The 106,900-nt window shown below is 52.8% G+C and overlaps 1 protein-coding gene across 1 annotated transcript; it reads left to right on the forward strand.

Annotated features, from left to right (window-relative positions):
• Window positions 1–28,350: 28,350 nt before the first annotated feature.
• UMODL1 (uromodulin like 1) lies at window positions 28,351–91,374 on the forward strand (the record flags this gene model as incomplete). Its single annotated transcript, XM_079921471.1, has 22 exons — window positions 28,351–28,426; window positions 31,883–32,125; window positions 39,233–39,394; window positions 40,161–40,282; window positions 42,933–43,119; window positions 44,769–44,909; window positions 50,804–51,058; window positions 53,848–53,960; window positions 55,375–55,594; window positions 60,920–61,057; window positions 62,159–62,752; window positions 63,837–64,094; window positions 65,665–65,777; window positions 68,345–68,558; window positions 71,169–71,306; window positions 72,842–73,161; window positions 80,813–80,958; window positions 81,456–81,692; window positions 81,949–82,108; window positions 83,899–83,983; window positions 88,972–89,172; window positions 90,775–91,374. 21 exons carry the CDS (start codon window positions 28,351–28,353, stop codon window positions 89,151–89,153), a joined length of 4,104 nt encoding a protein of 1,367 aa, XP_079777597.1. The 3' UTR covers window positions 89,154–89,172; window positions 90,775–91,374.
• Window positions 91,375–106,900: the final 15,526 nt, after the last annotated feature.

Genomic DNA, 106,900 nt, shown 5'->3' on the forward strand with positions numbered 1-106,900 from the left:
CGACATTCTCCATCCTCCACATGCTTCCAGACGTGATGAACGCCCTGGGTACCAGGCTGTGCGATGCACGACTACGGGAATTAATTTTGTCTCTTTTTTTCACCGTGAAACATCTTTTACCATTTTAACTGTGCAGGCTTAAAAAATTTCTTTTTCATATAATAATTGTCTGAGCTCAGAAGAGCCAACAGTGTTACTCATTGTCACCAGAACCCAGATGGTATTTTTATTCTGTGCTCAAATTGGCTTCTGCGTTTCTTTCCAGGCCCTGTAAGCGCCTTAAAATTTCCATTTATCGGGTCAAGCTGTTCTTTAATCAACCAGAAAGTGCAGGACACACATATGACTTTGTCTCTTTCTAGCTGAGACAAAGGAAGATTTTTTTTAAAAAGCATATATCAATGTATATCTATTTTAAGAAGAGGAAAGAAATGAGTTTGCTTCTAATACAGGCATCCCTGGGTATCCTCAGGGGATTCGTTCCTGGACTTTCCTTTGATACCCAAAGCCGAGGTTGCTCAAGTCCCTTACAGTTGGCCGTCGGAATCCGTGGGTTCCGCATCTGCAGAGGCAGAGGGTCAGCTGTACTTCCATCATAGCTCACACTTAATAAAGAGCGGTTTGCAGATGGCGGAGGAAGACGGAAGGTAAGCTGAGTCTGGCTCAACCTGTGTAGAGCAAGTGTCTCGCCCTTCCCCATGGGCAGGGCAGGGACAGGGCCCTGCGTGTCTCGCCCTTCCCCGTGGGCAGGGCAGGGACAGGGCCCTGAGGAACATGGCGGCTTTGGACTCCTGGATTAGAAAGACACAGTTGCATCCGCGAGGATGGTTCTCAAATCAGTTCCTCTTGGTTCCCAAGAAAAAGTCGTAGGACTCCGGAGATGGACAGGAGCCTGGGGGTCTCTAGGTCCAGCTGCTCACCTTTTAGGTGGGAGTCAAGCAGTCCAGCCCGGGGACAGCGTCAGAACCAGAACTCAGACTTTTGACTCTAGGGCTCTCTCTCCAAGGGTAGGAAAGGCTGCAGAGAGCCACTGCCTGACTCCAGCCTGCTGGGAAAAGTCCTCTTCCATCCCGCGATGAAACATCAGCGTCAGGTTAAAGCTGGGCCTCTCATGGGAAGGTGAACTTGGTGGCGGAGGCCACAGTGCTGGGGGTCCAGGACTGGGCCGCCCTGCTCCTGCACTTGGCTTTCCCTTTCCCAGCTCTGGTTGTCTTTGCAGACACTGGTGGTGGTACCACCTGGCCCCAAAGTCGTGGAGTGTGGGACGTTCTCCCTCAGCCTGCAATACGGCTGCCATCCGTCTCCTTCCCAGCATTCGCAACGCATAGAACGGTGGCGTGATTCTGTTGCCCACCTTCGATTTCGGGTCTCCTGGGCCTGCACAGGTGAGCTGTGTTCCTATCCCTGTAAACTTGGAGTCCACCTACGGGACTGGCTTTGCATTAAAAGCAAACAACCAAACAACCAAACAACCAAACAAATGGTCAAGATGCCGTCAAAATGCAGCAGACCTGGGCTTCCCTGGTGGCGCAGTGGTTGAGAGTCCACCTACCGATGCAGGAGACACGGGTTCGTGCCCCGGTCCAGGAAGATCCCACATGCCGTAGAGCGGCTGGGCCCGTGAGCCATGGCCGCTGAGCCTGCGCGTCCGGAGCCTGTGCTCCGCAATGGGAGAGGCCACAGCAGTGAGAGGCCCGCGTACTGCAAAAAAAAAAAAAAAAAAAGAAAAATGCAGCAGACCCAGGGCTCTGGATGATCTGAGAGGCTTAAGAGACCTCAAGGAACTGAAGATTAGTACTTATTTCAGGATAAATGGTCCAAAATGAGAGCTCCTTCACTTACCTAGGAAAACGACAGAGTCCCTAAAATTAGTCCATTTGTTTTTCCAGAAACGCCAAAAGCCTGGTTGTGGAACACAATCACCTTTTGAGGCATTGAAGCTCTGCTCCTTAGAGCTTCCAGGAACCAATCATCTGCAATAGATATTAATGTCTCTCTGCTCTGGTGAAACACAGATGAGTAGGAGAAATAACCTGAGGAAATACTGAAGTGTAGGTCCACTAAATTATTAGCAGGGTCTTAAATAGAGAATGGTGACTGGAGTCCTGCTTTGAGGGGTGTTATGGGCTGAATTGCGTCCCCTGAAAATTCATGTGTTGAAAGTCTTTATCCCCAGTATCTCAGAATGTGACCTTACTGGAAATAAGGTATTTAAAGAGGTGATTAAGTTGAAATGAGGTCATCAGGGTGGGCCCTAATCCAATCTGACTCGTGTCCTTATAAGAAGAGGAGATTAGGACACAGACATGCAGAGGGAGAACAGTGTGAGGACACGGGGAGATGATGATATCTACAAGCCGAGGAGAGAGGCCTCAGAGGAACCAACCCTGCTGGTACCTTGTTCTGGGATTTCCAACCTCCAGAAGCATGAGAGAACGAACTCCTCCTGTTGAAGTCACCCAGTCTGCAGTATTCTGCTGCGGCAGCCGCAGCTGATGGATGGGGTGGGGAGGACAGTCTGAAGTGTCTGACTTAAGTTAAGACTCCCACCAATGCTGCAAGCTCCAAGCCCAGGGTCACCTGCACAAAGTAACTGCTGATAAACACCTGGTCACTACCGATTAGTCAACAGATGGGGCCATGGATGCAGAAACTCCATCAATGCAAAAAAAAAAAAAAATGTAGGTTAAATCTTGCCATGCCTCTCTCCGTCTGCTCTAGCTTCTATCAACCTCCTTATACACCTAGGAAAACGATGCCAGCATCATCTGCAACTTTGATCCTCTTCACATGTTTACTATGGACGTAAAGGAGAGACCGGCAGTGACCATCACCTTTCCATCTTTTCAGCAGGGTAACAAGCATCTGTGAGAGATTGCTGGTACCCACCCCCACATCCACCCTCCCTCCCCTTCCTTCTAAGTGATTTTATTTGAGGTGGCAATGTGCTTAGCTAAAGGACTGCCTTTTCCAGCCTTTTCCAGCCTCCAGGCCCTCATGTGATATTCTGCCAAAGAGATGTCCATAGAAAAGTGGGAATTCTGGTAAGTCTCCTCCAAAGGGAAGAGGCACTTCTCTCACATCCCCCTGCTTCTTTCTTTCCACTCCCTGGAATGTGGATGCCACGGCTGGAGGTCCAGCAGCCATCTTGTTCCATGAGTTGACTCTGGCAAGGGAAACCACATGTGGCAGGACAGAACCACAGAAGCAGCACAGGGGTCTGTTGACTTCATGAAGCTGCCGTATCTGCCCTGGAATGTTTGCTTTCAGACTTCTTTTACGGAAGAGTATTAAACCTTTGTGCATTTAAGACACTGTTGTCAGGTCTTTGCTATATTCAACTGAACTGAATCCTAACATTTTCCATGGACCAAGATCAAATGAAGACTCCTGGGTACAAAGACATTAAAAAAGTACATGAACATACATTTGGTGACTAGAAATTTCGCCTTCTTTTCTGCTACCCCCCGGGAGCCTGAGAATCCTTGAGTTAAACGGGGCTGGTAAATTCAGGAAAGTGGGGTGTCCTCCTGGTTCCCACATTTACCACTTTTCTTTCGGTCCACAATGGAGATGGAAGCCCCAGGAAACTGGTGCGTCAGCAACTCTGAAGCCCCACTCGCCCCCCAGAGGAAGCCCTTTGGAACCGGGGCAGATGCGCCATGAAGCAGAGAGTACGCAGAGCTGCCGCTGGTGAAGCCGTGAAGAGCTTTTTCCTTTCCTTTGTTTTCTTTTCTTGGCTTTCACTCGATCTGAATCCATGTTAGCATTTCCATGTGTTTTCTCTGTAAAATGAGTGACTTTGGAAGTCGGTTGGAGCTTTGCAGTTTGGAAAAATAAGTTGGGGGAAGGAAGGGTGAGACCTGGGTCAGACCAGTCCTGGGAGTGGCCCAGCTCCAGGGCCCTCGGTGCCCACTGCCTGTCCCCCAGGCAGGTGCAAGCTGGGGTGGTGGTGTGGGGTGTGGAAGAGACCCCAAAGGCATCCCAGAAGGTCAGCACAGGGGGCCAAGTTCCCTGTGGCCAAGGTGCAGGGGCTCACCCCGGGCAACAAAGGGACTCTGGCCCAGCTATGAGTAGAGTGGCTACTAGGCCACAATTAAGGGCAGGACCAGAGCCCACTGGGCACTCAGTAACTGCAGCTGATTGATGGAAGGTATCTGCGGTTGGATGGGATGACTAATTTCAAAATAGCAACCAGACCAGGCGCAGCTGGGCTTTTCATACGCGAAGACACTCTCCTTCCCCGTGTCTAAGGGGTTAGATTTCTTCCAGATGCTGTGAGCGCCTGGAGGCTGACTTAATCCAGAGGCTGCTCTCATCTAGCCACGCCCCAGGGGCAAGGGTTTAAAAGGCAAGGGCCTCGGAGGTAGTCCTTGGCCTCAGGCTTTCTTCCGGGGGTCCCTGCCCAGCTGAGGCTCAGCCCTGGGGGGCTGACTCCATCTCCGGCTGTCCCATCCACCCCATAATAAGTTAGCTCCCGCAGCATGTCCCAGCTGATCCAGGCGAGATGCTCTCTGGCTGTCTGGGCTTCCCAGGACTGGCCTAACCTGATAGGCAGGTGCTGTGCCTTCGTGGGAGTGGCTCACCTTGAACCTGCCCCTCCAGGAGGGTGGCTTGAGGTCCGCCGCCCTCACCCAGCCCCATCCTCGCTCCTGGCTGCGGACCCTCCCCGCTTGGCCTTTGGTTTGAAGCTCATTTTAAAACGTAGCGTCCCGCGAATGACCAGATGGCACGGTCTGCAGACTTTAAACATTTTTACAATTGTGAATAGCTGGTGACTGGCCTGCCGGGCCGCCTTTAGAAGGAGGATGGAACCTCCCTTGCCCCAGCAGCAGCGTCCAGCCTCATCTCGGCAGTGATCAGACTCGCCCGGGGAGCTTTCCGGAAGCCTGGTGCTAGGCTGCACCCCAGACCGATCTTCACTGCGGGCTGCGGACCCGGCTGGGCGGTGGTACAGGGCACAGTTGGGGGCAGGTGGGCATTGAGGCAGCTTCCCTGCTGTCAGCTCACCAAGCCCTCCCCTCCAGGGCCCCGTCTGTGGACTGGGGTGTGCAGCCAGGAGACCTGGGCTGATCTGGGTTCTGCGTGCAAGCTTGGTCCTCTCACCTCCACCTGGGGATGTCAGGAGTCCCCCTCTACAGGTTTACTGTGAAGACCAAGTGTGAGAGAGCTGCGTGGCCACGTGGAGTGCAGCATAGATGCCGCTTCCGGGTGGAAAGCAGACGGTCCCGGAGAGTGAGGTCCCCAGCCCGCCTCCTACTCCCTCCCCTGGTCTCAGTGTTTTCACAGATTCTCCAGGCTCCTCACAGCACTTAATTTTTTCTTCTAAGGATTCTCCCTATTTTCTCTCTCCGGGTCTCTCCATTTCACGTTAATTTCCCCACCTGCCGCTCACCCACTGGAGATGCTGTAGCAGGTGTCTTCAGATTTCTCCTTCCACGGCCTTTTTTTCCCCATAGACATTTCACATTTCCTGAACTTTCAGGGCCTTCCCCCTAATCTGTCCTCCTGTTTAGGCGAAGTTGCTGGTTCCTTTCAATTACCCCTGTTTTTTCCACTCTTTCCTTCCAGGGTGTTCTCTAGTCACCAGAACCTCTCTTCCCCCAGTTCCAAACCTCTGGCTACTTTGACTTTGGTGTCCTCCCCGCATGGTTCTGTCCGTGGGGCTGAAACACCCTCCATGGAGCCGTGCCCTGGTCGGGTCAGCTCAGTGAATGGTCCTCAGGACCCACTGCCCACTTTCCCTTCCTTTCTTCGTAACCTGAGGGGACCTTTGGGGGCCCAGACAGACAAGTCAACACCGCACGTGTGTGTGCCTGAGTGCACGGGGGTGTGTCGGTAATTTGCACACAGTGAGCTGCTTCTCCCCTTTCGTCTGCCAGTGTTTTATTCCCAGTGGGCCAACGGCTTTCGGGTAAGATTCCCACCAATTTCCCAGTGAGAACAGAGGAAGTAATATGTCGATTTCAGTGGGATTTGATCCAGGTGAAGAAAGTGCAGTGAGCAGTTTACATTACTCTGCAGGGACAGGTTTTGCTCCAAGAATATTATAATGATAGTGTTTGGGTGTGGACAGCAACATACGTCATGATGTCTTAATCAAGGTAATGAAAACCGATTCCTGATTTACAGCTGCTAGCCTCATGCATAGCCGAAGTCCAGGGCACGAGGCGACCGGAGCCTAACGACTGTGGTTTAGGTGAGACGGCCATGGCCCTGTGGACGCCACCGTCCTCTCCCGAGCTTCCTGTGGGCCGCTGGGCTGGAGGTGACAGCGAGTGGGCCGAATGGTCTCACCCCAGGAGCCCCAGAGGTCACGGTTAGGCCCCCCAGGAAGAGGGGACCTGCTGAAAATCCTTAAACAGGATGTAACACCATCAAGCGGCAGAACGTGGGCTCTGCACATCCTCAGGCCATACAGTAAAGCAAGGCAGTGCCGGCCATGAATTCCGAGAGATGACTGAAAGCCTTGGGGCGCTTCACAGGGAACTGGGGGGGGGTCCTCATGGCTCCTGCCTAGGGAGACAGAGAAGGGGCCCCAAAGTCACCAGCCTAGAGCTGGTGGGACAAAGGTGCCCTTGCTGCTGCCAGCAAACACAGTTCTTCTGTGAGCAAGTAGATCTCAACAAGCGGGGGCTGCAGCCTTCTTCACAACAGCCAGAGGTGGAAACAACCCACGTGCTCATCGACAGACGACTCGGGAAACAAGGGTGCTCTATCCATACGGTGGAGTATTATTCAGCCATGAAAAAGAACAAAGAACCAATGCCTGCAACAGCATGGCTGCAACTTGAAAACATTCTGCTAAGTCAAAAAAGCCAGGCACAAGAGGCCACATTTTGTCTTATCCTGTTTATATGAAATGTCCGGAATAAGCAAATCCACAGGCACAGAAATTAGATGAGTGGTTGCCTAGGGCTGGAGGGGGAGGGGGGAGGGGGGAGGATTGGGGAGGTGACAGCTGATGGGTTTCTTCTTGGGGTGATGAAAAGTATTCTAAAAAGGACTGTGGTGAAGATTGCTCAACCCTGTGCATATACTAAAAATGTTTGAATTTTACACTCTAAATGGGCGAATTCTATGGCATATGAATTGTATCGCAATAAAGCTATTACAAGAGAAAGGAAAAAAAGAAACAAAAGTGGGTCAGCAGCTGTGGACTGTCCGGGTGTCACCTACTGCTCCTGTGGACAGCTGTGGACTGGCCAGGAGCCCTCCTACTTCTTGGATCTGCCAACGGAACCGTACGTTGACCTTACCTGTTAAATTCTTGTGCTGTCATTTGGTCTCCAGACATTCAGCCACGATGCCCAATTACAACAGCTCTTCCTAGTGCAAGCGGTGGGAAAAGAGGCCCGACTCACCGGGAGCAGATCAAAGGTCTGCGAGCAGAGCTGCCGCCAGGGACTCGGGTATTGCACAACCGAATGAATAAATGAACGAGAGGAGTAGAAGCAGATGCAACATTTTGGCGTCAAGGTTGGTTAGGAACGCGAATCTACATGCCAACAAGTTGCGTCTTGAGCTGGCGTGAAGCTTTGTCAATCGCTGCGATTCTTGGCGTGGGTCTCATTCTTTCCATTTGGAGCCATGTGGTCTGGAACTCAGAGGATGGGAACGGGCATGATAGCCCCACAAGCTGGTGGGATTCTGAAGTCTTCCTCAAATGAGATACTACTCGTTTCACAGCAACATTTGGAGAGATGACGGCCAGTAGGATGAGATGACTCTGAAGAGTGTGTCTCCGGAATCCTGCCTCTATCCAAGGTGGAAAACCCAGGCTGCCTGCTGGCTAACCCGCAGTGCCGTTTCTCAGTTCTGCACGGCTCCCTCCTACCTTCCCCTTCCTTCGCTCAGGTCTGGGCTTCCCCCTCCTGGAGGCTCTGCGCTGGCTGTGATGACTCGGTTCCCCTTGGGTTTGCCCGCCACGCCTCCTCTCATTCTCCAATATGGGAGCTGGGTGCAAGCTTCCCGTTGCTTTCTCTCTCCTGCTCTCTTGAGGACAAGGGCGCAGGGGCCCGCGTCCCAATCCTCAGAACCCGTGAATATATTTCCTTACACGGCAAAGGGGACTTGGCATGTGTGATTCAGTTAAGAATCTTCAGAGGGGAAGAGTATTCTGGATCATCCAGGTGGGTCCTACGTGTGATCACAAGGGCCTTAACAAGGGACAGAGGGAGGCGGGGGGTGGGGCGGTCAGAGAAGATGTGACCGAGCAGAGAACAGGGAGGAGAGAAGATGCTGTGCGGCTGGCACAGATGGGAGGAGGGGTCAAGCCAAAGATGCACGTGGACCCCAGAAGCTGGAAAGGGCAAGGACATGAAGTTTCTCCTCCAGTTCTGGAAGGAATGCAGCCCCACCGATACCTTGTTTTTAAACTTCTGACCTCCAGACCGTGAAGGTCATACATCTGTGCTGTTCTAAACACCGTTTGTGGTCGTTGTCATAGCAGCCACAGGAAGCTGATACACGAGCTCTACTACCGGCCGAGGCAGGGAAACAGGCACGCTGAACCAAACAGGGAGTTGTCAGAGATCCTACAAGTTACTGGTTGTGGTGGACGCAGGCCTTCCCCAGTAGGAACGGGCTCAGGTCCGCTTCTCCACGGCTTCTTCTCTGACTCTCCTGTTAAAGCTCACCCAGGGGTCTCCCAGTTCTTGCAGGGGCGTCACTCTTGCCCAACCCTGGCCAGATTGGAGCTTGGGCCAGGGGACCCAACTTGACCCCTGTCCAGCTTGGACTGGGGTGGCCTCACCACCTCTTCGGAGGGGATTCTCAGACTTGCCCTCACCTGTGCTGAGCATGACGATCCGGGCCCCATCCTGAGACTCTGGGTTGCCCCACGCCTTCCTGGGACATCACAGCTCTAGTCGCTGGGGACTCGCCTGGCCCTCTGGAATTTGTTACCTGCGTTTCTGGCTGGGAGTGTGCTCGCGGGCTGGATAAGGAGCCCATTTCCTCAACTAAGGCTCAGCTTTGCCATCCCTGTCCTAAGCTGATGTCTAGGCCAAGCCTCCCTCCCCGGCCCGTGGGTGACAGAACAGGAACCAAGCTTTCAGGTCCGGCTGCCTTAGAGCTCTAGCCCCCACATCCCCCAGCGGACTCCTGTCCCTTCTTGCTTCGGAGCTGACGATCTCGGTTCTTGTTTCCACTTGATGGAAGCTCTGGGTTCTCAGCTGATTTGAACACTCCAGTCTCATGAGCGCTGGACGCAGCCCCTGGCTCAGAGGACTAGCCACATCGACCTGAAATCCAGTTTGACACCCTTGTACCATTCACCAGATACGGCGTTGCCTACCTCCTTGGCACTAGGGCTGGGAGTCTGCAGTTATTTTGGCCTCCAGGGAGTTTCCAGTCTTGGGGAGAAGACAGATGATTACCAAATGTGAAATGTTACAATTTTTTTTTGGGGGGGGGGTCATGCCGCTCAGCTTGTGGGAACTTAGTTCCCCGACCAGGGGTGAAGCACCGGCCCTCGGCAGTGAGAGCTGGAGTCCTAACCACTGGACTGCTGGGAATTGCCTGAAATTCTACAAATCTTGAATTCCGTTGTGATAAGGGGTATGATGAGAAAGTCCAGCTTGTTATAACTGGAGCTCCTCTGGCCTCAGAGCCAGACAAAGCATCTGTAAGTGACGTTTAGGCCAAGAGTTGAAACTTGTGAGGCACCGAAGGGTAGTGTGTGTGGGGGGGCAGGTGGTGGATTCCAGACATGTTTGAAAGGAACAGCAGTCCTTTAGTCACTCGCTTATTCACTTGGGGACTTACTCTGGAGCACCTGGACCCCAGGCTGGAGGACAGAGAGTTTGGTGCCTGGAGCGGCCGTGTGCAGCGTGGACCACAGGGCAGTGGACGTTGGAAGTGGCCACTCACATCCGGAGTGGAGGGAAGGTAGTAGTCTGGGTCAGAGTGACAACAGGGGGAGCAGAGCCGGACGAGAAGAGGACTCAGGAGGTCAATTTTCCCTGGACCGGAGGCTGATAGAGAGTGGGGGATGAGGGCGGGGGAGGGTCACGGTGACCCCGTCTCCGGCATGAACAACCATGGGTTGTGGGATCCTTTAAGGAGGAAGCAGGTGCAAAGAGACGAGCTGTGGGGCTGGGACCGGGCCTCCGCCGTGGACACAGGTACAGCCAGCAGAGCCGGGATGCGGGTGGGAAGAGGGGGATGCGATCGACAAGACGGCAGGAGGAAGCGCCCAGATTCTTCAAGCTCCCACACAAACGAGAGTGCTACAGTTTGCAGAGGACAGAACCAAGGATTGTCCCTCCAGCTGGAAGCTGTCGGCACCCCAGCCACTTTGCAGGGTCCCCTCCCCCAGAAAAAGCCCCAGCTGCTCCGTGGGAACAGCATCCGTGACGTTCTCTGGCCTCAGGTGCGAGTCTGCCCTGCTCATGGGACGGGCTGAAGGACGGGGAGGCGAGGTCCGGGAGCGACCCCCAAGCAACAGGGATGGAAGTTGGAGAAAAGCCTCGGCTCTCGCTTTCCTCATTGGGACAGTTCTGCCCTGTGTCCTGCCTGGTTTCTCCGCGCAGCCCCAGAGGGACCAGCTCTCTCAGGTCCCCGACCTCCCTCACCCGCCGTGCTTCCTACCACCACCCAAACCAGCTATCTGCACGCCGATCCTCATCCTGGGGTTTGTTAGGAGGGAAGTGAAATTCAGGCGTTAATGAAAGTTCTTATGTACTATGGTCAATTATGTTCATTTACTTGGAACATTGATAAGGGTGTGTTATGTCCATTTAATTGAAAAACAAATAAGGGCACGTTTATGTTTTAGAAAGAGAAAATATTATTCTAAGAGTAATGCTCTGTGATACGTTTCATTCCGTTGCAACGAGTCCAATTTATTCATCGTGATCTTTGGATAATAACAAAACATCTGGAGTTAGGTTTTTCTGACATTTAGAAACTTGCTTCTAAATTAATTTGTCCTACAAAATCGATGCGTAGCTGCCAGCTGCCATCCTACTCTGATTAAGCATGAGGAGAAGGAGGGGTTCAGCCCAGCAGGGTGTATTTGGGGCGAGGTGACCTTCCTAACCAGTCTGGAATCACACCGTGGAGGAACCATCGGGTGCACTGGGCCTGAACCGGAGGTCAGCTCTGATCTTCCCGCGGCAAACACAACTTTTCCCTCAATTACACCCAGCTGGTCTCTCCTGCACGGTGAGATCTGAAACAGATAAAAACACTGATTCACTTTGTTATAAAGCAGAAATTAACACACCATTGTAAAGCAATTATACCCCAATAAAGGTGTTAAAAAAAAAAAAAGAAAGATAGACCCAATAAAAAACTCATCTACAGAATTTATAATGAGATCACAATTATAACCGCTTTCTCATCTTAATGAGAAAAAAGTATGTAACATACAAAGAAAATCAAAGATTGATATAAAAATATAATACTAGATAAATGATAGGACAGCAAAAAAAAAACACGGCGGGAGCTTCAAATGGCAGGTGGCAGGTGCCTGCAAGCATCCCGTACTCTTGAGCCCGCGGCTGGGAAGCCATATGTGACGGGCCCCAGAGATTTTTAAATTGACAGCAGCGGTGAATCAAGAAGGTAGATGCTTTGCTGTGACCCACACCAGAGCCAAGGATGGGCAGAGACTCTAGTCCTCGTCAACCTTCCTTCTAATGCTCGTAGAAGGAAGCGTAGCAGCTGGATGGCGCTAGTTCAGTTCTGCTGCTGTAGTTGTTCACTGGTGCAGCCTCGCCCGGCCGGCCCTGGCAGTGGCAGGTGGGTCCCTGCCAGCCCCTCACAGCCATCTGTGTTGCCTGAGGATGAGGCAGGAGCTCCCCCCACAAGGAGTCCCAGGTGGCCCGCGTGGGGTGGCAGTAGGGCCAGGGGACGACAGGTTCTAAACAGCGACGTAATATTTCAGAGCATCTGTTTACCCGTTTGTTAGGGACGTGCTCTCTTGATCCTGATGAGGACTTGGGGGCCAGGCCTTAGTCTCATCCTCATTTTACCCACGAGGAAGCAGAGACTCAGAGTGGTTAGCTGTAGCCAACCGGGTGGTAGACAGTGAAACTGGGCCCCGTCAGACCTTTGACCTTAAGGCCCGGCTCAAGCTCTGTTGGTGACAGTGGCTCTTCTTGGGACAGTTGTGTGTGCACGGGAGTGTAGGTGCCCTGCGGCCCCATAGTTTTATCTATGAGCTCTTGTCCTGTCCCTAAGAACGAAGGGCATCATTTGTCAGACGGCTGACAAAGGCCACGTGTAGCTTTGGGACCCCACTGCCATTTGGTTAAAAGCTCAGACATATAAGACCCATTTAACTCATTCCTCTAGGCAGGTACTCCGGCCCATCTCTCATATCCTGTTCCACTGCCCTCCCCACCCAGCCTGCCTCATCTTGGGGGGAGGTTCTTCTGGGCATCTGATTCCAGCTTCGGCTCACCTCAGATACCCCCTGTGCTGTGGCTTTGATCCCCAGAATAGGCTTTTCCAAGATCTGACAGTCCCCTGCATTGGAGGTGTCCATGAAGAAGCTGGACCTCCCAAATTCCATCATCACACGGATTCTGGGTACCTGCTGTGGTCTGAATGTTTGTGTCCCCGCCCCCCAAATTCATGTGTCAACATCTTAATGCCTGATGTGATGGTGTTAGGAGGTGGGGCCTTTGCGAGTTGATTAGGTCATGAGGGTGGAGCCCTCATGAATGGGATTGGTGCCCTTATAAAATGGACCCCAGAGAGCTCCCTGCTCCTTCTACCATGTGAGGCCCTAGTAAGAAGCCACCATCTACGAACCAGGAAGAGAGACCTCACCAGACACTGAGTCCTCTGGTGCCTGGGTCTTGGACTTCCAGCCTCCAGAACTGTGAGAAATGAACGTCTGTTTTTTATTAGCTGCCCGGTCTCCGGTGTTTTGTTTTAGTAGCCTGAGCTGACTAAGACAGTACCTATTTATATTTGCAACCTGGGCCCCTTCTTGGTGGGAAGAAGAGGAAAGACGCTGATTGCACAAGTTGACAATCTGTTGCATAAAATGGTGCTATTTTCTCATTCCCTCTTTCTGACTCTACGGGGCTCCTCTTGGTTATGAGGCCTGGAATTTGTGTGAAGGCGTCTGAGCCCAGCCTTTCTCTGGCTCAGCCTCTGGCCTTCATTGCCCTTGTGAGCCACTCTCCCCAGCCTCAGCCCCACCTGGTGCCTCTGGTTCTGCTCTGCTCAGTTCCGGTCTCTGTCTCGTCAGCCGGTGACCACGGGGCAGGAGGGCACAGACCCCTCTCCTTTCCACATAGGGCAGTCTCCAGGCTTCCCTGGGCCCTCTGAGGTCTTGACCGTGCCTGTTTCATGGCTTGTGGGTGCACAGGTCCCCCAGGGGGCTGGGTGGGCAGGGGCAGTGGGAGGGGGCTGTGGACGGAGGGAAGGTAATGCCCCGGAGGCAGAAATTCCGCCTTGACCCCTCAGTCCTCTAGGCGCTGGGACTGGCCAGTCAGTCACATGCCAACTGCACTTAGACCCTGCAGCTAAATCTCGTGAGGGAGATTAACACCTAAATGATGTGTGTCTCCGTGTGTGTGTGAGTGTGTGGCATTGCTATGAATTTTCCCACCTTAAGACTTTCAAGACCCACAGATCCCAAGTGGGCTTGTTTTCACCACTCTTCCCCTCCCCAAACCTCGCCCGCCCCCTACTCCTACCTTGGTAAAGTCCCCGTGGTCCCTGGCGTCCACTGACGAGTGCCAGTGTCTGTCAGGGTGCAGGATGAACCTTGGGCACCTCGTAGGAGCACAGACCCGAACAGGTGGAAGGACAGAGAATTCAAATCTGCTTTGTCGGTGCTGAAAATGGGATTCAAATACACACAATTCCTTCTATTCCTGGAATCCCTGGCAGAAATGGTAGCACAGGTACAATAACGATTTGTTTGAACGCAGACTTTCCCCCTGTGGTTCTGCATTTCTGCATGTGATCTGGGCTAAGATAGCCCCTATCTCTCCTGGAACACCGCCAAAGGGAGGCACGCATGGGGGAGGTTGTCTGCTCAACGTGTGGCCATGGACACTCAGGGCGGAGTAAGCAGGTGGGCGAGAGTCACCTCCAGCAGCTGTGAGTGAATGAATACAGGAGCCCCTGGTTTCCATGAGGATCAGAAGTGGCCCTTTCCACGAGTGGGGGAGGGAAGGTAATGGATAAATAAGCCGGAAGACAGCAAGTAGCATTGGAAGTGTTTGCTTTCTACGCAGAACTTGACTGTATTTAGGGAATGCTGCCCATCCCTGCCCTAGCGTCCCAGAGGGTTCACAGGCGGCTTTGTTATCGCGGTCGCCAGACCTGTTAGTAGGTGAGCGGACTGTTTTATTCCTACACGACCACGACAGTCTCCATGTCCACCTTTGCCTAAACGGCGCAGAGACCGGCCACGCAGCGGGTCTGGGAGCCTTGGGAGTTTCCTGCTGGCTCCGCTGAACCAAGGCTGGTCTCTACTCAGCGTCCGCCCTATCTGCCCTCCAGAGACGGGACGTGTGACTCAGGGAGAAACCTCTGCTTCCTCCATTCAGCCTCATTTTAGGACAAGGGTCATCATCTGTGACTCGTCCTCTCTCTGTGCCCCAAGTGCAGAAGAAAAAGCCGGGCCATTTCAGCAGACTCTGCTGCAGGACAGGGCCAGGGGATCAGGGCTTTTGAAATTTGTGTTTAAAACAATAAGGCAGGATTTAGACATTGGAAACTGACTATTTCATGTTTCGTTGAAGCAGGATGGAATCTCTGATGCAGTATTTACTCAAAAACTGTCTCAGTGGAAACAAAGAGTCTGGTTTAACAGAGGCTGTGCTGGGGGGAAGTGGGGGGAGGAATTTTGGGAAACCAAAATTGAGTTTCAGCGTCTCTAGTCCAAACATCTGGGGAGCCGTTGGTTTCCACGTCTGTTGGGGAACCTGATGACCTCACTGTGCTGAATCCAGTGTGCCCTTGCAGCAGGATGGGCTGTGCACTGGGGGAGAAATGCTCGCCACTTCTTATGTATAAGGGAAGGTACCCACTGTGCATGTCAGAAGTTAGAAGGCGTTAAGTAAAGCATATAGCGAGCTGTAAGTTCTAGACCTTCAGAATTTTGTGGCCAAAAGGAATTTAAGATTCTGATGTCATCACCTCGGCACTTTATTTTCTGAGTAGCGTGCCCTGTGTCTTGGAGACGAAGTCGCCTCGCTCCAGCGTTAGGTCATCACCGCCATGCCCGGAGGGAAGCCAGGTGTGAGCTCACTGAGAGGAGGACCCTCCATCCCCGACGCTTTACTGCTCTTACTGGTTCCAGCCGATACTTTCTGGCGCATGAGGCGCTGGGCTGGGAGGAGGTGAGGGCCAGGGGACGGAGCTGTACAAGCACACAGGGTGGTGGTGGCTGCCCCCATCCTGCGGGAGCTCAGGAAAACCACCTGATCGTTTTCTTCCCTCCACGGTAACAAGGGGGCTGGGGTCAGGCTGCTCTGGCAACTTGCTTGAGGGCATCCAACTGACCTCGTCTGTAACTGCCCGTTAGCTGCTTGTCCCATGCCAGGGACAGGCCAGTGGGAAGCCGTGGGAGTCTGTGCCCGAACCTCGGCGTTCACACCTGCAGCTGAGTTCATTGCTCCTGGGCAGACGCCCTTGATTAAAACTCCGTCACCTTTTTTTCTTTCCTTTCTTCCCCATAGCAAAGCATCCTCTAAACCAGTTGCTTCTCAAATATTCATGCACACGCGAGTCACCTGGAGGGCTTCTAAAACTGCAGATTCTGATGTAGCTGTTGTGGGTCAGCCTGGGTCAGCGTGACTAATAAGCTCCCTATGATGCCACTGCCGCTGGTCGGGGGACCACGCTTGGAGTAGCCCAGGCCGAAATCTCCTTGGACCTCAAGAGACTTCTAGACCTGCTCCTGATACGGTTTCCTCTATAGCGTATCGTGGGAACCCACGGGTACTTCTCCACGAGCCTGACAGGTCTGACATGTCAGCATATAGACATAGCCCCCCTGGCCCGGCTCAAGACGTGAACATGAGTGGACAGAGACTTTCTATTGGCGAGAAATGAGGGAAAGATGGACTTATCCGTCAGCTAGGAGGGCATGGATGGGAGACCCTGAGGTCGGGAGAAGAGAAAGCCGTGGGGGCCCTGAGACTCGCAAGGCAGAGGAGCCCTTGCACGGAGGGCAGAGGACAGCAGGGTCCATCTCGAAAAGGAAGAGGATGGACTGCGTAGGGGAGCCGAGTGGGGCCTGGACGCCTGCAAAGAGACCTGGGGGGCCCTGTGAGTGGCTCACAGGGACTCACCTGTTGGAACACCAAGTGCAGCCTGGTGATGCATTCAGGCCGAACTCAAGGCTGGGCCTCGAGAACCAGGCAGAGACGACCCTGCTTCCTCAGAGCCCTGAGGAGCCTCGGTTCGAACGGTCACCACAGGGCCTGGGACAGGCTGGTGGCACACGGCAGGTTCTCAGTCAAAGCATCTTGAACGGATGGAGTGGAAACGGGGCAGGACTGTGAAAAGTGCGGGTCCCATCAGCTCAGGAAGCTGGCTCGGACCACCTGGGGGGCGAGTGCGTGGCTCATGACTGGTTTTCCTCCTGCTGGCGCTCTGTCCCCAAGCAGGGTCGCTGTAGGACTGGGAGAAGATGCACACTCAGGGTCTGCATCTCCGGAGGAGAAATCAGGGCCTTGATGCAGCCCTTGGGGTTATCAGCTGTGGGATCCAGGGAACCTACCACGGCTTTGGGGGCTCGGACTGTACTGGGCTCTGACCCAGGCAGTGGCCCAGCTGGGCATCCCTCTCCACATACGTGGGTCAGAGCTGCCACTTGGATGGCCCAGGACACTGCCCCTTCCACAGCCTTTGTTGACTTGGCGGCTGGGTGTCCCCGTCACAGAGAGGGGCTGGTCTGCTCTGGTGGAAGTGCATGGGGCTGGGAGCAAGGCCAGGCCTGAGGGCCCCAAGAGGGCCCTGGAGGAGGAACTCGCGTTGGGCCCCCGTCCCTTCGACCCTCCCTCCACTCCCTAGGTGCGTGGCCTGCACATCTCCGCTCATCATGGTCACCGAGGTCCCTGCAAAGCCCAGCTGACAGCAGTCCATGAAGCCTTATTCTAGGCTTTTGACTCGGTAAGTGCCCTTTGAACCTCCTCACGCCTGCGAAGGCCAGGCAGCTGCCTTGGCTTGGAGGAGTCCTCAGGACAGATGGCCCAGGCAGGTCCCACCTGGCAAGAAACCGCCTTTCTGCTTTCCCAGGTCAACCCTAAGGGATCTAGGCGGTGCGTTGCCATCGTAATGATTTATAAACTTCTCATTGCGATATATAATTTCAGCCTTAGAAAAAAGCTGCAAGAATAGGGCAAGACATTCCTGTACTTTCAACTGGTTCACCAGTTGGTAGAATTCTGCTCCATTCTCTCTAGTTTAATCTCTATGTATATATCTGTTCTTATATATATAGTATAATCTCTCTATATCTTTTCATATGTATGGTATAATGTCCGTCTATGCCTAGATATCTTTTCTTAGACATTTATAGTATAATCTGTCTCTCTATATTTCCTTTTATATATACTGATATGTACAGAATAGTCTGTTTATGTATATACTTTTCACATATATATATAATATAACCTGTCTATCTTTTTATATATATATGCAGATATGCATATTGATATATATGTTATAACCTCTGTGCTATAGTCTGAATGTTTTTTGTCCTCCCAAAATTCATCTGTTGAAATTTAATCACTAATGTGATAGTATTAGGAGGTGGGGCCTTTGGGAGGTGATGAAGTCATGAGGATGGAGCCCTCATGGATGGGATCAGTGCCCATTCTTCTAAAAAAGAGTATTTCCAAGAGGATAAATCGGATGATCAAAAGGCCATTTTATTTCTAGTTTATAAAAATTAAGAAAAGGAGAATTCGAAATTATTGTGCATTGCTGGGTTTCAGCTCTGCAGGGCCCAGGGGGGTGTGGCAAGGCCCCTCAGTAGACAGATGGATGTGAGGTCCTGCATGGTTTTCGGTCTGGTTTAAACGCCTTTGCCTGTGCACGGCCAGACCTATCCTGGGGGGTCCTGCACCCCCTACCTGGCCACTCTGCCTTTCTCGGGTGCTCAGTGACACAATGCCGTTCTTCTCTTGGCTTGTAGGCCAGGGGAGAGGAGACACCTCAGCCTGGAAGCAGAGTCAGAGCTTGATTTAGGAATCCTTCCCTCGATCCTCTGCTCCCACCACTGCCTGACCAACGGTTTCTTTGTCTAATTTTCTCAGAATAGTTTGTGAAACCTCGAGGGCAAACCACTTAAAAATTCTGCACCAGTTCTGTGTCCAGAGGCATCATCTATTGTGAGCAAAGGTATCTCAGCAGGAAAATCATTCCCTTCCTCGTGGTTTGCCTCTGAGCAAGCATTAAAACAGGCATCTACAGGGACATATATACGCTACCAAATGTAAAACCAAGAGCTAGTGGGAAGCAGCCGCACAGCACAGGGAGACAGCTCGGGGCTTTGTGACCACCTAGAGGGGTGGGATAGGGAGGGTGGGAGGGAGACGCAAGAGGGAGGGGATATGGGGATATATGTATATGTATAGCTGATTCACTTTGTTATACAGCAGAAACTAACACACCAGCAAGCAAAGACACAGGGTGGGACCTGCCTAAGTCCTGTGGGAGCCTTTAATCCCTTTCACTTGTAATAGTGTCCTGGGCTGCTGCAACAAATTAGCACAAAGTTTGTGGCTTAAAACAACAGAAATATATTGTCTTGCAGCGTGGAGGCCAAAAGTCTGAAATCAAGGTGTCAGCAGGGCTGCACTCCCTCTGCAGGCTCATGGGGAGAATCCACCTGCCTCTTCCAGTCCCTGCGTTGCTACCGTCCTTGGTGTTCCTGGGCCTGGAGATGTATCACTCCAATCTCTGTCTCCTTTGGGTGTCCTCTTCTGTCTCTTAGAAGGACAGGCTTGGGTTTCCCTGGTGGCGCAGTGGTTGAGAGTCCGCCTGCCGATGCAGGAGACACGGGTTCGTGTCCCGGTCCGGGAAGATCCCATATGCTGTGGAGCGGCTGGGCCCGTGAGCCATGGCCGCTGAGCCTGCGCGTCCGGAGCCTGTGCTCCGCAACGGGAGAGGCCACAACGGTGAGAGGCCCGCGTACCGTAAAAAAAAAGGACAGGCTCATTGGATTCAGGGCCCACCCTGATCCAGCATGACCTCATTCTCTGTCTTTACCTTAATTCCATCTGCAAAGACCCTATTTCCAAAAGAGTCACACTCTGAGGTTCTGAGTGGACACGAAATTTTTTGGGAGGGATACGGTTCTACCCACTACATCTACCACCCTTGGTTGTCATCTTTGCCTTCTCAAGTGCCCCCCACTTGTTCTTTTCCCTTCCAACACTGTTGAGATCCAAGAGACGGTTGCCCCCAAGACACTGCACGTATCATTTCTCCCTAATTTGTTCAGCAGATTCCCCGGGTGTCGTGCTGGAAACGCTGCGTTGTCTGTTTCCTTCTGGGATGGAAAACTGCTCTCCACGGCCCCACCAGTCAGCGAGACATTCCAGGCCGGTCTTTCCGTTTGGGCTTTCTCATCTGTCTGTCTCTTATTTATACAAGCCCCAAACCACCGAACGCTGTGGGGCGAACACTCATCATTTACTCTGCAAATGCTGGGCTTGGAATCCCAGGCCCTCCCTCCCCCAGAAAAGCCTCAGCAAAGCACTGGGACACTGGTGGACTTTCTTCACATACTTTGAGGTTTTCAGAAAGGGTATGTTTTCCTTAACATCACTTCCAGTGTATCTCTTAAGAACAACAAGAAGAAAACCTCCTAACTTTCGGAAAATAGAAAAGAAGTTACTCATCTGGAAGGAAGTTCCAGAACTTCCATTCCAGTTCCAGTTTTGTAATGGGTTCCAGTTTAAGAACCCATTACCAAACCCTCAGGGTGATTGTGCTGGCCTGGCTGTCCAGCCCTTAGGAAGGCATCGTCCAGCCTCAGGGCTGAGCGTCCAGCAGAGATTTCGGCGTTACGCTGTGCGTCTCTTCCAGGTTCAAATACCGGCCAAGATTTTCCAGAGGGTCTTCTTTGTCCTATGGTGCGATACTCAGAGTCTTTTCTTGGTCAGTGATGTGTGAAGTGGTCTGATTTAAAGGGAGCCTCCCCGCTATGAGAATTTTAAACACATAATAACATTAAATTTAGATATATTTCTAAGACCACACGCACGATCAGGCATCAGTTTCTCATCTGGGATGGTCCTCCTCTCGCTCTTGGACTCCTTCTCCAGGAGATGAGTGAGAAAGCTGCCATGATCGTTCCCCATTTGTAATCCCCGTGGAAAGGGGACCCAACCAGCAGAGCCCGATCGCCAGAATGCAGCACTTTCCCGAAGGTCTGAACACCAGGGTGGCCTGGATTACGCTGAGGGGCAAGGCTGTGGTTCTGTTAGAGTCTGTTGACCCGAAAATAAGGTACCCTCAAGGCAGAGGGTGGGGGAAGCTGGCCATAGGGACCTCTGTTCCGTGTGCTTGTCTTGGTGATCCGCTAATGTGCATGTGGGCTAACCCAAGGCCATTCACTTAGTAAGAACTTATTGAGCACCTACTGTATGCCAGGCACTGGGCTGGGTACCAGGAGGAGGTGGTCTTAGCCATGATCCCTCCCGTTGGTTTGCCCCCCGTCCATCAGGAGAGGAGACCTTTATTCACATGGATATAAGGGACAAAGGGGCCAAAAACTTCAGAAGGAAGAGAGATGGGAGGGGGGAGGGCAGGAGGTTACAAGGAGGAATTAGTATTTGAGCTGGTGTTGATTGGACCAATATTTGTTTCCTTGTTGGTCCAACCCTGACCTGATGGCCCTGGTGTCCCTCCCAAGCCCCAGGCCAGGCCCCAGTTGTGATGCCTGACCTTGCCCTCCAGCCCCAGGCTGGCTTGGACCCTGGACCCAGTTCCTGCTGGCTCAGCCTCCGTTTGTGCCTTGGTCCTGTGGTCTCTTCAGGGTCCCTCCCCATCCTAAGGTGGCCCTGGGCATTGTCCTTTGGGGATCAGGAGTTTGTGGCCCAGGGCCAGCCCTGCCACCACTGGTGGACCTTCCCGAGGCCGGCCAGCTGACCCCTGCCCTGGCTCCCTGTCTGTGGCACCCGTGTGCCCATGATCCATGCTGTCCTGGCTGCCACAGTGTCACCTGCTTGCCCTAACCCTGACCGGCTACTGACGTCGCCAGGCTGAGTACCCACACCTGCACCACTAGTGGGGCAGCTTCCCCAGCACAGCCAACTCCCATCGGGTCCACCTCCAGGCCAGGCCTTCACTGCCTGCCTGTCTGTCCCCAGACTGTCCCCAGACCACCAGTGGCAAGGAGTCTATGTGTCCAGTGGGTCTCACGCATAGACGTGACTGCAGCTGACATCGCACTGCCCTTTCCTGCCCAAGGTCATCTGAAGGTCATTCCTGTTCTCCACCTACACGAGGGGCTAGCAGGGACAAGAGCCTTGATGAAACGTTGGTCACATACTAAGGTCTCTAGCTCATAGGGCCACCCGTGAGGAGGTGCATTGTCTCTGTGCCTTCCAAGGCTGTTCAGAAAGTAGTGGTGACGGAGAGATGGAGCCAGACCCGTGGGGCCCGAAAGCCCAGGGCAAGCTCTTCCTCCCTGGCGGCCGGTGGGTCCCTCTCGCTCTGTATCATGCTCCTCAGAGCTGAGTGCCTGTTCACCCCCAGCTGAAGCTACCCCCTCGTGAAGGGAGCCTTGCCCTGCAGCTGTAATCTCAGACGCAGAGGCTGGAGGCGTGCAGGGGGTGCTCCTGGGTGTGACCCTGGTGGGGTGCACGGGGGGTGGTGCTGGAGCCCCAGCTGCCTCTGCAGGTTCACCAGCGCGAGCGTTTCCTTGTCACAGTGCTCTAGATTCGGCATTCCAGGGCTTAACAGCCCTCATTATCTGACCCACATACCTCCTGCCGAAACTGACGTCGACCTCCTGTGACTTGGCCCTGAGTGACACCGAGGCCCTGTCACATACTCCGTGGAGGTCAGCACCTTGCTCCCAGGTGGAGGTGACACCGGGATGCTTTCCCTGGCGCTCTGCCTCAATACCCACTTCAAGAGAGGCACAACCCTCGGATGCCACGCTGTCCTGGGCTGTGGCCTGAAAGATGGCATGATGTGACGGGCTGGGGCCGCATCTGGCCTCTCTGAGCCCCGGGGCCCTCCCCTCCACCAGTTCCTTGGAGGAATGTAGCTCCCGGCCCCAGAGCCTCTGCAGCCAGTCCTCAACCTCCCGGTCTCAGCTTTCTCCACGGGCCCCGTTGTCAGGACATAATTAGTTGTGAAATTATATTTAATGTCAGACTTCTCCACTGTATTTTGTGGGATATCTAGGGCCATCGTAACAAAACACCACAAACTGGGGGGCTTAAAGCAACAGAAATTTGTTCTCTCACAGCCCAGGAGCCGGAAGTCCAGAATCGAGGAGTCGGCAGGGCTGTGTCCCCTTCTGCGGTGGCCGGCGGTCCCCAGTGTCCCTTGACCTGCAGTTGCCCCCAACCTCGGTCTCCGTCATCACACGGCCTCTGTGAGTATCCAAATTTCCCTCCTCGGAAGACAGCGAGCAGATTGGATTTCGGGTCCACCCTAAGCCAGGATAACCTCATCATAACTAAATTACAACTGCAAAGACCTCTTTTCCCACGTACTGGGGGTAGGGCTTGAACATATCTTTTTTGGGGACACGATTTAACCCACAGCAGACTTGAGGGCTTTCTGGGTCCGGGTCAGCCCTGTCCACTGCTGAGTCCCCAGGTGGCCCTGGAAGGCACCACGGGGACGTGTGTGGAATGAATGGACGGACAGGCAGAGAGCTGATTGTAAACAGCTTGCGGATGAAAAGGACGGACATCCCAGAGGAGCCTGATTCGTGCAGGCAAGCTCTCTCTCTCTTCCTCTCCTTTCTTGTATGCTTGATTCTTCTCAAATGTGAACTCTCAGTATCAAAGCCTCCCCTCCTCCTTTCTCACTTCCTGTTTCCTACCCCTCCTTGGAACTGTTTCAGAATCAAACCGTCAGGGCTGGACGTGCCCACGGGAGCAAGACCTGCAACGACGCTTCCTCCTGGGCTCTGGCCCCGCACTTGTCCCCAGCAGCTTCCTGTGTCACCTTGGAAACGGTTGGCTCTTGTTGTGATGTGGACCCGCCTTGCTCCCTCGGACGCCAGGCAACCCCTTCTCGTGTCCTCTTGTTTCCACTTGTCTGCAGGCAAAATCCCACCCAGGGTGCCTCGTGAGGCCCCCCAGACTGTGATCTTGGGGGCTTTCTCTTCCCCCAAGAGGCTCTGAGCTCATCTCTGACCTCGTCTCAGGAAACCAGCAAGACCCATAGTGCTGGGCGGCTGCCGTCAACAACACTGTTGCTAGCTTCTCAATGCACTTAGCTAGGACCACAGACTGCATGACTTAAACAACAGACGTTTACTTTCTCACAGTCCTGGAGGCCGGCAGTCCACCAGCAAGGTCCAGCAGGGGAGGTGTCTGGTGCGGGCTCTTCTTAGCTTGGAGACTGCTCCCCTCTCGCTGTGTCCTCGCGTGGCAGAAAGAGAGAGAGGAAGAGGGCTCTGGGGTCTCCTCTGATAACGGTGCTAACCCTATCAGATCAGGGCCCCATCCTTTCGACCTCATTTAACCTTAATTATATACTTCCTTCCTTCAGATAGAGCCACAGTGGGCTTCAACCTGTGAATTTTGAGGAGACAAACATTTAGTCCACAACATGCAGTTTTTTTCAGGACGAATCTCCCTTTTCCTTGTGCAGCACAAAGAGAAATGCTGTCGTGTACGACTGGCTGAGGCCATGACAGGCAGAGAGGCAGAGAGGGCTAGGTCTGGGCTGGGGCCCCGGATGCCCTGATGCTGGGTGCTGGGTGTTCTGACGCAGCTCTGCTAAGGCCTCGGTGCTGAATCCTAGGACCATCCAGCAGGATAAAGGCCTCAGGACGAAAACAGCACTCTCTGAAAACCACTCACTGTAGGCAGTACGAGAAACAGGCAATGTGAGAGAATTTCCAAGTGAAAGTGAGGGAAGGTTTGCAAAGAAACCAGGCAGGGCCAGTGCCGGGTGTGGACAACAAAGTGTGGGCCGCTAGTGAGTCGTCTCTGCAGGGGAATCACCAGATGTGGCTGAGACAATACAGCCCAAGCCCGCGCACAGCTCCCTTGCACCAGAGGATGGAAAAGGTGCTTTCCTAGTGGGATGAAGGCGTTGTAGACCGGTTTGATCGCGGCTGGCAGAGCGCGACAGCGGGCTGGGCTGTCAGCGGGAAATGCCCAGAGATGAGACGTATCAGTCACCTCTGGAGACATTTCCAGAAGCTGCAGAAAGCCCCCATGCCTGGAGGGCACAGAACCCGGCTGTGTTATTTTAGGTTGATGCCTACACTTCCTGAAAGAATGAATGTACCTGTCGCTCACAGACCCCACGTGTATCAAATGTCTCTCATTGTTCACCGCAAATAAACTCTGCTGGAAGAGGGGTGGGGCTCGTGGGGGTGAATAAGAGGGGAGGTGGGCAGAGGGCAGGGGACGGAGGGAAGAGTGCCAGCTGGGGGTTCACAGGAAAGGTGGGTGAGGCTACGCCGCTGGTGTGTGAGTGTCCTGGGGGGACTGGGGCGCCCTACAGCAACTGAACATTATTTTCTCACAGTCCTGGAGGCCAGTTGTCTGAAACCAAGGTGTCAGTGGCATGGTTCCTCCTGAAGGCTCAGACGGAGACTCCTTCCTCGTCTCTTCCAGCTTCTGGTGTAATTGGTGTGACAGAGGGCAACCTGGACTGGGTCAGAAGCTGGACCCGATTGCCTAGGGTATCTTCCAAGTACAACATTTTTACAACTTCATCATGGCCATCCATCATGGCTAGTGTCCCTGGAAGTAACCCCTTAGAGACGGGGGCGCCTCCCCACCTCCAGCATGGCCTCACCAACCCGCAACTAGCAGAGCAGTCTCCAGACTCCACGCTGTCCCCGTCCAGAGCCCCCCAGCTCCCCTGTGCCCCACGGCAGTTCTCACCTCCATCCCCACACCTCTGCCACCCAAGCCTCTTCTGTGCATCCTCCCCTGCCCCCCACCCCGGGCCAGGTAAGGCAGGCCCCGCACGGCCCCTCCGCCCGCCCCTCTTGGATGGTGGTCGCCAGGGCTGCGCAGGGAACAGGATTCCAGGCAGCAGGCTGTGAGCAAGGCTGCCCACGCCGTCCCTGGCCAGACAATATCTGGAGCCCCTCAATGGCCCTGCACGTCTGTCCCTTGGGACACAATGCCACATCCCAGGATGGCGCTGCGCACGTGTCCATCTTGGCCTGCAGGGTAACGACAGATGTGATTTTGTAGTGGAGTCTGTTGAACCACTGTTCATAGGACCACAGAACTCAGAACCAGAGATGAGAAAGGCCCTTTGGAGGTCACCTAGTTCAATCTCGTCCTCTTCCAGAGGAGGAAGTGGGCAGAGATTGGCCCAGACTCTGTCACCAACGGCAGGGAGCATACGTCGGGTCCGCGGAGACACCGGTTCCAGGGTCGGGGAGCTCAGCCTCAACCTGCGTGTTTGTGCGTGTGTGTGAGCGTGCACAGGTGTGTGTCTGTACACGTGCACATGTGAGCATCTGACTGTGCAAGCCTGCAAGTGTTGTGAGTCTGTCTACACACGCGTGTGAGTTCACACGTTTGTGCGTGTGTGAGTGTGCACAGATGACTGCAGCCATGTGCGAGTGTGTGTATACATACAAGTGTGAGTGTGAATGTGTCTGCACACATCAGTGTGAGTTAGTGAGTGTCAATGAGTGTGTGTGTACCTTTAGGTTTAGCCCGGCACACTGCTGGCCTCCCCCAGTTCCCCAGGTCTCGGACACGGTGTAGGCAAGATGCTGGATTTTCTGTCCCAAAAGAGGGACCTGGGGGCTCTTTGCTGGATGGACCCGTGACCAGACACACCCAGACATGACGTCCTGAAGGGACATCCTTCTCCCCGCTGGTTAGAGTGGACGGTTATTTCTCCTCAAAGCATTTGCATGGAAAAGTCAAATGTGGAAAATCCCTGTGGCCGTCATGCAGAAAAAATACGCTGGAGGGAAACACCTCTCTGTGGATGAACTAGAAACAACCCGCACGCTTACCCTTTCTATGCCCGTAGGATATGAACGGGAGGGTGAGAGAGGACAGAGCTAGGAATAGGCTGCCAATTTTGAGGGTTTATTTTTTTAATTCATATGAGTTTCGATATAAAGAGAAAGCATGATGTGACAACATTTTATGGACACTTTCCAAACAGCAGGAAGCGCCCAGCTGGTGAAATGTCTTGACTTTGCTCCCCTCTCTTGGAGCTGTGACCTGACAGGGAGTGGAGTGGACTGTGAAGGATGTGTGCTTCAGGGCTGAACCCCACTCATTGGCTGTGTGGCCCCTCAGACCCTCTGTTTCTTTATCTGTACAACGGGGATAAGGGACCTACTTTGCAGGGTGATTCTGAAGATGAGAAAAAATGGTGCATATGCACAGGACCAATTTTGAGCTTTAAAATATAACATTATCTTTGATTCCACCTTCATATTTTATAGAAGTGCTCATATGCTATCTTAGCAAAAGCTCTAAGAGATGACAGCATACTGTAATACAGATGCATCTCCCATTTTAAATGTTCATATTTCCCTTAATTATAATACTTTTCTGATTTATTCTGTTAGAGCTAGTTAAATTTTATTTTTTTGAATATTATAGCTTTAACATGTTTTCTTTTCTTATTGACACTTTTTTTTTAACCTCCTTTACAGCAGCAGAGTTTATGAGTCAGTCCTGTAGTACTGTTATTCTATAAAGGGTACTGTCTCCCAGGAGACTTGCATTAAGCCCCTTAGCTGCGTGATTATTTCCAGCTCCTTTTTTTGTCTTCTTGTCCTGGCATCTGTGATCTAGTCATTAACCAGGCAAATGCAGCAGTTAATCATCTCAGAAATTAATCTCCCGAGAATAAAAGCCGTACTGATGTCCTTTGGGAGTTAGGCTAGAAGGACCCTCCTGGCAGAACTGTTTTTTTATTTTGAACACAAGGGAATTATCCTTCTGAAACATGTAGCCAAGGTGGATCTCTGTTACCCTACTTGAAAGTTTTCTCAGTAGAACTAATGAGACCTTCATCTAATGTTAATAATTGTGCCTAGTCTAATGTTAAAAATTGTACCAAGCAATGAAAGACAGCCCAACGGAGGAATAAGGACGTGTCATCAACTAGGAAGTTTTTTTTTTTTTGCGGTACGCGGGCCTCTCACTGTTGTGGCCTCTCCCGTTGCGGAGCACAGGCTCCGGACGCGCAGGCTCAGCGGCCATGGCTCACAGGCCCAGCCACTCCGCGGCACGTGGGATCTTCCCGGACCGGGGCACGAACCCGTGTCCCCTGCATCGGCAGGCGGACTCTCAACCACTGCGCCACCAGGGAAGCCCAACTAGGAAGCATTTGATACGAAATTTAAAAATCCAGTTCACACAACACACGATGGTTATGGAAATAAAACATAAATCAGCTATCATTCTGTCACCCCTCACCGTGGTGTAGTCCTCTGGTCCTTTCTGGGTTGGGCCCAATTTTACAGAATCATAGAGTTGTTGTCTTTTGGGGACAGAACTGTATGAGGTGCTGTTCTGATTTCACATGATGAGGGGCCGCTTCCACGCCGCTAAACGTCTTCATGGGGAGCACATCTGGGCGATGATACATCCAGATGCTCTATAACAACTTACTCTCCCCTCCTCCCCCAAAGGCTCACCTCCACGCTTTGCCGGTTTAAATTCTAGCAAGTAATAAACATCTGAGACTGCAGCTCCATGGCCCTCAGAGCAAGCCTCGGGAAGGGATCACTGGGTCATAGGAACGTTTTTACGGCTTTTGATCTGTTTCGTCCAATTGTGTGAAGGATGCTTTTCTGAATCTGATGCACCACTTTGATTTGCTGGTGTTTTCTGCTGCCAGTTTGGGACGATAAGGTAAGAGAATACTTTGGACTTGATGGAGGGAGTCAGATTCGGGTCTGAAATGTGTTTTCTGCGTAACAACGAGATGGGACCCAGAGATGCAGCCTGGCAGTTGGGTACTCACCTTTCCTGAAAGATGCCATCTGCCTGGAGGAGAATGGGCTGTGACACGCAGGTGCCCCGAGGGACACTGCTGCGGCCATGGTGGGTGTTAACGAGCAGGCATAAGGGAACGCTCCCGGCGAGCGCATCCTCTGAAGCCACTGCCACTGTCGGCGGCGCAGGGAAGGGAAGGGCCCTTTCTCTGGGTCCAGGTGGCCCAGGCCCCTTTGTGCTGCCGCTCGGAAGAGGCCAGAGCCACTGCCACCGCCCGACCATGCTCACGACCCTTGTGCCGGCGCTGCTGGCTCTGGTCACCGCCGTGGGCCCGAGCCAGGCCAGTGGCTTCACAGGTGAGGGGTCCGGGCTCTGTGGGGGGATGGCGGAGGGGTGATGGGCTACCTGGGAGTGGGCCCCTTGAAGACGGCAGCCCTGCCTGCTGGGCAGGCAGAGATGCACCTGCTTTGAGAGGCCGGGTCTGCCCCTTCTTGGCCATACTTTTTCATAACCACAAAAGAGGTGGTGGGAATGCTTCCAAATAACCTGGGGCTTGGTGGGGTTCAAGTGTGGATTCTGAGTCAGTGGGTCTGGGAGGGGCCCGGAACTCTGCATTTCTGCCTGGGGTACAGATGTTACAGGCCCACTGGCCACGCTGAGAGTAACACATTCCTGGAGAGTCAGAATCGAACCCTCTGGAACCACAGCCCGTTAGTCTTCAACTTACAGATAAGGAGAGGGAGACCCAGAGTGGCCAGGGCCACAAAGCCGGCCGAGGGCAAGGTTTCCACCAGGGCTATCCCTGCCTTTGACCCCGGCTCAGACCTCCTTTGCCCGCCAGAGAGCGGGGATCATGAAGTGGGGCTTCCCGCTCACCTTGGGCTCTGCCAGCCCCGTTTCCTCAGCAAGTGGGGATGCAAGTGGCCCACGGGGACGTGAGGGACCAAGCACATGTCCAAGGCCCTTGAGAGACACGTGTCAGCTGCTAAAAACACGTTGGATTGCTGAAGCCCCAGATTTCAGAGAATTGAGATTGCAAACCTTTTACATCATTTTCCTATAGAAATCCATCGTATTCCGTTGGGAATTCAAACAGAGCCATTCTGTTTCTACCATCGACTTCAGTTTTGTACTAATTTAAACATTTTTCACCCATGGGCAGGATTCTGTGATTTTTTTCTAATGAATTGTGATTTAAAAAAACCCAACTTGATATTTGCTTTGGAATGACTACTATGCAAACCATACAGCTCAGTGGCAGAACGAATGGGAATGTCTGGAAGCCAGAGGAGGCCTTAGGACGCATTTCATGTGCGGGGGGACCCCGGCAGGAGCGCTAGGTGGTCCGTCAGGGCTGCACGTCTGTTTGCTCCCAGGTACCACATGCTCCGGTACAGGCATGATTTCATTTAATTCTCCTACAACCTTAGGCACAGCTATGAGTCTACAAATGACAAGGCTGGGGCACCGAGAGGGCATGAAACGTGCTTAGAATCACACGGCTGGTATTAGTGAAGCTGGTGTGACTGCAGTTCTGACCCCAGAACCCCCCAGAGCATTAAGATTTTCTACCTCTGGGATTAGAACCCAGGGCCCCTGCCTCCTGTGCTCCTGAAAGGATTTGTCGAGCAGCAGGATCTGCTAAGCGGTTTCTACTGCGAGCTCTGCCAGGAAGCCAGGCCTGGGGAGGCCTTGGTGGCCTCTCACAGAATGTACAAAACAAAACATGGAGACCCAGGTGCAGTTTCACTCGGAAGGAGGCGCGTGTGCGCGTGCACGCGCGCGCGTGTGTGCATGTTCTCGCGAACACATGCAAGGCGCCATCGCTCAACTAGTGACCACGTTTCACTGTGGCGTCTTCTCCAGCCCCTCATCCCAGTCACCTCTAAGCTCTGGCTTCGGAAGCCGCCTTCTCCTGCCCTACCCCACCCAGCCAAGGGCCTCTTACTCCCTCCCAAAGCTTCCTGGGACCCGCCCTTTGGTGAATACAGGTCGGGTCTACTCCCAGAGGCCCTGCCACCCCAGGGGAGGCCATCACGTGGCTCGGGAGTGGGCTTGCTCTGGGGCAGTGGGCTTCAGCACCCGATTCTGCCCAGAGTAAGGCTGCAGGCTCTCCCAGCAGCCTGGGCGTGAGGGCTGGCTTGGCCCCATTTCTTCCTGGGGGTCACCGGCCCCCAAGTCTCACTTTCTGCATGCTTGTGGGCGACCCTGAGGCCAAAGGTGGAACTCTTCAGGGGTGCTGTCCTGGGGATGGGGATGAAGATGATTTCTCCTGCCCCCTCTGAGTTTCGCCCCAGAAATCCACCTTCTCACTGAAGGGTTTACACTGCAACGTGGGGCCCCTACCCAGAGGCTGTACAGTCTCCTAAAGATTAGAGCTCAGAGCTTGAGTATCTGAAAGCGTGAATTACCTTCAAAGCATTCATTCATCCTTCACTGACAGCCCAGGAACGCAGCAAGTCCCACGCTGGCCGCAGACGTGGGAGGCGCCCCACGGCCCCCCTGTCAGTTCCCTGGGGCTGCCTCAGCAAAGCCCCACAGACCGGGGGGCTTAGTGGTAGAGATTTATTTCTTCACAGTCTGGAGGCCAGAGGTTCAAGGTCAAGGTGTCGGCAGGGTTGGTTCCTCCTGAGGCTGGGAGGGAGAATCTGTCCCCAACACACCTCTCCACAGCTTCTGATGGTTTGTGTTGCTGCCGATTTTCGGGACCCCTGGCTTGTAGCTGCATCACCCTGACCTACGCCTTCATCTCCTATTGCATCTCCCTGTGTGCATTCCTGTCTCTGTGTCCAAATTCTCCCTCTCATAAGGATGCCAGTCGTACTGGATCAGGGGCCACCCTACACCAATATCACCTCATCTTAACCAATTATGTCTGCAAAAACCCTTTTTCTGAGTACAGTCACATTCTGTGGTACTGAGGTTTAGAACGTCAACTTATGAATTTGGGTTGGGACATATTTCAGCCCTCACACGGTCCCTGCTCTATGAGGCAACAGAGGCTCCCCGGGCAGATGGGACACCCCAGGACCCAGTGGCAGGTGGTCCGCGACACAGGTGTCTGAGGCTGATGAAGGTAGTAGGTGATATGGGGTCTCGAGAACCAAATGACAATCCTGATAAAGGCCATGGACATCTGTGCCCAGGAACCAGGCTCCAGGTGAGAGACACCTAGGCCAGTTGGATGTCCCACCTCGGGCACTGTGTCCTCACTCCCATTGACCACAGCAACCGTCGGACTGAACTTTACCATCTATGAACTTCTCACATGTATTTGACTTGTGTGTTTATCTTTCATCTCATTCCAAAAAATGGTGTCACTGCCCTCGTGCCCAGCACTCAGTGGGCCTTTACTATGTATTCACCGAGGGAACCGCTGTGTATTCACGTCGCACGTGACAGCCCTTATTGCGGAAATACGAGGTGTGCGCAGGGCTCTCCAGCCCGCAGAGTCAGAGAACACGCAGCAGAGCCCAGGACAAGAGCCCCAGGAGCTTGGTTTCTCTGTGTTCCCTTATGTGTACCGTCAGGCCCCTGGGTGCGGGGAGCCAGGGTCGGGCTGGGGTGGCGTCTCCTGCTCTGTGGGGGAGGGTTGTTCAGCCAGCAGGTGTCATGCTGCCTCCCTTGCGTCTATGCTACTGCATCACCTTCTCGGATACGGGCTGGTGGGCAGATCCCAAGGGGTCCGCCGTGTGCGGGTGTCTTGTTTCACCTGCTCTTGCAGAAGCAGAGGACTTGCAGAGAACCCCTCAGATTGGTTTGATTCTGGCATTTTCTCCTCCTGTTTCTCCATCCTCCTCCCTCCCTCGTAGAAAAAGGCCTCTCGCTGCTGAGCTACCAGCTGTGCAACTACAGCGTGAGCCAGCAGGTCCAGAGCGTGGAGGCCGTGCACACATCCCGCCTGACCTACGTTCCCTGCGGCTGGTGGGTCCCCTGGCGGCGCTGCCCCAAGACCGTCTACCGGACCCAGTACCTGGTGGTGGAGGTTCCTAAGCGGAGGAACGTGACCGACTGCTGCGAAGGCTATGAGCAGCTGGGCCTCTACTGCGTCCTGCGTGAGTCCTGCCCCGTCTTGGGATAGTCACTGTTCACGCCCCCTGGCCCTGAACTGACTAGAACACGGGTCCTCAGCCTCAGGTGTGCCACAGGGTTACCCATAGGGCCAGTCGAAGCACGGGTCACTGGCCTCACCCCGGATTTCAGGCCCAGGGGGGCAGGGGTGAAGTACGAGTTCCCAGGTGATGGTGATGCTACCGGCCCGAGCCCCACTCTGGGAGCCTCTGTTTCAGGTGGTGGCTCTCAGACCTGGCTGCACACCGAAGTCCCCGGGGCAGCTTCAATAACGAGGACGCCTGGGTCCCCCTTCAGACACTCTGATGGACTCAGTCTGGGGCGTAGCTTGGGGGCCCTGGGATATTTCTTAAAGCTCCCCCAGCCATTCTAACAGGCAGCTGAGTTTGAGAACAGCATTGCGATCTCTTCTGTGATGGCAGCCAGCCTTGTCGTTCTAAAGGCTGTGAGACCCTAGCCTGAGCCCCAATCTCTGAAAGAGATGGAAAGGGTCCCCTAGCTGTCCAGAGCTCCCAAGGCCTCTTACTCCCTCTACGTGGTTCAAAAGACGCTGGGGCGGCGACCAGCCATGCTGAGGCTGTCCCAGGCTCGTCTGAGGCCGGGCGGACGGGGCTGTGTGGCGTTCAGGGCTCAGCCTCTCGACACGGAGGGAACTTTCCAGAAGGCCTCTTCCGGGGGCCAGGGTGCAGGCGCGTGCTTGTGTGAATACGTAGGGGGGTGGTGGTGATCGTTTGAATCAGTTTCAGAGCTGAGATGAGTTTCTGAACAGGCAGGAGGCCTGCCTACACCCGCCCCCGTGGTGGAGGGGAAGTGGGAAGGGTGGCAATAGGGCACCCTGAGACGTGAGGCTGCCTCCTCTGAAATGCAGAGAGCACCAGCTCGCGGAGTGTGGGAGCGGCTCCCGTGACCCGTCCAGCCCCGGGGTCCCGGGCAGCAGGACAGCCGCAGGCTAGGGCGTGGACGCGGCACACCAGGGGCGCCAGCCCTCCAGCCCTAGGGGCTAGCAGATGTAGAGTCTTGGGTCCCTCAGACCCTGCAGACGGGCTGGACCTGCAGTTATCCTGAGTGCATCTCCCTCAGCCTCCAAAGCCCGCAGAGGACGGGGTGGCTGACATGTGCACTCATGCAGCTCAGAGGGCCAGGCCCCGAGGTGACCGGACCGCTCAGTGTTGAGCAGGTCACAGGAACACGCCTCTTCTGGGAGTGTTAAAACGACACCATGGCCACCAATGCCGCCACCACCAATAAAAACCAGGAAGGGCCAGCTGGCCTCAGGTCCGCGGCTGGGTGCCTGTTGTGTATTCCCGCTGGTTCCCTGAAGGGACACTTGCAGGGGCGGTGCTGGGTCTGAGGAGCCCCTTCCCATGGTGACCACGGCTCTCTGTCTGCCGTCCCTGCCTCCAAGGGCCCCATGCACAGCGGGAGCTGCCCCTGCCCTGGGAGCACGCTCTTCTGGGGCTGGGGGTCCCGGGTCGGGGAGGCCTCAGCTGGGGCACACGGCGCTTGGGTTGGAGCATCAGATCCTGGTAGAAGGAGGGGGCCCCACCCTAGCCCACCCGCCTTCCCCCGCAGAGGCCACACTCTCCCCACCTGCTGTCGGTCTGTCGTGGGGCTGGTGAGGTCACAGGTTCAGAGGGCCAGAGGGGCCCCCAGGAAAGGCTGAGCCCCCCAGCCCCGCCCAGCCTGAGCAGTCACCTGTCTGTGCGGCCTGCTGCCCTCCCCCCAGGAGAGAAGGCGGGAGGCACCTGCTTCCTGGGAAGCAGGGACACAAGCTCATCTTGCTTCCCAGCGAACCAGCCTCCCGTGGGACTCAGCCCCACTTTTAAAGTGTTAGCGCCTTTAAATAGGGGCTCGCCAGGCAGGAGAGGCCCAGAACATTCTAGCTAGAGTCCCGTGGGCAGATCGGCTCTGGGGAAGCGCAGGTCATGGGGCGGCCGGTGTTTGGCGGGGGGCCAGGGTGGGAGGCGCTGGGGGCAAGGGGAGGACTCACCTTGAAGGCCCCCAGGCCCAGCAGAGGGGGCTGAATTGGGGTGGGGTGGGGTCCACAGTCCCTCCCGTGCCTTGGAAGGGTCACTCTGGAAGCAGCGTGGAGAGGACGCAGGCAGGATCCCAGAAGGAAGGAGAAGAGAGAGGAAAAGGGGCCTGTGAAAGCCAGTGGGAGATTCCTGGTCGCTACGGGACGGGAGCAGACGGGGACACAGACCTGGGGAGGCGGGTGACTTGAAGCCCTGTCGTATTTAGTTGGTGACGTTTGAGGAAGGGGCTGTGGCGTGCGTGGGAGGGGCACAGTGAGGAGGAACGTCCAGGCACACGGCCCACTGGACACCTGCTTGGGCAGGCCCCGGCTTGCTGCCTGGGCCCCGCTTGACACTGCAGCTGCTGCGGGGCTGCCCTGTGACCGCCGGGGAGGGCATGGGGGGCTGCAGCACTTGTTCCTGCAGCTTGGGAGGCCCCCAGTGAGCCTCGGTCTCCCCCACCTCCGAGCTCAGGGACACCACGTGGGCAGCTAGAAGGTGCCTGGTGGGAAGTGTTTACACAATGGGCACCAGCAGCTCAGCTTTCTCCACACCTGCCTGGCTCCTCGGATCAAAGCTGGTGCAGAGGTGCCTCACGACGGCTTGGCTCTCTGGAACCAGAAGTGAGAGGTCCCTGTAAGTGATGTGCTGAGACCCACTGGTTGATTGGCACAGAGGAGCCTGGGGCCACAGCCCGGATGTGGCAGCCTGGGCACCTGGGGCGGAGAGGCAGGCAGAAGGCACTCGCCTCCGGGCCGCCCGGGGCTGGGGTTTCTCATGTCTCGGCAACCTCAGCTCAGCGGTCTCATCCCCGGCAGCAGTGAAACCTCAGCTTTCCTTTCTTCTCTCTCTTCCCACTCAACAGTCAAGAACCCAAAAAAGGGAAGAGCATTACGTGAGAAGAGAATACATGATTTTTTTTTTCAGTCTCGATGCCTTTTTCAATTTTTTTAAGTCCCACATTTGGAAGGCCATGATATAAGTCATATATGATCTTAGTTGTGGGAAGGCCATGATAAGCCATACATGATCTTAGTTAAGTGTATTTTTACAGTGCAAAAACGAATACACAAGCAACGTAGAAAATTTGGAAACAAAGAAAAGGGAAATTGCCCGTAAGTCTGCCCTCCCCCCGCCCCCCCAAACAACCCCCCTCCCGCAACAATGACCACGGTTAACATTTTCTTCTAGTCTCATTCAGGGAAGACCTTTTACAGAAGGGTGGTCACCCTGCTGGAGATGTTTTGCAGCACACTTGTACCCCTTGGCAATTTACCTGGAACTCTTCCGAGTCCATAAATCGTGTTCTCCAGCGTGATTTAATGCCCACAAGGCACCGCGTCACACGGATGGGTCAGCACTGAGCAATCTGCTACCACTTAGCATCTAGTGGTTTCCAATTTCTGGTTCTTATAAATAACGCTGCGATGAGTTTCATCTGGTGCGAACACTGCTGCACAAAAGTTGGAATATTTAGTCAGGATGGATTCCTCAGAGCAGAGCTGAGCATCTCAGTGGGCACTCACCACCTGCTGCGACGCCCCGGTTCCCGCATGGTCCGTCTCCTCCGCACGCCCTTCTGCACGGCAAGCCCAGGACCCCGCTGGACCCGGAGCCTACCCCAAACTTCCCTTCTCCCAGGCTGATGGCCAGGGCCCCTTTGAGGAAAGAGAATTCCGAGGAAGGGTTATTATCTGATTATTCCAGAGCGGATCCGATTCCCCAGCCCTAGAGAGTCCTGGGCTGTGACTCAGACAGAAATCTCCGCCTTATCTCGTGAACCGTGACTCACCTGGGGTTGCCAGGCGCTGGGCAGTCCTGGGTCATTGTTTGTGTCGAGTTAGGGAAGGAGAGGAGGATTTTTGACTTTCTACCAAGTTGGAACCATTTACTGTTCTCTCTGGCTCTCCGTAAGCCGGCCAGCCCTGAGGGATGGAGGGAGTTTCCCAGCAGCCTCCACATTAAGACGAACTTTAACTCGAAAGCACTTCTGTTGTGATCAGGTCACTGTTTTTGGAAGCCCGTTTCTCCTGGCGGCTATTTTCCTTTCATTTAGTTAAACCTCTTGGTTTAGAATAGTTTTCAATTTCCAGACAAAGATTTGCAAAGACAGTAGAGAGAGTCCCCCTTCACCCCTCTCCCAGGGTCCCTAATGTTAGCTCTTACATTACCAGGGAGCATTTTCCCCAATAAGGACCAACGTGGGTGCATTACTGCTTAATTCTACTCCACACTTTACTTGGATTTCCCTTTTTTTCCCCCTAATGTCATTTTTCAGTCCCAGGAGCCCATGATACATTTAATCTCATGTTTCTTAACTGCCAGGCAGGAGAGGCCCAGAACATTCTAGCTAGAGTCCCGTGGGCAGAGGGACTGCCAACCGAGGCGGCTCGTTTTCACAATGGGAGAGAAAGCAACGTGCTCCCGATCCTTGGCGGGTGGCCCTCCAGGGGTCTCGGCATTTCCATCCCAGCACAGCCTCTCTCGGGCTGCACCAAAGCTGTCCCTGCATGGCCGCTTCTCCAGGACGTCAGACGTCGGAATAGCCACCGGGGCAACTAGGAAGTGAGGAGGGGGCCGAGGACAGCGTGGAGAGGAGAACGCGCTTGACAGTGACCGCCAAGACCAGGCTCAGCTTCCGTGAGGAGAGAGCTGACGGGGACCCATGCAGCTGCCTTGGTGATGTGTTCCCAGCAGGAGGGGCCGCCACCTTCTTTCTGGCTGTGGAGCACCCTGCAGAGACTCTGGAGAGCCCCAGAGGACCACCCTTAGGACCCCGGCCCCTCGGCTCTTCCTTTCCACCTGGCGACCCCACGCATCCTCCCGAGGGGCTGGCCCTCCCCAGCTCTGAGGGCGCGTTTCCAGAGCACGGCTTTCACGCCTTCGCTGACTGTCCTGGAGTTTGGGGAGCCCAGAGTGGCTCTCCTGACTGTCACGTAGGACACAGAGCTTTACGTGGACCTGGGCAGGAGGCAGATGGGTTTGAGTGACACCCAGTCGGGCCTGGAGCCCTCGTCCCCGGGTGGGTGGGCGGAGCTCACACAGGCCCTTCCTCGGACGCTGGTTGGGGTCTTGCCTTCCTTGTGCTCCCTCCCTGCTGCCCTCAGCCCCCGGACGCTCACGGCTGCCCAGCTTCCTGCATCCCATGCTGCCCTGAGCTCCATCCACTGCTGGGCCTGCACAGACCCGGCAGGGGGGTCAGCCCTGCCGCCCCCGACGCCCAGCCACCGAGCGAGTGTCCGAGAGCATCAGCTGGCGCCCTGGCCGCCTCCCTGCAGAGAGCAGCACGCCCGCTTCCCCCGGGTTCCCGTTCTTCTCTCCCTCTCCTGTGCTTTCCTGTCCCCTGAATGTCAGCACCCTGGCTCCCGGCTAGTCCCCTAGGAGCCCCCGGATTCTCAGATAGTTCCTGCTTTTATCAGATCTCTGAAGGCTCTTTGCTTTAGAAGCCCATGCCTCCGCCAGCCCTCACCACACCTGGCTGCACAGCCCCCGTCGTCTTTGCCTCCTGCAGGCTCCTGTCGTCTGCATCGTCTGCCCCGAGCTGCGTCCCACCGAGCACGTTGTGAGTGCTGGCCCTGGAGGTGTGCAGCCCACAGCCCCGCTGATTGACCTCAGCGGACCTCCCGGGCATTGACCAGGGGAGGGGACAGGGCCTCGCTGCCCCCCATCTCCATGTGCGCCTCCAGAAAGCGCGCCACACTTCACATCCGCACGGCCAAATCCTGGCTCCACCCAAGGCCACTCTTCCTGCAGCTTCTCCCGGAAATGGTGCCGAGTGGATGCCCAGGCCTGAAGCCTTGGAACCATCTTGAAGCTTCTCTTTCTTTTACACCCTGTCCTGTCTGTCAGCACGTCCTGTGGGCACTTCCAGCTACAGACACTCAGGATCTGCGGCTTCCCGCTTGTTTCCACCCATCACCCTGGTCCAGCCTCCACCAGCTCTCGCCTGGACCATCACAATAGGCTCTCAACAGGCGCGCCTGGACCATCACAATAGGCTCTCGACAGGCGCGGCTGCCAGAGCACAGCAGGGATTAGCAAGTCAGGCCGCCCTCAGGGAGGCTGTGGACGCAGGACAGGGAAGGGAAGGGGCAGAGGCAGGGGACGATTTCACAGCATTGGCCACGGGGTCGGAAGGTGGTTTGTAAAACCCCAGGCACCTGGGGCTTTGCATACGGGGTGTGGCAGCTCCAGCCCCCAAGGGCCACCTGAGGGTCCTAGGAGGTGGGGACGCAGCGCTTGGTAGAGCAGTGAGAGAGTCTGGGCAGGGCACCACAGTGTCCCCTTCACCACGGACCTGCCCCAACCCCCCAGGGCACCCACCTCAACACCGCGGGGGTCTTTCCGTGGCCCAGCCCACCTGCTCACCCACCGCGCCCTCACCAGCCCTGGGGACCTCCTTCTCACCTTTGGGGGGCCCAGCGCATTCCCACTTCCTGGGCCTCAAGCTACAGGCTGTCCCCCCAGTGCCCCGGCCCCTGCAGAGACCCCTGTTCAGGGTGGCCTTCCCTGCCTACCTGCCCCTGGGCCCTGCTTCTTCCCCGCATCTCTCATTCATCTGAGCTTTGTAGGCCTATTGGCATATTGGTCTCTGTCCAACATCTAAGTGTCCTGAGGCAGGGACTTTGCCTCGGGCCCACCGCTGGGTCACGGGTACCTTGCTTTGTGTCTGGCACATAGTAGGTGCTCAATAAATATTCAATGAGTGAGTGAGTGAGCTGTCAGGACACAGAGCAGCAAGGGGGCCTCTACGGGCGTGGTAGAGAGCCCTGTACATGGACTCCTGAGGCCTAGAGGAACAGGTCACCCGGGCCCCCAGCTTCCTGGGAAAAGCTGCCCTCCTCCCAGGAAAGACGGTCAGGCTACGTTAGAGTCAGAGCAAACGGCCTCGCTGGCTGCTCTGCAGGACAGGGCGAGGCCCTGCCCAGGCCTGGCGGTGGCCCTCGAGTGGGCTGCTCTGTGCGCCTCGGAACCGCAGACAGATCCCAGTGCCAGAAGGCATCCAGACACAGCACCCCACAGGCCATCCGGGATTCCACAGCCAATAGCACTAATCGCTGCTCGCTTGTCCCCCAGCCCTGAATCGGTCTGAGGAGTTCGCATCTAGACCCGGCATCTGCCCGGCGGTGAGGCCAGGAGCGTCTACCTCGCCATGCACCCTGGATACGGACTGTCCGGGTCTTCAGAAGTGCTGCCTTTCGTCGGGGGGCCCCCGCTGCTCGGCCCCTGCCCCCCGAGGTAGGGCTGAGGCCTGATCTGGGAGAAGGTGGGGGGAGGAGGGAGTTTCTGGTAGCAGCAGCCCGGGTTTTGTGGGGAGCCTGCAGCCTGTGCACGGGCCCATTTCACTCATAAAATCGGCCACTGACCCCTCAGGGGGAGAAGTGTGCTCACAGCTGCCCTGAGGGGGCTAGACGTTCCTGGAAAAGCAGGGACCCCAGTTTCCCAAGATTGCCTGGGGAGGCCCTCAGAGCTCCCGGTGAGCTTGCTGGGAGCTGAGCTGTGTCAGAGCTGGGAGGTTTAGGACTGTCTGCTTGTGCAGCCCCACGGGGACCCGAAATCCTTCCCAGGCCCCCGTCTGGCAAGTCAGCGCAGGCCCCCAGGAGAAGAGGTGGTCAAGGTTCAGAGCCAGGGAAACACATATAAACTGTATATATATATAACGTGCGATATACAATATCTTATAAAACATGAAGTATTAGTATAATATATATCTTATTAGCATAGTATAAAGTAATAGTATACATAATGTGAATATTATGTTACATATAATATATAATGATACTATTATACTGTATACATTATAGTATATATGTTATAAGTAATATGCGTCATGTTATCTAATATACCTTGTGTACAATAGTACATTCTATGGTATAAATAGGACCATAGGTACCATAAGAGAAGCGGGGCAGGGGGTCGGAAGCGTGCCACCCCATTCCCCAGGGGCCTCCTGTGGCCCCCAGCGTGTCCTGGGCCTGAGGCTCATCCCTGTGCCCTCGGGCAGCTCCAGAGGGGAAGCTGGCGAGTTTCTGGTACAACGTGACCGTCCTGGTGAAGATGGACTTCACAGAGCTCCAGCAGGCGGACCCCAGGCTGCTGGATCACATGAGGCTTCTGCACTCCATGGTAGGTATCGGGGTGTCGGGAGGGGTTCCACAGGAGACCCCAACCGACTGACGCTGAACCAAATGTGGATTCTCACTTAAAAACAGCTTGGGGCTTCCCTGGTGGCGCAGTGGTTGAGAGGCCGCCTGCCGGTGCAGGGCACACGGGTTCGTGCCCCGGGTCCGGGAGGATCCCACATGCCGCGGAGCGGCTGGGCCCGTGAGCCATGGCCGCTGAGCCTGCGCGTCCGGAGCCTGTGCTCCGCAACGGGAGGGGCCGCAACAGTGAGAGGCCCGTGTACCGCAAAAAAAAAAAAAAAAAAAAAAAAAAAAAAAACCAGCTTGAAAGAGATACGATTTTTGTGCAGTAAAATGCCCTCTCGGAGGTGCAGTTTGGTGTGTTTTGAGGTACGTGGCGTGCAAGCCCTACCCTATCACGACATGAAGCTGGAAACTCCTCCTCTTTTCAGGATCTGTTGCTTAAGGCCCGGGTGCAGCCTCCCCAGGCCCCAGAGCTGTGCCCTTGAGCACCTCTCTCACGCATCCCGAGTTCTGGCTCCCGCTTTAGGGAAGTCCCAGGAGTTCTGGAAGGTGCTGAGATGGGGACCTCTAGACTGGGCTCCTCTGCCTTGGCACTGTCGATGTTTGGGGCTGCATGGCTCTGTCATGGGGCTGCCTGTCCCCACAGGGTTTCGCAGCAGGCCTGGCTCTACCCAAAAGAGGTCAGAAACGTGCCCGGCTGTGACAATCAGAACTGTCTCTAGATGTGGCCACAGGCCCCCTGAGGGGCAAGGCCTGCACCCCACCCCCGGGAGGGAGCCCCAGCCTAGACACAGCTCACGCTTGCTGATGCCTCGGCAGCGCCTTGCAACCAGCAGGACGTCTTCACGCTCTGGGAGTCGCCCCACCCCCGCCCAGGTCCTGGGAGCCCAGCTGGGGGCAGGCACTGCTCACCACCACCTGACGGTGCCTGCCCAGGGTGGTGGTCTGACCTCAGGACCCGCTTCCCAGGTGAGTGCCCTGCAGTCACCCCACGCTGGGAAGGGCCCTGCATTTGTATAATGCTCTGCTATTGCCTCTTGAAATGCTTAATAATTTTTGAACAAGGGGCTGCACATTTCCTTCCGCACTGGACCCCTCACACTGTGTGCCTGGTCCTTCCTGACTGTCAGGTCCCGTAGATGTGGCCCCTGGGTCATGAAATCAGACCAGAGTTGGCCGGGGTGAGCCCAAAACAGATGGCATACACCCTCACCTTGCTCTGGGCTGTCCAGTAAAACGGCTTGAGAGGTACTCCCAAAGGTCACCTTGACCCAGAAGCCTCTTTAACTGTCCCAGCTAGAAGAGATTCTTGTCTTTTCTTAGCTGGGGATGCCTAGTTGGCCAGTAAGAACATGGCTCTGGAGCCAGACTGCATGGATTCAAATCCCAATACTGTCACTCATCAGCTGTGTGACCTTGCTCAAGTTACTTAACCCCTCTGTGCCTTAGATACCTACTCTATTAAACAGGAATAATCATAAGCCTACATGAGACAGTGGCTGTGAGGTTTAGACAGTACATTAAAAGGCTTAAAATGACGCTGATCCACGTAGGTTCTGAGCTGCTGTGATTGTTGGGTTTTGAATGTTATTGTTCTCGTCACCCCTTGCCTCTTCATGTGTGAAGGTTTCGTTCCTCCCCTCAGGAGAGCCTGTCCACATGGGCTCCTGACTACAGCAGGTGCTGGGCGCCCTAACTAAGGGGTTTGCACGAGGCCAGTGTTGACTTCCTGATCTGCCTCCCCCTGTGAAGGGTTTCAAGTCTGCTGAGGAGGGCGCGGGCTCCAGGGCCCCCAAAACACCTTTCTGGTTTCCAGGGGAGACTTGTGGGTTTGTTGGCAAATCCTGCTTCGGTGATGCCCTTCTGCCTGGTAGTCACGCTGTTTGCCTGTCTTCCCAAGGTAAATATCAATGCTACCTTGAGATTTCGGGATATTAGACTGGAACAAAAAGAATTCATATGAAATGAGAAAAGGGATCATTCAATTTCAGAAAATATCAGATGTGGTTTGACGTCCAGTTCCCCAATTCCAGACCTGATTCTCTGTTGTCAGCTGCAAGGGCGGGGACCGGTGGGGGGACCCTGGTTGACCGGTGTCTCTTCCTGGGGCTGCGGTAGCAGACCACACAGCAGAGGTCCGCTCCAGGTGTCTCCTTAGCTTCTCCCTGTGTCCTCACATTGTTTCCTCTGCCAGTGTCTGTCTGTGTCCAAACGTCTTCTTTGTGGAAGGACACCAGTCATCTTGGACCAAGGCCCACCCTAATGAGCTCATCTTAACTAACTACATCTGCAACGGCCCTATCTCCAAATAAGGTCACATTCTGAGGTTCTGGGGGATTAGGACTCCAACATGGGGATTTTTTTTTGGGAGGGGGACACAATTCAACCCCAAAGTATTTATAATCTGGTTTGCGGGACTTTATTGGAATGACAACAGAAATAAAAATATTGGAGAGAGTTTTTTGCTGCACAGGAGAATGGTGTGTGTGTGGTGTGTGTGTGTGTGTGTGTGTGTGTGTGTGTGTGTGTGTGTTTGTGCAGTTAATTTTAACGTCCCTATGCCTCTGTCTCCCTGTCTGTCCGATGGGCGCGTCCTTCCACCACCTGATGCTCTGACTCTGGTTTCACAGGTCACCAGTGCCCTGCAGCCACTGGACACCGCTGTCCACCACTTGCACTCGGCCGGGGGGGACACCTCGATCACGGTGTCCCGGCTGCTGCTGGATCTGCCGCAGCCGGAGCCTGTGGCCCGCATCTCCGCGGCGCTGGACGGCGTGGTGAAACGCATCTATGAAGTGATTGACATCCGGGTGCAAGGTGCGGCTTCCCTTTGTTGTCCCCTTGGGGGCGGGGGCCGCCGGAGCGGGAGAATCATCCAGTGGGTGAGGGGCGGTCAGACCCACCTTTAGCTCATCCCAGCCCAGAGTTTAAACTCCAAGCTCCGAAGCCGAGATCTTGAGAACTCGTTCTGTGCTAGCGTCCCCTTCCCCTCCCCTCCTTCCGGCCTCCTCCTAAGCCTCTCACGTCCAGTTTCTCCTTCCATCCAGGTGGAGGCTGGAGAACAAATCCTAGAACAGCACACAAATAACCCAGTTGCTCAGTTCTCGGGTTCCCAAATTTCCTTGTGGCCTCTTTCCCACCCTCGCTAAGGACATCCTTACATCTCGAAGGCTCTCAAAGCAGAGTTGGCACAAATCTGAGTTTGGTGCAGCAGATAGATGTGTTTCTGGAAGAAATTACCTGGCTTTTCTTTTCTTTTTTTTTTTTTTCTGTCCATGTCAGGGTTTGGCAAACTTTCTGAAGAAGGCCAGATAGTAAATACTTTTGGCTGTGGGCCACATGGCCTGTTTCAACAGCTCAGCTTTGCAAAGTGGCATGAAAGTAACCTTGGACAGTCCGTGAGCAGACGGCTGGGCTCCAAGAGCACTTTCCTTCCCGCTACAGAAGGCAGCTGGAGTCTGCTGCACCCTTAGGAGGATGGCCGCTCTCGTGAGGCAGCTCTTTCTATGCCGCTGAAGGTCACACAGAAAGACGCCAGGGTCTGGAGCCCAGGGAAAGCTCTAGTGATGGCCATCCCTTCAACTCTGCAAATGTTCTTGAAAACCAAACCGAGCAGCGCCCTTAAACCAAGTGCTGTCTCGTCCGTTCTGACAGGTTTCCGTCCGGAGACCCTAGAAACTCCCCAGCAGGTGAACCAGGAGGGGTTAGCTCACGAGGCAGCGAGAGAGAAGGCACGCGTCAGGGCCCGCGGGCGCGTCCGCGGGAGGGGGTCAGAGAGACTCCGTTATGGGGTGCGGCTCTGATTGGGTGGCTGAGGAGAGGGAGGGGTAAGGGAGCGGGGCTTGTTCTAGGTTGGATGCTGTCAGAAAGCAGAGGCAGTTCTGTGATTGGGTATTTCAATCAATCTCATCCGCGGGGAGGGGAAACCAGCGTGAAGACGAGCTAGGGTTAGTAAAGAACGAACAGCCCCTCACTGCGGCCAAGAGAGCGGTTGGTGCTCGGTGGGTGACGGTGGCCTTTTTTTTCCGTCTGGCTTAGATAAAAGGGTGATATGGCCTTGCTCGGTCCTGGCGGCAGAGAAGCCTGGCTTCCGACAGGAGAGGGCCAGGCCCCTTCTGCAGGTCAAGGGCTGCTCTGCCCTATTTCTCCATCCATACACTGCCGTCCACAGGATAGATGCTTGGGAAGGATGTCTGGACCTCATGATTTCAGACTCAACACAGCCCCAAAGTGATCTGCTCGGGCCACAGCGCCCACCCAAGCACATGGAGCTGTGCCTTGAGCCGTGGGCCAGCTGCTCCGGTGAAGAGGGTTGTGACCGATGGGGCCTCTGAGGCAGGGCATCAAGAGGCCCCTGGGGACCGCAGCCCAAACCACTTCCTCAGCTCGTGCGATACACATCTAGAGGTTAATGGGAAGGACCGATGGCCCTGATGAGTATTCTCACCTGTTCTCCTTTCCCACAGACGTAGATGAATGTTCCTATGACGAACTCAACGCCTGCGCTGGGAGGGGACGGTGTCTAAACATGGAGGGCTCGCACCAGTGCCTCGGTCACCCGGAGTCGCCCACCTCGTCCCCCCAGAAGCTGGATGGCAGCTGTGAAGGTGAGCGGCCGGGCTCTCCAGGTGGGGAGGGAAGGCCTTAAGGAAGCCTCAGTTGGGATGCAGACGCACCTTAGCCCCTTTGGCCTCTGGAGTTCTCTCTTCTTTCTGGAACCTGATTTATGGCTTTAACAACATTGTTACGGGCGTGCAAGGATAAGTCGCTCCCAGTCTCAGCACCGTGGCCAATTGTTTTTATTTTCTCCTGTTTCCTTCCAGTTTTTTTGTTTTTGACCTTATTTAAATCCTGCCACATATTCAATTTTGTATCTTGCTTTCTTCACTTCCCATTATGTCATGTAAAGGTTTCCAAGAAGCAACCTTGTCTTCATAATTGCGATTTTCAATGCTCGAGTGACAGTGGTATGCTGTAGCAGGGATGCAGTGCTCTTAGCTGTTTCCCTCGTGGGGGACTTGTATGTCACCTCCAACATTCCTCTCTGAACACTACAACTTTCGCTAGCATTGTGAAGTGGTTGGGGAGAATCTTGTTATAACTGAGTTGGAATAAATTAGTGATTTAATCCTCATGTTCTTTTCCCTTTAAGGGGAGAGGGGTGATTGAGTGGTGGCTATTCCTAGGGTCCCTGGAGTTTTAAAAATGCACCTACCAGCCCCACCTCTGCAGCCAGACTCGCCTGTCCTGTGCCCTGGGAGCTTTGTCCGATTAGAACTGTGCATCTCCTCTGTGCACGAGGTACCCACAAAGCTTTGCACAGAATCCCAGCAGCCCGTCCTAGATCTCCTGCGCTGTGGCCTCAGGGGGGAGCAACCCGACCCGCCATGTGAACAGAAGTTTGGAATATACAGTTATTGACGATACTCTGCTCGGTTATCTGAGAAGACATGAGACTCTGTTCACAGGCAGGAGCGCTGCCAACTGCCGCGCTGACAGCTCAACATAAACGGGGAAAGCGCACCACCCCGACCTCAGTTCCAACAGGGCAGAGAAGACAAAGCCGGTGTCTCCCGATCAGAAAGTTAGAGCGAATTCCAATCGCATATGGTGAAGGGAAACAGCACATGTTTTAAATTTAGAAGCTAATGTAATAAATGAGCTATCTGCTGGAACGGGTTAGAGGTACAGACCCGTGGAAAATACAGCGCAAATTTCAGATGCTTTTCTTGTGAAATTAGTCACCCAGTTAATGACACACAGGGCAGCTGGATTCTTGCACAAGAAAACCCCTAAGAAATATTGCCCGGTTTGCACTTCATGTTCCAGGAACACGTTCTGCTTTTAGGATGGAGTGGAACTGTATTCAGGGGTCATCCTAACTCCCTCCGACATGGTCCCCTACCCAGCTGAAGACTGATAGCTATTCAGCTCCAGAAAGAACCATCTTCTGAGGTGGCTGCTTGGTGAGGGCAGGGCCGCCGCTGGAGAGTCCACTAGGCTGCGAAGGATTACCGCTCAAGTTCACGAACCTGATCTATAGTCAGGTTTTCGACGACTGAATGCTCAGCATCTTGGCTCAAATGCCCAGTGTTTCTACCTTTACAAGGTTCAGGTGTCCAGCTGACAGGTCCAGGGCTTAAAGAGGAGCAGAGACTGACACGGGAGATCACGGGAAAGCCCACTGCCCCGGCAGCACCCTTCCTGCACCACCAGACACAGGGCACGGCTGCCTGGAAGGAACAAAGGCCCAGACCCGTGGACACAGCGAATCTGACATGCTTCCCTCAGATCGGTGTCGACTCCTGAATTCAGGTTCACAGCCGCAGCCCGGGGAGGGCCACAGGGCAGTGGCACCCAGGGATCACACCCGGTCAAGAATTGGGCTTATCTTCTGGGGCCGCATTTTCAGAGGGAGGGACGTTGCAAAGCCAAAGGGCAGTGACAGAAAGCGTCCTGGCCAATGAACTGAAATCCAAGTCAGAGAGAAGAAGGAAGGGTCAGGAAAGAAGGATTATTTCCGGCTTGGAGTATCTCAGGTTCTGTCCTCCAGAAGAGGGCTTAGCCTTGGTGTGTCAGAAGTTGGCTGATTTCACAGCAACACAAAGACCTTCCCAACAAGTTGTACCTTCTCACCAACAGCGGCCTTGAAAACTACTTAAAGACGCGTGGGTAGGTGGATTCATTTCCTGGGCCTGTGTAACAAAACGGCACACACTTGGGGGTTTAAGACAACAGAAGTTTATTCTCTCACGGTTCTGGAGGGCAGAAGCCCACCATCGTTATCACTGGGTTCAAGTCCAGGTGTCGGCAGGGCCAGGTTCCCTGCGGAGGCTCTAGGGGAGACCCCTTCTTTGCCTCACCCTTCTTCTGAGGGCTGCACGAATCCCCTGGCTTGTGGCCACATCGCTCCCATCTTCAAGGCCAGCATCTTCAGTCCTCTCTCTGTTCCCTTTTCACGTGGCCTTCTCTTCTGTGTGTGCGCGTGCATCCTCTCTCCCGACTCTCTCTTGTGATCGCATTTAAGCCCCACCTGGATCATCCCGGACAGTCTCTTCTTGAGATCCTTAACTTCATCAGACCTGCAAAGACCCTTTTTCCAAATAAGGTCACATTTCCAGGTTCCAGGGATTAGGAGCTGCTGTCTTTGGAGGTCATTACCCAGTCTATTGCCGGTGGTGGGACAGTTTAGGAGTGCAGCATGGGAACTTGGTCATTGGTGACTGGACGGCTTTGCCATTGACTCTCGACTTGACCTTTCTGGGCCTCAGTTTCGTCCTCTGTAAAATGGGATCATAGTACAGTAGAACCTATTACCTGGTATTGTTAGAAGGGCTGCGTGGAATGACACGCCCGCTGCCACAGCCCTCAGCCGACGGCAGCTCTAAGTGTGTCACTGATGGCCTGGCTGGCAGCATGATGCCTGTAGTGGGAGGGGGTGCCCATAGCGCCGTGGGTGTCCCCACAGCCCCGTGTCCCCACTGCTGCTACAACACTGGCCACGCTGGCTTGGACATCCCATGTGTGTGTCTGGCATCGCTGTGGACCTTAATCCGTCCTTGTTTCCATCACTGTGCTGGATACCTAGTAGGTGCTCAATAAATGTCGAACCGTATGAAATCGCCACTGTGGTTGGTCAAACACGGTTGAATCCGGACAATTGTAAACGTCTCAAGGTAATAAATTGGAGAAAGAGCTACACAAACGTTCGGCTGTAGCATTCTCTGCAGGGAGGACTTATTTCTACGGAGGAGAGGGCCACACGCCCACAGCGCCTTAGCTGCAGGGACCATGGGCAGACGGCAGCTTCTGCAGATGCTTCTGAGGGTTTCATAGCCGTCGAAACCACCCTGTTGGTGGCTCCTTATCCCAGTGTTCTAGGGACCCTCTGGCGTCTTGATTTAAACAGTGAATATGTCTCCAGCCAGCCTGATACCCTCTCAGACTTCCTAAACGCCAGTCCCAGAGTTCTTTCCAACACCTAGGGGACCCTTTCTATTTTAATTCCTCTCAGCCTGGAGGCACTCGTGCTTGGCCCATAATACGGATTCGTTTGCCGTTCCACATCGAGTGATGCCTGAATGGCAACCAGGACGCGGGGTTGCAACCTTGTTGCGAGCTGGATACGGCAACCAGGCCTCAGGCCTCGTTCTCAGCCTCACTGTCCTATTTGCCAGGTGTCGTGTGGCCACCTGCGGGATTGAAAGAATGTTGGGTGTTGTATGGTTTGCGTGAATCAGAACATTCCGTGCTTTTAGCAGATTTTTAGAAAAGTTGTAGCTTTTCCTTACTTTCTCAGTGACACGTTCCTGGGGACACAGACCGAAAAGTTACGTGGTTATTAGACCCCCAGAAGGTGATTGTCTTGATTTCATGGTCCCAGTGGCCGGGAGGTGGGGGTGAGACCCACGGTCTCAGGGCCTGAGCTGCTGTCCAGTCCTCAGCTGAAACAAAGGACAGCGTCATAAAGAGTGAAAACCACCTGTGAGACAAAGGCACAGAAAAATACTGGACAATTCAGTGAAAAGGACAAACGCGTCTCCTTCAAAGCACACGCTACCTCTGCATGCAAGGAGAGTTTTCAGGAAGCTGCGAGAATTTTGATGGAGGGAGGGTTGGGCTCACCTGTCTCTCCAGCATCCACCAGTTTATACCCGTGCTTTGCGGGGACCTGCAGGGACTCACGGTAGGGGAGCACGTCCACAGGGCACTGCCATTTCTAAAGGGCGGCTCAGGGAGGACCCAGCAGGGCTGAGCTGCAGGATGAGGCTGGGTCACCAGTCTTGACCCTGAGCCTCTTGGCAGCCAAGGCAAAAAGGGAAATGGGTTGAATTGTGCCAATTTTAATTTTTACTGAAAGGAAGCGTACACATTTGTCGGAAAGACAATTTTTTTGTAATATTAGAAAGCATATATCCTATGAATCCTTACAGGAAGGGCTTTGGAAACTTCACATATATTTTAATTCTTTTTTCTTTACTGTGGTTTTGCAAAAGATTTTAAAAAAATCTCCTCATCGCTTGTTTCTTATAGAAATCAAATTCTGCTGTAAAAATGGTGGTGTCTATAGACTGAGGGCCACCCTAGGCTTTGTATAATTCATATTGGCCAGGTGCCTGCTGTGAAGCCAGAATTTTTCTCCCCAAAAAAGACATTTAATTCCCTCTGAGCATTAAAATACATAGTGGTTGTTATATTTGAGTATTACTCCCTAAAGCATGAATGTCGATATGAAAACGCAGGACACCTCAGCCTGATTCCAGAGTCCTGCTTCCCCCTGGGCCATTGTTTTCATGATGAATTAGCCGAGCAGAAGACCTCGGGCAAATGATCAAGTACTTGTGACTCAGAAGAGCAGGCCCTTTGAGTCTGTGTTGAGACAGCATTTATAAACGTAGCCCAGAAACATCACACCTTGCATTAATCTGCTCAGGCTGCCGTAACACACACCACAGACTGCGGGGCTTAAACAACAGGAAGTTACTCTCTCACAGTCCAGAGGCTGGAAGTCCAAGAGCAAGGTGTTGGCAGGCTCGTGCCTTCAGAGGCCTCTTGGCATGCAGACGGCCGTCTCCTCCCCGTGTCCTCACGTGGTCCTCCCTCTACCTGGCTGTGTCCTCATCTCCTGTTCTATAAGGACACGAGTCAGGTTGGATTAGGGCCACCCTGATGACCTCACTTTAACTTAACAAGTTCTCTAATGACTTTGTCTCCACATACGGCCACATTTTGAGGCACTGGGGGGTTAGGACCCCACACACGAGTTTTAGGGGAACACAGTTCAGCCCATCACACACCATAATGACCACAGCTACAAAAACAGCCTGGTTGTTTTCATGGCTTGGTTATTGTAAATAATGCTGTCATGAACATGGGGTGCCGGTATCTCTTTGAGTTAGTGATTTTGTTTCCTTCATATTAATAACTAGGAAAGGAATTGCTGGATCATATGGTAGTTTCATTTTTCATTTCTTGAGGAACCTCCATACCGTCCTCTATAGTGGCTGCACCAATTTACATTCCCACCAGCCGCGCACGAGGGTTCCCTTTTCTCCACACCCTCTCCAGCATTTCTTACCTCTTGTCTTTCTGATAGCAGCCATTCTAGCAGGTGTGAGGTGATACCTCACTGCGGTTTTGATTTGCATTTCCCAGATGGTCAGTGATACTGAGCACATTTTCACGTGCCTGTTGGCCATCTGTGTGTCTTCTCTGGAAAAATGTCTATTCAGATCCATTGCCCATTTTAAAATGGGATTATGATTATTGTTTTTATTTTTGCTAATGAGTTGTATGATTTTCATATATTTTGGATATTAACCCCTCATCAGATATATGATTTGCAGATTTTCCTCCCGGTGTGTAGGCTGCCTTTTCATTTTGTGGATGGTTTCAAGTGGGACCGAAGCTTTTCACTTTGATGTCAGCCCACTTGTTGACTTTTGTTTCTGTTGCTTCTCTCTGACGTTTTCTGCGTCTTCCTCCTTCTGCCCTTTTGCAGACTGCCCTCCCATCAGAGACCTCGTGGTCCTCAACGTCACCAGCAGCAGCTTTCAAGTGTCTTGGAGTTTAAACTCCACCCAGAACTGCACTTTCCACGTGCAGGTTTACCAGGCTGAGGAGCTGCTCAGGAACGCCAGCACCCGGGGGACGAGCCTGGAGGTGGCTGGGCTGGAGGCCGGAGTGTTGTATGCGGTGAGGACCAGCTACCAGGGGTGCTGGGCCAACGTCACCACCACGGTCACTGTCAAGACCGGTAAGGCCACATGTCTGAAATCCACATGACCTGTGAGTCTGTCTCTCCAGCCTAGTCTGCTGGCCCTGGTGATTCCAATCACGTGCTTCCTACGAGCAGGACAGGGGCCGTCACTGACCTGGCCCCAACTCTCCTGGGGGGCAGTGAGCGCGCTCTGTGTCCCGGAGCAGTGCCACGGTGCTCGTGGCCAGCACAGGCTCCCCTCGCTCCCCTGCGTCTCATCCTGACTGGGGGCTCTTCTGACACCTGGGGTGATGAGGGCTCTGTGAAGATCCCATCTTGCTGTGGTTTGAAGGATGCATAATGCAGTCAGAGAGAATGAAGCCCAAAGTATAGTAGAGCAGAAGAGGGTAGCGGTTCACACGCATCGAAGGAACTTTTGCCACACTTAATTCCACACAGCTGAGTCTGTATAACTTCCCCAAACCCAAGAGCTGAGCATCTGTAAGATCTTCACAAAGTATGCCTCATTTCCCATGCCGTGCACTTGCAAAGCTAACATGATGCCCACTGCATCGGAGCCCTGAAGAAATTTTTGCCCCAAATAAACACAGCGTAGGCATGAATTGGGGATTCCAGTGTCCAGGAGGCAGCTGGCGTGACCCACGTGACTCTGCCAGGTGGCCGACACTGGCCCTGCCCCGTGATGCCACCTCCCCTCTGCCTGGTCGTGGTGTTACCCCAGTGGTGTAGACCTCTGTCAGGTTCGGCCCGGGGAGTTCCCTCCTAGGCTGGCCTCTGGCAGCAGGACGTGGAAGTGTGCGTACGGACAGTGTGGCTCTGAGACATTCTGGTCTGGGGACCGGAGCAGCGGGGGAGACCCAGCCTGGGGGTTCAGAGCAGGCAGAGGGCAGAAATCACTGTATGAAAGATGCTATGGCCGGGGGGGGAGGGTTGGGGGGAGGGATAGATTGGGAGTCTGGGACGGACATAAACACACTACTATATTTAAGATAGAGAACCAACAAGGACCTGCTGTAGAGCACAGGGAACTCTGCTCAGTACTCTGCAATGACCTAAATGGGAAAAGAATCTGAAAAAGAATAGATATATATGTAGAACTGATTCACATTGCTGTACACCTGAAACTAACACAACATGGTTAGTCAACTGTACTCCAATATAAAATAAAAATTTTAAAAAAAAGCACCCTCTGGGGGTTCTGTCTCACGGGTAGGGATAACGCCGGTGACAGTGATGGTGGCAGTGGGTGAGTGAGGGCTGGGGGGGGGTCTGGCCTACACCCTCTATGCACTGATTGGGGGCCGACCCTGCTAAATGGCAAACACGCAGAACAGGCCCCCAGAGGGCCCCCAGAACCCCGGCCATGCAAAAACTCGAGCCCTTGACTTTGCACAAGCCTTAATTTCCAAACTTGTGCCACCTTACCCTCTTGTTTTATTTTCAAGTTGCTCCACGGAGAAAATGGGGGGAACACTCTTTTCCCTTTGAGGAAACTGGGACCATGAGGGGCTCCATCCCCACAGATCACTTCCACCCTCTGTCCCCCCACAACTCATCTCAGAAGTGAAAATTGGTGGGACCAACATCCCAGCGTGAATTCATCTCAGTTGGGACGGGCGGTAGGAACATGCAGCTCCGCCCCAACCCCATGGACTCTGTGCCCTCAGGAAAAAATACCTACATTCCAATGCAGAGGAGATAATTTGGAAGATTCCATAAGACTCCTGATTACAAGCTGATTCCTTCCCCAGCTGGATTCTCGTTCCTTCTCTGTATTGTAGAAATGCCTTATGTTTGCAGAGCCCTATTTTTTTTTTAAGAAGCTCGATTCACTTTAAAGGTCTTAGCTAATTCATTTGACATTATTAAATGCTTGCTGTGTTGGAGGCCATAGAGATTATCGTAGCAGTGGAGACCCGGGGCCTCACGGTAAGTCTGGATTCCCGAAGCACTGGTGGATACCCACCTCCCGAGAGGCTCTGTGATGTGGGCAGGACCAGAGCCTGGGAATCCCGGACCCTAAGGGATACTCATTCCTCTTGCTAAGGTGGGAGAAGGTTCAGAGGGGCCCCCGTCTAGAAATGTACGCTATACAACGTTGGTGTCATTTCTGGGGCTGTGTGCGTGCAGCGGTGATAAACTCTGCCCCACTGGCCCGAAGCTCGCTGGCTGGTGGAGAACCAGGGTGGGACAAGCTGTGAGTGCCTTCAGATCATTAGAATCTAGATCATGGCTGCAGGGTCTGCTGTGGATGTGGGTTTCATTCTTGGTATCGAAAGAGACATGCTCCCATGTCCCATCTTGAATCTTTTCCAGGTTTGCTTATGTCCAAAGAAAAGGACACGTCCCTTACAGGCTGACCAACCCTATCGTTTTGTCCGGGACAGAGTAGGTTCTTGAGAGGTGGGACTTCTGGTGGGAAAATGGGAAAGTCCCAGAGAAATCAGGATGAACTTGTCACCTGAGTGTCAGGGGCCTGGCTGGGGCGTGTGCCAAGGAAAGCAGTGGCCACACTGGGTGAGGACCCTACATGGCTGGTTGGACCCCAGTTCCCGCCGGTGTGAGCCATGTGACGTCTGTAACTTGTCCCCCTGCTTTGGCTCTAAGTGTGTGTCTATGTCTGAGTTCCCTTCACTCCAGCGTAGAGGCACATATTCCTCACGCTGATTTCCCCCAATGTGGCTACCAAGCCTAAGACTCATGCCTCAGTCTGTTTTCCAAAAAATTCTCCTCCGAAGAGTAGGGGAGGTTGGAAAACATTGACAGAAAAGCGTGTGACTCGTGCTCCCCGGACTTCAGCTAATTTGTGTCATCGTCTGTCTCAGATGCCCGGGTGTTCGAAGTCACTGTCAGGATCCTAAACCGCAACGTGACAGAGGGGCTGCTGGACCGTGGGAGCCCCGAGTTCCAGAACTTCTCCCAGCAGCTGCTGCACGAGGTAAAGCCCGGTCGAGGAGCTTTCCGAGAGTCGGAGACAGAAACCCGCCCTGTGCCCCCTTTTATGCGTGACTTAAAATAGGTTTGGGGACAAACCAACTTTGATTCAAACGGGCTGGACCACTTGATGGCTCGGCTGGGTTTTTTGTCGAACCTTCTGTTTGGGGGACCTGGGGCCTCTGCCCTCCTTCTTTGGGGCAGCTTCACTGAGTAAGCGTTTACCAGTGATCAAAGCATCCGTTCCTCCCTGGGGCTGAAGGCGGGCACCAGCATGAGGCTTGGGAGAACCAGGCCAGTAGCAGCTATCATCTATCCTGGGATGCTGAGCTGGAGAAAAAAGCGACTTGCCAACCTGTCAGTAACTGGGAGAGGGCTAGGATTTGGCTCTTCTTGCAAGCTAGTAAGTTAGCCTGTGGCGTGGATGCTGGCAGAGGACACGAGATGCCTGGGTCAGAGACAAAGGACTCCCTCCCTCACAGCACAGCGGGCGGCACGAGCATCACATTGGTGCCAGGTCCCCTGCTGGCCCCCAAGTCCCACGGGGGTGATGCAGAGGGAGCCCGGTGGGTGACGCACATGCAGTGCATCTGCATCACAGCTGAGGACCCCCATGCAAACCTGCCTAAACCTTGTTCCAGAGATACGTTATCTTTACCGCATCAGACGGTGAACAGATCTGCTCTGCTCTGGACGGGGCCATCCTCTCTCTCCCAAGGCCGTTCATCATAGAAACGTCTTGGAAAGATATTCTGAAACAAGAGGGCAGTCCAGGCTTCTACTTGCAGAATGAGTGGACATGGGAGGGATGGGAGGAGGGTCGCCTCTCAACGTTCACTTGCAGAGAGGAGTTGGTTTTTGAACTTTCCTGGAGAATTCTCCCTTGTTTCTAGCAGTAATTCGCCTGTGGGTGCAGGAGTGGTGTAGGAGGAATGTGGGCGAGGCTTGGGTCTCCTTGCTCGGGCACAGGTGCCCCTGATCACCTGGCTGTGCCTGTTTCCTGGGGATACAGCCCAGTGGGAGGGGGGCAGCTCTGAGGAGCCACGGGATTGCCGCTTTCGTCCATCAGTCCATCCAGCCACCTCTCTCACACACACATCATCTTCACACCGGTTTCCAGGGCACCCAGAGTGGGCCGTGCATCTAGGGCTGCAGGATGGAGATCCGACTGTCATGGTCTCTGAGTCCTTACCAAGACGGAGCAGGCCCGGCCCACTGTCCCAGGGCTGCAGTGAGCTGGAGGGGGTAACTCTGCTGTCCCCGAGGAGGGTGGCTGGGCGCATCCTCTTGGTCAGGAAGAGGACACGTGGATTCTGGGAACCATCCACGTGTCACACCCGGGGCCTCGCTGACTGGTTTTGAAGGCTTTGATGGAAAAGTCTGCTGCCTCTGAGCATCTGTTGCCTCTTCTGGGCCAGGTTGCAACCTCCTTTCCGCCGGCGCTTTCTGACTTGTACCGAAGAGGGAAGCTGAGGATGCAGGTCGTGTCTCTCCGGGCCGGAAGCGTGGTGGTGAGGCTCAGACTGACGGTGCAGGACCCCGAGTTCCCGGTGGGCGTGGCCACGCTGTCCCCCATGCTCCCGCCTCTGTGGGCGAGCACCGTGTTCCAGGTGGACCAGTCGGAGACGCTTGTGCAAGGTGGGTCCTCCTCTCCATGCCCAGGGTGTGCCACCCCGATGCCCTCCAAAGTCCAGGCTGCGTTAGTCCTGATCAACATTCACTTTGTTCCAAAAGATGAAGCAAATGAACTTTGAGTCCGTATTCTGTGTTCTTCCATGGGGACTGGGGCCTAGGGCTGCCGCCCCGAAACAGTGAGCCCACCTGTGTCCCACACCTCCAATTCCTGACGGGAGAAGCACCCCTCGGAGCTCAGGGACACTTATTCCCTTCGATGGTGTTTCTCGGCTGCCACCAGAACCCAGGGTAGAACCGGGCTGGAGGGTCCACGAAGGGCACAGGGACGGGAGCTTACTGTGTCTGCGTCGGGGCCCAGCCAGGCCTGGCTGCTGTGCACCTTGTTAACGTGGAGATCTGTTTCATTAGCCCAAAGGCTTGTAATTTTACTTGGTGATACAGGAAGTCACAGATTAGGGAAGAGGGGGGGAGAGATGGAGAAACAGAGATGGAGAGAGGCAGGGAGAGGGGGTTGGGGGAAGGGGGGCAGTGAGAGAGAGAGAGAGATGGGGACAGAGGGAGAGACAGAGTCAGAGATAAGACAGAGTCAGAGATAAGACAGAGACAGAGACATCAAGAGACAGAGAGAGGGAGAGATGCAGGGGATTCAGAGGGGGCAGTGAGAGACAGAGAGAGACAGACATAGAGAGACAGCGAGCTGTCACGTCAGGAAGGTTTTGCTGTCAAAGCAGGGATGAAGTTCCGTTGTGCGGTGAGGGCACTGCAGTCTCTACATCAAAGAGCCTGTTTGGGGCTCAATCCATGGAACGCACCACCCCCGGAGTGGAGCAGGTCCCAGAGTGAGCGCTGTCAACTCCTTTGAGCCCTGTCGCCTGCCAGCTTGCTGTCCCAAGCTCCCGCAGCCCACGAATGCAGAGAAGGGGCCGTGGGAGTGTCACACCTGAAGTCATGCCTGGGAAACACCTTCCTGCTGAGCCTGGGGTCCCTTCCTCTGTCATTCACCCCCTCGGGGATGGAGATGACGGCAGCCCTCTGCACCTGGTGGGCCTGCCTGCCTGGGTTCAGGGGATAAGTGCTGGGCAGACGCCGGGCAGCCTGTGGGTGGACCCTCAGCCTGCACCCCCAGGGCCCAGAGACAGATCTGAGCCATCTTCTGGAGATCCAGCCCTAACCTCGAGATGCTTCCCAGCCTCATCCCCTGGCATCAGGGCTCAGGTTATTCCAGAGCTTTGTCAAGTGATGCTGTGGGTTGAATGGTGGCCCCAAAAGGGAAGTACACACCTAACTTCAGACGTGACCGTATTTGGAAGAAGGGTCTTTGCAGATGAAATGAAGGATCAGAAATCATTCTGGATCAGGGTGGGCCCAAAGTCCAATGGCAGTGCCCTTAGAAGAGACAGGAAAGGAGATGACCCAGGGACCGTGGAGGACACCACGTGAAGATGCAGGCAGAGGTGACGCAGCCACAGGCCGAGGAGCTCAAAGGGCCGCCAGAAGCCGGAAGAGGCAAGAAGGACCCTCCCCGAAAGCCCGAGGGTGCCCAGCCCTGCCAACACCTTGATTTTAGACTTTGGCGTCTAGAACTGTGAGAGAATGAATTCTGTTTTAAGCCAGCTCGAAAACTTGTGACAGTCTGGGATGGCAGCCTCAGCAAACTCATACAAAGGAAGAAGAGGTGCCCTGCATTGCTAATATCCCAGCGTTCATCATTCTGAAGCCCCCCCCCCCCCGCCACGAAGTTCTGGAAGTATCCTTGGAAGTTGGGAGCCCCGAGCAGGCTCTCACCTTGCAGCATCCCTGAAAAACGGTAGGCTGTTTGCTTCACATTCCGGAGCTGAGGGCCAAGGTGGGAGGGTCTCCCAGGGCCACGAGGAGGCCTCAGCTGTTTACTGGTGGACGAGATGGCTCTGCCCTGCACAGAGTCCCCTGATCCAGAGCCCGAGGGGCAGCCCCCGGGCCGCAACCCTCATCCGGGGAGGCCCGAACCGAAGTCCCCCGCCTTCCCCACCGGCCCAGAGCCCCCAGCCCCGCAGGCACAGCCGGGAAACTGGAGAAGCACACTCATTGTCATTCCACAAAAATTCAACAAACCGCAGCACGGAAAGCTCCTCTCCTCAGCGACCCCACAGAAATGGTGGTGTTGGCACTGCTGAGTTTTCCCGGGTTATCTGCGAGCTCTCGCTGCTGTGAATCCACGTGTCCCGGCAGCGTGGCGGTCATGTTGTCACGACCTCATCTTCTCCCCGAGGCCCATACCAACCCCACCCGGGTCACTGGGTGGCCACGCGTCCTGGTCTCCCTCCAGGGGGGCCGTGCCCCGTGCGGGGAGGCTCAGTGCCGAGTAGCAACCCGGGCCTCCGGCCCTGCTTACACCGCCTGGCGGGAGGGGGCCTCACGGGACAGGCTGGAATCCCAGCTCCGACACTCCCTCGCCGTGGGTCCCTGTACAAGGCACGTCGCCTCCTGGGCCTCGGTGTGCTCAGCTGAGAGACAGGAAGGTTGACCCATCCCCCCGGAGGGTAAATAAAGGGACCCTGCAGGTGTGGGGTTAGCGGGGTGCCCGGAGCACGTCTGACAGCGCCGCCGACATTTCGGTTTAAGTCTTCTCTAGGACGCCCTTTTGTATCTCGGGTGAGCTCTCAGGCCCGGAAGGTCCTGCAGGGTCCCCGAGCCCTCACCAGTCCTTCCGTCCCGCCCCACTTCCCTTCGCTCCCCTTGGATCTCCCACCCTTGCCCCTCCCCTTCCTTAAAATCTGCTCAGGAAGGGCCGTCCTGCTCATTTGCTCCACGTGCAGACAACCCCCTGGGCCTCCACGTGCATCTATGTGGCCCCTTCGTGCTTAGTGCCCTGTGCAGACGCCAGCCAGACGAGGCTTGATGGCGGTGCCGTTCTGTGTGAGGGGCTCCCCTGGGGTCACCACAGTACTGGGGGGCAGCGCCCTCTCTGTGATCTCAGGACTGGCCTAGCCACGCTCCCCGAAGCTTCCAGTCGGCCGCGCACCCCTGACAGCATCATAGGCGCAGTGGACCTTCCTGTGGCCTCTGTGGGCGGTGGGTGACAGAGGACGAGCGGGGGAGCCTGGCCCCGGGCCTGTCACTGTCTACCTGGCCTGCGGGGGTGGGCCTGCTTCCTCCATGCTCAGTGGCACTGCCTTTGGTCCAGCCTCTGTTCCTGCCGCCGTTAGAACCCAGTTCTCTGTGACCACCTTCTCCTTGAGTGAGAATCTGGCCCCCAGGAAGGGCTGAGGGCTCTGGCCAGGTTTCACTTCTGAAGGTCACCTGGGCCCCAAAGACAGTTTGGGGCCTCCCGAGGAGCCTGCCTTTTCAGGGATGGGGCAGCTCGTCCTCGGGCCTCCCCGCCTCATTCCTGGGGGTTTACATGTGCCAGGAGTCCTGGCTCTGTCGCAGCTGCCGCCTCCTCCGGGAGGTGGGCTACATCCTCATCCCAGCTTCAGGGCCGGCAGGAGCAGAGGACAGGTCCTGCACCAGAAGCTTTTGCCCACATCCTTGTCTGGAGGCCCAGGAGGCGCAGAAGCCGCCTGGCAGCTGTCACAGCTCGCAGGCCCGCCTCCCGCTCTGAACCCAGGAACTGCCGGGCCTCGGGCTTCTATACGAGACAGAACAGAGTTGTCTGCGTCTTCCTCAGACTTACCCCTGAGCCACGTGCTGGCGGAGCGAAGGGGGTGGGGAATCACCTCCCCAAGATAGCTTCCAGGGCTCTGCGCTTTGAGCTCAGGTCTCCACGGGGGCTTCCGCTCTCCTCGTGGCCCTGCTGCCCGGCGGGCCTGGCTCCAGCCCCGGCCTTAAGCCCCCGGCACCTTCGAGCCACCTGGAGGTCAGGCTGCGCTCCAGGGGGATCTGGGTCAGGGTGTAACTGTTGCATCGGCTGATGAGTCTGCTGGGCTCGGGGAGCTGCTTCTGTAAAGATCACAAGAACCGAAACTGAAACCCACGAAACCGGCCTCTGAGCGCTCAGTGGCGGGGTTTTCTCTGCACAAAACTGGACTCATGCCTCATCTTGACTTGAAGTCCAGCCAAGTCCGGGCTTCGCTGGTGCCCTGAGCCTGGCTCGGGGACCCCGCCTGCAGCTCTTGGGAAGCCTGGTAGCCACCCCTCGAGGGTAACCTCACCCCGTCGAGGCACCCAGCCTCCCCCGCTGGCAGAGGCAACTCTGTTAAGAGCCACCTGCTCTCCTGGGCGGGGATGGGATGGGCAGCGACCCGTAGAGCCGGACCTGGGCTGAAGGATGGATTTCTAGAGCTGTGGGAAGACTGCTTCCCGACCCCCGGCTCCTCCCAGCCTGAAATACAGCTCGAGTACTGATTGCTTAAGGGTTTATTTTTATTTGTTTATTTTTTATTGGAGTAGAGTTGATGTACAATGTTGTGTTCCTGTCAGGTGTACAGCAAAGTGAGTCAGTTATATATATACGTATACCCACTCTTTTATTAGATTCTTTTCCCATACAGGTCATTGCAGAGAATCGAGCAGAGTTCCCCGTGCTGTACAGTAGGTCCTCACTGGTTATCTATTTTATATACAGTAGTGTGTATATGTCCATCCCAATCTCCCAACTTATCCCTCCCCTCTTTCCCCCCAGTAACCATAAGATTGTTTTCTACGTCTGTGGCTCTATTTCTGTTTTGTAAATAAGTTCAAGTTCAGAGGCCGAGAAAGGACTGTGGCAGGGAAGGGTTTGGGGGGATTTATAGGGTTGGGGGGCTCACTGAGCCTTCCTTGCCCAGGTCAGAAGGGTCAGGGCTTCCCAGGGGCACGGGGCTTTGGGGTCTCTCACAATCATTTCCCAGACTCGGGGGGGAGGTATTTACAGCCGTCCTATCTGTGTCTTGGAAAGTTCATGTTATACTAACTGGACACCTCCTGGCTCAGTTACTTTTCTGTTTCTTTCTTGAGACATTAAATATGAGGGGATGTTGGCTCGTCAGAGGGAAGAGAAAGCACCTTATGAACAAAGAATGAACAAGAGGGGAATATATTCACACCTGTGGTTGCTGATACCTCCACAGGAATCCCAACGTCCCCTAACCTCTGCCCCCAGATCAGCCAGCCAGCGGTGGAGGTGGGCAAGGGCGGGCTTTTGGTTTGTCGCCTTGGCCCAGAGAGGAGCTGCAGGGAGGGCTCTGTGCAGGGAACCCCACCGCCAGCCCCGGGTGCTGGATGCCGAGGGCCTCACCGACGCCCTGCTCCACCCCTTGTCGTTCGCTGCAAGGACTCTGGTCAGCAGGAAGTTGCCACCATGGCGCTCTGCTTGAGCAGCCCCTGGCCGTTTTCTCACCCGCTCGTGTCCTGTCTCTTCCCCGCCCACAGACTGGGACGAGTGCGCAGACAGCCTGCAGCACGACTGCTCGCCCGCCGCCCAGTGCATCAACCTCGAGGGCTCGTACACCTGCCGGTGCCGGACGGCCAGGGACGCCCACCCCTCCAGACCGGGCCGGGCCTGTGATGGTGCGCCCCGTCCCCAAGCCCCCAGCTCTGGGCTGAGCCCCCTCCCTGAGGACCTGGGGTGGAGCAGGGCTGGCTCTCCTCAAGCAGGGTGGGCACAGTGCCCGGGGCCCACCATACTGTTAGGGGCCCATGAGAATGATTTAATTGCTTTTAATATCAAAAGAAAAAAAGAATCTAATAACAGTAAATATCAATTATGAATCTAGTCTTTATACCAGTGCAGTTTTAAAGTATGATTTTAAATTATTTTTATGAATGAAAGGGTCAGAGAAAGTCATGATGAAACCCCTGGGGGCAGGGGTCCCTCCCTGGGTGGACTGGACCCCAAGATGGTGTAGGAGCCCCGGTGAGCATGGAGAAGGCCTTGATGTGGGGTCTCTGAGGCCCATTCTTGGCGTGTCTCTGCCCCAACGTTCCTGGGGGCAAGTTCTGATCAGTTTGTTAGGGCCACCTGGCGTGCTGAGCTCAGAAGCCGGAGGAGGTCACATACAGACTTAAAATGCTGTGATCGACTAGCAATGTCTGCTCTGGACACAGGGTGGGCAGCATAGGTGCTCAGCTACCTGTTTGCCATCCCTGCAAAGGCTTTCTGGCTGGACGAAGCAGCAGAGAATAGTTCCCTGGGAGAAAGCCTCTAGTCCTTAACTACTGTGTATAGTGTCCCACTTCCTAAGACCCACACAGCTTCTCTTCTCCTGTCCTTTTTCTTATACCTGTGTCGCCCAGCAAACTGATAAGAGTGACCAGAACCTAGCCCCACACTGAGCGCACATTTGGGGGAAATTATCCCAATTTCCCAAGGCCCGCAGATCCACGGTCCATCTGAGGCCAGCAAGAACCAAGCCTCGCACTTATGTCCTGGTTCTGCAGCCTCCCAGGTGGACCCGCTAATCTCAGGGTCACGGCATCCTCACTGATCAAATGGAGAGGCTCCAGGGCCTTCCGAGAGAGCTCTTGGGAGACCACAAACAAGGGCCGTATCAAACATTCTTAACCACCCGTGGGGATAGCCTCTGCCCCCTCTTAAGGTCACCTGGGGGGGGGGGGCTCTTGACCAGAGTAGACCAGACGCCCCGTCTGAGAGAGGATGTGTCTCGGCAGGTGACGTGGTGAGCCCCACCAGTGGTGCGCCATCTCCGGTGACAGGCGAAACAGCCCCAGGTCCCGGCACAGAAACAACAGCCCTCGGCCTGGAGAGCCCCCCCTTGTCCCCCAGCCCTGGATACCCGCGGCGCACCACTGCAGCAGGCCAGGCCTGGACCCCAGGGCTCCCGCCCAGGACAGGGGTCAGCGGCGTGCTCGGTCGTGGCAGGAACAGCACTGGGCCAGCCGTGGACGGGGAGCCCAGCGTGGCCCCAGGCCTGGGCACCAGCCAGTGGGCGGCCAGCAGGGTGGCTGGCACCTTCTCCTCCCGGGCTCCGGGGCCCACCCACAGCTCCCCTCTTGGGGCCATGGACAGCCTACCAGCCTCCCCAGGATGGCTGCGCCCAAACCCCACCACGGAGCCGCTCTTCCGGCCCGCTCCTACCCAGCGCCCCATAGACCACGTTGAGTGGCACGCCAGCCTCCCCACGAGGGACATGCCGCCCGTACCTCTGGACCCCGCGTGGCCACAAAACTCAGACCCTGGACCCTCCGGCTCCCCAGACCTGCCCTCGGCCACCACGCCTGCATCTCTGAAGACCCCAGCCTGCGGTGAGTGGCAGGAAGGGTGTGTCCCAGGGGCCATGGGGAGCTGCTGGTGTGTGAGCTCCCTTCAGCAAAGGCTCACGCAGTCGTCCAGTCCAGGGCAGTCCAGTAGCACTGGGTGAGACCAACCCAGTGCCGTGCAGCTCTGTCCCCTGGCGGTCGGCTTCCGGTCTAGTAAGGGTGAGAACTCGGTCTCCCCGCTTTCCCTCCAGCCCGGTCCTCCCCCTCCTAAGCCTCCCGATTGCCAATAGCTGGAGCAGGAAGCTGGGCATGTGTTGCATTAAGTGCACTGAGCACGGGGCGCATCCCCCCTGCGGGGTTGGGCCCCCAACCTTTCTGTACCTCCCCAGAAGTTCTGCATCCCCAGGCCTGCTGCAGCTCCCCCAGCAGCTCTGTACCCTCCCAGCCGTACTGACCCCCGGCAGTTCCACATCACCCATTACTTGTAGAGGCCTGAGCTATCACCGAGACCCCTGGGTGATACCCCAGGAGACAGGCAGCCCCTCTGTGCAGGGAACGGGCCTGGCCCTGCGCCTCCCAAGGAGGGAGGTGGCTTTGGCATCCCCGTGTGAGCTCACGGAGCTAGCCTGGCCCTGGATTGCATCCAGCTGTTAAAAGCAGCTCCGTTGATGCATCTCCTCTGCTGCACAGGGCTAGATCCGAAACCAAACTCTTCAGCCCACATACATCACCCAAGTCCCCTGTAGGAATGGTCTGTAGCCAGCAAGGCCCACCAGGCTGATTTTTGGGGAGTCCGCCCAGGGGTCGAGGGGGGCAGCCGCTCTGGAGGAGCCGCCCAGAACCTGCTCAAGAAAACTTTGTTTCCAGAGGTCCCGGGACTTCAGGGGTGGGCACAGAGCAAACCTAAGGGGCAGGGGTGCCGTCCCTGGGAGCCCAGGGCTCAGGGGCTGTCCAGGGACTCTGCATCCACATGTGTAGGTGGAAGCTGGGGGACTTGACTCCCCTGGGCTGGCCTCCCCTGAGGACTCTCATGTCCCCGTGGCGGGGGGGGGCGTGGTTCGGTTCTCCTTCCTGTCTCCTGGGAACGTTGGACTGATTTTAATCAGGGAACTTATATTCCACTTCTCAGCTCCCACGCCCATCGGAAGGGTCACCGTCTCCAATGTGACCAGCACGGGCTTTCACATGACATGGGTGGCAGATCTCACCCTGCGCCCCACTTTCCAGCTCACCCTGGTTTCTGCGCGGACCCCCACTGTGCACCTGGAGAGCCAGAACGCAAGCCTGACGCTGTCTGGCCTAGAGCCTGGTATTTTGTACCTGGTGGAGATCGTGGCCAAAGCATGTGGAAAAGAAAGTTCCAGAGCCCACCTGAAAGTGAGGACAGGTAACAGGCTTCAGAGACGCGTTTGCCACTGGTTCTTAAAGGGATGAGAAAAGGCATGAAAAGGATTTTTGGTGGCTTAAGGTTTAAAACAGCTGCGCGAACTTGTGGATGCAGGGATTCCGTTTTCCTCTCAGTGTAGGAATGTCTGGCTCACTTCAGACTCAGCTGGTGTTCAAAGGCCACACAGGAGGGGGCTTATTTCAGGGACAGGTGGTAGACAAAGAGGCTGCTTTGCAAAGCGCTCCAGACTCTGCAGAGGCTGCAGACGCTCGCCCATCTGGGTCCTCGTGGGTACGTGGCAGGGAAATGGGTGCAGTGCTGGTCTATCCATTTCCTGTGACCATCCTCACTCCTAACAGACCTGGACTTGGCTTTCAGGAAGGATGATGACGGACAGATCTGTGAGTGCCCCCCTCCCTGCCCACTGAGCCTGGGACCCACAGAGTAAAAGGGAGGGGAGTAGAATTGAGCAAGTGAAACGTAAGGTGGAGCTGCTCCTTGTCGATAGTTATATATTCAGATAAAACTCCTTTTTTCTTGGGCTTCCCTGGTGGTGCAGAGGTTGAGAGTCCGCCTGCCGATGCAGGGGACACGGGTTCGTGCCCCGGTCCGGGAGGATCCCACATGCCGCGGAGCGGCTGGGCCCGTGAGCCACGGCCGCTGAGCCTGCGCGTCTGGAGCCTGTGCTCTGCAACGGGAGAGACCACAACAGTGAGAGGCCCGCGTACCGCAAAAAAAAAAAAAAAAAAATTCCTCTTTTCTCCTCGTTAGCATTTGTCATCCACATATCTTCTTGAATGTCCAGCTTACCTGAACAGCCAAGGGCAGACCTGATGTTGCAGATTAGTCCTCAAATCTTGGGCAACTGTCTAAGAGTTGATAACAGTGGTCTTCGAGATGGGGTGCACGTCCCTTGGGAGATGCCTAAGGTGACCCATTGGGGGATGCCTAAGTCATAAACGTTTAGAACTTCTTTTTATATGCTTGAAAATACGAATTAGCTGTGAACTAGGAAACTAGAGAGGAGATGTGGGTGAGGAAGGCGAGTGCAAGTTCACGGCCAGCTGGAGAAGTGGAGGTCGCTGCTGGCCGGACCGTCAGGCAGGGCGGCCCCGGAGGAGAGCTGGTGCTGGGCTGTCGCATACATCTGCCATCTGGAGGTCTCACCCGTGCTTGGAGGGAGGAGTGGCCCGCGCATCTGTGTGACCCCGGCCTGAGATGGGTCCACCTCTGCTCTCACCTGTGCACCTTCGTGCTCCTGATGGCTTTTAGGTCAGGCCACACCCTCCAGTTGTCGCCATCCTCTCTGCAGGCAGGCAGGAGAGAGACGCAGGGGCTCAGCTGGTTCCGCAGCCCCCGGCAGGGTCTCCCTCTGTGCCCAGCCTCTGTCCCGTCGTCCTCTGGAGCTGAGGCTGTGTCTGTGCATACCAGGTGCTGCTCCTTCTCTACAGAGTGCAAATCAGCCTCAGTTCGATGTTCTTCCTGGCCAACGTAAAAATGCTCTTATTAAGATAAGATGATGCTCTGCTACCTGATACCCCTGCAAACGTGTTTATTCTCCATCCTGCAGCGGCCCAGAAGCTCAGTGGAAAAGTCAGAATAGTGAACGTCAAGTACTTAGAATCCTTCCGCAATGCAAGCAGCAAGGAGTACCAGGCCTTCCTAGAGCTGTTCTTTCGGATGGTAAGTTGGTGGAATCGGTCCTTATTTTCTCTTGGGATGTGAAGGAGGGAGGTGGTAGCATCCTAGCGGCAGCCAAACGGGACCCAGACCTGCAGGTGCCACAGACTTCTCGCTTCTGAAGGAAGCTGGGACTTCCAGCTCTGGTGTGCTGCCTTTGTGTCCTGGATCTGCCATTAAGCAGACACATCAGCAGGTGGGAGACATGCCTTTTCCTCTGCTGCATCCTTACGTCACGTTGTTTCCTGTTCAGTGAAACTTCTTTATTGACGCGGGACCCTGTAGAGCAGAAAGCCTTCCCCGGCCTTAAAAAGAAAGAAATTTAAAAATTGAGATCGATTTCACATACCATAAAACTCACGCTTTTAACGTGCACGATTCAGTGGTTTAGAATGTATTTGCAGAATTGTGCAACTGTCACCACCAGCTGATTCCAGAAGGTTTTCATCCTCTCAGAAAGAAACCCGTTAGCTCATCATCGGCCCTTCTCTCTGCCCCTGAAGCCAGATGTGTGCTTCCTGTCTCTGTGGATTTGCCTGTTCTGGGTATTTCGTAGAGGTGGCATCATACAATATGTGATTTCTGGGTCTGGCTTATTTCACTGAGTATAATGTCCTCAAGGTTCATCCATGTTGTACCAACATCAGAACTTCATTCCTTCTTATGGCTGGATCGTATTCCACTGTATGGACAGACCACATTCTCTTTATCCATGATCCATTGATGAACACTTGGGTTACTTCCACTTTTGGGCTATTGTGGATAACGCCACTATGATCCGACCTTAAAAAAATTCCTTTTCCTACTCTCCCTTGCAGTGCCCTCCGCCAACCCACTGGCATTCTTTGGGATGGTATATTGTTACAATTTAGTTAGAGGAGCAATCTCAATATTCTTTTTGCTGGTGGTTAGATTACCCTTTGATGAATAGAGAATGCACTTGTCATGATCTTGTTTGCCTAGAGGGCGTCTCATACAGTTTAGCTTTTCCTTGTTCTGGGGGTTTAAGACACAGACTAGAGAGAGCTCGGCAGCGCCACCTATTGGTGGAGTCATAACACGGTGGCGCCTTAGCAATGCCGGTGGCCGCGCTGTTTGGTGATTCCGTTCAATCCCATCAGCGTTCCCGATAAAAGTCATGCTGCCTCCAGGAACTGTCATACTGGGACTCCTCTAGATCTGGGGTCCTGCTTGATTTATTCTGAGGATCTGGGGTCCTGCTTTATTTATTCTGAGGTCCCCAGCTTCTGGCCCAGTGTGTGGATTCAAGAGCTGTTGATGATTTCATTCATATGTATATCAAATCTTCCTTAGGTTAAATGATAGTTACACATCATATTAAACAACAATCACTGAAATCAGTTCACATAGCTCTGGTGGTCACACGAGGCAGCTTCACTGCTACCCCAGGTTCCTTGATTAATCTCTCCTTTTTAAAACTTTTCATCTTCTGCCTATTTAGGGGGACAGTTTTTGTCTGTCTAGAGTTTCAGGATAGCAAATAATTATGCAATTTAACACCTACGTAGGACATTAGGACACGTTTTGGGAGGTTGTGGGTTAATGTGTCACTTTGTTGTTTGTCAGCTCCTAGCAAGGGGCCTGGAACTCCTCTTTGAGACTGGCTTGAGATGCAGATAAAAGTGATTTTAATCCAAGACTCTGGCAGATCCCTCTCTGGAAATCCCAGAGAGAAAGAGAGACAGAGAGAGAGAAGACCAACCTTCCAATGATAAAGGTGGCAGCCATGTGACTGCAGGCGGCTCTGGGGTCTCTGGGGCGTCTGCACGCTCTGATGGGTAACAACAGACTTGCTCACACTGGCTGTCCCAAGGCTGGGAATCCACGAGCCTGTCCCTTGAACCTCATGCAGTTCGGATGCAGACCAGGTTTTCTCTGTGAGGGCAAACCGCGGAGGTGGGCTCTTCCATAGCACATTTGCATTTCACGCACAATTTAAGGCTCATTACAAGATTGGGTACCTTTCTGGGCATTTTGACCATGATGGGCTAGAATGGAATAATATGGTGTGTGATGTAGGATTCTGTCCAGATTGATGGAATAATGAACAAGGCTTTTAGAGGCAGGAACTACCTGTCTCACTAGGATGCCCACGGGGAAGCAGTTTTCGGAAAGGCAGCAGGAAGAAAGGAAGGGGAAATGTTCCGCAGTATGAGGGCCACAAGCACTGTCGCGGAAAAAGTGGAGTCGGAGAGGTGGTGTCCCTCCCTAGGACCAGTTGCTCAGCCCTGTCCTCCGGGGCTCTGAGCTAAGAGCAGCAGATGCTAAATGCCGCTGTGAGCCCCCTACCAAGTTACAAGCCCCATAGGGTGGGGCTTTGGCACTTAGCCCCACGTTGACCCGCTGGCTCTGGTTGGGGGACAGGGCTCCGTGTCTCGGGCCCCACCGGCATTCGTGCTGGGCCTGGGGACTGGGCAGAACTCACCTGCGGCCTTAACATCTTTCCCAAGGCCAGTGCTGCTGCTGGCTGCGATCCCCAGAGGAGAGGACGAGGACCCCGTTTCCTCTCTCGGCACGCGGTTCTTCTCACCAGACCTGTTTCTCTAAAGGTGCGGAATTCCTTGCCAGCCTCCATGCTTCAGCACCTGGACACAGGTGGGGTGCAGGTGGAAGTGACCCGCATCTCCAGCGGCAGCGTCGTGGTGGAGTTCAACTTGCTGGTCATCGCAGACGTGGATGTCCGGGAGGTGTCTGCCACGTTCCTGGCCGCCTTTCAGAACGCCTCTCTGCTGGAGGTGGTCGGAGGTGACCCCTTCATAGTGGGTAGGCAGAGGCTGGACCCGGGTGGAGGCTCGCTCTGCAAGGGAGAGGCAGTGAAATCCTAGCCACTGGCTTTGTTTCTGAAAGATGCGCCTCCGCTTGACGGCTTCCCTGCATTAGATGAAAATGCGAAACAGATAGGACCCTCATCTCTCTTATTGCTCCTATGGTTTTTTTTTTTTTTTTAAAAGGTTTAAGGTTGAAAAATCTTCGGGGGAACCTGCAAAGATTCCCGGGGATGCCGCATCCTTTCTGCAGGCTGCATCCTGCCCCTCCCTCCTTTGCTGCTCTTCCATGGGCTGAGGGCAGACAGGTCCCTCTCTGCTGGCAGATTTCCTCCCAAGCACAGTTTCCAAGGAAACTGTGGAAAATCCTAGGAAAAATAATTGAAAAGAAAAGCCGGGAGAAAAGGCAATTTAGAGTCTCTTCTCATATTGTATTAGTCCGCTGGAGTTGTAACAAAATACCACGGATGGAAACAACAGACATTTATTTTCTCACAGTTCTAGAGGCTGGGAGTCCAAAGACAAAGGTGCCGGCTGATTTTGGTGAGGGCCCGCTCCTGACGTGTATGCGGCCACCCTCCTGCTGTGTCCTCACCTGGCCTTTCCTCTGTGTGTGTAGAGGGGGAGCGCTCTGCTGTCTCTTTTTATAAGGACATCAGTCCTGTCGGATCAGGGCCCCTCCCTAACGACCTCAGTTAACCTTAATTATCTCCTAAAGGGTCCACCTGCAAATGCAGTCACACTTGGGGTCAAGGCCTCAACACACAGATGTTGAGGATACACAGTTCAGACCCTAGCACATAGCATGCCTGAGAATAAACGATAAAAGGCTTATAGTTATATGTATGGATGAAATCAAAGACAGTATAGATGAATATTTTTCTGATCTTTGGAATGAGAAGGGTTAAGCCTGCAGAGGAAAAGCCTGGACTATTTGACTCTATAAAAAGTTAAAGCTCTCATGTCAAACAAAACAGTCACCATTGTAAAGCAAGCAGTGAACCAAAAAGTAATTTCAACAATCTGATGAAGAATTATATCCTAAATAAAGAGCGATCACATACATTGGTGATAAAATACTAAGAACCCAATAGACACAGGCACAAAAGACCCAAATAGATCATATGTGAAAGATGACTCCCACGCGACTAACAAAGATGGAAGGATCAAAGGCATTCCCATTAAAATGAGTTACTCTTTTCGCCCATCTACAAGGAATTTTTTTTTTTAAAGATAATCCTGATAGCAAAGCAGCCCCTGCACACAGCGCTGGGAGAACAGGATTTGCTCACACTTCCTGGTATTTGTCAAGAGCTGTAAAAATGTTTCATCCACTTTGTTTTTGGGGTTTTTTTTACTTTGTGTTTTTGTTTTTTTAATTGTTAGTGGAGTACAGTTGATGTACAATGTTGCGTTAGTTTCTGCTGTACAGCAAAGTGAATCAGTTATACATATATACCTATTCACTCTTTTTTAGATTCTTTTCCCATATCGTCATTACAGAGTATTGAGTACAGTTCCCTGTGCTACACAGCAGGTCTTTATTAGTTACCTATTTTATATATCGTAGTGTGTATATGTCAATCCCAATCTCCCAATTTATCCCTTCCTCACACCCTGGGAAACCATAAGTTTGTTTTTGACATCTGTGACTCTATTTCTGTTTTGTAAATAAGTTCCCTTGTACCAATTTTTTAGATTCCACCGATAAACTCTATCATATGATATTTGTCTTTCTTCCTTAATGTTTTATCCTGCTCATTGCATGTAGCCCCTGTATCACAGCACTTACAGGACTCCATCCTAAGGAAGCAGAACTCAGTGTGGACTATAGTTTACATGTAAAGACATTCATCTCATTGCTACTTTAAAAGCAGAAGGTCGGAAATAACCCACAGTCCCATAATAGGGAAGATAGTAAGTCAATTTTGGTAATCCATGCCATGGACTGTCAGGCAATTATTAAAAATGAGGTTTGCTGAGATAGAAAATATTCCTGACCCAAGGAAATGGGATGGAAGCTGGACTCACATTTGTGTATAAAACGTGATCTTAGCTGCATTGCAGTCTGCCTTTCAAAAGGCTGGAAAGGAATACACCAACATGCAAACACTTTACGTCTGGGAGGTGGCCTCAAGGGGGCATTTTATTTTCTTTGCTAAGCTGTCCTGGTTTTTATCCATTTTCTGCAGTAAAGCCGCATTATGCTTCATAAGGTAAGTAACTGAGCTTAGAGGTGAAAGCAAGTGTGTGCCGGGGTCCCTCTGCCTGATACCAGGGTCCAGGTGGGGCCCATTGGTCTCCTGGTCTCCAGGCAGCTGAGGGGATGCTGAGCTGCCTTCACCCTCCCCGCCTCCCATCCGCCCCCATCATCCTGCTTCCAGAACAGCCCCTGCAGACTTCCTGCCACCCGCCTCTCACCCCCATACCCGGCAGAAAATCAGGGTACCACCCTGTCTCCCGAACCCTGCAGAACTGGCCATCTTTGCTGTCATTTGATAATTTTAACCTTGGTTCCCGAGATGCAGGCTGCCTGCAAACAGTGGGCAGAGCCGCGATTCTCAGGCCTCCTGTGAGGGTTTCCTGTCTTGTTTCCTAAACGCTCCAGATTACGACGAGTGCGACAGCGGGGAGGATGACTGCGCCCCGGGCTCCTCCTGCCGCAACAGCCTGGGGTCCTTCACCTGCAGCTGCGAGGGAGGCACCCCCGACCTCCCCGTGGAATATTCTGGAAGACCCTGCGAAGGTAATAGTCTCAGGATCCCTTGTCTGGAATACTCTCAGGTAGTCTGTTCTTTGAAGGACGTTCGTCCCCAAAGTGCGTCTTTTCTAAACGAGATTGGCATGTTTCTATGTCTTGGGCAAGTTTCCGTGTGTACGAACACGTGCAAGCATGCATATGTGCCCACATGCATGTGTGCACGTGTGCAATGCCTGTGTGCACGTGTGTGTACACGTGTGCACATGCCTGTGCCGCCCCATCCTTCCACATCCCTCCAGGCTTCTGGGTGGTGCCTCATCTCCAAGTGCTTCTTCTGATGCCCTGGATGAGAAAATATACACATCAACCCAGGTGCGTCCTCTCAGATGCTAAAAGATGATCTTGCAAAACATACAGCCTGTGTGACAAATGACACATGACATGGAAGCGTTTCTACTCAGACCCACTGTCCACGCAGCACTTTTCCCATTAAATGGGGCCTTCGTGGATTCGCTGTTGACTCTGAGATGGCCCCTGCCATCCAGGGATCTGCGGTCAAGCAGACATGTTTATAGGAGTGAACACAGTGTCTGAAGGAATATGGAATATGCTGTACTTGAGGCAGAAGCAGGAGGCCCCGAGGAGACTAAGTTGTTTCAGTCCCTTGAGTGTGGTCAGGGAAGGCTTCCTGGAAGAGGTGTCTTTGAGCTAGTCTTAAAGGATGGCTCCGACGGCACCAGCGGAGGGGGCTGCGGTGGGGCAGGGTGCGGTGGGTGGGTGCAACAGTAAGAACAGAGCTGTTGAAGGCGGGCATGGTCCAGGCACGCAGCGTGGGCTGGCTGCAGCGTGATGCCTACAGGAGGTGGGTGGGAGAGGGGGGGAGTACCCCGCCCAGCGAGGCCAGGTGAGGCCAGTCGAGAAGGCTGTGAACGCCATGAGCAGGGGTTTGGACTGCATCCTGGGGCCGGGGAGCCAGGTGAGCAGCACCTTGAGATGAGAGGGCAGGTGCCGGGGCGTCAGGCAGCAGAGCCGGGCCATAGAGGAGGCTCAGGGAGGGCTGAGGTGTGTCCTGGGTCTGCCCTCCGAGGATGGTGGATGCTCTTACAGAGGCTCGTGTTCTTCTAGAGGTCGAAACCCAGCATGCTTTAGGGAAGCAGGAAGCTGGAGTAGGAACAAGGGACGCAAGGGTCCAGAGAGTGAACTTCATTAACCCACCTTAGAGATAAGACTCAGGGGCCCCCAGGAGTGATGGCTGATCCCAAGCCCATGGGTTCAGCACATGCCCAGTGTCAGCCTGGGAGAGACTGGGCGGGCAGGGGACCCCTCAGTTCCCCAGCCACGGGGGCCACGGTGAACCAGGGCAGGCCCAGCTGCCTGGGCTGGCAGGAACGTGCGACACGCATGTGTGTGGCTCTGCTGGCATGTGCGGCCCCGGGGTGCGCTGCTGCAGGGTGCGGAGTGGTCCGTCTGCTGTCTGTCCCTTGCCCCGCCCCTGCCTTGTACCACGTCGCTGGCCAGGCTCACATGGCTGTCCCGAAGCACAGACCCACCCTATGCCTTTATCTCCTCGTGTCTTGCAGGCGACTCTCCTGGCAACACACCCCAGGCCACTGGCCCAGAGCAGCCCCCTACCCCAGCAGGACCTGGGACTGCCTCAGTGCAGGGTGCCCGCCCATCCCCCCAGGGCCTGTCCCCGCGGCTGAACCTGACCGGGGCCGTCAGGGTGCTCTGTGAGATCGAGAAGGTGGCCATCGCCATCCAGAAGCGCTTCCTGCAGCAGGAGTCCATCCCTGAATCCTCCCTGTACCTGGGACACCCGTCCTGCAACGTCAGCGACCACAACAGCACGCACGTGATCCTGGTGGCCGCGTGGGGCGAGTGCGGAACCGTCATGCAGAGTGTGAGGCCGGGCTCAGACCCACCATGGGGCGCGGGGAGGGGGCTCCGGGAGTCTGGATCTCGATCCGGGGAGGGTCCGTGTGTGGTCTGGGGGGCCAGGAAGACCCTGCACCCCGAGGCCTCCGACTGTAAGTGCAGGAGGACCCAGCCAAGGGTTAGAATAGGACCGAGCTCTCACCGGGGACCAGGCTGCACCCTGGTGCAGGGATTCTGGTGGAAAGTCAGGGTTTACAAAAGCCTCCCAGTGATTCTGATGCACAGGCGGGATGGAGAGCCAGTGGGGGAGGAGAAAGGGCAGGAAAGCCGGGAGCCTGTGCGTGAACGTGTGTGCCTGTGTACACGTGTGCACGCATATGAAAACATGTTCATGTGCATGTATGTCGGCAAGCGTGTGTGTGTGTGTGCGTGTGCGTGTGGGAGTGTGTTTGTGCAGAATGTGTGAATGGTTGTGTGTGCCGGTGCATTGGTGGGGACGCCTCCCCCACGTGCTGGGCGTCCCGGGCCGTGTCAGCATCTCTGGTTTGCAGCGTTCGTCACGTGGTGGGCTGATGGCTCCAGGTCCTGTGTCTTCAAATGCTACCTCTAGGCCACAGTGACACCCCTGCACCCCTCACCCCCGATCCTTCCCGCTCCCCACGCCTGGCCCCTGCTCTCAAGGCCATGCCAGGCAGACGCAGCGCCTTCCCTGGGTTCAGCCAGTGCTGGGCACCGGGGAAGCGGGAGCAGCATCGGGCAGTGTTGTCCCTGGAGAGATGTCAGGTCCTGGCACAGGAGGTACCATGACCCAGTAGAGCAGGGTGGGGCTGGGCTTCCTGGGCCCGGGGGTGGGGGGAGGGGCCTTCTGGAAGGAGGCTGAAGTGGTCCCAAGGGGTGCACCACGACCCCAGGGGGCAAGTGCAGATAGCTGGATGAGGGAGGCCAGAAATGGGGGAGGATTTACAAGGTGGAGGGTGTCTGAGTGGCTCTGGCCGGCGGGACGGCTGGGCCCTGGGTGGGACGGCGGCCCAAAGGGGAAGGGTCTCCTGTGGGAGGTGGGCTGGGGGAGGGTCTCAGCAGGGGCCCGGCCGTGGCACTGTGGGGAAGGTGGTCCTCAGGGATGCTGTGCTGCTGGGCTGGGCGGGGGTGGGGCTGAGGGTCTTCGGCCTTGCTTCCTAGCAAAGGGCCTGCTGGCTGGGTATCTAGCCCCCTCATCACCCCCAGGTCAGGTATTGTCATCCACGTTTAACCAGTGGGATCTGGAGGCTCACCAAGGTCTATGGGGCTGGTGGTCAAGGTCAAGGTCTCCTGGCCTCCGAGGACCAGCCCTGAGGCCTCTGCGACTCTGCCTCTCCAGGGGCCTCGACGGCACGGGGTGGGCAAGGGACCATCACCCTCAGAGGCTCTGGTTGGAGCCCTGGGTGGGCTCCCTCGTGGGGCAGGTGAGCCCAGGCACTGGATGGGCTAGGCTTGCTGATGACCCCAGGTCAAGGGCACAGGGAGGTGACATCACGGGCTGAAAGGCTCAGAGCTGGTGTGGGCTTCCTGGGGAGGGGAGGCAGGGGAGACACAGTGGAAGACTTCTCGCAGAAGAGACCCGGGAAGGGCAGGCAGGGGACACGGGGCACGGGGGCAAAGGCAGCTCCAAGGTACCAGCCTGCCTGGAGGCCAGACCCAGGGCGAGGGCTGGCCGGGCAGCTGGAAGACCGCGCGCACCTGTGGGCCCGGCTGGCCGCCCTCAGGCGTGATTCCATCTTCCCCTTGACGGGAGTGGGGTGCGGGCACAGGTGTTGGCAGAGATGCCAACTCAGACCCACACACAGGGCCGCTGGGTTGACGGACCAACTGGGACGTTTCCAGTGACCACAGCCTTCGTCAGTCCCCCTCCAACCCCTTCAGCCAGCACAGCTGAAAAATAACGAGGGTTTGGCTTCTCTTTCTTAAAGATGCCTAAGACTCTCACCTGGAGGTGGGCGCACGGAGAGGGGGTGAGCAGCCATGGTGGGGGGTGCAGAGTGCGGGGGACCGCAGCTTCTGGGCGACTTCAGTTCTGAGCCAGTCTGCACACAAGCTGGCGGGGGGCGGGCACAGGTGTTGGCAGAGCTGCCGCTGTGGTTCTCAGGTCCACACTGGTGCAGGACCTACAGACCTCAAGTGAGAGATGCTAGGAAATAAGACACTCTTGCCGGCAGTGCTCAGGTGCGACGGGCTGGCCAGGCTGCCCTCGGGGGAGTCAGCACCTCCTACACGGAGGCACAGACACAAGGCTGCAGGGGTCGGCTCTCCCACTTGCTTGTTTTTCCGAGCTAGACAAACACCTGGTTTAGCAATTAAATTCAGTAAAATTCAGGGTCCTTTCAGAGCAGAGGGAAATTCATCTCTTATGAGTCATCCAGGCCCTGGAAACCACAGGAGCTCTTCTGTGTTTTGAAATTTGTCAAAAACTGAGATTCCCCCTGGAGACTTACTTATACAAATACAACAGATTACGTACAGTTAGCAGGTTCTTCCTCCTTTTTGGGGAGAAGGGGGTTAAATTTTATCCACCTCCTTGTTTTTAAAAAAAGTTAAATTTAAGGTCTCATCTCTCAGTTTAATGTACTATGTACATCAAACTATGTTTCATACTATCTATGTTTACGATAAATTTAAGGTCTCATCTTTCAGTTTAATGTACTATATACATCAAACTATGTTTCATACTATCTATGTTTACGTTAAATTTAAGGTCTCACCTCTCAGTTTGATATACCATATTCAGATGGTTTAGAGTATGTCTAGGAAGAGAGAAATTAGCCCGTGCCCCAAAGAGTCACGAAGTACAGGATCATCTTCATAAATACGTGTAAAAGTCTTGTGAAGATAGCAGGGGACTGTCCAGGTTTTCTGAGGCATTTTTCAAAGTGAGTCAAGGCACATAATGTCCACCACTGTGAGGACACACGTTCTAAACTTGGTGTCTCCAATACAGCCCATCCGAGATGTGGCTTCATGGCTATTGGAAAACTAAATGTGCTGAATGAGGGTCTGCTTCTGAGCTGAAGAAACCACAGGACCTGTAAACATCATGCAGAGAATTAAAAATATGAGCTATGAACACAAGCGCTTTATTTTAAAAAGCAAACAAAGAAGACAGCGTCAATTCAAAAGTGTTTCAATGTTCCCATTGTGGATCGTTCAATTAAGAACCTATACACCTTTGTGCCCAGAAGCTAATGCATTAGGAGTCTCTACCAAGGAAAATGAACTCTAAAAATTATCATGACTGTCAATCATTCTAATTGCAGCATTTGTATAAAAACGTAGAGAGACTAATAATAACCAAGAGCTAAAGATTCTTTAAAAAAGTTTTTATTCCCGTTTTATTGAGATGTAATTGACATACAGACTGTATAAGTTTCAGGTGTACAGCATGAGGATTTGACTTAATACATCATGAAATGATTATTGCAGTTTAAATGAACATCTGTCATCTCGTATAGATACAAAATTAAAGAAAGAGAAAAAAATTTTTTCCTTGGGGTAAGAGCGCTGAGGATTTACCCTCTTCACCACTTTCATGTATAAAGTACAGCAGTGCTAATTATATTTATCGTGTACATGACATCCCTAGTACTTCTTTATCTTATAACTGGAAGTTTGTACCTTTTGACCACCTTCATCCAATTCCCCCTCCCTCACTCCCTCCTCTGGTGACCGCAAATCTGACCTCTTTTTCTGTGGGTTTGTTTGTTTGTTTCTGAAGCATAATTGACCTGCAACACTGTGTTAGTTCCTGTTACACACATAGTGATTCATGTTTCTATGCATTTCAAAATGATCACCACGGTAAGTCTAGCTCCGATATATCACCATGCAAAGATATTACATGATTATTGACTATATTCCCCACACTGTACATTTCATACCCATGACTCATTTATTTTGTAACTAGAAGTTTTTACCTCTTAATCTCCGTCACCTATTTCTCTCATCCTCCCCCCCTTCCCTCCGGCAACCACCTGCTCTCTGTATCTATAACTGTTTCAGTTTTGTTATGTTTGTTCATTTGTTTTGTTTTTTTTAGATTCCACATATAAGGGGTAACATACAGTATTTGTCTTTTTCTGTCTGACTTATTTCACTTAGCATAATACCCTCTAGGTCCATCCATGTTGCTACAAATGGCAAGATTTCATTCTTTTATATGGCTGAGTAGTATTCCATTATATATATATATATGTATAAATATGTATATATTTCAGATCCTCTGCCCATTTTTTAATTGGGTTGTTTGTTTTTTGATGTTGAGTTCTATGTGTTCTTTGTATGTTTTTGGATATTAATCCCTTATCAGATATATTATTTGCAAATATCTTCTCCCATTCAGTAGGTGGCCTTTTTTGTTTTGTTGATAGTTTCCTTCATCGTGCAAGTTTTAGTTTATGTAGTACCATTTGTTTATTTTTGCTTTTGTTTCCCTTGCCTGAGGAGACATATCAAAAAAAGTATTACTAAGACTGATGTCAAACAGCATACTGCCTATGTTTTCTTCTAGAAGTTTTACGGTTTCAGGTCTTACATTTAAGTCTTTAATCCATTTTGAATTTATTTTTGTGCATGGTGTGAGTGAGAAGTCCAGTTTGATTCTTTTGCATGTAGCTGTCCAGTTTTCCCAACACCATTAATTGGAGAAGCTGACTTTTCCCTATTGTATATTTTTGCCTCCTTTCTTGTAGATTAATTGTCCATATAAGTGTAGGTTGATTCCTGGGCTCTCTGTTCTGTTCCATTGACCTGTGTGTCTGTTTTGTGCCAGTACCATGCTATTTTGATTACTGTAGCTTTGTAGTATAGTCTAAAGCCAGGAAGTGTGATACTTCCAGCTTTGTTCTTCTTTCTAAAGATTGTTTTTTCTATTTGGGGTCTTTTGTTTTTCCATACCAATTTTAGAATTTTTTTGTTCTAGTTCTGTGGAAAATGCCATTTATATTTTGATAAGGATTGCACTGAATCTGTAGATTGCCCTGGGTAGCATGGTCATTTTAACAATATTAATTCTTCCAATCCATTAATACGTATATCTGTCCATCTATTTGTGTTGTCTTCAGTTTCTTTCATCAGTGTCTTACAGTTTTCTGAGTACAAGTCTTTTTACCTCCTTAGTTAGATTTATTCCTAGGTATTTTATTTTTTTGATGTGATTGTAAATGAGGTTCTTTTCTCTTTCTGATAGTTTGTTGTTAGTGTACAGAAATGCAACAGATTTCTATATATTAATTTTGTTTCTGCAACTTTACCAAATTCATAGATGAGGTTTTTTGGTGGTGTCTTTAGGATTTTATGTATGGTATCATGTCATCTTCAAACAGTGACAGTTTTTTTGTTTGTTTTAATGAGAGCCCTGGGTCACACAGCTGTCTTCTTGCTATAACCTCACATGGCAGAAGGGACAAGGGAGTTCTCTGGGGTCTCTTTTGTAAGGGCACTAATCTCCCCCAAAGGCCCTACCTCCGAATACTATCACACTGGGGATTAGGTTTCAACAGACAGGTTTTATGGGGACACAAGCATTGGGTCAACCCAGCAGGAAGCTCGCAGGACAAAACAGCCATTCCTTTATATGTCCTCATCCTTTTAGCCCTGAAGCAGCCTGCCCTGGGAAGGGCATGATCTCAGGTGAGGCTGACCCTGAAGAAGCTGACAGTTGGAGACCATCTGCTGACTGCACAGCTCACAGCTGGGCAGCAAGTCTTTCCTTGAAGAGGGATCTGAATGGGACATCTCTGTGTCTACCAGAGTCTACCTCTCGAATAGTGACAGTTTTACTTCTTCCTTTCCAATTTGGATTCCTTTTATTTCTTTTTCTTTTCTGATTGCTGTGGCTGGGACTTCCAATACTATGTTGACTAAAAGTGGTGACAGTGAGCATCCTTGTCTTATTCCTGACCTTAGAGGAAATGCTTTTAGCTTTTCACCATTGAGTATGATGTTCAAGAGGCATAGACTCTTTGATGTAAACAACTTTATCAGTTTGTCCAGGTCTGTTTAATATGCACACAAGGAAAATGCACTTGTTCTATAATTTCTTAAAAAACAGCAAGTAAGGAATAGATGCAGTAGCTGTAGAAGGAAAGAGAATCAAAAGGTCCTTCTATTCAGGGACTTTCAGATCATTGGAGAGTAGACAATTCCCTTCCTGCTCCTCCAAGCTTTGCCCTACAGACGATGTTTTGTTCTCAGACCCACTCATGTCAAGGCCTATTTGGCCATTAGATTTCTCGTCTGTCAGATGCACAGGTTCCATTAGCATTGTTAGTGTCAAAATGTCTATCTTCAGCAAACGCTCTACTGGCAACCTTATCGGGATTAGACCCTTTGTCATATAGCTCGTACTCTGCTTTGCTCTTTCATCCTCCAAGAAGTCCAATAACTTCTACTTTACTTGGCTGTGTATTTCTACAAACTCTAACCCACACTTCTTTACTGGCGTAATTTTCAACCATGCCTCTCGTTTCCTCTTCATTCCATGGCTCTGATTTACCTATTTCACACAAAATTCCCCTTGTCTAGTTCTCAACTGTTAAGGCCAGCGACTTTAACAGAAGCAGGGCAACGCCCACTACCAGTCGTTATGCATAGTAAGCATTACAACCGCAGGTCATCTAGGCTGTCCTTGACTGGCCCTGTGCTCTATTCTTCTAGTGACACTTTTGGAGATGTCAGTAAGGGGTGTTGATCTTGCAGAAGCCACCACCAGGACAATCAAACTCCAAGCCACTAGCAAGTAAAGCACTTCAAATGGGTGGTTACAACTTCAGGCATTTTGTCAAACAAAATGTTTAGCTTCAGTATAATGGTGGCAATTTTCACAGACATTTTAATCTCTTCCTACAATGCTCTCCAATGAATCAAATGATGAAATTGCCCATCCCAGGGTCTTCATCACTATTTTTGGCTCTGGAGAAATTTTGGAGCTCTCTTTGATGTTGGCAAGCCCATCTGCTTGTACTGGTATACAACGGCCTGAAAATCTTCTCTTTTTCCTGATAAACGTTCACATTCTGAGTATCCAGTCCTTAGTACCAGCTGACCCTGGCAGCATTTCTCTAGCATGAAACTGATTAGCTCTGCACTTTTTTTAAAATGGCCTTAACCTCATTAACACTAACGGGCATCACAATTCTCCCTGGAGGCTTGTGTCCACAGGCAAGAGCTGTGTTATCATTTCACACCCCTGAGTCCTCTTCCAGACCACATTCATTTTCTTTAGGTTGCCCTCCGGACCCTTGGTTCTGTGTTAGTGTCCCTAGAATTAGAAAGAATGCAGTTTGATGAGTCGCAGACTTTAACCGATTTATTTTAACTCGATTTCTTTGGTGAGGGCTTGCTCTCTAATTTTCAGAAGTGTACTTGGGGATTATTTGGGGAAGAATCTAATCTATTGTTTGGGGTATCGTCTGATCTAGTTTATCTCTGGTTCTCTTTTAATGAAGAAAGCGGGTACAGGAAGTAGGCTAAACCAGATGTCACGACGTTATGTTCTCTTTTGCAATTTATACTGGGAAAAAGTTGTCAAGGTTTTCATATTTGGGGGGATAAGCTTTAAACAACCCCTGCACCCAGAACTGTGGTCCGTAGACATGTTGGGGGCCTGCTGGGGCCCAGGAGCTCACTCATGTCCCGTCTGCATTCAGAACATGACGAATACGGTGGTGAGGACCACGCTGAGGAACGACCTGTCCCCAGAGGGTATCATCCATCACCTGAAGATCCTGAGCCCTATCCACTGCGCCTTCCAGAATGACCTCCTGACGTCATCGGGCTACACCCCGGAGTGGGGGTAAGTGCAGAGGCGTCTCCCCAATTCCCTGCAGCTCACGTTCCTCCCAGCACCATCACTTGGGGGTTTCTTTAGGGTTTTAATCACTTGAGGACCCTTCTGAGAGACTGAACATACCAAAGGCAGTGGCCAAGACTTGATTAATAACTGGCAGCTTCCCTAGATTTGTCCCCATCTCCAGTTTAGAACCAACCAGGGAAAGCCACATCTGTTCCCCTTGCCAGTCACATAGGACGCCCCCATCAGGGCACGCCTCTCTCCCCCTTTCCCCTGTGAAGCTCACCCCTCCTCTGCCTGCCTTTGAGTCTCCACCAAACTCTAGTGTCCGGGGCTGACCCCAGCTCTAGCCAGCTCAAAAAAAAAATAGCCTTTTCTTTTCTTATTCTCATTTGGGTGGTCTTCTTTTAATTCCATCTTTCTTTGGAGTATTTTGGGGAGAAATGGGAACAGGAGGGTCACAGAAGCAGACCCCCGCCCGCAAACACTCCCTCTTGCAGGGTTTACACCGTCATCGAGGACCTCCATGGCGCTGGAAGTTTTGTCACCGAAATGCAGTTATTTATTGGAGACTCTCCTATTCCTCAAAATTATACCGTGTCTGCCAGTGATGACGTCAAGATTGAAGTAGGGCTCTATAAACAGAAGAGCAACCTCAAGGTGGTCCTGACCGAGTGCTGGGCAACGCCATCCAGCAATGCCAGGGACCCGGTCATGTTTGGCTTCATTAACAACAGGTAGGGGCACCCACCCCCTCTGTGTAGCCTTCTTTGGACCCTCTGAATTTCCAGACATGCATGGATGCAGACCCGGGTTTTAGGTGACGCCCTCAGGAGAGCCTCCTCTTGGGAACCAGAGATCTAGCCATCCTTGCCTTCTTGTATCCTAGTGGGGATGCTCCATGTGCACTCAGGTGCACGGTAAGGAAACTCACCTGGGAACAAGGACAGGAGGGCCAGTTTAGAACTAATGAGTCACTTTGTCTCTTCCCAGCTGCCCTATCCCCAACACACACACGAATGTGATTGAGAACGGGAACTCCAACAAGGCCCAGTTTAAGCTGAAAATCTTTTCCTTCATCAACAACTCCATAGTCTATCTGCACTGCAAACTCCGCATCTGCATGGAATCCCCTGGAACCACGTGCAAAATAGTAGGTGTTTTGCTGTTCTAAACCTCTGACTCACCCTCTTTGTTATGAGGAGGGTTGCTCTGTGATCAGAAGCCCAGGGCCTGGGCATTTCTGGGGCCAGACTTCAGGGAGGAGGTGCTGGGCCCTGCAGACTTGGCCCTTAAAAGACATGAAATGAGGTTTCAATGGTGGGCAGTCCTGGGTGAGGACCAGTGTCGCTGGGGGGCTAACTCGAGTCCTTCCTTAGACCATACCATTCCACTGGCCATCACATCAGACCTTCCTTGTCATGGTGCTGTCATGCTTCTCCTTCGAGGTGATCGAATGCATACTTAGGTGTAAAAATGTTATTTTAATTTGAAATTATTTTTAGCAAGTCGGTGGCACATTGCTGAATCCTAGCCTCTAGGTTATTTCATCAGGTTTTTGTTCTTCCCCGTTCAGCATTTATGCTGGGATTATGAATAACTTTACATTCTCATTTCCTCAGAACTTTGAATTTGAAATGTGCTTTGCACTTCTGGGTTGGAGAGTTATTCTTCGTCCACAGACAAGTATGTGAAGTGACTGTCATGTGTCACCTGTGGCTGGGGAAGGCATGGAGGGCTCTGTTGGCCTTTGCTTCTGCAACCGCATATTTCTCTCTCCTTTGGGGACACGTTTGTTCCTGTGCTCCTTTCAAAAGTTGGGCAGTTTTCCTGGGTGATCAGGGCCAGCCATCAGTCAGGATGCACAGCAGAAGAAATCCAGTGAGCCCTGACTTTGCTGTCACTTTTTCTCAAACAGCAGGTCTACTGGAAAGGAACACAGACTCCTGGTGCCTGCCCGCTGAGGGGCTGCGAGCCTGCATCAGCCCCTTAGAAACCCTACGGTGTTAATGACCACGACAGCTTTGACAGGGAGCGGCCGGTTCTCAAATTCTCTACACTATGAGCTTCACGTATTTCTTTCCAAGCTCCTCTAGGATGGGTGTTGTATTGGTTTCCTGCGGCTGCTATAACGAAGTACCGCAGGCTGGGCAGCTTAAATAACATAAATCTATCCTCGCACAGTCTGGAGGCTGGAAGTCCGAGATCAAGGTGTCGTCTGCTGGGCTGTTCCTTGTGAGGCTGTGGGAGAATCTGTTCCAGGTCCAGCTCCCTGACTGATCGATGGCACCTTCTCCCTGTGTCTTCACATGTCTTCCCTCTGTGCATATCTGTGTCTGTGTTCAAATGTCCTCTTTTTGCAAGAACACAGTCCTATTGGATTAGGGTCACCCTACTGACCTCATCTTAACGCGATCATCTGCAAAGGCCCTATTTCCAAATAAGGTCACGTCCACAGGTGCTGAGGTTAGGACTGCAACATCTTTTGGGGGACACGATGCACCCCATAGCAGGTGTATGGTAGAAAGATTCTATCATGTCATTGAAACTTTTCATCAGGCCCAGGTGTTAAAAGGAGCAGGTGTCTGCCGCGGGCTGTGGAGAACAAAGGGTGACTGAGACGATGCCCCCAGGGGCCAAGGGGCCAGAGCTGGAAACTGGAGACAGCACAGGGGGCTACATCTTGCTTCCTCCAACCCTCCTGCTGCCCAGCCCTCCCCCATCCAGTTGGGCACCCTGCCTGCACAGCCCCGAGGCCCAGGTGGTCCAGCCTCCCCCTTCCTCCTTCTCCCCTGACCAAGCTCATCCAGGATGCACAAACGTGACTTGACGTTTCCGGCAGGAAAGAACATGTGCGAATCAGAGTATCAACCCTGATAGTGGATACATTTCTCATAAACATTGTTCAGCTAATTTGTACTTCTTCTCCTTTTCAAATTACAGAACTGTGACGACTTTAGGTCGCTGAGAAACGGCGAGCCCTCTGCAACGCACCAGATGTCCTGGGGACCCCTGATTCGGTCTGAAGGTGAGCTGGTGACTTGGTTTAGACAACTAAACTTGGGTATTGCTTCAGAAACTGCTAGCTGTCCCCAAATATCTGTTCTCTTCTCCTTCCATGGTAATAGAACCCCCAGTTTTTAGGGGACAGGTGGCTGCCAGGGATAAACACTATAATTCCCAACTGACCTTATAGCAAGAGTGGCCATATGGGTGAGCTCTGGCTAATGAGATGCAAAAGAGAGTGTCAAGTGACAACTTTTTTTTTAACATCTTGATTGGAGTATAATTGCTTTACAATGGTGTGTTAGTTTCTGCTGTATAACAAAGTGAATCAGCTATACGTATACATATATCCCCGTATCTCCTCCCTCTTGCGGCTCCCTCCCTCCCTCCCACCCCTCTAGGTGGTCACAAAGCACTGTGTGCCTGCCTTATGAACATCCGGTACCCACCCGGCTGCCTGACATTCAGGGGAGGCGGCTGCAGGCAGCCGCCATCTGGGGGCATGAGCGCCGTGGAGGCGGGAGCCGGGAGCCCCAGGACACCGTGGAGCGAAGCTGCAGGGCCAGGCCTGGGCTCTGACCTCCGATGTTTATGCCAGAAAGAAATAAGCTTCCATTTTCCTTGTCGCTGCTTTTTTGGGTTTTTCTCTTCCTTTCGGCTAAACCTAATCCCAGTTGACTTTCCTTTTTTATTGTTTTTCTTCCTAACTTGGATGGCCCTCCTTGCCTCTCTATTTTCTCATACAGGAACTTCCGGGTTTTGGATGCAGGGTGTAAACCGGGATGGGTGTGCTAACCAGGGCTTGGGAAGCGGGCCTCTCACTGTTGTGGCCTCTCCCATTGCGGAGCACAGGCTCTGGACGCGCAGGCTCAGCAGTCACGGCTCACGGGCCCAGCCGCTCCGCGGCATGTGGGACCTTCCCGGACCGGGGCACGAACCCGCAGCCCCTGCATCGGCAGGCGGACTCTCAACCACTGCGCCACCAGGGAAGCCCCAAGGGAGGTCTTCTTAGCCAGTGATATTCAACTGCTGGTTCTCATGCAGAGGATTTTGGAAATGAAAACAAAAGTCCCAGGTCCCAGGCCATGCCCCAGGCCAACCAACTCAATGTCTCTGGAGCTGGATTCCAGGCCCTGGTGTTTGCACCGGTCCTCGGATGATCGCTGGCCTGGGTCCTGGGACAATGTGCTTTTCCTATCCTCTTCATTGTCTTAAATGGCTGAGAACTGATGGATCTAATATGAAAGAGAACGTATGTGAATTGCATTCTTATTTATAGAAACAGAACTTCTATTTATTCGTAGATATTACAGATAATGTCAAAACCAGAGTGGAAAAAACACTGGGTTTGGAGTCAGGAGGGCTGTGTTTAAATATAGGCTCTCATACTTCTGAGCTGTGTGCTCTTAGGAATATTCCTGAGTCTTCTGAGTCCCGTCCAGCCAGCCATCATTCCTCCATCCATCCACTCACCTACCCACTTATTCATTATCTCCTCTAACTACTGTATGCCAGGCTCTGTGCTTTTTCTCTACATCATAGGAGTTATTACAACAGTCCTACATACCTGGCCAATAAGATTACAGTAAATAAAAATCCTCTGTGAGGCTAAAATTTGTGATGCAGGAGCTAGGTTGCCTGGAGACAAAACTTGGGTCTGACTTTGGGCATGCTGCCTTTGCCTCATTTGCCTCATCTGTAAAATGGGGACGACAATAATGATGACGGTAATTCCTAGTTCATACAGTGCCTTGTCCGTAGCAATCACTGGTAAGTGTTATTTATTATCCTTCCTAACCGGTAGTGCACTTCACTAACACAGCCATTGCAGAGAACCCCAAACACAGTAAGGGTGTAGACGGTCAAGCTCAATGACAAGGATTATAATTATTCATTCTGTTCATCATTCTTTCTCATTGTATTATTAGCTTTTCTGCTTCATAACTGTGTCATACAAATATACAGAAACATCATTTAGAAACTTGGAATCTCTCAGCTGGTAGGCAGGTGATTACATTTTAATAGTGTGTGGTAACAGAAATACTGCTGGAGACAGAGTGAAAAGAGGCTGGCAGACAAGTACCTCCGGGATTTTATCTCTGCCCCTCCCACTGGGCACCCATGACCTCTCTCCTGCTATCACATCACTTCTACTCTGGGGAAGAATGAGAACTCTGGGAGATCTCAGGGAACATGGCCAAGCTCACACAGCTATCACCTGGACAAGCTGGGCCTCTCCCAGCAGTTCCAGCCTTTTCCTAACCCCCCCACCCTTGGTCTCCAGGGGCTGCCCTGGCTTCCTTTCCAGGCGTCAGTCCACCCCAGCCTTCACACCACGGGTGTTAGTTTTCTGGGGCTAGTGACACAGGAAACTAAGACTCACAAACCGGGTGGCTTAAAAGAACAGAAACTACTCTCTCAGAGTCTGGAGACCCAAGTCCAAGGTCATGGCGTGGGCGGGGCTGGTTCCTTCCGAGGTCCCTGAGGGAAGGTCCGTTCCAGGCCTCTCTCCCAGCTTCTGGAGGTTCTGGTCTGGCAGCCTTGGCTTGTGGTTGCATCCCTCCAGCCTCTGCCTCTGTATCCCATGGCTTTTCCTGAAGGTCTCTGTCTTCTTACAAGGACACCGGTCGTTGAATTAGGGGCCTCTTCTGCTTGAGTATAACTTAACTAAAGATGTCTGCAATGACCCTGTTTCCAAATAAGGTCACATTCTCAGGCACTGGGGGTTAGGACTCAACATACGTGTTTTGGAGGGATACACTTCAACACATAACACGGTGTGTTGGCAATTTTAAGGCCGCATCCAACTGGTAATCGTTCCTGAATCTGTGCTACCAGCGAATCACATATCGGCACTGTAATTCTTGCACTTCATTTTTGGAAAACATCCGTGGCCATCTGCTCTATAGAGAACATTATTTCTCACTCACTGGAGTTTTTTTTGTGTGAAGAGGTAGAGAATGTTTGAGATTAATGTCCGTGGGATCCTGAAATGTCCCAGTGGGAAGGGTCTGGAACAATTATCGAGGCAGCTCAGAAGTGAGGGGCCTGGGTGCCCCCAGAGAACAGCTGAGCTGGACCTCAGACCTCTGGAAGGACCTGGACCCTCTGCAAGGGGCCGGGGTTATATGTACCCTGCTCCTGGGTTATTTGCGTGCCAGGAGGTCCTCCATCACTTTCCCTCACCAAGATGTGTCCCCTTCACAAGCAGCGATAGGCTAGTGTCTTTGTGAAAAGACTGATCATGTGCGTCACCGCCGTGATGTCACAGCAGCCCTGCTCCTGCTATCCTGGGGGACGACCAGTGTCTTTCATTTAAGCATCTCGTCTATCGTGGACTGACAGGTGGTTACTATGTTTAAGGAAATACCCCCAATGATGACGCGGGTTGCATTGCGACACAGGCTCCCTCTCTAGTTGTAAGCATCTCTGCTGGACCAGTAACCATTCCTGGACCATGGTAACCAGTGGACGGCACCGGCCTGTGGACCCCACTCGGAGCAGCTCTGAGTCAGTGGCCAGTGCAGAGTGCTCGGCTGCAGGGAACAGAAACCCTGCTGGAGAGGCAGCGACCGAACACGTTCGCTCATCTCCGTAGCTGCCAGTCTGGGGCTGGGGCTGGGCTCCACGGGGCCAACAAGGGGGCCTCTTCTGCCTTTCTGCTCCAGCATCCTCAGGGCAGACAGCCCCCCTTGTGCTCACAAGTTGGTCCCCTACTTGAGGCACAGGAGGAGGGGGAAGGGTTCACTGTAGCACCCACTGGAGGATGGATTTAAGATCCAGCCATGAAGGGGTTGTCAGGAAGCTGGTGCCCCAGAGTCTGGAGGCCTCAGGTTCCTTGGGAGGTTGCAGCCGCTCCAGCAACTGTCCCCAGTATCCCTATCCCAGTGTGGTCCTCCCTCTGGAGGAGGGGGTTGCCCGGTTCCAGCTGGCCCACCATCCAGGCAGTCGGATGGGAGCCTCTTCTAGGCCATTGCTGAATCACTTTGGTGTCTGCACTCGTCTGATCCATGACTGGGAGACCTGGAGCAGCGGCCACTTCCGGAAACAGCCCCAGAAATGGAAAACGGGGTCTCCAGTGTCCCTTATTGTCCAGGAATGCTTTCCTACCCAGACCTTTCTGATAAGCTCCTGTGGTGAAATTGAGATAAAATTCACCTAATATAAAGTTAACTGTTTTAAAATAAATAATTGGGCAGAATTCAGCACCTTCACCACCCTTCTCTAGTTTCAAAACATTTTCATCACCCGAAGCAGCTCCGTGCCCACAGGAGGGAGTGACTCCGCAGCCCTTCCCCTGCCCCTGAAACTACCTGGGTTGGCTTCCTGTCTCTGGTCTCCCTAGAAACAGGGTCACACGACACCGTGTGGTCCTTGGAGACCGATGCCTGTCACTCGGCACAATGGATGTTTTCAAGACTCATCCATGTCATAACCTGTGGCCGAATCTCGTGCCTTTTATGGCCGAATATTATTCCACCGGGTGGATGGACCACGTGTTGTTTATTCATTCGTCCTTTGACGGATTTGGGGGCTGCTTCCCCCTTTCGGCTGTGCTGGATATGCTGCTATGTGGCCGCGTGTATGAGTGTTTATTGAGTCCCTGTGTTCAGCAGTTTGGGGTCCAGGCTCTCCCGTGCTTTCCTGTCCCTGAGTGCGGGGAAGGCCAGCTTCCCGGTGCTGTGCAGTGTGTGGGCACCGTGTGTCTCTGTGCAGGGCACGCTGAGCGCTCTGCCCCGACCTGGAGATCCTGGGGCTCCCGCATGGCCTCCTTCCTCTTGGCCAGTGATTATCCGGAACGTGGGCAGGCAGACCTGTCCTGGCTGCTGTGCTCTCCCGGGCTTGGGGCGGGGGCACGGGCACGCTGAACGTCTGATGCGTGAGAGCTTGCTCCATCGCGGGTGCGTCCCGCCCCGAGCCCTCCATCCAGGGGCAATGCCGGGACCCCGCTGCGACCAGGCCGAGCTGCTTTGGGCAGACCACCCACCTGCGCCTGTTTCATCCCTGCAGGAGAACCTCCAGCTGCAAAGCCGGGCCTGCGAGCCAGTTACCTGGTCCTCACGCTGGTGGCTGCCTTCGCCTTGGTGGCGGGGCCAGCCGCCCTTCTCATCATGCGCTACCAGAGAACGACCGGAAAATACAACCTCAAAACCCAGTCCGACAACTTCAGCTACCAGGTGTTCCACGAATAAGGAGCCCGGCTGCCCGCAGGTGGGTGAGGAGGGAGGCCCGTCTCGTCTGAGGCACCAGTCCTGCCTTTGCCGCCGCGGTGCCTGCACAGGGCGTCCCGCGGGGTTTGGCAAAGGGTAGATTCGTGGGTTTCGGCGGCTCCTGCCCGGGATACTGTGATTTATAATCAGAAACATGTACTTGGTCTTCACCCACTGCTCCTGGCACAGAGCTCCTGAAACCCTTGGAATTTCCCAAGTGCTGAGGGCGGTAAAGGTGTTTTTGTTATATTAGTGAGGCGCCTTAGAATGGGGGCCGGTTGCTGGGAGAGACTGCCGCGTGATTAGAGGGCTAGATGTGCTCTGCTGAGGCTCCAGATAGGGGGCGAACGGCAGTAACTTCTGTTCAACTTTCCTCCAATAATAAAGATAACAGCTGCCTTGGCGGGGTGCCTTCCAGTCTGGTTGGGGGCCCACCAGGTTTGGTCACGAAGACCCTCCCACTTCCCCATCCTATTCCATCCTGCCCCCGTCGGGGGTCCTGTCACGTGGACACGCCCCACAGTGGCTGGCCCAGGTCCCTGTTTCCTGCCTGGGTCAGCAGCGCCCCCCGCTGGGCCACCTTCCCCGCGTTCAGCTCTTCATTCTCTCGAGATAAAGGACCTTTGATACAACTCCTCAAAGTGTGGCAGTTCCTGGCTTCATCCCTTAAATGAGGAAAGGGGGCTCAGAGATCTCAAGTGAATCACCCCCATCACACAGCAGAGGCAGGTTACAGCGCACTTCCCCACAAGGCAACGTCCCTTTCCGGGTGACTTCAGCGTCGTCAGAGAAAATGTCACCTCCTTCAGGGGCTGGTCCTGCAGACACTGGAAACGTGATGTCTTCACCCTGTCTCAGCCCCCTTTGCTCCGAGGACCCAAGAGCTCACGTGATTCCAGGGCCTCGGAGCCCTTACAGCCTGGATGGGGAGGGTTGGGCCAGGGCCACTCACCTCCCCGCATAGAATCGCAAGAGAATTTCAGCAACTTTTACTTAATATTTAGAAAATGAATTCCAACAAGGAGGCCAACACTTGTCCTGGAGAATTTCTAAGGAAATCTTGTGTGTTGGTGCCTCAGCCGTGCTGGATGGCCCACTCCTCGAAATTAAAACACTGCAGAGAAAATTGGTCCCTTTTCTTTTCTTATTCTCCTGAGACTTCTGTCTTCCAAAGTAAAAAGTATCTATATCTGGTTCTCAAGTTCCTGAAAAAATCTGCTTTTTGAAAATCTCAAACAAATAAACATCCCCAAGGTTGGCAGTTGGTACAACCCCGCTCGGTGATGAGCCCCGTATCCGGGTGGGTGGTCCACAGATAGCGCAAAGGCACAGAGCCCCGAGGGTGTGGCCGTCTGGCTCAGGTGTGTGTACCTGTCTCACCTGACTGCTGAGCTGCGGGAGCTGCACTCACCGGAGACCAGGGTTCCTGTGCCTCCTGGGATTCGCTGCCCTTTTATTTGGGCTCATTCTCTCACCATTCGCCAAGCACAGATGTCATGTCCTGGGGGTTGGCGGTAACCTCCGCGACCCACTCTGGGCTTTCCAGCATCAACCCCACCTTTCCTGCTGCAGACTGACGCAGGCAGTCTCCTTCCCCACACAGGTAGCCGTGAATCAAGCTCCAGTCTCCACTCAGGCGTCGATGGCAGCCTGCTCTGTCCCTCGTCCAGAGCCTGGATGAGCTCCAGAAGTGGTGGAAACACAGCCTCTGCCTGCCCCCAGGAGGCCCGTCCTCTGCCCGGGTCCCAGACAAGGCAGCACCAGGTGGGCGAGCGGAGCTGGTGGAGAAGCAGGCCAGGAGCTGAATGCCCCGAGCCTCAGACACAGGGGTCTTCGAACCAAGCTCGAACGCAGCTCTGCCGTCACGCCATCGCCTCCACCACACAGAGCTCCCAGGCCCCTTACCACCCTAAGCGGTCCATGCGGCCCTTCCTGGCTTTGCTCACCATCGACATCTATCACCTACCACCCACCCCTCCATCCATCCATTTGACCCTCTGTCAAATACATAACATTTCACATTTTCGAAACTATTGGACAGTGTAGTTGAAGTTCTTTTTAAAATAGGTGAGTCATTGAAAATGGGTCATTTGTAGAGACGTGGATGGACCTAGAGACTGCCATACAGAGTAAGTCAGAAAGAGAAAAACAAATATTGCAAATTAACGCATATATGTGGAATCTGGAAAAATGGTACAGATGAACCGGCTTGCAAGGCAGAAACAGAGACACAGATGTAGAGAATAAACGTATGGACACCAAGGGGGGAAAGCGGGGGTGGGCCGGTGGTGGTGGGATGAATTGGGAGATTGCGATTGAACATGTATACACTAATATGTATAAAATAGATAACTAATAAGAACCTGCTGTATAAAAAAATACAGTTAGATAAAAAATAAAAATAGGTGAGTCATAAAAATACTGCCAATGTGATTTTTAGTAGACATATATACTCGTTAACTTTTTTTTTTTTTTTTTTTTTTTTTTTGGCGGTTCGCGGGCCTCTCACTGCTGTGGCCTCTCCCATTGCGGAGCACAGGCTCCGGACGCGCAGGCTCAGCGGCCATGGCTCATGGGCCCAGCCGCTCCGCGGCATGTGGGATCTTCCCGGACCGGGGCACGAACACGCGTCCCCTGCATCAGCAGGCGGACTCCCAACCACTGCGCCACCAGGGAAGCCCTGTACTCTTTAACTTTCGTCCTGCATTACAAGGATATTGTTTTTATTTCCACAGCAGTGACTCAAAAGGCACTCTATTAATATGAAAATTTTTATAGCAAGTAGAAATAGCATTATATATATCCTTATTTTATATTGTTCCAAGCACTTTCACAGATATTAAAATAAATAATTTTACCAGGGGTGAGGCACTATTTACCCACTGCATAATGGGAAACCGGAGAAGGAATGGGTGAGCTATTTACATAAGTTTACAAAATGAGTTCATGAGGAAATAGGTCTAGAATCTAAGTATTTTAGTCTAGAAATTTCTTCATTACACCATGCTAACTGGTAATGCTTTTCACTTTATTTAAAGCAAATGGAATTGTATTTGATACCTAACACCTGAGAGGATAGTGTTTTTCCATGATGAACTTAGACAGAATTACATCTAACAGGGTTTTAGTATTTTTTTTTCATTTCTCAAGCTTTTATTTTATTAAAAAGAATTTTTTAATAGATCTTTGTTGGAGTATAATTGCTTCACAATACTGTGTTAGTTTCTGCTGTATCACAAAGTGAATCAGCTATACATATACGTATATCCCCATATCCCCTCCCTCTTGCGTCTCCCTCCCACCCTCCCTATCCCACCCCTCCAGGTGGTCGCAAAGCACTGAGCTGATCTCCCTGTGCTATGCGGCTGCTTCCCACTAGCTATCTATTTTAAATTCGGTAGTGTATATATGTCGATGCTACTCTCACTTTGCCCCAGCTTCCCCCTCCAATCCAATGTCCTCAAGTCCATTCTCTATATCTCTTTATTCCTGCCCTGCAACTAGGTTCAACAGGACTTTTTTTTTTTTTTTAGATTCCATATATATGTGTTAGCATACGGTATTTGTTTTTCTCTTTCTGACTTACTTCACTGTGTATGACAGACTCTAGGTCCATCCACCTCACTACAAATAACTCAGTTTCGTTTCTTTTTATGGCTGAGTAATATTCCATTGTATATATGTGCCACATCTTCTTTATCCATTCATCTATCGATGGACATTTAGGTTGCTTCCATGTCCTGGCTATTGTAAATAGTGCTGCAATGAACATTGTGGTACATGTCTCTTTTTGAATTATAGTTTTCTCAGGGTATATGCCCAGTAGTGGGATTGCTAGGTCATATGGTAGTTCTATTTTTAGTTTTTTAAGGACCCTCCATACTGTTTTCCATAGTGATTGTATCAATTTACATTCCCACCAACAGTGCAGGAGGGTTCCCTTTTCACCACACTCTTTCCAGCATTTACTGTTTCTAGATTTTTTGTTAATGGCCATTCTGACCAATGTCAGGTGATACCTCATTGTAGTTTTGATTTGCATTTCTCTAATAATTTGTGATGTTGAGCATCGTTTCATGTGCCTCTTGGCCACCTGTATGTCTTCCTTGATGAAATGTCTATTTAGGTCTTCTGCCCATTTTTTAACTGGATTGGTTGTTTTATTGATATTGAGCTGCATAAGCTGTTTGCATATTTTGGAGATTAATCCTTTGTCTGTTGTTTTATTTGCAAATATTTTCTCCCATTCTGAGGGTTGTCTTTTTGTCTTGTTTATGGTTTCCTTTGCTGTGCAAAAGCTTTTAAGTTCAATTAAGTCCCATTTGTTTATTTTTGTTTTTATTTCTGTTACTCTAGGAGGTGGGTCAAAAAAGATCTTGCTGTGGTTTATGTCAAAGTGTTTTTCCTATGTTTTCCCCTAAGAGTTTTATAGTGTCTGGTCTTACATATAAGTCTTTAATCTATTTGTAGTTTATTTTTGTGTATGGTGTTAGGTAGTGTTCTAATTTCATTCTTTTACATGTAGCTGTCCAGTTTTCCTAGCACCACTTATTGAAGAGGCTGTCTTTTCTCCATTGTATGTTCTTGCCTCCTTTGTCATAAATTAGGTGCCCATAGGTGTGTGGGTTTATCTCTGGGCTTTCTATCCTGTGCCATTGATCTATATTTCTGTTTTTGTGCCAGTACCATACTGTCTTGATTACTGTAGCTTTATGGTATAGTTTGAAGTTGGGGAGTCTGATTCCTCCAACTCTGTTTTCCTTTCCCAAGATTGCTTTGGCTATTCGGGGTCTTTTGTGTTTCCATACAAATTGTGAAGTTTTTTGTTCTGGTTCTGTGAAAAATGCCATTGGTAGTTTGATAGGGATTGCATTGAATCAGTAGATTGCTTTGTGTAGTAGAGTGATTTTCACAATATTGATTCTTCCAATACAAGAACATGTATATTTCTCCATCTGTTTATGTCATCTTTGATTTCTTTCATCAGTGTTTCATAGTTTTCTGAGTACAAGTCTTTCACCTCCTTAGGCAGGTTTATTCCTAGGTATATTATTCTTTTTGTTGCAATGGTAAATGGGAGTGTTTCCTTAATTTCTCTTTCTGAGTTTTCATTGTTGGGGTATAGGAATGCCAGAGATTTCTGTGCATTAATTTTGTATCCTGCAACCTTACCAAATTCATTGATTAGCTCTAGTAGTTTTCTGGTGACATCTTTAGGATTTTCTACGTATAATATCATGTCATTGGCAAACAGTGACAGTTTTACTTCTTTTCCAATATGTATTCATTTTATTTCTGTTTCTTCTCTGATTGTCTTGGCTAGGACTTCCAAAACTATGTTGAATAAGAGTGGCAAGAGTGGACATCCTTGTCTTGTTCCTGATCTTAGTGGAAATGTTTTCAGTTTTTCACCATTGAGTATGATGCTTGTTGTGGGTTTGTCATATATGGCCTTTATTATGTTGAGGTAGGTTCCCTCTATGCTCATTTTCTGGAGAGTTTTTATCATAAACTGGTGTTGAATTTTGTCAAAAGCTTTTTCTGCATCTATTGAGATGATCATATGGATTTTATTCCTTAATTTGTTACTATGGTGTATCACGTTGATTGATTTGCGTATATTGAAGAACACTTGAATCCCTGGGATAAACCTCACTTGATCATGGTGGATGATCCTTTTAATGTGCTGTTGGATTCTGTTTGCTAGTATTTTGTTCAGGATTTTTGCGTCTATGTTCATCAGTGATATTGGTCTATAATTTTCTTTTTTTGTGATATCGTTTTCTGGTTTTGGTATCAGGGTGATTTTGGCTTCATAGAATGAATTTGGGAGTGTTTCTCCCTCTGCAATTTTTTGGAAGAGTTTGAGAAGGATCTGTGTTAGCTCTTCTCTAAATGTTTGATAGAATTCGCCTGTGAAGCCATCTGGTCCTGGACTTTTGTCTGTTGGAAGGTTTTTAATTACAGTTTCAGTTTCATTACTTGTGATAGGTCTGTTTATATTTTCTAATTCTTCCTGGTTCAGTCTTGGAAAATTGTACCTTTCCAAGAATTTGTCCATTTCTTTGTGGCTGTCCATTTTATTGGCATATAGTTGTTTGTAGTAGTCTCTTATAATCCTTTGTATTTCTGCAGTGTCAGTTGTGATTTCTCCTTTTTCATTTCTAATTTTATTGATTTGCATCCTCTCCCTTTTTTTCTTGATGAGTCTGGCTAAGGGTTTATCAATTTTGTTTGTCTTCTCAAAGAACCAGCTTTTAGTTTTATTGATCCTTGCTACTGTTTCCTTCATTTCTATTTCATTTATTTCTGATCTGATCTTTATGATTTCTTTCCTTCTACTGACTTTGGGTTTTCTTTATTCTTCTTTCTCTAGTTGTTTTAAGTGTAGGGTTAGATTGTTTACTTGAGATTTTTCTTGTTTCTTGAGGTGAGATTGAATTGCTATAAACTTTCCTCTTAGAACTGCTTTTGCTGCATCCCATAGATTTTGGGTCATCATGTTTTTGTTGTCATTTGTTTCTATGTATTTTTTAAATTTCTTCTTTGATTTCTTCAGTGATCTCTTGGTTATTTAGTAGCACATTGTTTAGCCTCCACGTATTTGTGTTTTACAGTTTTGTTCCTGTAACTGATTTCCAATCTCATAACGTTGTGGTCAGAAAAGATGCTTCATGTGATTTCAATTTTCTTAAATTTTCTAAGGCTTGATTTGTGACCCAAGATGTGATCTACCCTGGAGAATGTTCCATGTGCACTTGAGAAGAAAGTGTAGTCTGCCACTTTTGAGTGGAATGCTCTATAAATATCAATTAAATCTTTCCGGTCTACTGTGTCATTTAAAGCTTGTGTTTCCTCATTTATTTTCTGTTTGGATGATCTGTCCATTGGTGTCAGTGGGGTGTTAAAGTCCCCTACTATTATTGTGTTACTGTCGATTTCTCCTTTCATGGTTGTTAGCATTTACCTTATGTATTGAGGTGCTCCTATGTTGGGTGCATAAACATTTATAATTGTTACATCCTCTTCTTGCATTGATCCTTTGATCATTATGTAGTGTCCCTCCTTATCTCTTGTAACAGTCTTTATTTTAAAGTCTCTTTTACCTGATATGAGAGTTGCTACTCCAGCTTTTTTTTGATTTCCATCTTCATGGAATATCTTTTTCCATCCCCTCACTTTCACTCTGTATGTGTCCCTAGGTCTGAAGTTGGTCTCTTGTAGACAGCAGATATATGGGTCTTGTTTTTGTATCCATTCAGCCTATCTGTGTCTTTCGGTTGGGGCATTTAATCCATTTATATTCAAGGTTATTATTGATAGGTATGTTCCTATTACCATTTTCTTAATTGTTTTGGGTTTGTTTTTGTGGGTCTTTTTCTTCTCTTGTGTTTCCTGCCAAGAGAAGTTTCTTTAGCATTTGTTGTAAAGCTGGTTTGGTGGTGCTGAATTCTCTTAGCTTTTGCTTTTCTGAAAATCTTTTGACTTCTCCATCAAATCTGAATGAGATCCTTGTTGGGTAGAGTAATCTTGGTTGTAGGTTTTTCTCCTTCATCACTTTAAGTGTATCCTGCCACTCCCTTCTGGCCTGCAGAGTTTCTGTGGAAAAATCAGCTGATAACCTTATGGGGATTCCCTTGTGTGTTATTTGTTGTTTTTCCCTTGCTGCTTTTAATATGTTTTCTTTGAATTTAATTTTTGTTAGTTTGATTAATATGTGTCTTGGTGTGTTTTTCCTGGGGTTTATCCTGTATGGGACTCTCTGTGCTTGCTGGACTTGGGTGACTATTTCCTTTTCCATGTTAGGGAAGTTTTCCACTATAATCTCTTCAAATATTTTCTCAGACCCTTTCTTTTTCCCTTCTTCCTCTGGGACCCCTATAATTTGAATGTTGGTGCATTTAGTGTTGTCCCAGAGATTGTCTTCAATTCTTTTCATTCTCTTTTCTTTGTTCTGCTCCTCAGCAGTTATTTCCACCATTTTGTCTTCCAGCTCACGTATTCATTCTTCTGCCTCTGTTATTCTGTTATTGATTCCTTCTAGTGTATTTTTCATTTCAGTTATTGTGTTGTCCCTCTCTGTTTGTTTGTTCTTTAGTTCTTCTAGGTCTTTGTTAAACATTTCTTGTATTTTCTCAATCCGTGCCTCCATTCTATTTCTGAGATTCTGGATCATCTTTACTATCATTCCTCTGAATTCTTTTTCAGGTAGATTGCCTATTTCCTCTTCATTTATTTGGTCTTGGAGGTTTTTACGTTGCTGCTTCATCTGTGACATAATTTTTTGCCATCTCATTTTATTTTTTTATTTTATGGGTGGGATTGTGTTCCTGTGTTACTGGTTGTTTGGCATGAGGCTTCCAACACTGGAGTTTGCAGGCTGTTGGGTAGAGCTGGGTCTTGGTGCTGAGATGAGGTACTCTGTGAGACCTCACTCTGATGAATATTCCCTGGGCTCTGGGTTTCCCTGTTAGTTCAGTGGTTCGGACTTGGAGCTCCCACCACAGGAGCTTTGGCCCAACCCTGGGCTCATGAACCAAGATCCCACAAGCCACATGGGGTGGCCAAAAAGAAAAAAAAAAAAAAGAACAATAACAAAGTAAAAAATAAAATTAGACTAGGAAACTAACAGATATGTTAGAAAGAATATGAAAATAAAAATATAGATGAATCAACAACTAGAAGGTACATCAGTACCACAATAATAAAAAAGGGAAGGAGGGGGCTCCCCTGGTGGTGCAGTGGTTGAGAGTCCACCTGCCGATGCAGGGGACACAGGTTCGTGCCCCGGTCTGGGAGGATCCCACATGCCGCAGAGCGGCTGGGCCCGTGAGCCATGGCCGCTGAGCCTGCGCGTCTGGAGCCTGTGCTCTGCAACGGGAGAGGCCACAACAGTGAGAGGCCCGCATACTGCCAAAAAAAAAAAAAAAAAAGGGGAAGGAGGGAAAAGAAGAAAAAGGGGAGGAAAGGCCTTGGCTGTGTAGGGCGGGGCCTAAGCGAGGGCAAGATTTGGGTGGTGGGTGGGGCCAATGCTCAGGACCCACAGGGGTGGAAAAGGCGCTGGGGGCTGTGGGGGGCGGGGCTTAGGCTCAAGGAACAGATGGGGCCCAGGCGTGCCCCCCAGCCCTGGTCTCAGAGGGCAGGGACCTCACCTGGGAGCCCAGCAGGCTCCCCGGGCCGAGTGGGCGGGGCAAACGCCCTCCTCTCCTCTCCTGCTCCTCCCGTCTGGGAGGGCCCCTCCCACCTGCCTCTCCTGCTCTCCCCGGCCTCAGGGGCGCCGATCCGGTCTGGCCTCCACTTCTCCCCGCTCTGTCCCCCCACATCCTACCGGTTCACTCGGGGGTTCCTCCCGTCTCCTTGGGCATCAGAGTCCCCCACCAGCAGCTGGCAGGCGCCCTAGTTGTGGGGAGACGCCAACTCCCCATCTTTCCTCACTGCCTTCTTGACTCGGCCTCCACCTGGTCTTAGTTTTTAGTCGATGAGATTAATTTTGTCAAATGTAATTAACTGCCATTAATACGGAACGTTTGGGAAACGTGACTGTTTTGATTTATTGGATAGTTTCACAGTCAGTGCAGAATGACGACATGTAATACCGTGGATACCAATTCGGAGCAAGGGGAATAAATTGCTTTGACACTGAAAAGGGACCGTGCTGACTGCTCTGTCTGGCTCCATCCACGTCACGTGCTCACCCAGCATCCAAGAGGGCGGACGCTGTGCTGTGCGTTTCAGGGAGACCAAGAGCCCGTCTCTGGCTCTCCCTGAGCTGCGTCCACTTGTTCGGACATCAGCTTGGTACCTCTCACTTACCTTTCTCGAGGAAGAGACAGTAAGTAAACCCAGGCTTGAGCCCCATCACCGTGTGGCCCTTTGGATCTCAGGTAAAGCAGTTGATGTGCATTTAAAAACTCCATCTACAGTGTTCATGTAATCTCAGTAACTACTGTGTCCATCAATTTGTGTTTTCTGTAATTATGAAAATTTGGTCTCGCCCCCAACCCCCTTTTCCCTCCACTGCCCCAGTCTCTTTTTCAACAAATATTTCCTGAGCACACACCATGCACCAGGCCCTGGGCTCAGTGCTACAGATGACTGTGAGAGAGGCAGGCTTGGTTCTGCCCTCACAGAGCACGTGGTCTTGTGGGGGAGAGAGAGCTACTCAGATCAACAGGTGATGGGGGTCATGTGCTGAGAGGGACAAGTGCATGTGTGCTGTGAGGTACTCTGACCTGGTCCACCCCTCCACTCATCTAAGCGTCCACCATTCTCGTCTCTACCCATCCACCCATCTGCCCACCTATCCGTCTACTCATCTGTCCATCCATCCATCCAGTCATCCATCCATCTGTCCTTCCTTCCATTCATCCATCCAACCAAGGAATGTTGTTGAGTTCCAGTTCTTAGGCTGACATTAGGAAGACAGAAAGAATGCGGTAGGATGCTTGCCCTGGGCAACTCAAAATCCAGCTAAAGAAAACCCCTGTGAATACTACATGCAGTAAAGTCAGGGAGGCCAAGAAGGGAGGCAGGGAGACAGACTTCTACAGGAGGGCTCTGGGATGCTGCTGTGTCAAGACTGCTGTGTAGGAATAGACTCAGCCTGCATATTGCTCGTAGTTTAATGCCTCTGATCTCAGACTCTTTCTCCTGCCATGGCTCCGGAGTTAGATTGAAAGCATATTGAAACAGAAGAAGGAAGGGAGGGATCCAGGGTGGCCCTGGACGTCTGTAGAGGTTGTTCACTGCTCTCCAATGCAGAGGTCACCTCCAGGGCTGTGCAAGGCAGAACCTGTGAGGCCAGACTTGGGAGCCGTGGAGACCCTCCAGAAGATCCCTTCACGGACTGAGAGGACTCTCCCGCCAGTGAGGGGCGGGGATCGCGTGCGTGCTGTGCCCTTACCTTGCAGATATTAATTACTCGCCTTCTCACTTTAAAATGGAGTCAATGGGGACGTTATGCAACTTTCCCAAAGTCAAAGAGCTCATAAGTGGAGGAGGTGGAATTGAAACCAGGCCTGCCTGCTTGAAAGCGCTGCGATCTGCTCTGTGGCGGAGGGTCTGATGGAAACGGAGGGTCGATGGAGACCCACCGGCGCCTGCCTCGCACTCTCCGGCCCAGGCTGCACTACCCCGGGGCCACCACGAGATGGCGCCGCAGACCAGGGCGGGAGTCCTGTTGTTTCCACAGCAACCAGAGCCCTGCCTCTCCGGTTTGTTCTTTTTCGCCCAATTTGAGCCTCTTGCCTGCAAACGAAGGGAATCCGAAATCATTCCACAGAGCTTCCCAGCGCACGTGTATGCTGGCGTAAGGCTCAGATAACCACGCTGGTGGTAACAAGAAAAAGTAATCAACAGTCATTCTAAGAAATAAATGAAAGAAATGAAAACTCTTATTCCAGCCAACCTGAGGATTATAACCCAGGAGACAGCCTTTCAGGAGCTCTGGGGACTGTTCCGGGGAGATGGGGGGGTCAGCATATGTGTGATTTGGGGGAAGGGGTACGTGCAACCAAGCACGCATGTGGGTAGAAGGCTGCCGCTGGTCACCAGGAACAGACATCTCAGTTAATGGTTTGGGTGCTTTTCTAAGTACGGGCAGAGGCAAGAATCCAGGATCAGACAAAATTTCTCCTGAAATACCTATCCGAAGGCCGGTTCTGCACTTTTCCCAGAGCCCAGAGGACCTCATTCCTGATCTCCACCCCGAATTCCTTGGAGGTCAGCGACTGCAGTGGCTGAGGGCTTGATTCTTGTAGAACCGGAGGGTGGGCAACGTTCTTTATTTTATCATTCCCTCCCTTTCGGTCTTAATTTCAACCGAAGTGTGGGAGGCATTTCCGGACCAATTTATCCCACGGCGCTAGGAACGCTCGTTCCCAGGCCAGGCGAGGACTTCGTTGATCGGCCCCTCAACGTGCTCTCCCTGAACTAGGCCCTGTTAACAGGGGCTGAAAGCCTCTGGACCACCTGTCTTACTGGTCTGTTATGGTTCAGGAAATGGTCCCTCTGGCTTTTTCCCACATCTAGAGCTACACTATTGCAACCATTGATCTCATAGGACTATATATTTGTCAATTATTTTAGGTCACCTGGTCGTCATTAGTTTTATCTGAGGCTCAGTGACACATTTGGTGACGGAAGAAACGATACTCTTACAAAACAGACAGAACACAAGTAATACAGCTAGTAACATCAATAAGGTCATGAGTAAGTATTTAAGCTAAGAACTTCCATGAAGTGCGGCCCAGTATCTCCCCAGGTCATCTGAGCAGTCTATTCTAATCGCTGTCTTTAAGGGAAATGATACATTGGCATTTTACATAAAAGTCGCCGAAGATGTCTGCGTGTACAAGCTGAGTGGCGGGTCATCGTGACCCCTTACAGGATTAAGAAAGGAATGCTGTCTTCTAAGGAGTTACGTGGCTCGTGTCAGGAGAAGAAAATTTGGTCTTTACGGTTCAGCAGGTATTTCTGCTCTGCGGAGGTCTGGTTAACACACCATGCACGTCGGAGGGAAGGGAGGGAACAGGCCAAACAGCAGAGAAAAAGGTTTATATTTAAAGTTTACTTGTCTTGCCTCAAAAGGGGAATTTTTTATTTCATCACTGGCCTTTCAGGGTGGACAGACCCGGTGCCTTCAGAGGAGGGGCACTAGAGGTGCCGGTCTGGGCAATGGTAGGGGCCGAGCCCGCGTGGACTCTGCTTTCCTGCCTGGACTTCCCGAGGGAGGGGACGCCTTCTCTCTCATCCGTTTTGTCTCTGGGAGGAAAAGGGCAGCCACAGTAGGAAACGGTGTCTCTGTGCCGTGGAACCGGGGGTGGGTGAGTGAGCTTCCCTGGACCAGGACCGGGGTGTGGTGGGGAAAGCAGGTTCTCGGGCCGCCAGCAAAGCTGGGGGTCCAGCCGGCGTGAGGAGGATAGCGTTTGTGTCACAAGTGGAAGTGCTGCTGGCCTGGACGTTGCGCCCTTGTGGGCAGGGAAAGGTCATTCCATCATCAGGGACTGTGGGTTCTTGCTTGTCGAGATCCCGGACACCAAAGCGATTCTGGTGGAAAGAAATGGACAGTAAGGGCTTGGGGTTCCTCGGCCCAGGCAGTGGAGTTTGCACCTCACAAGGTAGCAGGGACTGTGGGAGTCAGGGTGCTGTCGAGGCTGAAGGCACCTGCTCTGCCTTGCAGGCCTGTCACCTGATCTCTCTGAGCCCCAGTTTTCTCACCTGTGAAATAGGGATGGTACTAGCATTAATCAGGGAGTGTGAGGCTACAAGTCATAGAAGCATCGCCTCGAACGGGCTTTAATGATAACGATAATTTACGACCTCTTGCAAGTGAAAAGTCCAGGGCAGGGTGGACTTCAGGTGCTTCCAGTGACCCGCTCAGAGAGAGACCTGGGATCGCCGTCGAGGGCTCTGCCCCATAGTCCCCACCCCTGGAGCATCCTCCCGGGGGGCAACCCCTCCCCCAGGCCCACCCTGGGGACGAGGGTCCTGGAGCCGGGCAGGCGTGGGCTAAGCTTCTCCCAGCCCCACAAAGACCAGGTGAGGAGTGGGCGTGTTCCTGGTTTCCTAGGTGAGGAGCTTGATGCTAAGACACTTGACTTGTGCCTAGAACTCGGATAACGACGGCCGGCTTCTATTGGAGACGCACTTCGTCTCAGGTGTGTGTCGGGGTTCATGGCCCCCAACAGCAGCGCTGTGCAGGAGCTGTTACCGTCCCCGTGTCGCAGGTGGCACAGAAGCCGGTGGAAGCTGAGTAACCTGGGAGGGTGTGACAGCTGCCAGCCCTGCTGATTGGGGTTCAGGGCTGAGACTGTACCCCTGACACCATTTCCAATGCTAACACGGACATGCTGGGCACTGAACCATGTGCTTCACATAGGTCGTACGGTTCCATCTACCCTTTGAGGCAGGAACCCTGCTGCTCATTCTTCAGGTGGAGAAACTGAGCCCAGAGAGAGGAAGGACCTCGCACGAGGCCCATGGGTGGTGGGGACGTCAGGCTTCCGAGCGGCCGACCACCATGGGCGGCTTCTGTGTAGGAACCCAGCTTGAGAGCAACACCGAGGCTGTTAACAGGACGGGCACCACGCTGCTCTGACTGTCCTAGAACTCGGGACAAGAGGCCCAACACCCTCCCTTGGGATTCACGCTGGGCACTAGGGCTGGGCTGGATCTGCTGGACCTCAAGTCTCAGTGGCAGCAAAAGGAGGTGACGTCATTTTCCTCCCCTGCACAGCTATCCATCCATCCTCCTGTTATGAGAATTTTAGAAGGTCCCTTTCTCCCATGAAGGGCAGGAATCATCTTAATCCTGCTCTGACGGAGGCTCCAGTGGGGGACGTTTCTGGGGAGAAGGATGTGCTGGGGTCCCCAAGACCACCTGTAAGTTTGATGACCCTCTAGAAAGACTCACAGGACACAGAGGTTACAGTTTATTATAGTGAAAGGATGCAGATGAGAATCTACAAGCGAGAGGAGTGCAGAGAGGAGGCCAGGAGGCAGCAGGCTGAGCTCGCCTTGGCTCTCCCAGTGGAGTCTTGCGGACGCTGCTAATTCTCTGGCAACGGCTTGTGACAACCCGTGTGGGGCATTGCCAACCAGGGAAGCTCATGCGCCTTGGCGTCCAGGGTTTTACTGGAGGTCAGTTGCGTAGGTGTGAGGCACCCATGTGGGCGACCTGAACTACTCAGACCGCAGCTTCCTCCCGCCGCCAGGTCAAACTTATGTGCTCAGGGGCTTCCCTGGTGGCGCAGTGGTTGAGGGTCCGCCTGCCAATGCAGGGGACACGGGTTCGAGCCCTGGTCCGGGAAGATCCCACATGCCGCGGAGCAACGAAGCCCGTGCGCCACAACTACCGAGGCTGCGCTCTAGAGCCCACGAGCCACAACTACTGAGCCTGTGTGCCACAACTACTGAATCCCGCACGCCTAGAGCCCATGCTCCGAAACAAGAAAAGCCACTGCAGTGAGAGGCCCGCGCACCACAACGAAGAGTAGCCCCCGCTCGCCACAACCAGAGAAAGCCCGCGCGCAGCAACAAAGACCCCACGCGGCCAAAAATAAATAAATAAATAAATTTATTTTAAAAAAAGAAAAAACGGATGTGCTCAGTCCCCCCACCCCCCGCCATCAATCGCACCGTTAGCACAAATACCAGGCAGGGTCCCAGGCCCCAGGTGCACAGACACCCTCTTAGCAGGCTGGACATTCCCAGGACCCAGCAGAAACGGGCCCTTTGTAGCAAGGTGCAGGGTTTAACACCCCACCTCCGCTGAGCTAACCCTCTACTGCACAGGGACCAGGGGTGCCAAAGGGCATAGATGTCTGAGGGCACCCGTGGGCCCCTCTGAGGCCTGAGTCCTCCTAAAGAGGTGCCCAGGCTACTGGGAGGCCGGCCCCTCCCTGCTTCCAGCTCTGATTTCCTTACAGAGCAGGGAAGTCACCGCAGGACCCAGGCAGCTCTGGGCTAAGGGGGTCAGGGGCCTCAGCTCAGAGACCCCCGCCCCCGGCCATGTGTAACAGCCAGCACCGACCAGTGAAGGCAACAAGAGCGAGCAGGGGAAGACGTTCTCTCCATCGTTTGGGGCCGCGTCGTACTTTACACACCTCACAAAGTGCTGACAAATACGCTTTTGAGCGTAGCGGAGATCGCCATCAGCTCAGCAAAATAAACATGTCAGTCACCACGGGGACTTGGGTGTTTCAGCGCAGGGGTAGACACCCCCTCAGGCGGGCCGAGGATTTAATATGTTCATCCTGGGGTTTGATTCCGGGTGGAATCGATCGGATTGAGACTTTCACAGTATTTCTCATCTTCCTGCAGGGTGTCCGTCCCGTTTCACAACCTTTGAAGCCCCACGCTGGTCCCGCGAGGCCACACCCGGCTCTCTGGGCACCAGCTTTGCCTACCTGGGCCCAGAGTCCTGCACGCAGCACAGTCAGGCTTCCTTCCCTGTGGCCCAAACCGATGATCTGTTTGCGTTTCTTTTTCACGAAGTGGTTGCCGGGAAGCCCAAGTATTGCAAAGTTGACCAGCTCACTCCAGTATTCTCTCTGTGGATTTTGTGATTACAGAAAAAAGAGAGAATGAGAAAAAGAACAACGACAACAAAACCCCACGGAACCAAGAGGGAGAGAAAAATATAATTAGCATATGCAGAATTATCATTGGTAAATGTCCCCCAAATCATCGACAACATGCACCTCCACAAATTGTGCAGCTCTAATTACAACCGTCGGTAAAGGTTCTAACTAGCTCTCAGCTCATCATATTTACGCCAGCTGAGGTAAGAGAGAGGACACCCCTGTGGGGTGACTCTGAGTTTGGACGCCGTGTCTGTATTAAGATGCAGTGGTGTGTCCTCTGCACCCTGTCATGAGACACAGATGCAGGAGAGCCTTAAACAACGGTGGGGCAGAGAAGCTAGGGGACAGGGAACACGACAGAGGCCGGGGAGGGAGGACAGAGGGGCCAGGGCGCAGCCCTGGCTGGTCCGAGGGTTCAGGGCCAGGCACGCACGCACCGTTGGCGTCAGCTTACCTGGAGCTGGCAGCCTTAGAAGAAATGTTTTGTGCAAACTATCTCAGGATACTTAGAAAATGCAGACAGCAAGGCCCACAGTCTCCTTCCTATGGCTTTGCCCTCTCCTTCCAATGCAGTCTAGAAAGTTCTGTGGCCTCAAATGAGCCAAAGGCTGGGCGTCAGGAGAGCACAGCCACGGAGGCCAAGCTGCGGGAGGGCCAGCTGATGGGTCCTCAGCATCAGCGACGCTTGGTGGTCCCTGGGGCCCAAGGGGGCACTGGCAGCCCCTCCCGCCGCGAAGCCCTCTCACAGGCACGGGGGAGAGCGTGAACTTGAACCAGAGCGCAGGGCAGGGAGCCTGGCTGCGCTGGAGGTGAGGGCGGGCGGCCCTCGGTGGAGGGAGCCTTTCCTGGGGGTGGGTCTGGGGGTCTCCCCTCTTCCTGGCAGCCAGCACGTCGCCCTCTGCAGGGCTGAAGAAATGGGAGGCCGAGGGGGTCCCTGTGGCTGTGGGTGACACGGACACTGGGCCTGGGGTCCCTGAGCACGCCTCAGACCCTGTCCAAGTGTCAGACGGTCCCGAAGCCCTGGCGGCGCAGCCGGGGTCTGACCTCAGCACAGGCACCGTCCCGATGTCTTGCCAAGCGGAGCCTTGTCTTCCCCCGAGGCACACGCGTCGCCCGAGGAAAGCAGTCGTGGGGGCTGAGGGGGCAGAGGCAGCCCAGGCCCCAGGCCCCCACGCTCGGTGGCGAGGGTCTTGCCCACCCCCCATCCGTCGCGATGCTCCTCAGCCTGGAGGGGGAGGGGCAGCAGATTGAGACCCCCGAGCGGGCGGGAGGGCGAGCCTCGCGCCCCAGCACTCTGTCCCCCACCTCCCTACTTCGCCCTAAGTGGGCCCTGCAGCAGCAGGTCCATTCTGTGGATTTTTCCAGACTCGGAGGCCTGTATCTTTTTTTCTTTAATTGAAGTGCAGTCGACTTACAATGGTGTGTCAGTCTCTGCCGTAAAGCCAAGCGGCTCCGTTACACACGTGTATCCATTCTTTCGTCAATATTCTTTTCCATTAGGGTTTATCCCAGGAGACTGGATAGAGTTCCCTGTGCTCTACAGCAGGACCTCGTTGTTTATCCATCCTGTATCTAATAGTTTGCATCTACCAACCCCAAGCTCCCAATCCATCCCTCCCTCTCCCCGCCTTACCCCTTGGCCTG

Source organism: Stenella coeruleoalba (genome assembly GCF_951394435.1).
Source record: "Stenella coeruleoalba genome assembly, chromosome: 5".
NCBI lineage: Eukaryota > Metazoa > Chordata > Mammalia > Artiodactyla > Delphinidae > Stenella > Stenella coeruleoalba.